The sequence below is a fragment of the Desmodus rotundus genome, chromosome 9 (genome assembly GCF_022682495.2).
Source record: "Desmodus rotundus isolate HL8 chromosome 9, HLdesRot8A.1, whole genome shotgun sequence".
Taxonomy (NCBI): Eukaryota; Metazoa; Chordata; class Mammalia; order Chiroptera; family Phyllostomidae; genus Desmodus; species Desmodus rotundus.
Genome location: NC_071395.1, coordinates 58,035,849 through 58,162,371, shown reverse-complemented (window position 1 = coordinate 58,162,371; position 126,523 = coordinate 58,035,849). Strand labels below are relative to the sequence as shown.

General features: G+C 47.8%; 2 protein-coding genes and 1 pseudogene across 9 annotated transcripts; 2 read left to right on the top strand and 1 right to left on the bottom strand.

The window, feature by feature from the left end:
* Nucleotides 1-27,337: 27,337 nt before the first annotated feature.
* Nucleotides 27,338-85,386, bottom strand: SNAP47 (synaptosome associated protein 47). Of its 5 annotated transcripts, XM_071219243.1 has the most exons (7): nucleotides 82,435-84,941; nucleotides 81,490-81,661; nucleotides 79,214-79,355; nucleotides 75,001-75,544; nucleotides 53,786-54,276; nucleotides 46,030-46,154; nucleotides 27,338-30,311 (listed from the first exon to the last, which is right to left on the bottom strand). In XM_071219243.1, exons 4-7 carry the CDS (start codon nucleotides 75,498-75,500, stop codon nucleotides 30,138-30,140), a joined length of 1,290 nt encoding a protein of 429 aa, XP_071075344.1. In that variant the 5' UTR covers nucleotides 75,501-75,544; nucleotides 79,214-79,355; nucleotides 81,490-81,661; nucleotides 82,435-84,941; the 3' UTR covers nucleotides 27,338-30,137. The 5 variants fall into 5 exon arrangements, with proteins under 5 accessions (XP_071075344.1, XP_071075345.1, XP_053786679.1 ...); XM_071219244.1 differs by lacking the exons at nucleotides 81,490-81,661; nucleotides 82,435-84,941 and adding an exon at nucleotides 85,063-85,324; XM_053930704.2 differs by lacking the exons at nucleotides 79,214-79,355; nucleotides 81,490-81,661; nucleotides 82,435-84,941 and adding an exon at nucleotides 85,063-85,386.
* On the top strand, nucleotides 60,978-62,075 carry LOC112304962 (cysteine-rich secretory protein 2 pseudogene; annotated as a pseudogene).
* On the top strand, nucleotides 85,312-94,151 carry JMJD4 (jumonji domain containing 4). Of its 4 annotated transcripts, XM_053930703.1 has the most exons (7): nucleotides 85,312-85,379; nucleotides 85,490-86,014; nucleotides 86,263-86,428; nucleotides 88,514-88,639; nucleotides 88,994-89,261; nucleotides 89,786-89,932; nucleotides 90,244-94,146. In XM_053930703.1, the coding sequence occupies exons 2-7, from the start codon at nucleotides 85,750-85,752 to the stop codon at nucleotides 90,541-90,543; spliced, it is 1,272 nt and encodes a 423-aa protein (XP_053786678.1). In that variant the 5' UTR covers nucleotides 85,312-85,379; nucleotides 85,490-85,749; the 3' UTR covers nucleotides 90,544-94,146. The 4 variants fall into 4 exon arrangements, with proteins under 4 accessions (XP_053786678.1, XP_024416396.2, XP_045051544.2 ...); XM_024560628.4 differs by lacking the exon at nucleotides 85,312-85,379 and having other exon boundaries at nucleotides 85,418-86,014; XM_045195609.3 differs by lacking the exons at nucleotides 85,312-85,379; nucleotides 86,263-86,428 and having other exon boundaries at nucleotides 85,418-86,014; nucleotides 89,080-89,261; nucleotides 90,244-94,151.
* Nucleotides 94,152-126,523: the final 32,372 nt, after the last annotated feature.

The window sequence follows — 126,523 nt, the reverse complement described above, 5'->3', positions numbered from 1 at the left end:
CCAAGGTGCACATGCACTTCAGTCTCGGGAGAAACTCTGAAGTCATGCCCGTTGCAAGGGCCAGGGCAAGGGAACTGGAGGAACGTTCCTATGATTTCTTCAAGCCACAGTGAAAACCATGACCTGTGAGCAATAAAACAAAAACATGTCCTTGACAGGGAATGGATGGAGAGCCTGCTAGGGCAATTGTGGACCAAGGTTTCACCATGCACCTGTAACTTGTGATGAAGACCCAGGTGAAATTCTCACTTCTCAAACATGAGCACACTAGTGAGCCTAGGGAACAGCAAAACCAAAGTAGATCATTGCCCATGCAGAGCAGGGGAGTTGCTGCAGGCAATGACAACAGGTGATGCGAGCCAATACCCCTTCCTAGTCCCAAAGTCAAAGCAATGCCCTGACCTCAACCCAGGTCAGAGAGAACCAGGTAGCACACTTGTGATGATTTGGGTGCAGTCTCTATTGTTTTTGTTTTGGATACTCTTGTTAAGAAATTGTCTTTCTTTTTCTGCTTTACTAAGAGTTTTAAATCATATACTAATGATGGTCATTATTAAAAACCTTCCCACTATATTGAAATGAGGTTGTTTCTCTTTTATTAATGTTAATTCTATTGCATATATTTTATAATATGATACCATCATTACCTTCCTGCAATGAAGAAACTAAAAAGAATCCAAGGAAAGGGGTGAAAGAGGTGAAGTAAGTGTATTCTGTGTAGAGGACCTTTTTTTAGTTTAAAATCCAGAAGAATCCAATGACAAATTATTAGAGGAGTAGAGAGTTTATTAAGTTGGCTGGAGATGAGGTAGGATATAAACATTCATATGCATGGACATGAGCAACAAACACAAACTTAGATGACAGCATTTACAACACAAAAATGCCTAATGCAGGATGAGAAAAATTACAAAACTATATGAGGTGTTGAAGACAAACAAATGGATACATGTCCAGTGTTTTGGATATAAAGGCTTACTGTCCTAAATATAACTGTGTTCAGACCAATCTATAGATTCTTTGAAGTTCCAATAAAAATCCTTGCATTATTTTTTTGTTTAAATCAATCTTTCTGTGAGACTGTTACAAGCCTCACAGTAATTTTCATTGTTTAGATTAGCCCTTAACATGTGTTGCTAAGGTAGCTTTGTGTTTTTTAGCTATGACCAGAGAGCACTACTTTTACTTTTTTAAATATTTACATCATTTTTAAATGTACACTAAAAATTGTATTAAAAGTTACAATTGTTGACCATCTTCACTGAGAGTCGCCATGGTTTCCTGTTTCAACAGTGTGTGGACGAACTGGTGCTCAGCCCCCATCCCAGCCAGCCACCCAGGTGCTGCCCTCTGCCACCTCCTCACGGCCCAAGGCCCCCACCACTGCTCCAGCGCCATGCAGCCAACGCAGCCGCAGTGATGGCAGTGTCCCCCTTGCAGGTGCACCAGAACTGCCACCGGGACTCAGAAGCCACCATCAACTGCCCAATCCACCTGGAGCTCCTGCTTCCCATATCTATCTGTCCGTGTCTTACTACTTTGACTGCAATAATGTTGCTTTGAAAAGCTTGGCCAAATATTTTCTTCACCAGTCTCATAAGGAGAGGGAACATGCTGAGAGACTGATGAAGCTGCAGAACTAACAAGGTAGCTGAACCATCCTTCAGGATAGCAAGAAACCGGACCGTAATGACTTGGAGAATGGGCTGAATGCAATGGAGTGTGCATCACACTTGGAAAAAAGTATGAATCAATCACCACTGGATTTGCACAAATGGGCCACAGACAAAAATGACCCTCATTTGTATGACTTCACTGAGACTCAGCACCTGGATGAGCAGGTGAAATCCATCAAGGACTGAGTGACCACATAACCAACTTATGCAGGTTGCAGGTTGGGCCCCTGAAACTGGCTATGGCAGAGCATCTCTCTTGACAAGCACACCTGGGAGACAGTAAAGAGAGCTCAGTCTCATGCTGGCTTCCCACAGCCACGGGGGGGGCACTTCCCTCATCACCAAAGCAGTACATGCGTGTTGGAGTTACCTTTACCTTTTCTATAAGTTGCACCAAATCATCCACTTACATTTTTCAGTTGTACCATTCCTTCAAATAAATTTGCTACCTTCCCAAAAGTTACAATTCTTGTGTCTAGGGAGGTACAAGGAGAATACAACAGACAAATTTTCCCTTCAAGATATACAATTGTGTTATGATGCTGTAGTAGGTAAAGCACAGTGGTGCACAGGCAGGGATGAAGTGGGCTGGTAATGGGTAAGTGATGACAGAACAGAGCCCAGGGCTAGAGCCTGACACATGCGACTTTAATCCATGCCTGAGGAGGGGGGTCTCCTCAACACACGGTCCCTGGAAAGGTGGCTTCCAGTGGGGAAAAATGAAAGAACCCCACCCCACACTTTATACAAAAATAAATGTAAGTGACAAAGACAACACTAAAACTTTCCATTTAAATTATGAGTAGGTTTTCAACAATTCTAAACATTGCAATAAGGGCCTCTAGATGAAGACAACTAAAAATTCATCAAAGCCATTTCTCCAGGACTGGGAAATGTCTAAAACATGGTGACAAAGCCTTAGACCTAGGGGAGCAAGGAGATCCAGAGGCGAGTCAGGCACACAGAGCTTTTCTGTCCTTTCAAAGATGCAGCTTCGTTGACTCTGTGTCACTTTGGCACTCTTTTGGGGTTAGGGAAACAAAGGCAGGAGGCCAGGACCCTCTGTGGGTGTGGCCACAACAAAGCACAACTGCTTGGGGTTGGAACGAGACAGGATACACCCAAGGTGTGAGCCAGCAGGGAGCTAGCCCACTTAGGGACTGCAGCCCAGCCCTGAGTCACATGCATGGCTTGGAAAGCCTCAGCTTGGACTTGTGTAATGTAACTCCACATCAGTAGGGTGCCCTGTGCCTTGCAGAAAGAAGCAAAAACCCTCTTAGGATAATGGTAATGTCACCCTTAGCCTTAAAGTATTTCTAAAAATAACATATAAATACTGTTCCAGCAATAAACAAAAACCACCAGAAATGTGAGATAATATACCATGACAGAGACCCAGCAGAAAACAGACCGGAAGCAATCCAGACACTTGAATTAACAGCCAGAAACTGAAATAAATGTGCTTGTGATGTTCAAGGGAATGAAATCAGGCTGGTAGATTTCTGCAACCACTGGGGAGTATATATTTGACAAAGGAGGATATTTGAAAAAGAATCAAATAGAACTTCCAGAAATGAAAAATAAATTAGAGCTCACTGAATGGCTTTAAGAACAGTTTTAGACACAGATAAGGAGAGCTGTCCATGGCTGAGAAGAGGAGTCAGAAGATACTACTACCTGGAATAAGAAGGGAAAATTCAGAAAAAAACAAGAATTGACTCTAGTGCTATATGTGAGTATTTCTAAAAGAAGACATGCTATTTTTGTTTTGGTTTTGTTTTAAATAAAATAATAAGACAAACTTCTACTTCTGTCTAAGATGAAGTAATAGGGACTAGATTTATCTTCCATCTGAAACAACCAAAAATACAAAAAGAGCCCTGGCCCAGTGCCTCAGTTGGTTGGAGCATTATCCTGCACACCAAATAAAGGTTGTGGGTTCAACACCTGGTTGGAGCATATACAGGAGGTCACCAATTGATGCTTCTCTTTCACATGGATGCTTCTCCCCACCCCCTCCCTTCCCACCCTCCTTCACTCTCTCTCTCAAATCAATAAACATATACTCAGTTGAGGGTTTAAAAAATACAAAAAGAATAAATACAGGAGACTGGTTTTCAAGACCTGAGCATCAGACAGTGAATGATGCAATCCCTGAGAAACAGAAAATAAATGGAATTAATTTTTTGACTGTTTCAGCTTCCAGACCACATCAAAGGAACCCAGCTGGAGTCTAGAGGAGCAAGCACCTGAGCGGAAGAGACCAAGGTGGTGCCAGGTCTCAGGACAGAGAGAGAGCCCTATCCCTGCAGGTGCTCAGCTGAATCTGGTCAGCACGAACATGTGAGAAAACTGCCCAAAGATGAGTAAAGAATCTTCCAAAAGAATTAGAAGGAACAGTGCTCTGCTCATGCTGAATTGTAAACAGTGCCTGTCTCCCCAGCCACGAAAAGCTCCTAGCATGGGATAGAGTACTGATGAAGTTCTCACTTCAGCAGCAAGGAATAATTATAACACTAGGCTGAGCACCGCACCAGACCCACTTGACAAATCATAAAAGCAAGACCTGAAAGATCTAACTATTTGTATTCAAGTAACTTAAATGCATCCCAGATCAAAAGATGTGGGGGAATCAAAAATACCCAGCACCCACAAGGTCAAAGTTACAATGTCTGTCATCTGCTTGAAGGATACTGGGCATGCAAAGAAGCAAGAAAACACGACCCATAATAAGGAGAATTTTAACAGAAAAAAACAAATGTTGGTGAAGGTGTGGAGAAACTGGAACCTTCATGCACTGTTGGTGGGAATGTGAAATAGTGAGGCCACTGTGGAAAATAATAAAGCAGCCCCTCAAAAATTAAAAATAGAACCACCATATGATCCAGCAATTCCATTTCTGAGTATACACCCAAGAAGTTTGAAAATAGGACATTGAAGAGAGATTTGTGCAGCCATGTTGAGAGCAGTGTTGTTCACAATAGCAAAAATGTGGAAATAACCCAAGTGCCCACTGATGAATGAATGATTAAGCAAAATGTAGTCCATCCATATAATGGAATATTTTTCAGCCTTTGAAAGGAAGGAAATTCTGACAGGCCACAACATGGATAAAACTTGAGGACATTGTGCTATGGGAAATAAGCCTATGACAAAAAGACAAGTCTATGTTTCCATTTACATGAAACCCCTTAGAGTCATCAAGATCATAGAGACAAAAAGTACAGTGGTGGTTGCTAGGGGCTGGGGACAGGCAACAATGGGGAACTGTTATTTAATGGCTATAAAGTCTTTATAAAAAATCTTTATTGTATTTTTTTACATTACCTTTTAGGCCCCTTATACCTCCTTTGCCCCAGCTATAGAGTCTTAATTTTACAAAATTGAAAGAGTTCATGGTGGTGACGGTTGCACAACAAGAATATAATTGATGACACTGAACTGCACACTTAAAAATTGTTAAGCTGGTAAATTTCGTGCCACGTGTATTTTACCACAACAAAATATTGGGGGGAACAACAAATTTCTAGTATACGCTACAACACAAATCAGCTTTAAAAAATTAGCTCAGCTTCCAGCCAAGATGGAGGCATAGGTAGACACACTGCACCTCCTTGCACAACCAAAAGAAGGACACAACATTTTAAAAACAAAAAACAACCAGAACTGACAGAAAATCGAACTGTATGGAAGTCCGACAACCAAGGAGATAAAGAAGAAACATTCATCCAGACCAGTAGGAGGGGAGGAGACCGGCAGCTTGGGTGCAGAGGACTTGCAGCAAGGCAGCAGCTGGCAGATCCAGCAAGGTGGAGGATTGTGGAATGGGGCAGGCCAGGCTGCAGCTAGCAGCGCAGGGAAATAGACCCTCAAACCTCTGATTGAAAACACCTGTGGGGGTTGAGACAGCAGCAGGAGAAACTCCCAGCCTCACAGAACAGCTCGTTGGAGAGACCCACAGGGGCCTAGAGCGTGCACAAGCCCACCCACTCGGGAATCAGCACTAGAGGGGCCCAGTTTGATTGTGGGTAGTGGAGGGAGAGACCGAAATCCAGCAGACAGTGGAGCAAGCGCCATTTCTCCCTCTCGGCCCCTCCCCCACATACAGCGTCACAGCACAGCAACCAGCATTACCCCGCCCCAGTGAACACCTAAGGCTCCCCCCCTTTAAGTAACAGACGTGCCAAGACAAAAAAAAAAAAAAAAAAAAAAGGCCCAAATGACAGAACACTTCAAAGCTCCAGAAAAAATACAACTAAGCGAGGAAGAGATAGCCAACCTATCGGATGCACAGTTCAAAACACTGGTTATCAAGATGGTCACAGAATTGGTTGAATCTGTTCGAAAACCAGATGAAAAAATGAAGTCTATGCTAAGAGAAACAAAGGAAAATGTACAGGGAACCAATAGTGATGCGAAGGAAACAGGGACTCAAATCAACAACGGTGTGGACCAGAAGGAAGAAAAGGAAGAAAGAAACATCCCACCAGAAAAGAATGAAGAAACAAAAATTCAGAAAACTGAGGAGAGGCTTAGGAACCTCCAGGACATCTTGAAACGTTCCAACATCCGAATTATAGGGGTGCCAGAAGGAGAAGAGGAAGAACAAAAAATTGAAAACTTATTTGAACAAATAATGAAGGAGAACTTCCCCAGTCTGGCAAAGGAAATAGACTTCCAGGAAGTCCAGGAAACTCAGAGAGTCCCAAAGAAGCTGGACCCAAGGAGGAACACACCAAGGCACATCATAATTACATTACCCAAGATGAAACAGAAGGAGAGAATCTTAGAAGCAGCAAGAGAAAAGAACATAGTAACTTATAAAGGAGTTCCCATAAGACTGTCAGCTGATTTCTCCAAAGAGACCTTACAGGCAAGAAGGGGCTGGAAGGAAGTATTCCAAGTCATGAAAGGCAAGGACCTACATCCAAGATTACTCTATCCAGCAAAGCTATCATTTAGAATGGAAGGGCAGATAAAGTGCTTCCCAGATAAGGTCAAGTTCAAGGAGTTCATCATCACCAAGTCCTTATTATATTAAATGTTAAAGGGACTTACCTAAGAAAAAGAAGATAAAAAATATGAACAGTAAGAATGACAGCAAACTCACAGTTATTAATGACCACACCTAAAACAAAAACAAGAGCAAACTAGGCAAACAACTAGAACAGGAACAGAACCACAGAGATGGAGCTCACATGGAGGGTTGTCAATAGGGGAGTGGGAGGGGGAGAGGGCGGGAAAGGTACAGAGAATAAGTAGCATAGATGATAGGTGGAAAATAGACAGGGGGAGGGTAAGAATAGTATAGGAAATGTAGAATCCAAAGAACTTATAAGTATGACCCATGGACATGAAGTATAGGGGGGGAATGTGGGAGGGAGGGGGTGGGCAGGTTGGATTGGAGTGAGGGGTCTGGAACTAGACGGAGGTGGTAACTTCACAACACTGTGAATGCACCAAATACCACTCAACTGGTCATTTAAAAGTGGTTCATTCTTGTTAGGTGAATTTTACTCTGTCCTGGAGGGACGAGGGGACAGCATGGGGTATGTCTTCTTAGGAACAGTGTGGACTGGGGAGGCCAGGAGAGACCTAAGCCTCACACACACATCTGCATCCCAGATCCCCACCCTGACCCCAGAGATGAGTGAGAAGCTGGTGGAGAGTCAGGCAGGGCCAGGCCATTCCTACCCAGGGCAGCTGGCTGGGTCGCTGTATCCCCCTGGGCCTGAGGGTGGGGCAAAGGCCCTGGCAGTCCCCGTGGGCTGGGTGGGGGGCCCAGTGCCACTGCCTGCCCTGAGCACTAAGTGGCACCCATCTCGGGGGTCTGGGAACCCCTCTGGGAAGCCCCAGAGGTGGCTACACCAGCCAGCACCCCAAGTAACCTTCACCTTTGAGACCCTTCCACAGGAGAGTACCCTGTCTGCTATGCCCTGACCTCAGCCACTCCCTGTGTGTGAAGGTCTGGTGGAGAAAGGAGCACTTCTGTCCCTTTTCAAGGAGGGGGCTTAGTAGCCAGGTACAGGTGGAGATAGGTGTTCATAGGCTTCACGGTGATCAGGCTCCCCAGGGTTTTGACATCAGCCTGTTTGGGGGTCCAGAAACCTGCGTGTGCCTCACAGCCCAGATGAAGTGGGGAGGAGTCAGAGGCCCACAGCCCCTGTGGGAGTGGTCTGAGGAGCTGGAGAGTGTCACCCAGGCCCAGTGGTGGACCACCCTCTCCACCTCCTTCAGTGACCAGAGACCCCTGCGACATGCTGGGTGCACCAGTTGCAGTTCCTGTCAGCAGCTTTGCAGGGTAGGCACTCCCAAAGCACCACTGGCTTGCAGGCGCACCTCAGGGCACAAAGGGAGGCCCTCTTGCCATGTAGATCCCTCCCATTGAATCCCAGTACGAGGGTGCAGGGTTTTTTTTTTTAACTGGAAAAATATTCTAATGGAGTTGTCTAAGTTTGCTTTGGAAATTACTAATTTCAATTTAGCAACTTTCTGTGTGTATTTAGAGGCCAACATATGCATTGGGGGGTCTCAGGCATCAGGGCAGGTCCCAGGAAAGGCTGCAGGTCTCAGCACTGATGAGCAGGGTCCAACATGGCAAGTCCCACACCGGGGGATGATGCACCCTGATCTCCAAAGAGCTTTGCACGTGGGATGAATACATTCAGATGCAGACTGAATTACACATGTGGGTCCATGCATACACACAGAGGCATGCACACATGGAGACACACAGGTCTGTGCACACAGAGACATCCCCCCACCACACACACACAGCCATCCACAGGCTCCTAGAGTGCCACTGCCCTCCCTGAGCTGGTGACTGTGCTGGGAGAAGAGCAGGGCAGGAGGAGCCCAGTCTCTGAAGCCCACTCCCTGGGCGCTGAGACAGGCTCATCTCACAGAGGCCCCTCCTACACTTGATGTTTGTCTGGGGGGTTGAAATCATCTACTTTGAGAACCCTACCATTCAGGACTTTGGGGAACTTTAAGGCAACGGCACAGAGCCAGAGGCTGCAACATGGGGTGAGCCTGCCTCCTTCCAGCCCTTCTGAAGGGTGGGGCCCAGAGGCCAGGTAGTTGGGAGGCTCTGTGGAGGAGCTCTGAAAGAAGGAGCCACCCAGACTGGCTGGAGTCTGGGCCCAGTGTGGACAGCAGAAAAGAATAGTAGCCAGGGCTGCTGCCTGGGAGGGAGTGTCTGGGGAGGCTGGGGGGATGGATGTGTTTATGGTCCTTGGGGTGAGGAGTCCCAAAGAGGGCGGGCAAGGTCTGAGCATAATGTGGTATGTAAGCAGGGGCTGCAGACCCACCTGGGCAGAGAAGCCAGATGCTGGGGGCACTGGGAGATGCTGGGAGACCCCAGCCCTTGTCTTCCCCACACCGGTTCAGGCCTCTCTTCTCCTTGAACAGAAAAAGCACCTCATCACCAGTGCAGCACTTACTCCTTCAGTCCAGGAGACTCAGCCAGTCTTGGTGGGGGAAGGAGCTGCTCCAAGAACAAGGGGGCTGGTTAAGAGGGTGAAGGGGGAGTTCCAGCCAAGATGGAGGCATAGGTAGAAACCCTTTGCTTCCTCACAGAACCAAAACGATAACAACCAAGCTAAAATCAATAAACCCCAGAAGTGCCAGAAAATCAAACTGCATGGAACTCTGACAACCATGGAAACAGTCAAACAGAACCACCAGACTGGTAAGGCGGTAGACGAAGAGAAACCGGTGTTAGGTGGCGGACTGTGGGGGCGGGGCTGTGTGGGCAGAAGGGCTGACTTAAGGGGAAACTGAGACTCAGAGCTGGCTGTGGACTATGGCAGTTGCCACGGTGGGAGAAACTCCCAGTCTCACACAAGAGTTCGTTGAAAAGTGGGCTAGAGACGAGCAGGGGAGCTGCACTGTTCCCTCTCTGACCCCTCCCCCACAGGCAGCTCTGCAACACAGCAAGGAGGGTTGCCCTGCCAGCTGAATACCTAAGGCCCCACCCCCTTACAACTTAACAGGGGCCCTGAGCAAAGAAATAGGGCCAAAATGAAAGAACAGAGCAAAACCTCAGAAAGAGAGCTTAGCAAAGAGAATATAGCCAACCTATCTGATGGAGAATTTAAAGCCCTGGTAATCAAAATGTTCACGGAACTTATTGAGCTTGGTCAAAAAATGAAAGAACAAATGAAAGATACCCAAAATGAAATAAAGCAAAACATTCAGAGAACCAACAGTGACAGGAAGGAAACCAGGACTCAAATCAACAGTTTGGAACAAAAGGAAGAAATAAACATCCAACAGGAACAGAATGAAGAAATAAGAATTCAAAAAAGTGAAGAGAGTCTTATAAACCTCTGGGACAACCTGAAACGTTCCAATATCCGAATCATAGGGGTGCCAGAAGGAGAAGAACAACAGCAAGAAATTGAAAACTTATTTGAATAAATAATGAAGGAGAACTTTCCCAATCTGGCAAAGGAAATAGACTTCCAGGAAGTCCAGGAAGCCCAGAAGTTGGACCCAAAGAGGAACACACCAAGGCACATCATCATTAAGTTACCCAAGATTAAAGACAAAGAGAGAATCTTAAAAGCAGCGAGAGGAACGGAAAGAGCTACCTACAAAGGAGTGCCCATAAGACTATCAGCTAATTTCTCAAAAGAAAACTTACAGGCAAGAAGGGGCTGGAAAGAAGTATTTGAAGTCACAAAAGGCAAGCACCTACATCCAAGATTCCTCTGTCCAGCAAAGCTATCATTTAGAATGGAAGGGCAGATAAAGTGCTTCCCAGATAAGGTCAAGTTAAAGGAGTTCATCATCTCCAAGCCCTTATTACATGAAATGTTAAAGGGACTTATCTAAGAAAAGGAAGATAAAAAATATGAACAGTAAAATGACAACGAACACAACTATCAACAAATGAACCTAAAAAAATGAAAACAAAAACTGAGCAAACAACTAGAACAGGAACAGAATAATAGAAATGGAAATAGCACGGAGGGTTTTCAGTGGGGAGGAGGAGGGGAGGAATGGGGGGAAAGGTACAGGAAAAAAGAAGCATAATTAGTAGGCATTAAATAGATGGGGAGAGGTAAAAAATGGTATAGGAAACAGAGAACTCAAAGAACTTATACATACAACCCATGGACATGAACTAAGGGGGTGTGGATGCTGGAGGGTTAGGGGGTGCAGGGGGGAGGGGGGATAAAGGGGGAAAATTGGGAAAACTGTAATAGCATAATCAATAAAATATATTTAAAAATAAATTATTAAGATCAACTTAAAAAAAAAGAAGTTAAGTGATTAAAAAAAAAAAAAGGGTGATGGGGCACATCAGTCCAGGGCAGCTCAGGAGTTGCCTCAACAGCAGAAAAAATCCCACAGTGAGCTGAGGCCTGGCTGTCCTGGACAGATCATGTCCCTGGGGCCCAGGGCACTGGGCAACACAAGACAGGGCTGGCTGCTGCCCTTGGCCCGCTTGTGAGGGACCTCCAAGGGTCCCCAGATCCCACCCCACAGAAGGGGGAGTGGGGCAGGGTGGGAGGGCAGCTCCACCCTTCCTGGAAGCAGGTCAGTGTAGTTCTGGTGAGGCCATAAGATTTTCTAAATGACATTTCTGGACCCATCGATGGGTCAGAGCAGGCTGGGAGGGAAAGGCTGGGAGCTGCCCCCGCTCTCCTCTTGCCTGTAGCCCAGGCCTGACAGTCCACCCCTGCCACTCCACCCCGTGGGGCCCACAGTACCCCTCAGTGTCTGGGGTCCCAAGTGTAGATTTCACCAAGAGAAAAAGGGATCATGGTGGCCTCCTGCCCTTTGTTGGGACAGAGGAAGGGGAGGTGGCCAAGAGATGTGTAGCCATATGGCCACAGACATTTCCCTCCTTCTCCAGGCCTGGCCTCCCCTGCCACCTCTACCCAGCCAGCTCTATCATGTCCCAGCTTCATCAATGCTCCACGAACATTTGGGAATGCTCCCTTTCACATGGCTGCTCCCTCTCACCCAAGCTGCTCCCTTTTATTTAGCCTGTTCCACCTTCACCAGGCTGCTCCCTCTGACCCAAGCTGCTTCATCTCATCTAGGTGGCCAAGCTGGAAAGGGCCTGGAGAGGGAGGAAAATGCCTGTGGCCATATGGCTGCACAGCTGGAACCATGTCTTGGCCACCCATCCTTCCTCTGTCCTAACAAAGGGCAGAGATGGTGGCACAAGGAGGGTCCAAACATGAGTCCCCCACCTATCCTCAAAGTACCCTCTCTGATCCCCAAACCACACTTGTCCTGTGAAGACAACCTCCAATGACCCAGCAATGGCCCTTGTCAATGCCAAAACTGTGGCGTTCATCTGGAGTGTGAAAGATACTGACACAGCTTTGGGAGCAGAGCACAGTGTGGTGGCCTCAGGAGGAAGCCTGTTCTGTCACCGGAGGCACTAACACGTGCCAGGCATGCCCAGTGCTGGTCACCAATGTGGCTCAGGACAGTTCCTGCTGAAAGGTTCTGTGCCTTACATGGTGACACCATCAAAAGATGCATAACAGGAGCCTATGCCTCCCCTGTGCCACAGGGACTGACATGAGAGCACAGGATGTCACCACATTTTCATCATTGTGTTTTCCATTTGCTTTTACTCCCAGCTCCATCTGATGTCACTGTCCTTTCTCCTATTTTCTTTCTTGTGACTAACCTATTTTCAGAGAAATTTCATGTGTCCTTTCTAAGGTATCCTAAGATCTTTGGGAACAAGGTGCATTGAGTGTATGCTGTGTGTGCCGGCCTGCACGTGTCTGCACATTTCCATGTGTCTACATGTATATGCATGTTTTCACATGTCTGCACGTTTCCACATGGGTATGCATTTCTCTGTGCATCTTTGTGTTTCCTTCTGTGTGGGCCTGTGAATTTCCATGTGCCTTCAAGTTTTCGTGCCTGCCCATCTGCCTGTTTCTACATGGGTCTGCAGTGCCCCTCGTGTCTGTATGTCTCCACATGTGCTGTGTCTGTCTACATGTGTGTGCCCCTGTGTGTGCATGCCTTTGTGCACATATAACACACAGATAAATAACTTCATAATTACATCTGAGTTGATGGGGGATGGAGAAGTCCCAGGTGACTGTCCCGTGCCCAGAAGCCCTGGGATGGAAGGTATGTTTCCACGGAGTGGCTGCCACAGATGACCGAGACATGGCCTCCTCCTCTTAAGTCCAGTGCCATGGGAAAGAAATTGTGTGGCAAATGCTGCATAGATAGAAACATTGCACATTACAAATGAACATGCCGTCACAGGAGGGCATGAAACTGACCAGCAGTCTGGGTGTGCATTGCTCCCGGGGCATGTGGCCGGAGATTTCCGAGGGCTCTCGAGAGTGTGGGTGTCCAGATGCACACTCGCCATGCCTGTCTTCAAGTCAAGAGTTTTCCTGAAAACCATGTGCCTTTTCTTCTGTAGATTAAAACTAACTAGAGAAGAAAACTACTTTCCAGCATTCACTTCCCCCTTCTTTCCTCTCTCAAAGACTGTCTCCTAACCCAGTTGTGGGCACATCCCCTGATCCCAGCTCCGGAGGGAGGCACAGAGTCCCCACCCTCTGGCCCCGCGAGGATGTGTATGCACAGTCACTGCTGAAGATGAGTCTGGTTCTTTGGGGCCAGCTATTCCTCACAGAAATCGGTGTTCAGTTGTCAACCCTTCAGTAGGATGAAAATTGCAAGTGAAGAGCTACCTCATGGAAGAAATCTAGATTCCAAACTGGATTTCAATTTGTCCATGGGTGCACTTAGCCTGTGTGTTTACACTGCACCATTCACAAAGTGGGCAGGAGGAGGTCCCGTCACCATTGATCTCAGCAGCAGTGCATTTCCTTGGTCACACAGTACATCCAACTGTGTGATTTTTAGGCTTGCCTTGCAATATCGACACATTGTAATTAAGCTGATCCAGAAGCTCAGCAGGAAGAGAGAAGGCAATGTGTGTCCCACGGCTTAACACAGCTGCTTGCATGCTTGCCTATCAAAAACAAAAGTCACCAAGGAGCACCCAACAGTTGCAAGGCCCTGGAGCCCTCCCTAATCTCTGCAGGTATTTAGTTCCAGGGCTTGTGGGTCACAGAAACAACAGGCTGGTTCCAGGACAGCAGCCCTGCCTCCACCTCAAGGATCAGCCCCTGGAAGCACGAGGTTTCTGGAAAGAGCCTGCCTCTCTGGGAGCCTGCAGCTTGCCCACATCCCTCCAGGGACACCACAGCCCCTGTGGCCTAGGTCCCTGGGACTCTGGGAAGAGCCTCCCGCAGCGTCTCTGCCCACTTTCCTGGTCTGTCTCCTACTCAGCACGGTGAGAGCTCCCCAAGAGTTATCCCAATTTTAAGTGTTCCATAGAGATGTTTAATTCAAGCCAGCATGATCCTTTTTGAGAGAAAATGAGCACAGACCATTAATTAGTTGATGGTATGTGCATTAATTATAGTGGATCCTCATTATTCAAGATTCAGTGTTTGTGACTTTTCGTACTTTTTAATTTAGATTTTTGAAAAATGCTCTGCAATTTGTTCAGCCTCTTTCGGTGGAGACCTGGAAACACAGGACTGGAGTTGGGGAGAATGCATGCCCTCCTGAGCAGGGGGCTCGGCCAGCCCCCAGGGCGGGCCAGAGGGGCGGCTTGGAGCACCCCTTTCTTTCTCTCACCTCCAGGGGGCGCGGTGGCGCCTGGGTCTCAGCCTCCCTCCCGGCTGTAAGCGGGAAGGGATGGTGTTGAAACCCGGGGGTCGCTCCTCCTCCTAAACCCTCCTGGCAGCCGCTGCCCCAGCTCTGGGCGGGCTGCCACTCATGGAGAGGATGAGTGGGCAAGGGAATGCTGTGCCCGGTAGAAAGCGGGCCCCAGGCCCTATTGGGTCGACAGCTCCTTGCACCCTGAGGTGGGGAGGATGCGTAGCGCTCCGGGAGCGGCCCCGCCGGCTGCCTGGGGCATCCCCAGCTGTGCCCACCTGGAGCCGGTGTGGTCGCCTCTCCTCCACCCCGGGTCAGCCCCAGCAGCACCCCCAGCCTGTAGGTTCGCAGAGAGAAAGCCCGGGGCGGAAAGGGGCGCTGGGGTTGCTGGACGTGGACCGTGGGTCCGCAGCTCCTGCCCTTGGAGGGTAAGTTCTTTGGAGGGTACAGGAAGGGGCTGGGCCCTGTCGGACCGGCACCCTGGCCCTCCCCACCCCTCCAGGGCTCGCCCCGAGTTTACCTGGGCGTCACTTTGAGGAGAGGGTCCTTTAAGGCAAGCATTCCTGGAGGAGGCAGCAGCTGGGACGGAGCCGCGGGAGCGCGGGCAGTCCCGGGGCCCCATCCTGAGGACGAGCCCGCCCTCCTTTGCCTTTACGTGGGAACAGGGGGAAGGCTGGAGCTGCTGGGGAAGCACTGCCCCTCTGGTGGGACCACGTGGACCTGCACTCCCTGGGGTTCCTCAGGTCCAAGATCGTGAAGCACCGTCCCGGCTTTCTGGCCAGAGTCCTGTGGCCTGGGAAGCTCCTCCGGGTGTGAAGGGCCAGGTGCTCGGTGACGCTCGCGGAAGACTCGGGGTGGAGTAAAAATAGCCTCTACAGTGACCCCCAAACCGGGTGGAAGCCGCACTGTCCAGTGCCGGGTGGACAGGGCACGGATTGCCGGCTTCCCACAGTTACCGGCCACCTGGCCTGGGCTCGTGGTGTCTCGCACACCGCCTGGATTCACTGCTGCGCTGTGTGGAGTCACCAACAGGGAGGCTTCCACGCAATGGAAGGGGACACAGAGCCCAAGATTGTGCCAAGTGCTGCATCCACAGAAGGTGAGGAGGGGACTGGCGGCACAGGGGGAGACCCTGCTCAAGAGCCTTCACTCTCACCCCTAGACCACCCGGCTTCTGCCCCCACACTTTCCCAGAGAGATGCCAACGTGTCCTGAGAGCTGCGCACTAAGTGGCTTGGGCACATGGTCCCCAGACCCCTGACTGACCCTGCTGAGAAGACTCTCATTTCCTGGTTCACATGTTACAACTACTGTCCCGTGGGCGGTGAGCTGCCCCTGCCCAGGACTGCACAGCTTCCTGGGGACACTGCTGCCAGACATGCCCGCCTCCGCCACCATGAGGTGGGGCTAGGCAGACCACATCCTCGCCAGGCACACGCACCCACCCAGATACCTCCCACACGCTCTCCCCTCACAAACACATGTACACACCCAAACACACATACACACCCTTTTCATACACCCATGCATACACCTAGACCCTCAACACTCCCAACTTCCCACACCCAAACCCTCACACATGCCCACACACACTCACATACACACTCACCCATACACCCTCCAACACACACCTGAGACCACACAGGCGCACATATACCATGTAAACATGCACATACTTGTAACTCTCTGTCATACCCACCCACTCACACCATATACACAATTATAATGCACACACACTCCATGCACACACACCCCACTTGTCCTGAGATGTGTCTGCATGCAGCACCGGGATCACTGACAACAGCCCCCAGGCAGCCTGGTGAGTTATACGACAGAACACACTCTCCCCCACTTGTCCCTCCACCCTGGACACAGGCCAACCATTCCTCTTTCACATCACACAGCTGTCCCCACTACACCTGTGGATGGTGCCAGGCATGTGTCCCCTAACTAAACATAGCTCTGCAGTGGGGAGGGAAAAAGGCCAGCCTTAGGCAGAGCTCCTCATTAGTCTCCTGTGCAAATCCTGATGGCCAAGTCCTGAGAAGACAAGAGGTTAGGGGTCGAGGAGTCCACAGATCCAGTCAGAAGTGGGACGTTCAGTGAGGGGCCGGGAGCCTCTGGGGTTGGCTGATGCCCTCCCAGGCTGTGGGCATATGTGTTTGTCTGGAGGGTCCCACAGTGCGGGCAGGTACCATTGTGTCAGTGAAGTTAGTTTCCAGATCATCTATTGGGGCTCCACCCTGTCCCCCTGCCGAGGCCTGGTACCTGGAAGGTTGGGTCCTTTGCTCCCCCCACCCAGATGCTTACTGAAGACCTACCTCATAAAGAAAGATGGCTCAGCACCCAGCCCCTCCCACCTCCCACACACGCTGGGTTCCAGCTGCAGTGAGAGACTATGGAGCTCTGCACCAGCCTCACACCGCCCCCTCCACTCCCCTCCCCTAACCCCTCTGCAAGGACGCCCTTCCTCCGCCCAGGTCCAAAGCCCCTGTCCATGCCACTTCGTCCCTCTGCACTACCGTGGCCATCAGCAGGCTCTTGCCCTTGGGAGCTGGCCAGGAGGGCCAGTACGGCATGCCCTCCCTGCAGCCCAGTATGCTCAGCAAATGAGTGAGCAAAATACTTCCCCCTACACAGACTTTACCTTGACTCTTTTCAGCACCATATGGGTAGCAGGGCCTCAATCTGTACCTCATACTCCGAACATAAGGAAAGAATTAAGCTTGAAAGAGGTATCATTTCCAATCTAAGCAGATTTTTGTTTTGGAGCCTTCTCCTTTGAAAGTCACAGAAAGCCAATCCTGACAGGAATGCTTTCTTCTGCAATTGCAGAGTAATTTATTTGTTTTTCCAGGCCATGCACTCGCTGGGATGGCATCTGGAGATAAACATCTGTTTTTGATGAGAGTCTGCCATTTAGTCATGTCAGGCATACTGTGTGCCTTTGGCCACACAAATGCAGAGTGCCAGGCCCACTTTCTAAAATAAGAGACTGGTCAGAGTTGGGCCAGGTGTGGAGTCTGTCACAGGATGGCTGACAGGATGGAGTCTGTCACAGGATGGCAGGATGGCTAAGGAAGGAACCTTAGGAATATCCACCCTTCTCTCCTGAGGATCCTGCTCCAGGCCTTCTGCTTTCTGCCTCTTTGCCCCACCTCCCACCCAACAAGACACACACAAGCTGGGGCTTCAAGATTTAGGGCAATCAGGAGCCCTCCCCTCCTCTGCCCAGCTGGGCCTCCAGTGGCCATGTCCCTAATGGGGTTAGGTGCTGGCTGTATGCCTGAATTGTACCTTACAGGTGCAAAGGACTCCCACTTTAGTCCCATGGGCCCAGCGCAAAGGGCGGAGGAGCGCAGCCACACGTAGCTCTCACCAACACACCCAGGTCCTAATTGGCCTTCCAGTGTCACTTCTGGGCCTGCTTGTTGCGACTACCTGCTGAGGGATGTTTGTTGAACAAATGGAGACCTCAGGTCCAGCCTGGAGGGCCAGACTTGTCTCTGGCCCAAATGTGAGCACTTTAAGTCAGGGGCCCTCTTATAACAAGTGGTGAGGAAGGCAGGCTTCGAACCACAGCTTTTCAAGGACCTAAGAGGTCCCGTTGTCCATGTCTCTGCAAACATGAGGCCATCTCTCTGCACCCACTGTTTGGGAGCGCCCTGATTTCTGGAATAGCTCCAGTGATGAGGAGCTCACTACCTGTGCTGGATGACTGCCAGAAATGCTCAATGTCTATGACACCGAGATGCTGTGGGAAGGAACTAAACGTGGGACACCTACTTCCAAACAGGCAAGATTCAGACCCCAGAGGCCAGGGGCTCCCAATTTGCCTCCCAACCAGGGAGGCCAGCTCTCCATCAGGACCTGGGCCAGGCGGCCTGCCTCGCCCACACATCTGTGGTGTGCAGAGAGCTGAAGGACCCCACATGGAGCAGAGCGAGCTTGGCAGAGTCCTGCCCCTAGGCTGCCGTCTTTCCCACCATCTCATGCCTTTGCACTGCTTCACCTGGAACAGTGGCACCCTGGGGTGTGCCCCCTTGGACCCTGACTCCCTTCCCTGGTCACCAGGAGGAGGCAGCTACTTCTAGGCTGCTGGTTGGTGTCTGGGGCCCACGCGACCTCCTGTGTGTCCTAAATTCACTGCTATAAACACCATGTACCGTGATAGAAACCACTGAGTGAGAAACATGCAGAGCGTGTGGAACCAGAAAGGATGTTTCCGTGGCTGGGGCTAGCATCCACCCAGCCACTTGCACTGAATGTTTCCAGCCACTCCTCCCTAGCCCAAAGAGGATTCTGGCCTGGCTGTCGCCCTGCAATCAGCTGGCCGGGAACTATAGCAAGAGGTTCCTACTGAGGCGACAAGTGCCCAGTTACCTCCCCGCTGGGTGGAAAGTGGGGGGCTGTGCCCTTAGAGTGGGCTTCTGTTGCTCCCTCTGCTGCTCAAACACAGGTGCTCTCCCAGGCCTCGGAACTAAGGGGCTTCCGGAGCAGGAGTAGCTTCACCGTCTCCTGGTTCCTGAAGCTACCTTAGGACACAGATGACAAACGGAGAGGCAGGAACAGCCTGGGTTGGGGCTCTGTCTGGTTGTGACAGCAAGCCTTCAGGGTCCTTAGGTTACATATATAGAAAGGGATGTTCAGAGGCAGGAAGTAACTTTCTGAGGCCCAATAGATGGCGAGGAGACCCAGCACCAAGGATCAGCCTCCCCACCCTGTAGGTGAGGAGTAAGGGCTGGCCTCAGGCCAGCCTGGATGGTGAGATAGAGAGGAGTAGATCCTAAGATGCCCCTACATTCCTGCCTGGTGGACACACAGCTTCTCCCAGTTATTCAATCAAATACTAATTAGGTGCTGCGGCAGGATTCTGCAGATGGAATCACAGTCTGGATCAGAGGAGCTGAAGATCAATTCTCAGTGGTGCCTGGGTTCCTGACCTGATGCACAGGCCCTTTAAAATCAGAGTTTTCTTCAGCTGACCACAGAAGGGAAGTCCAAGAATCCTGGCATGAGAAGGGTTTTACTGCTGCTGCCAGTGCGGTGATGCAGGGGCCGCAGGCTGAGGACCATGAGTAACCACAGGAGCTCAGCATGGCCCAGCTGACAGCCAGAGTGGAAACGGGGCTCTTGAGCCCTCTGCCTAGGAGCTGAATTTTGCCAGCAACCTGGATGAGCTTGGGAGAGCCCCAGATGAGCCCAGCCAGTACACTCTCTGATTTCAGAATACTGGCCTCCACGATGGTAACAGAATAACTTTCTGTGGTTTCGAGGTGCCTAGTTTGTGCACCCTTGTTACAGCAGCCCAGGACACAAATACCTGGGGTGCTTTGGAATTAGATAACAGCTTGAAATTTCTGGGACACAGGGTAGAAAAAGCCTAGACTACCTCAACTAGCCTGTCAGTAGAAACACGACACTAAAGCCTCTGCCAGCAAGGGTCAGGAGGAAGCACGGAGCACATCACTGCAGTTGGGCAGACAGGGGGCAGGGGGAGGGGCAGTTGGATGCTGCTTGTAAAACTGCAGAGAACTTGGCTGAAAAGTGAAAAGCAGAACTTGTAAACAACAAACCTGACAAGATGTCTAAGCAAAATGTTGACGGTGCAGCCTGGTTTCTCCTTGTGTATAGCAAAATGTGAGAGGAAAGAAATAAATTGAGGAAGGAACTGTCAAGTCCTGTCTGCACCGTCCTGTCAAGCCTCTGGGAAAGGCTGCCCTGGAGAGGCTGACAATGTGGCTGGGGAGGGCAAGTCTGTGCCTTGAGGCTGCACTCAGCCATCACGGCAGGAGCCCCAGATGGACAGGGTGCCCAGGAGAGCTCTGCAAAGGACGCCCTTCTCCAATGGTGTGTGTCCCCATGACAAACAGGCCACAACAAGGTGTTTGAGCATGTTATATTGGCAGAAAAACCGCTAGTTTTAGACTGAAAGGGACAAAGTGAAACAGGGCTGCTGGACTTCCAAAACTCTACAGGCAGGAGGTAAGCTGACTGCGCTAAGGAGCTGCAAGCGTGGTCCCCTCGAAGAAAAAGAGCAACTCTGACCATGGAATCGTATGTACAGAGGGCAAGGCCTAGAATCCCCAGGCTTCTTCTCGGCCTCGATACCTTATACAACCCACCCTGCTCAGGCCCAAAGACTCTTTCTTTCCTCTACCTCCATCCTTTCCTTCCTGTCTTTTTTTTAAAGTTTACTTTTTTTAAAGGGCAGTTTTAGGTTCACAGCAAAGTGAGTGGAAGGGACAGAGTTGCCATAAACTCCCTGTTCCCACATACATACAGCACCTCCCGCCATCACCATCCCACAGCAAAGGCTGCATTTGTTACAGCAGACGAGCCCGCACGCACAAGCCATCATAGACCAGAGCCCCCAGTTCACACGAGGTATGGTCTTGATGTTGTACACCCCATGGCCGTGTGGACCAATGTGCCCACCATTGCAGCTTCATGCAGAGCAGCTTTATTGCCCCGAGAACCCTCTGTGCCCCACCAGTCCATGCTCGCTACCCAACCCGTCAACCACTCATTCTTTTACTGTCCTATGGTTTTGCCTTTTCCAGAATGTCATTTAGTTGGAATACAGTATGTGGCCTTTCCAGATGGGCTTCTTTCACTTAGTGATATGCATTAAAGGCTCCTCCACATCTTTTCATGGCTTGATAGCTCGTTTCTTTTTAGAATTGAGTAATATTCCATTGTATGAATGTAGCACAGTTTTATTTATTCATTCAGTCCTTTGGATAACAGTCCTTTATCTGATGGGTCTTTTGCAAATATTTTCTCCCAGTTTGTGGCTTGTCTTCTCATTCTCTCGACAGTGTCATTATCAAAGCAGAAAACTTAAATTTTAGTCAAGTCCAGCTGGGCCTTCAGCGTTCTATCTAAAAAGTCATCACCATAGCAAGGCCATCTAGGGTTTCCCTTCCACTGTCTTCTAGGAGTTGGACAGTTTTGTGTTTTACATTTAGGCCAGTGGTCTCTTTTGAGTTAATTTTTAAGGAGAGGGGTGTGAGGTCTGTGTCTAGCTGAATTCTTTTCTTTTCTCCCTCTTTTTTGCATGGGGATGTCCACTTATTCCAGCACTGTTTGTTGAAAAGACTATTTTGGCTCCATTGTATCACCTTTGCTCCTTTGTCAAGCATCAGTTGCCTATGTTTATGATATATTATGTGGGTCTACTTCTGGGCTCTCTGCTCTGCCCCACTGACCTGCCTGTTCTCACCTGCCCCACACTGCCTCAGACGCTGTGCCTGCACTGGGGCGTGACATCGGGAGGGTCAACGCTCTGACTCTGTTCTTATCCAACATGGAGTCGTCTGAGCTGGGTCTTTTGCCGCTTCACATAAACTTTAGAATCAGTTTGTTGGTGCCCACAGGAAAACCCATGGGGCTTTTAATGAGAATTGCATTGAATCTATAGATCGAGTTGGGAAGAACTGGCATCCTGACAATATTGAGTCTTCCTATCTATGAACATGGAATTTCTGTTTATTTAGTCCTTTTATTTCTTTCATCACACTTTTGTAGTTTTCCTTGAATAGAAAGCTCTTGTACATATTTTGTTAGATTTCTACCTAAGTATTTCATCTTGGGGAGTGCTAATGTAAGTGCTACTGTGTCTTTAATTTCTGATTCCACATTTTTATTGATGGTATAGGGAAGCTATTGATTCTGCACATTAACATTGCACCCTGCCACCTTCCTATCAAGACAATCATGTCCTCTGCAAGCAAGACAGTTGAAATTTTCCTTTCTAATAAGTGTACTTTTTTTCTTTCCTTTTCTTATCTTATTGCATTAGCTGGGACTTTCGGTGTAATGTTAAAAGGGACAGTGAGAAGGAACATCCTGCCTCATTCCCGATCTTAGTGGGGGAGCTTCCACTTTCTCATTGTTAAGTATGATGTTAGAGGTACATTTTTTGTAGATGTTCTTGATGAAGTTGAGGAAGTTCCCTCTGCTTCTAGTTTGCTGGGAGCTTTTATCATGAATAGGTGTTGGATTCTGTCAAATGTTTTTTCTGCATAGATTGATGTGATCATGTGATTTATCTTCTTTAGTTTGTGGATGTGATGGGTTATACTGATTGATTTTTGAATGCTGTACTAGCCTTGCATACCTGGAATAAATCCCACTTGGTCATTGTGTGTAATTATTTTAAGCATTGTTAATTTGCTAATATTTTGTAGAGGATTTTTGCATTTATGGTCATGATACTAATCTATAGTTTTATTTTCTTGTAATGTCTTTGTCTGGTTTTGCTGGCCTCACAGAATGAGTCAGGAAGCAGTCTCTCTCCTTCTATCTTCTGGAAGAGATTGTAAAGAATTAACGTGAATTCTTCCTTACATGTTGGCAAAATTCACCAGTGAACCCACCTAGGCCTGGTGCTTTCTGTTTGGGGAAGTTATTGAGTCAGCTTATTAATAGGCCTATTTAGATTGTCTATTTCTTTTTGTGAGTTTTGGCAGATTGGATACTCAAGGAATTGAATGATTTCATCTATATCAAATTTGTGGGCAGAGTTTTTCATAATCTTTTATTATTATTTTAATGTTTATGGGTTCCACTTTTCTATTGGTAAGGTGATTTTATTTCCCTTTGGCTTCCTTCCAGATTTTTTGTTTATCTTCAATTTTCTTAAGTTTGAATACAATGAGCCAAGGTGTGTCTTTTGTTTGTTTTTGTGTTGGCATTTATTCTGCTTAGTATACTCTGAGCTTCCTGGATCTGTGGCTTGGTGACTTACATTAATTTAGGGGAAATTCCCAGTCATTATGCTCCAAACAGTTCTGGTGGGTTCTGTCTTGCTTCTCCACCTGTCTTCCCATCACACATACGTGTCATCTTTTGTAGTTGTCTGCAGTCCTTGGACATTCTGTGCAGGGTTTGTTTGTGGTTGTTTTTTTGTCTCATTTCTCTTTGCTTTTCCATTCTGGAAGTTTCTCTTGACATGTCTTCTGGCTCACTGATTGTTCTCTCAGCTGTGTCCAGCCTACTGAATGAGCCCATCAAAAGCACTCTTTGTTTGTTACAATGTTTTGAACTCTAGCACTTATTTCTGATTCTTAGAATTTCCATCTGTGTTTACATGGCCCATGTGATTGCATGCTGTCTACTTTATCCATTAGAGTCCTAGCGTGTTAGTCACAGGTGTCTTAAGTACTCATCTGACAAGTCCAATGCCCCTGCATGTCTGGTTCTGATGCTTCTCTGTCTCTTCAAACTGTATTTTTTGTCATTTGGTATGCTTGTAATTTTTTCTTGATAGCCAGGCATGTGTTGGGTAGAAGGAACTTGAGTGATGTGTCAGTGAGCTGTGGGGACGGGGAAGCATTTTATAATCCAATGATTAGGTCTCAGGATTGATGGGCATGTATCCCGGGCTGTGATCTCCACACATGCTCATCAGCCCCCCTTGGTTGGGACCAGAAAGGCAAAGGGACTGCAGTGGGCATTTCCCTCCCGCAGTGGGTCAGGCTGCGGGGCAAGGATTTCTCCTGAGGGCAGGCCTTGTGGAAGAACAGATGTTCTGGGACTCACAATGGCTACTTCCCCCAGCACCCCACCTGAAGCAGGAGGGGATTTTTCTCCCACCTTCAGTGGGAGGACCTGGTGTGGCTCCCGGAGGCAAACTTCATGGAAGTGTGGGGCCCCTGGGGAGTTGAACTCTGTCTTGTCCACACTGAGCCTCCAGCGTTTGTCAGTTATAGCTCAGGTTTTCCTGCCCAGCGCTGGTTCCCCACCCAGGGCTTTCTGGTCATGTGTTTCTGCTCTGGTAAGTTGTGATTCTCTGGGTTCACCTCTGTCTCCCCAGTTTGGGGGGTTTGCCCTATGACCTCATTTCTCTGAAGGACCAAAGAGGAGTTGTTGAATTTCAGTTTGTTCAGGTTTGGATGATTGTGAGGATGAAGTGCCCATTTCTACCTCCTCACATGCCAGAGCAAAACAGGAACTGGGGTGCCTCTCTAATGTCCGTGTCATTTCTCTCTGAAGTGATACATGCCCCCCCTTCCCTGTGGCAGTAGCCCATTTGTCTTCTGGTCCCAGAGCCCGAGGTGAAGAGCAGGCTGCCCCAGGAGGGGCTATCCCATCACCTGCACTGGAGTTAGAGACTAGCACTATGATCAAATGAAGTTTTTGGACAAAGGTCTGATGTGCAATGGTTGAGACTTTTGGAGATGTTGGCGTGGAGCAAATATATTTTATATGTGGAATGGATGTGATTTTGACAGGAATAGAGGGCAGACTATCATAGGTGCAAGTGTTGCCTGGAAATATATGTCTGAGTTCTAATTCTAGGAACCTGTAATTGTGAACTTACTTGGAAAAGGTGTCTCTGCAGATGCACTAAGGTTAAGGTTCCTGAGATGAACAGATCATGAAGAATTATATGGACCTAAGGAGGACTCTGAAGTCAGTAGAGAATGAGGGGTGGGGTATGTGGAGGCCCCACTCATGGCAATGTCCCCACGTTGGGCAGTGTGACAAGGCAGAGCTGAGAAGGCTGTGGGTGCTCAGCCGCCTCAGGGCAGTCTGAGGTGCCAGGAAGGCAGACGTCTGTCTCGCAGGATGAGACATGACGGCTTCCCTAGTGCCTGGCACACTCCAGCAATGTGAGTGATGGGGCTGCTGGTTCAGGTACTTCTCGGACTTCGGTCTGTGCTGGAGAGATCAGGACTCCTGTGCCTCAGGCCATCTTGATCCCCCTCCCCCCACTCAGAGCTCCCACCTTTTCAGGGTCCTGTGCCCCGTGGACAAAAGCCCTGGGAAGTAAGGCATTGTGAGCTCAGCAGGAAGCCCCTGCCCCAGGTAGGAACCAGTGTGCTCTGATGGCCATGGATGGGCAGGTCTGCACCTGTGCACTTGGGCTCTGTCATTTGCACCCTGAGCAGCCCTGGCCTGTCCTGGTGCACCTCACAGCGCAGGACCCTTTTTCTTCTGGCCACTGACCTCTCTGCAGGCTTGCTCTCCTGAACAGTTGGAACCTAGTGTGTAGATGGAGGACTGCAACTCCCAGAGACTCAAGTGTGGACTTGGCGGGTACACATGTCCATCCCCTCGGTTGGAAGAGGCGTGAACAGAGCTCTCTGCGGGTACGCTCTGTGCATGGCAGCAGACATAAGCGACTGATTTTCAGAGGCAGCACTTGCTGGGCATTGGAAACGAGCTGTGCACTTGTCCTCTGACCTGCTCATATCAAACTCTTTCCTACTCTTCCCTCCCCAGCAGGCATCTCAGTGCCCATGCCCCACGTATGGAACCGAACTTCCCTCTAGAGCATCACTTCCATTGGAAGGTGCAGCCCAAGGCCCAAGCTGCTGCACCCCAGGGACCTCATGAGGCTGTGCTTTTTCTGCTTGTCCTCACCCCATGATGTGGAAGCCCAGCCAGTGGCTGCTTCTCCTCCTGCAGAATGACCACCTTGGGCAGTGGGGCAGCCAGAGTGCAGAGGAAGGGACCCGGAGCTGTCCGTACACAGAGGAAGGTACACAGCAGCCCGGAGCTGTCCGTACACATGCTGGCCATCTGGCAGGCTGGCCAGCTTGGTTTCTGCTGGCATATGATGGACACCAGCCCTGCATTGATCTAGAAAGTGTGCCCCTGCCCTATCACCCCAGCCTGCTTAAGCAGAAGGGATTGTTGGGGGAATTGAGCAGCTCGTCCCTCAGCTCAGACTCCTCCACCCCCAGGATGAATAGGAAGAGGCAGAGGTGGGGACGAGAGATGGTGAGTAAAATCCAAAGGGCTCTGAGGAGTGGGTACTGCTTCAAACCCATGACAGAATGTGCTGGAGGGTTCTGTGGCTCAGGTGCCCTAGGACAGCAGCCGCATGTCATGGGATGTGTGTCCACCTCCGCAGGAGCCTGGGATGAGCAGTCAGGACAAGAGTGCAGCCTGGACCAGTCCTGCTCCCAGCTCCCTACCCTGAAGCCAGGCTCCCCACCCAGGCCCAGAGGCCTTCACTATGGACACCACATGTGGCCCATGTGGCTCTCCAGCATGAGCAGCTCCTGGTGTCTGCAAATGGCCGCCTGGACTCTCTGCCTTTCTGAGGACGCGGAGGAAGGGCAGGGCCTAAATGGCCCTCTGGAAAGCAGGACTGCTCCTGTCCTCAGATAGGCTGCAGGACTAGCACTGTGGCTTCTCACTTTCAAAGTGAGCCAGGGAAACTGCCTCCCTGGCAAGACCCCTGCTGTGCCAGGTTCCAGCCAGTGCCAAGGCTGGACGTGCATGGAGAGATCAGTTGCAAATGTGAAAACTGATGACAATTTGTGTGTCTTTCAAGTTTTACTCAAACCCACAGCTAACAAACTAGCGGCAGTGGGTGGAGGGGCTCCTCCCAGGGTAGGCCCATGGGCCTCAGAGGGGCCCCCCACTCTGTCGTGTGGTCTCACAAGGTTCCTGCCTCAGCAGGACAGCTACCTCCAGGCGGGCACTTCACCCAACCCCAAAACAAACCAAAGCCCCACCCCAACGGACTGCATACAATCAGCTGTTTTGTGGTGTTTGAAAATATCTCAAGGGCTGATGGATTTTTGTTTTTTCCTCTCTCCTAAAATTTCTGTGTGCTGATTTGGGGCATCCAGAGAAAATCACTATGAAAACCGGCATGGGCCGTCTGGCTGCCCTCTGCTCCCCACCACACCCCTCTTCCCAGCCCCACTGTTAAAGGGCCCCAGACAGAGCAGCGCAACCAGGGAAAGAAGCCCCTGGCTGCGGCCCTGGGCTGGCTTTGGCACTGGCAGCAGAGTCATGCAGAGGGCTCAGGCCATTCTGGTTTGGGACCAAGGGCAGTGAGTCACCCTCCAGGACAGACAGTGCTGAACAAGTGCAGCTGTAGGCTGGGGAGGTCACAGCCCCAGGCAGGTAAGCAAATGGCAACCACAGCACAGCCCAGCTGCCTGCACAATAAGGGCCCATTTGAATTTTCACTGGCTGAAAGAAGAAAGTCAAAACAAGAATAACATTTGTGACACGTGGAATTGTAGTTTCACAGGTGTTTTATTGGAACACAGCACACCCACTGCTCCCGAGTCCAGGCTGCCTTCCTGCAGATGGCAGATCCGAGGTCCCCATACGATTCAGAAGATGAAGTGGTTACAATCTGTACTCTCAGAGGAGGCCTGCTGACCCCTGCCCTAAGCAAACAAGAGTCAGCCCTTTTTGATGAAACACTGGAGCTGTTTTGGTTCAGTTTGGCTCAGTGTGGGTCTCACAGCTGCGTTAGAGGCAGGACTTGTACTGTGTTCACCTCCACGTGATGCGTAACTGAGCTCACAGCACTGTCTTAAGAACTGCAAACCCCACACAGGGCGACAACAAACTGCCACCACCCATCCCCATTACTGACAGGGTAAGGCAGACAGGCTCTGGGGCTGGAATATAGGCGTGGAGAGCCCCTCACCCCAGGCCAACATCAGTGTCAGAGCACAAGCTCCAATGCAGCAAAGGGAAGCAAAGGGAAGCAGGACTAAAGACACCGTGTGCTTCTGCCAACAGCTCACTGCAGCCTCCACCACGTTCCAGAGGGTCTGCTGGCCTAGTGTGGGCCACCTGGGGGGAGCCACCAGCGCATGTCCACTGGGATGCAAGAGATCCTAGCTTGCCTGCTAAACTCCTTCCTCTAGTCCAGCAGGAGCATCATATGGTCCACTCCTCTCACATCCTTCCCCAGGGTCCAAAATGAAGCCAGTGAGCCAGGTGAGGGGCAGGGAGAGAGGACAGCAGAGACTTGGCAGTGGGAGCACTGCAAGGTGAGGCCCTACCACCTGGGGTGTGCGAGTCAAGGAGTTGGAATTTGTGCACCTAGGTGAAGGGGGGCCTGGAAAGGTGCGGGTCAGTGCACTGGGGTGGGAAGCAGTGGGAAGGAGTGGTAAGTGCCTGAATGTAGAGCAGGGCGGTAGGAGTGAATTCTTGGTGCCATAGGAAACAGGTAAGTTTCTGTGCTTAGGGCTCCAATCATCAATTCAGTTTGGCAGAAGGAGCTTTAGGAGGAAGCCCAGCCCTGTAACACCAACCTTGGCCTCCCAGCCTCCTGACCTGGGGCGCATATGCCTGTTGTCATACACTCTGTGCGGGCTTCATTAGGGCAGCAGAAACCCAGCACTGCACAGTGCAGGCACCCTGAGCCCATCCAGACTCAGAATGCAGCTGACAGAGGGCCAAGGAGAAACAGCCTCTGAGCCTGGAGGGCTGCTTATTCTGTTTCCAAAGACAGACCACAGTCTCTACTGATTTAATTACAGGTGGGAGAGAAAAGGGAGGGGAATAATCCTCTAATGTGGGTCCCACACACACCTTCATGCCCAGAGAGGCTGGGGTTTACACATCCCCAGGCGATTGACAGGGAAAGAATGAGGCCTAGAGCTCGCAGAACAGAAAGGGTGAAGCCCTGCTTCCAGAAGCATGTCCCACGCAAGCTGTGGGTGCCGGGTGGTGCTTTTTAGGACATGTGGGTGCCACACAGCCCAGGCAGGCTGAGGGCACTCCTGAGCAGCACTCTCTGGGTGGGAAGGGTTGTTTTCCTCTCCCTGCTCAGGGCTCTCCAGGGCTGGACCTGGAGAACCCGGCCTATGGCTCCTGCCTGCCTACCTGCTAGAAACCTGTGGAGAGTACTACACTCCCAGGGGTTCAGTCTGAGGGGCTGGGGCCCGTGTGTGGGTATGTGTGCTCTGGGTCCCTGGGCGAGCCCAACTTGAGTGCACTTTCTGCACATGCACTGTACACATGTGTGAGTCTCTGGGTAATCCCAGCATGCGTGTCTTTTCTGGATTCCTGTGTGAACCTAGTGGGCACTGCAGGGCCTGTGGTACCTCCCAGCAGCTGCAGACACTCCCCAAGGTCTGAGGAGGCTCTCTGTGTCCACCCCCCCCCCCAAGCTGTTTCAAAGCAGCCAGGGAGATGCCCACTTTTCCATGTTCTCCTCTTCCCTCCAAGGGGCCTCTCACAGTCTCCAAACTGAGCAAAAAGCAGCATCAATGAGTATCTTCAAAAAACATTCTCATAGCACTTTTCTTTTGTTTCTGGATAGAAATGGGGCAGTGAATGCAAAAATCAACACTTTTTTTTAACAGGTGCAGTATATACTACTTTCACATTTAGCTAAAAACTGGGCAATGAAATGGTATTTTAGGAGTTTCTATGATGACCTCAAGGTATGCTAGCCTCTTAGCTTCAGTTAGAAACTGGCCTGTCCACCAGAGAGATGCACAAGTGAGGGGGTCGCTGAGCCACCACGCAGGGGGCAGGCACAGGCTGCACGGTGGTGGAGGAGGGCCTTGGGATGCAGGGTGCGCCTGCAGCGCTTAGACGTGCAGTGTTAGGAGAGAGCAGACATCATTCACAGAGACTTAAACCTTCCTTTTACACTCAACAATAGCAGAGAAAGGATAACAGTGCAGCTACTGGTGATGCTGGGGACCTCAGGTGTGGCCATGCAAAGTGGTCCGCAAGTCCTGGGTGTAGCCCACCCTGACCGCAGAGCCACCTGGCTGTGCAGAACCCGCCAGGGCTCAGCTGAGTTTGAGTGCGTGGGTGCTTCCAACTCCCCAGCAGTTTGAGAGGGCCTGGGCGGAATGCCGTGTGCTATGTCTGTAGACAGAACTCCCCTCCTGCAGCTGCACCTCAGCACCCTGCAGGGGTCCCCACGTGGCTGCCCCTGGTCTGCACAGCTGCCCTGGGTCCTCCTGGGTCTGCATCTAAAGGCAGCATGCAGAGGTTGAGGACGACATACCAAGAGAAGTGATCCTCATCAAAAGCTCTCACCTCTGCACTTTTGTCCTTCTAGGTCAGTTTTCTCACTCGTCGTGTGTGCTTGTCCACAGTCAGGGTCGTCCGGTCCACAGCGGTGGTGATGCTGTCCAAGGCCTCATCCTGTCTCTCCAGCTCTGCCTCAGCCTCCAAGGCAAGACCCTTCAGCCTCCCCAGGATCTGGGAGGAGCACAGAGACAGGAGGGGCTGACTTTATGTAACCTCTCAAAGACAGGCAATGTTTACTTCTATCATTTTCACAATAGTTACAGCATTTTGTGAGTCGGGGGGATGATATACCCCCATGGCGGAGCCCAGAGCCAGAGATTGGTTTGGGTCTGGGCTCTGCCACTGACTGAGAGCTGTTGGGAGATGATGCCTTTGCCCCTGGCCTTGCTCCAGGCCACAGGTGGCAGTCTGACCACAAGTCCCTGGGGCACTGCTATTCAAACCCATGGTGAGCTGTGTCATCGACACCTCACCACATCCGTGAGGAATTCCCACCGCAGCAGTGGGCCCACAACTGGGACCCAAGTTCCAGCTACTGTCCAATCATTGTGTTCATTACCAGTCTGCACCCAAGGGCCCAGCTGTGCACTGAATCTCAAAATGCAATATTTAAGCCCTCACTGGTATGGCTCAGTTGGTTGGGCATTGTTCCATAAAGCAAAAGGTCGCAGGCTGGATTCCTGGTCAGTACACATGCCTGGGTTGTGGGTTCCATCCCCAGTTGGGTTGTGTACAAGAGGCAACCAATGTATGTTTCTCTCTTACATCAATGTTTCTCTCTCTCTCTTTCTCCCTCCCTTCCCCTCTCTTTAAAAATAAATAAAATCTTTTTTAAAAAAACTATTTAAAAAGAAAAGCAAAATCTCTCTGTTGTATGTTTGAAACTATTTCACATACAAATATGAAAGGCAGAACAGAACATGGCACAAATAACCCAAGTCACAAAGCACAGACCCCGTCCACCGCCCACTTCTGCCCCCAGCCTGAGAAACTGAGACACAAGGAAACTGACCAGGAAGCCCAGGGCCTGGGGCTCCAGGAGGCAGAGAAGGGACATGGGTGAGGACACCGGGAGGGCAGAGAAATGCCACAAACCATGGTGATGCCACAGGGGAGGCCGTGGGCACCCGAGGGGTGGAGGCTGCTCCAGCAGCAGAGTGGGTAAGCACGTCAGGCTGGGCTGTGGCCCCTCCCCAACTCGTGACTCCTGTCGTCCTCACACAGTATCTCATAAACCAGCAAGGACAGCTGTTTTATGACAAGTCTACTGAGACAAACTGCATTGTGAAATGTACTTTAACTACATTCTTACTGAGCCTGGGCTGAAAAATTTAATATCCTCAATATGACAAAAGGAATGATTTTAGAGAAATTGTAATGACCAACTACTTGCTGTAAATGTTAATGCCTCTTTCAGGGAAATGTTCAGATCCCTGGTTAGGCTGAGAAGCAGGAACACAGAATATGAATCAGCGCAAGGGGCTGTGGAACCTTGCTTGTCCCAGGGGTCAACCTGCCTTGTCACACAGGGATGGACGTCTGCAGCAAACAGTCTTGATGACCACCCCAGAGGACCCCAAGTTCCATATATTGATAGCACGTTGTGCCCCACAATGATATTGGCCCCAGGTCCCACCAGGTGGTCTGGGACAATGCTGCCCCTGGGAGAGCAGAGTGGACAGCCCCACGTGGTGTTGGGGACAGCACCCATTAGGTCACGTGGCAGCTCTGTGCTGAGAATCAGGAGAAATGCCTGACCACCTGGCCATCACCAACTGCCCCGGGGAAGGCTGCCTCCTCCAGTTAACGAGAAACAGGGTCAAGACACGGTGATGGCTGGGCTCCCAGGGTCAGATCCCTCCCCAGGACTGAGGAGGCTGCAGTGAGGTCACAGGTGTGCACAAGCTGTGAAAACTGTGAGTGCTCCATGAGGCACTGGATGCCACCCCACCTGTGGAGGGACAGGGATGGGCAGAGCAAGGCTGTCCCCAGGCAGCCAAACGCAGGCTGGTGGCAGAGGCAGGACCTAGCCCACACCTCTCTCCAAATACAGCACCATCACCGGACCTTCACCATGAGACATGAGTGAGTCATGACCCCAGTGCCCAGGCTCAGGCACCACCGCTCTGCACCTCTGGGAGCTGGTGGAAACTCCATCAGCCGAATCACTTGAAAAACTGGATGGTGCTCTGGAAAGTACCCCGTGGGGTCAGCAGCTCTGGAGGGCCAGGACGGATGACCTAATGCAGGAGGTCTTTTCCATCTCTCATTTGATGATCTCACAGGGCTGAGGACCACACAGTGCATGAAAAAACACAGCATTTGCCACCATGCCAGGCAGGTCCTGCCATGCTTGCTTTCTCTGGTCAAGTGCTCCCTCTGGACTTACCCCCATCTTTAGTGTGGCAACAAGGTGGTCTACCAGGAATGTACACAAAATGTCCCCTGGAAGACTGGCCTGTGCCACACGCCCGCACCTTAGCAGACACCCCTGAGGGCTCTTTCCTGCATTAGGTGCTGGGGCTGCATGGATCCTGCCACTCTCTGCACCATCTAAGTCATTGTCAATTGTGTCCAAGTGTGCTCCAGTTCATTTCCAACTGCACTATCCTTCAGAAACATCAGGCCCCGGGCTGTAAACAGCCACCCCTGGGCCATGTGGAGGGCGGAGATGGACTCTCAGCATGCAGCCACTGTTTCCTTCCTCGCAGGTCATGACACGGAGCTCAGAGAAGATCCCCTGAAATCCAAATCCAGACCAGGCCCATGGCTGGACACACACAGTCGCGATCCCAGGGTGCCTTCCCCTGGCTCCTTCCACACTGACATCCACTCGCACAGGAAAGTACACTGGGGTCTGAGCATGTGCACACACATGTGTTCTGTGTCCTCACCCCCCAGCCACCCTAGTTAGATAAGGCTGAGGTATGGGGCCTCTGCTAACCTTCAAACCCACTCTGCTGTCCATGCCTGGCTGATGCTCTGGCTGACTCACCTGTTTCCTACACTTCTGGGGTGCAGCTCCCAGGATGGCCCTGACATGATCATCACAGAGATACCAGGTGTCATGGTGCAATGACTCTGAGGTCACACCGCTAGGACACAGAGAAATTGAAAACATCCCTTAAAAAATGGTCAAAGGCCCCCCACCAGAGGGCAGGACATTCCCACACCAAGGGAGGCCAGGGCTGGGGCTATGCTGGCTCGCAGAGCCCTGGGCGACGGCGGCAAGGGGTCCAGTGTGAGGAAAGCCACACTTGTAACGTTAAATTTCCTAAAACACTTTAAAAACTGAAAAATGGTAAGTGTAATTAATTTTAATAATATTTAACCCAATCAACTCCAAATAGTATCATTTCAACGTGAAATTAACATAAACAATTTTTAATGAGATATTTTATACCCTTTTTTCCTATGAGTCCTAGCAAGTGGGTATGAATGTTACATCTGTCACATCTCAATTTGGACCAGCCAGTTTTCAAGGGCTCAGCAGCCACATGTGGCTGGTGGCTATTGTGCCACATAGCAGAGGACTACACTGCCACATGACAGCCTGCCCACCGAGTACTCCCAATGCCATAACAGTCCCTGTGTGCCCCTACGTGTCCCTCGGCCAGCCACCTGCTTCAGTGAGCTAAGTGGACAACCTCTGCCCCCATCCATAATGAAACAGAGGCAAAAGCAAGAACAGCTGCATCCCCACGTCTGTGGTCACTCGGCGCAGTCACAGTAGGCATGTCCCACTTGTTTTGTGAGCAAGAACAGCTGACTTGCCTGCAGAAGCTGCGTATTTTACTCATGCAGTACAAACAAGGGCTGGCTCTCCTGGATTGTTTGATTTGGAAACGTCTCCCAGAGGATGGCCTTAACTGTAGCCCTCATTCTGTGCAGCCTGTTGAGACCCTTGGCTGCTCTGCAAAAAGTGTACTTGAAATTAATTCTGCAAAAACATAAGAGGGACCTTTACTAATTGCACAAAGACAATTCCTGAGTAAAACTCCAAACTACTGGTACCTCACGATACAGGTCCCACATCTTTTTCCCTTTAAGACAGGGATTGAAGTAATTAAATGGCATTGCATGCATTCCATATAGCATGGATGGGAAGAACGGTGAATAGGAAGACTGGCCAAACCTTAAACACAGTTGTTACTTCTGTGGCCCAGGACGACAAGCTGTCTAGTCATCCATATAGGACACTGCCAGCCTCTGAAATGTCAGCCGGACTGTCAGAGGGGCCCTCTTGGGGCTCTGAGTCAAAGACCAGGCTCACAGTGGACTCTCTTCCGAGTCTGCGACACTAATATACCCAGAAGTTTTCTTTCCAGCCATATTCATACCTATGTAGAATTACCTGGTTAAAAGTGCGACTGTTATAAGAAAATAACTTTATAAATTCCAAAGAAATACACACTCAAAAATGCACTCAGCACAGGCAAGATGGGAAAGCACCTGCTGGCTGCCCAGGTCTGGTGAGGAGGGGTTCCTCCTGCTCCTCTACTGCAGGGTCCCTTCCCCTGCAGGTGCCATGCTCACCAGCCTCCAGGACTGGGGAGGGGCAGCCACACACTCAGGCAGGAAGCAAGAGGCACCTGAAGTGCCCAGGATGGAGCACAAGGGACTGTCCTCTCCTGAAGGGGAAGAACCTCAACCTGCATTGCACACCAGGGCCCCTCTGTCCCCCCAACACCACCCAGCTCAGGACAGCAGCATGAGCACGGACATGGAGACATTTTTGTCTTCCAACCACCTCCCTCTTATTTATAAAAACAGAAAGTAAGTTATGGGAAATGGCTCATCCAGTAGAGCAGGTCCACTTACCAAAACAGACATGTTTAAACGTTTGTGCCTCCCCCGAGCTATTGCTCTGAGCTCTGCAGCGAGCCAGGCCTCCAGGGAGCCCTGAGCGGCTGTCACCGCAGCAAGGGAAGGCACAGGGGACACAGACATATGGGCCTGGTGTTTTCAAAATGTCTGTTAACATTCTAGTTGTCTCAACTTACAGTCAGAAAAAAGAAAATGTTTTATTCCACCTCATGAGACAATCTCCAGGATTCAGAGTATTACTATACTAGTATTAAGCACTTAAAGTAAACTTAGTATAAGCTAGATTGTCTGCCCTCATCTTGTTATTAAGCTGACTCATTGCAAAAGTGAATTTTCTTACAGTGGGAAATTAGCAACCATTTAAGAACAGAGCTGGGATAAATCAAGCTGTCTGCAACTTCCAACTCCCAACAGTCCTACCAGCTGGGGCCATTAATACACTACAGAGAAGACAAAGGGCGGGGGGAAACTGGCTTCCAGCACTGCTGAAGCTCTGGAAGCTGTAAAGAACATTCTAGGCTACAACCTGTCATATCCAGCACTCACAGACCACCCCCATGTTCCATCAGGTCCCTCTCCTGCATTCCTGAGGCCCCTGCATGGGGTTCTCTTCTAGGGGCCCATGTACTCCCTTCCTCACGCCGTGCCAGCACATAGGGCAGCAGAGCTGAGCACAAACCTGCTGCATGAGTCAGGGCTGCGCCCACACAGCAGGGACCAGGCCGCCTCAGTCACAAGTGGCCTCTCTCTCCAACTCAAGGTCCACCTGGGGAAAGCATAGGTGAGCACCTCCCGTGACCAGAGGGGTCCTAGGAGCCAACCTGCCATCAGACCTTAAACAGTGTTTCCCACAATAAGAACCAGGTGAAGAGAAGAAAGGAAGATGATTCCCTGAAGGTCCCTCTTACACATGGAAGTAAAGGCCTCAGTGAGCAATTCTGAGTATAAAGCACACGGAAAACGCATTAAGTCTGTGGCTTTTCAGGCTGACAGGGTTGCAACCTACTGAAGACCCAACAACACACTTGTCTGGAGCTCACGAACAGTGTGCCAAAAGGCACAGGCCCTCTCTCCTCCTCCCTACACAAGCCTTGTGGAGGGGCCCTGTCCTGCAAAGTGTGGCAGGATGCTAGGGAAAGGTGCAGCCTGCGCAGAGCCACGGTGCTGATGTGGCACAAAGGCAGTCTCTGGCCACTGGAGGCCAAGCCCTATGCTATAGAAGGGACGGGCAGATGTACTACTGAGGACATGAGGTAGAACTGGCTTCCCCATTCAGTCCAGTCCTACTCCTCAAACCACACAAAACAACTTCCCAGCCTGAACTGAAAACCAACTAACATCTGCCATTTAAAAAGTTAGTAAAATGATATCAGCAATGGAAACAGAGGAGTTGAACAACACTACACATCACTGGGACCGAAAAGATCCCCAATCAGCTGAGCACAGACATCCTTCCCAGGTGCGCACAGAGGGTTGCCAGGGCTGCCGGCATACTGGGCCCCAAAACAAGCCTCAAACGCAAAAAGACTGAAGTAACAAAAAGGAAGTTCTCTGGCCACTGTGGGATAAAACAAGATATGTATAAAGCTAGAAAATTTACAAATATGTAGAAATTAACATATTCTTAAGCAATAGGTCAAAGAGAGAAATTAGTAAAAATTTTTGAGGTAAATGAAAATAAAATACAACGTACTAAAATACTAGAAACCAAATCCAGAGACTTACTCCAGAATACAAAGCACTGTGTAAGAAAATCAATGGCTGGGACAAACCACGTTACTAGCACACCAGCACACCGAGGCAGGAAGACACTGGTGAAACCCCACACACTCGAACTGACTTTTGCATACCCCTCAGGGAAGCCCCGGGTGGTGAGCCGGGAAGGTAGTGCCCAGTGCTGCCAGCAGAGGGGTAGGGGGGAGCATAGCTCCCAGGGGGCCCTCTCAGACCTCACCCCACACATCTCTGCATCTGGCTATTCCCTACCTGCACCCTTTGTGATCCCACATGGAGGGAGTTCCTGCATTGTGTGAGTAGCTCTCGTGAACTACCGAACCTGAAAGGGGTCGCGGGAACCCCCCAGATCAGTAGCCCGTTGGTCAGAAGCGCAGGTCGTTGGGGACCCCACTGCAGATGGTGTCTCAAGGAAGGGCAGTCTTGTTGGGGAGCAGGCCCACAGTGGGGCCTGTGCTAACAATGGGTAATTAGTGCCAGAACGGGGCTGCAGTTCACCAGCTGGGCTTGGTATCAGAATTGCATCAAAGGGCATTACCAAGAAAGTTAAAAGACAACCTACAGAATGGGACAAGTATTTGCAAATCACACATCTGAAGAGGGTTTGATATCTGGAATATATAAGGAACTCCTACACCTTAAACAAAAAGACAACCAATCAATTAGTAAATGGGAAAATAACTTGAACAGACACTTCTCCAGAGAAGACATACAAAGGGCCCACAAACCGATGAAGTGATGGTTCACAACGTCAGTCATCAGGGGTACACAGATCAAAACCACAATGAGAGGGCCCTTCACATCCACCAGGATAACTATTACAATTTTAAATTTTTCAAAAAGAAAATCTCAAACTGTGTTGGAGATGAGGTGGAAAAACTGAAATCCTCATGCATTGCTGGTGGGAATATAAAATGCTGCAGCCACTATTAAACACAGTTTGGCAATTCATCAAAAAGCTAAACATAGAATTATCCTGAGAACAGGCAATTCCACTCCTAGGAATATGCCCCAAAGAGCGGAAAGCAGGACTCACAGACAACACACAACAGATGCTGTGCATGGATGCTCACAGCAGCAGCGTCACAAGGGCCAGAGGCAGAAGCAGCCAGGTATCTATCAACAGATAAATGGGTGAACAAAATGTGGTATCCACACAACAGAATATTATATACCCATAAAAAGGAAAGAAGTTCAGATTCATCCTGCAAAATGGAATAGTCCTGAAAACATAATGCTAGCGAAAAAAGCCAGACACAAAGGATGACTATGGGATGCCCTTAGAGGAGGTGCCCAGGACAGGCAAATGCAGAGACAGAGGTGATTAGAGGTGACCAGGGGATGCAGAAAGGGGGAACAGAGCTTTGGAAACATCAATGGTGGTGATGGTTGCATATTTTTAATGTAATTAATGCCACTGAATTGCACACTTAAAAAGGTTAAAATGACAAAATTTGTATTATATGTGTATTTTACCACAATAAAAAACACGGCTGTGATCGATATAAACAATATATGTCTATAACCTTCCATAGCCAGGCACTCAGTAACAGAACAATCAAACACCTACTTTTAGGACTCGAGGTTCACTGAAATGCTAACTGAGAAGACAGGAAAATGTTCCAGAGAGAGCAAGTCATCCCCTGATCCAAACGCCAGAGTGTGTTTCCTGCCCCTCATGCCCCCACCACAGACGCAGCTGCTCTGGGAGAGGCTCCCTGGGATGCTGGCACGGTCTGGATTACTGGAGCTCCTTATCTGGCCGCCCCTCCCTGTCCACAATTCCAGGGGCAGTGGAAGGGCAGACACATCCCCAAGACTCATGTGCATGGGCACGTGGACCGTGCAGCCCAGGCTGAACCGTGGCTTCTAAGCGAGGGAGGTCCAACACACCTGCCCAGCTTCCTGTCCACTGCAGGTGACACACAGCCACAAGCTGGGCAGGTCCTCCCACTCTGAACAACCATGGCCTCGGACAACATGGCCCATGCCAGCGAGGTGACCACATTCGATGTGACGAGAGCTGATGGCTGTTCTGGGGACTTTAGAGACTACTGCAGGCAGGGTGGGGCAGTGTGCTGTGTGTCTGTCTGCTGTCTGTCAAAGCAGTGCTCACAGTTACCAGTGACCTAGTTAACCAACAGAGCAGACAGAAAAATCATGAATGAATAATTAAAAGGCGTAACATTTTAGTTTTTGCCATGGACAGTGGGAAGTGAAGTCAGGGCCTTCCTTGCCTTTCAGCCAAAGCAACTGAGGCCACGGGAGGAGCAGCCCACCCCCATCTAAGGGCCAACAGGGCACGGCCAGGACCCCAATTCCTAATCTAGAGCTCATCCTAGGGCATGTGTTGTCCTACTGAAGTGCCAATGGTATCTGGATGTCAGAAGTTACTAGGCACCTTTTCCTGGCTACCAAGTATGGCTTAACATTTAGAAATGACCTAAGATGTGATGTCAGGAACATTTATTTGTTATTCACGATTAAGTAACAGATACTGAAATAAATGGACCAGCTCACTGGTCATATCTAAACTGGTATCAAAGCCTTAAATAAAAACAGCATCATAAAAACCTCCCCTACAATTAAAGAATAAAATGAACAGACAGGCAGAGGTTCCAAAGATACAATTAAGAAGAGAACCTGGGGAGAATGGGCAACGGTCTGAAGCTGTCCCACCACTCCTCACCCAGTCCTCAGGGACTCTAAACTGCTTATAGGACACAGTCCTGACCACCTGCCTGGCAGGAAGGTCTCACTGTCTGTGCCACACCCCCTGTAGGCTGGTAAGCCTGTCTACCCCTCAGGGTCCCCCAGCCAGCCACTGGTCTTCCTAATGCATTGGTCCTGCTGCACAGCTGACATGAGGACACCCTGCTGGTCACTGAGTGGCTGTAAACTGACAGTGAACATGCTAACCACTCAGACATTTATCTGGGGCTGAAGAACACTGGTTAAATATAATCCTCTTACCTAGATTAGGTCTACAAGAAATGACTGATGTTGTTGATGATTTCCTCTGCTATGCAAAAACGTTTTAGTTTGATATAGTCCCATTTCTTAATTTTTTCTTTTGTTTCCCTTGCCCAGGGTGATATATCAGAAAAACTATTGCTACAAGACATGTCTGACATTTTCCTACGTTTTCTTCTAGGATTTTTATGGTTTCAAGTCTAACATTTGTCTTTAATCCATTTTGAGTTTATTCTTGTGTATGGTGTAAAAAGGTAGTCTAGTTTGCCCCGGCTGGTGTGGCTCAGTGGACTGAGTGCCAGCCTGCAAACCAAAGGGTTGCTGGGTTTGATTCCCAGTCAGAGCACATGCCTGGGTTGAGGGCCAGGTCCCCAGTAGGGGATGTGTGACAGGCAACCACACACTGATGTTTCTCTTCCTCTCTTTCTCTCTCCTTTCCCCTCTCTAAAAATAAATAAAATCTTTCTTAAAAAAAGGTGGTCTAGTTTCATTTTTTGCACATCTGTCCATTTTTCCCAATACCATTTATTCAATAGACTATCTTTAACCCATTGTATGTTTTTGCCTCCTCTGTCAAATATTAATTGACTATAAGGGTATGGGTTTATTTCTGGGCTTTCTGTTCTTTTCTATTGATCTATTTGCCTGTTTTTATGCCAGTACCACATTGTTTTGATTACAAGGATTTTGTAGAATAATTTGATATGAGGTAGTGCAGTTTTGTAGTAGTGTAGTTTTGTAGTGTAGTGTAGTTTTGTAGGATAGTGTAGTTTTGTAGTGTAGTGTAGTGTAGTTTTGTAGTAGTGTAGTTTTGTAGTGTAGTGTAGTTTTGTAGGATAGTGTAGTTTTGCAGTGTAGTGTAGTGTAGTTTTGTAGTAGTGTAGTTTTGTAGTGTAGTGTAGTTTTGTAGTAGTGTAGTTTTGTAGTGTAGTATAGTTTTGTAGGATAGTGTAGTTTTGTAGTGCAGTGTAGTTTTGTAGTATAGTGTAGTTTTGTTTTGTAGTATAGTGTAGTTTTGTAGTGCAGTGTAGTTTTGTAGTGTAGTGTAGTTTTGTAGGATAGTGTAGTTTTGTAGTGTAGTGCAGTGTAGTTTTGTAGTATAGTGTAGTTTTGTTTTGTAGTGTAGTGTAGTGTAGTTTTGTAGTAGTGTAGTTTTGTAGTGCAGTGTAGTTTTGTAGTGTAGTGTAGTGTAGTTTTGTAGTGTAGTGTAGTTTTGTAGTGTAGTGTAGTGTAGTTTTGTAGTAGTGTAGTTTTGTAGTAGTGTAGTTTTGTAGGATAGTGTAGTTTTGTAGTGTAGTGTAGTTTTGTAGTAGTGTAGTTTTGTAGTGTAGTGTAGTTTTGTAGTAGTGTAGTTTTGTAGTGTAGTGTAGTTTTGTAGGATAGTGTAGTTTTGTAGTGTAGTGTAGTTTTGTAGTAGTGTAGTTTTGTAGTGTAGTGTAGTTTTGTAGTAGTGTAGTGTAGTTTTGTAGTGTAGTGTAGTTTTGTAGTGTAGTGTAGTGTAGTTTTGTAGTAGTGTAGTTTTGTAGTGTAGTGTAGTTTTGTAGTAGTGTAGTGTAGTTCTGTAGTGTAGTGTAGTTTTGTAGGATAGTGTAGTTTTGTAGTGTGGTGTAGTTTTGTAGTATGGTGTAGTTTTGTAGTGTAGTGTAGTGTAGTTTTGTAGTGTAGTGTAGTTTTGTAGTAGTGTAGTTTTGTAGGATAGTGTAGTGTAGTTTTGTAGTATAATTTGATGCGAGGTAGTTAGTTCCTCTAACTTTGTTCTTTCTTGAGATTGCTGAGCCTATTTGGGGTCTTTTGTGGTTCCATATTCATTTTTGGAATATTTGTTTTAGTTTTGTGGAATATGTCATTGGTATGTTCATAGGGATTGTACTGAATATACAGATTGCTTTGGGCAGTATGGACATTGTAATGTTAATCTTCCTGTCCATGAACACAGTATATGCCTCCACTTATGTCTATCTTCTTCAATTTCTTTCCTCAGTGTCTTATAATTTTCAGAGTACAGGTCTTTTACATCCTTGGTTAAATTTTATTTATTTTACTCTGGGTATTTTATTCTTTTTGAAGCAATTGTGAATGGAACTGTTTTCTTAGTTTCCCTTTCTGATAGTTCATTACTAATGTTTAATAAAAAAACAACCCACTGAATGGGAGGACATATTCTCCAATGATACATCTGATAGGGGTTAATATCAAAAATTTATAAAGAACTTATAAAACTCAACACCAAATAACAATCCAATTAAAAAACGGGCAGAGAACCTGAAAAGACACTCCTCTAAAAGCGACATACAGACGGCCGATAAAACATAGGAAAAGATGCTCAATGTCACTAAATATCAGAGAGATGCAAGTTAAAATCACAATGAGATATCACCTCACACCTGTCAGAATGTCTATCATCAATAAATCAACAAACAAGTGCTGGCAAGAATATGGAGAAAAGGGAACCCTGGTGAACTGCTGGTGGGAATGCAGACTGGTGCAGCAACTATGGAAAGCATTAAAGAGATACCTCAAAAAACTAAAACTGGAACTGCCTTATGACTCAGTGATACCACTTCTGGGAATGTGTCTGAAGAAACCCAAAACACTGATTCAAAAGAACATAGGCACCCCTATGTTTACTGTAACCCTATTTACAATCACCAAGATTTGGAAGCAGCCCAAGTACCAGTCTATATTAGAGTGGATAAAGAAGCTGTGGTATGTCTACACAGTGGAATACTATGCAGGAGAATAAAAGGAACCCTTTGCGATAGCATGGATGGACCTGGAGGGCATTATGTTGAGTGAAATAAACAAGTCATATAAAGACAAGTACCATATGATTTTGTTCACCTAATGGACAAAATGAATAAAAACAAAATGGAGACAGACCCATAGATAGAGAGCAGGCTGAATGCTGGGGGCGAGGAGGGCAGGTTGAGGGGCTGGGAGTGTGGAGGGATTGATAAAAAAGGAAACAGAGAAAACTCATGGACACAGATGACAGTGTGATGATTGCCAGGGAGAGGGGGTGGGAGGAAGCAGGAGAGGGTAAAGGGGGGATAAATGGTGATGGAAGGAGACTTTACTTGGGGTGGTGAGCACATAACACAGATTACAGATGATGTGTTGTGTAAATGTGCACCTGAAACCTGTATAATTTTGTTAACCAAAGTCATCCCATAAACTCAATAAGAAAAAAAGAAATGACTTTTTTCCTGGGACTATGAATAAGGACAAGTTTCAATACCAAGGAACAGAGAATAGAGAGAATAGGGGGAAATGGCCAGGACACCAGTCACTGGAGATGAAATGTATTCTATCATTTCTTTAAAAGACAAAATGACATGAGTTTCTTAAGATAGTTTCACAGCCAGTAGGGAACCACGCACCCTTCTCTGCCCTAGAGTTACTTCAGGAAAGTCCCTGAGAGTCGCTGGCACAGGAGCCTGTGGAACATGCTCCTCTGAGCAGGCGGGGGTGGGGGGGGCAGCGCCCAAGGCCCCAGGAAAGCAGTGGGGTCACCTCCCACCAGTGCCACCCCCTGCCCCTCCTTGGCAAGGCTGCCTCTGCAGTTAAATGCTTCTCTTCACACCAGCCCACCCATTGTCTTCGTTTTCCAGAGAATAGACTTTTTAATTGAACTGAATGTATAACCTCAGTTTTTCTTTTAATTTTTGTGTTTATTGTTTCAAAAGCTATGAGACACAGCAGGCAGACCAAAAACCCTAATATGATCAGACAGAAAGTTCACATCTATGACCTAAAACCTTCCCTGAAGCCCATACTGAGCATCCTCTTTATCAGGAAGGAAGGGTCCCTGCAGCTCTCTGTGTAGGGCCCAGGGACTCCCACAGTGCCCTCCGCACAGCCCCAGGGTGGGGGCTGCTGCACCTGCCTGCAGCAGCCAAGACAGCAGACCCATGACAGCTCCTCATCTAGCTCTTTTGGTGAAAGAGGAAGGGGGGTGAAGAAAAACCAAGCGCAGGACTAGACAGAGGAGTGGAGGTTCAGAAGTTATTAAGAAAATGCCCATGAAACTGAGATGCCCTCAAGAGGAAGCTAGATGTGGTTTTGTTTTGTCATCTCCAAATGCTGCATCCAATATGCGGCAGCAGCAGACACTGTAAAAAAGAGCCGCAGTGCCGAGGCAGGGACACCGGCCCACCCCACGTTAGGGAGACTGCCAGCACACTGCCAAGCATGTCCCTGCGTGCGGCTGGGCCCCCAACTCCCAGGGGGGCCCTCCTGCCACCCTGCCCGGAAATCGGGCACACCCGCTCTCCATACCAACTGCCATGGAAGACCCGCTTCACAGAATGACTCGACGAGCATTTGTAGCGCAAATGGAAAAAAAAAAAAGCTGAATTGGGGGGTGCTCTTGCATCTTTTTCTCCCTCCAAATTTAATTCATTTCTTCGTATACTTGGGCTTCACCACCCGGCACTACCGCACCTCTACCAGGAAACATGTGATTGACATCCAGCAGATCATCTCTCCCGGGAAGCCAAGTTTGTGGGCAGGAGGGGGCCAGCCCTAGGAGGAAGCCCCGCCCCCTAGCCCACTCTGCCCCGCCCCCTGCTGGGGTCCCCACTTCCTCCCCGGGGTATGAGGCCTGACTTACCAGCCCATACACATTGTTGACTGCGGACAGGCCACGTGGAGCACTCACACGGCTGCAGCAGGGTTCTCAGTGGACGGGCACTCTCGGCTGTTTGGCCTCCTTCAGAACTGACCTGCGAGCCCCCCACACCTCCCTTCTTAAAGCCACTCTGTGCCCAGCCTCAGCGGTACCCTACGGCCCAGAGGAGCCCTCTCAGTCACAGTACAGCGGCATTGGGGGGCGAGGGAGTCCCAGACCCCTACAGCCTGAGTCCATGCTCTGGTCCCCTCTCAGGGCAGACTCCGCAGCCTTCCCAGGTCAGGGGTTCTCAGCCCCAGAGCAAGGAGGGCTGCACATTCTGGAAGTGATGGGGAACGTGCCCCACTTGGTAGCTGCAGCTAAAAAGCAGCATTTCTGTGTCATTACAAAAACTAAGACCAGGAGGAAAAGTGACAAATCATGTATAGGGGTAGTTTAAAAACTACCCCACAGCAAAGATGAATACTTTTTTCCCCAAAAGGAAAGGGGTAAGCCTCCGAAGTCTGTGCCTGGGCAGACACACAGAAAACAGGCCCTAGGCACGCGGTCTTCTGTGCCCTGGCACAGTGTGAGGCTGACACACTGGTCTGTCCAAAGCAGAGCAGGCCTCACAGGGCCTGAGACCTGTAAGCTGACTTCAGGGCACTGGGGCAGACAGCATACTCCCCACCCTGGGGACACCAAGCTGGGAAGATGCAAGTGCAAAACCTCACTCAACAAATAAACTCCTAAAGAGAAAGGAAAGCCAGCAGAGAGAAGCTGTACACTAAGGCACCTCCCTGGACACAGTGCCCGGCCTCATGCTCCGAGTTCAAGTGCACAGCACACTTCCCAGGAGGGCAATGGCCCACTGGAGCACTGGCTTCCTGTTGGGTGACAACAGGGCATTACTTTTTATTGTTTTAAAGTGAGTATGGTGTGATGTTGGTTTTTAAAAACAGTTCTTATCTTTTAAATAGGCACACTGAAATATTTACAATAAAAAATGTCTATTTATTTGCTTCAAAATTATTAAAAAGGGGAAAAAGCCATTGTATTATCCAACAAAAACATAGGAAGACAAAGTAAAAGTATTTCTATCAAATATTATTTAGATTTCAACTTCCTAGACACAAAGTGGCAAGTCTCCTCAGAATCCGGTCGAGTAGTTTCGGAGAGCAGTGACAGAGTAAATGCCCTCAACTGGATGCACATACAGCATGTGTACACATAGCACATGACCTCATACCACACACAACACACATGTATGCACACACTACAGGCTCACAGCAGACACACACACACATGCACTGGCTCGGCAACATGCATTTGCACGCACACATGTATATATGCACTACATGTATAGATCCAGCACACACACACAAATGTATACAGACTCACAACATACATGTACACAAGTGCACCAATTCATACACATAACACACACATGTACAGAATCAGCACACATACAGTACACACACAGCACTCACATATATACAGAATCACTGCCCACACAGCCCACATGCATGTACATTAGTGCACACACACATAGATGTACATGGCTGTGTGTGTCTGCATGCACAGAGCACAAGGACTCAGGATGGGTACAGCCTTTCTCTCCCTTCTCCTGCTGCAGGGTGAAGAGCACACCGGGAGGTACCCCAGCTGCTCTTGTGGATGGGAAGCAAGCACAACCCTGGAAAAGTTGTTTCCAGGCAGGAAAGAGAAGGGAGTCACCTGAAAGGGAGGGTGAAACCCCCAAACGCAAATTACCTGTCTCAGTTCCTGGGTGTCTTCCTCAGAAATGAGCAGCTCTCTCGTCTGCAGCTGCAGCGGCTGGCCTTCTTGGCTCCCAGAGGAGGGCTCTTGTGGCCTGACACAGTCCATCAGCCCAGACACTGCAATGAAGGCAAACAGCAGCTACACCTTCCATAATTTGCACATAATGCAAAAGCACTCCTGACTTGACCAAGCTAAGTCCCAGCTCTCTGGGCCAACAAAGTGTCCTCACCAGCTTCTTTCTACCTGCAGTCTCCAAGCTTGCCTGGATAACATCCCCAAGGAGCAGAAGGGCAGCCTGGTCAGAGTGCTAATCAGGTGGCTCACAGCCCCTCCCACAGTGTGCCACCTGTCCTTTATTTAAAGAACTGACTCCACCCTCACACCGGCATATCAGGCCCAGACAAGAAATCAACTGGAGCCTGCTGCCAGCCCCTCTGCACAGACCACTGCAGGGATGGAGTGTGACTACTAATCAGGACGCTGGGGAGGACAGCAGGCAGCAGAAGGTGCCCTGATCTAAGACCCAGCGCCAGCTTCTCTGAGCAGCCTTCTCTGCTCCAGGGAATGAGGAATGTGAGGCAGAGGAGGGCAACAGGTGACCACAGTGGTGGCAAGCAGAGCCACCCTTTGTCAGAGTGGCCTGGAGCAGCTGCTAAGGAAAGGACAGGAGAAGCGAATCTGTTGGGGTAAGGCTCTCACTGGACCTGAAGGGCTGGAACCCAGCTGGTGGCCTTTAGGACACACTGATTGTGCCAGCCCCTCCTCACAGGAGGTCAGCCAGCCCCAACATACACACAAACACCCCCCATACTCCCATTTCTTAAAATAATTCTTACAAATAACACTCCCTGAGAGTACCTGGCCTCGTCTAAGACAAATGTAGGCTGGAATGAGGACAGGAAGGAAGTTTCTCAGGATCCCAGGGGCAAAAGGGTTATGCGAAGTGGAGTTGGCTCAGGAAGCAAGAGAGAGGCAAGTCTGCTGGAGGCAGGGCCCTGGCCCTCTCTGTGCAGGGACAAGGGCACCCGCACACACCCCAGCCCTCTCTGTGCAGGGACAAGGGCACCCGCACACACCCCAGCCCTCCCTGTACAGGGACAAGGGCACTTGCACAGAGCTGCCACACCCACACCGCATCTCCAGGTCTGAAAATATATCACAAGACAAAACATTACTGCAAAGCATGCATTAAAATGTCTGCGGTTCTAGTCCATTCTTCAGAAATCGCTAGCTGAAACCCCTCTAGTGCCATAGCTTGTGTTCTAGACTTGCTGAGGCCCCACCTGCTCCAGCACCCCAGGGCTGCTCAGGAGCATAGTGCCATTGGTCCAGCGTGGTCTGAAGTGCTGCTCACTGTGAGGTCACTTTTCTAAAGTGCACCCACAGCACAGCACCTTCAGGGCCAGGTGAAAGCTAGCATGGCACAACAGAGGCAGTGTCCTCCTACTTGTTACTACCTTAAAGGAGAGGCCACCTGACGTGTGATGTTAAAAAGTGTTAACAGTGATGACACAATGGCAAAGTGCACGTCACTGGCCTATGAGAACAGCAGTTCTCAGTCCAAGGGGTGAGGAGCACCTCACTCAGCAGGCTGGCCCTCCCCACCACTCTGCCCAGCTGCGCCTCTGGCAGAGGGCTGTCCCCCAGTGCTAAGAATGGCAGCACGTCGTGCAATCCAGGCCTTTCCACCAGCAGCGATCTGGGTATCATTATTTTTGCACACCTTTTAATGAACTTGCTTGAAACTACACCTGCTGCTTACTTTTTCAGCCTCTTCCCCTGCCAGGATCTCCTGACTAGCTCCTGTGAGCACAGGTCCCACCCACGCACACTGCACAAGGCTGTGTGCTCTGGCTCCCGATTCCACACCTGCAGCTGCACTACTGAGAGAGGCTTTACTCTTTTTGAACATTTAACCAAAGGGTATCAGCCAGAAAGCCAAAATGGAGGATGTTTCTTCCTGGAATATACTAAGGCAGGGATGTTTTTCAGGACAAGCTATGGGTTCAGTGGGACTCCACCAAGCCGAAGGCTTTGGCCACCCCCAGTGCTCAGTGTTGACGCTGGAGTGGCTGACTCAGCTACCTCAATGCTTTGAAATATCTTCTGAGAAAAATTAATTTGGCTCAGTATTAGATGGTTTTTGTCTCTAAAGTCATTAATTATCTCTGTTAACCAAAATACATTGTTCAAGCTACAAGGGAACTTACAGATGGTTCACTTTCCTGGAAGGCGGAGACATCAAGAAGACCTGGTTGGGGTGTGTAGGCAGCACCAGAGGACAAATGTGAGGCAAGATTTCCGCAGGGTGGGTGAGCGGGTAACCAAGATGTCTTAAATCAGGTGGTCAGGGGAGGACTCTCTTAGAAGGTGAGTAAACACCAAAGACAAAAAATCAGTGGCAAAACCCTTGACAGTGCTAGGCGTGAATCCTGCTCCAATGGAGATGGGTCAGTGGGCCTCCTCCCAGACCCGCCACCCCAGCACCGTGAGACAACTTGGGAGCACACTACTGCTCCTGAAAACCATCTAGGCCACCAAAGCAACGGCAGCTGAGCCACTGACACTGTCAGGAAGGGTCCAAGGAGACTCAATGCCGAAGTGTCACGTGGGATCCTGGAAGAGTAAACTGTGAGACAATCTGGATTAACATATAGATTTATGAGAATAACACTGGTTATGATAATGAATGACACTAATGTCAGGTGACAACAATAGGGGACACGTGAGAACTGTAAACCATCCTTGCAACTTTTTCTGCTAGTCTGACACTATTTAAAACTTCGAAGATTATTTAAATTTGGTATGCAGAAAAACAGCAATTTGCAACAGCTCTTCCTTAAGGTGAAAAGCTCCCACCTGTATCGTGCCCAGCCCTCACCTGACCTCTCAATATTACTATATTGAGGTCTCTCTAGAAGGTTCTTCTAGGTACCCACCCAAGGCAAACGTGGATCACCTGTTACTAGACTGCCACCTTCTGGCCACGTATTTCACCCAAACACCTCATCCAGGAGAGGAAGACATCTCTGAGCTGTCAGTCACCATGTCCACCCTCCACTGTCACAGTCTCCAACATGGACCAGTAAGGCAGAGGTGATGGCAGACATAATGCAGATGCCACAGTGAGACGCTGGCTCCCCTTGCTAGGGTCTGGAGAGGACACTGAGAAGTTGCCTGCCAGTCAGATACTGTCTTGCTTACCGGATTCAGCATGCTGGCTTCTTCCAAATGCATCACTCCTTGTCACCAGAGCCTCTCCAAACCTACAGCTGTTGGTGCATCGACACCATGAGGCAGAGTGGCCTCACTAAGGGAGGATGGCCCATCCCACCCGTGCACATGCAGATCCCTACAGGGACCCCATCCAGAGGCTAGTTAGCTCATTCCACAAACATTGATCCACCACTGAGATAGGCCAGGCCACAGTGCTTCAGCCCAACTTTAATCCCCGTGTTGTTGGCAAGGTATATGTAGCGTGGATGGAGAAGGCCTAGCACTGCTGACTTGAGGTGAGGGAGATGTCCTAGACAATGTGGTGGACCTGGTGCAGTCAGTTGAAAGGCCTTCAAAGCAGATCTGTAGCTTCCCAGAGGAGGAGGATGTCTAGCCAGGGTCAGCAGCCTTTGCTGGCCCTTCCTGATGCAGGCCCTGGGAACTCACACTCACCTCTCTTCCTCATCTGCCTGTGAACGCAAAGGCCCAGCACTCACGTCCTGCTCCTCCCCAGCCTGTCTGCCACCTGGGCACCAGGGTCAGAGCCTGCCATCCACACTTCCATGGTGCCCGACAGCAAACCCAGCCATTTCATGCAGCGTGACCTTGTGCCACATGTGGCGTGCTCGCATCTGCCACCTCAGTCACTGTGTTCCATGCCATGTTCTTTTGGAAACCATCATGCCTAACTAACTCACAAACATGCGGGAACTCTGTGAGAAGGAGGGTCGTGGGTTTATTTTGTTTTTTTTTTCCCCCCAAGACAGTGGGTGCTTGGCACTAAAGGGTTCTCCATCAGTGCTGGTGGAACTAGTAGCTGATGGCACTCTGTATGTGGTCCCTCGGGCCAGGACCTTGCCCCCCTGCTGAGGCCCCTCCTAGGGGAAAATGCAGTGGGGTGACTCAGTCACAACTGGGGCATTAGATCAGCTGGCCAGCTGGGTTTGTACATGGCCTTGCCTGAAGGGCCCTCTGCTCAGGGTCTTCAGGCAAGGTCATATACAAGGTCAAGGCCTTCCTGATCCTTTTATGGACCAGCTTCTGAGTCTTGCCTTAAGTGAAGGGCCAAAGAAAAACCAGAAATGCCAAGAAAGTAAGTTTTTAATTTAGTTTGTACATTAACATTCTAACATTCTGGATCTTACGAGACTAAATCTGTTATCAAGTATATTTCTTATTGAAACTTGAAGCCATCTAGAATAATATAAACATATTCATATGTTAAGAGAATAGTTACATATTATAATTAAAATCAATCACTTCAGACAAAAAAAGAAAAGGAACCAAAAGAGTAACAAACATCTTTTACTTTAACAGACATCCAGGAGTCAAAGCTAATAAGGAAAGATTATTACTTGTCAAAAAAATCACATTAGATATTGAAGTAATATTACCTATAATTTTAGTATTATAAAATATTAGAATATTTGGAGAACCAAGATGGCGGCGTAGGTAGACACACTGCGCCTCCTCGCACAACCAGAACTCACAGAAAATCGAACGGCAAGGAAGACCGACAGCAAGGAAATAAAAAATAAACATTCATCCAGACCGGTAGGAGGGGCGGGGGTGGAGATGGGCACCGGGGTGGAGAGGACTCACGTGGCCATGGCGCCATGGCGGGACCAAGACTGGCGGAGTGTGGGACGAACGGGGCAGGCAGTCTGACCACTAGCAGACCCTGCGGCCCCACATTCACGCACAGATAAACTGAGAGGGCCGGGCTCAGAGTGGCAGAGTGTGGGGCAGGAAGAGTGGCGGGTAGTACCCCGCAGCGCCACATTCGCACACAGATAAACCGGACAAACGTAGGGGAGCAAAGCAGACTGCGCAACCAAGGGCTCCAGCACGGGGGAAATAAAGCCTCAAACCTCTGATTGAAAATGCCCGTGGGGGTTGGGGCAGCAGCAGGAGAGACTCCCAGCCTCATGGGAGGGGTCGTTGGAGAGACCCACAGGGGCCAGGAGTGTGCACAAGCCCACCCACTCGGGAACCAGCACCAGAGGGGCCCAGTTTGATTGTGGGTAGCGGAGTGGAGGATTGAAATCCGGAGGAGAGTGAAGCGGGCGCCATTGCTCCCTCTCCGCCCCTCCCCCACGTACAGTGTCACAGCGCAGCCACCAGCGTTACCCCACCCTGGTGAACACCTAAGGCTCCGCCCCTTAAACTAGCAACCGCGCCAAGACCAAAAAAAAAAAAAAAAAAAAAAGGCCCAAATGACAGAACACTTCAAAGCTCCAGAAAAAATACAACTAAGCGACGAAGAGATAGTCAACCTATCGGATGCACAGTTCAAAACACTGGTTATCAAGATGCTCACAGAATTGGTTGAATCTGTTCGAAAACTAGATGAAAAAATGAAGCCTATGCTAAGAGAAACAAAGGAGAATGTACAGGGAACCAATAGTGATGCGAAGGAAACTGGGACTCAAATCAACAGAGTGGACCAGAAGGAAGAAAGAAACATCCCACCAGAAAAGAATGAAGAAACAAGAACTTGGAAAAATGAGGAGAGGCTTAGGAACCTCCAGGACATCTCGAAACGTTCCAACATCCGAATTACAGGGGTGCCAGAAGGAGAAGAGGAAGAACAAAAAATTGAAAACTTATTTGAACAAATAATGAAGGAGAATTTCCCCAGTCTGGCAAAGGAAATGCACTTCCAGGAAGTCCAGGAAGCTCAGAGAGTCCCAAAGAAGCTGGACCCAAGCAGGAACACACCAAGGCACATCATCATTACACTACCCAAGGTGAAACAGAAGGAGAGAATCTTAGAAGCAGCAAGAGAAAAGGACACAGTTACCTACAAAGGAGTTCCCACAAGACTGTCAGCTGATTTCTCCAAAGAGACCTTACAGGCAAGAAGGGGCTGGCAAGAAGTATTCAAAGTCATGAAAGGCAAGGACCTACATCCAAGATTACTCTATCCAGCAAAGCTATCATTTAGAATGGAATGGAAGACAGAGTGCTTCTCAGACAAGGTCAAGTTCAAGGAGTTCATCATCACCAAGCCCTTATTATTGGAAATGTTAAAGGGACTTACCTAAGAAAAAGAATATCAAAAATATGAACAGTAAAAATGATAGCAAACTCACAGTTATTAATGACCACACCTAAAACAAAAACAAGAGCAAACTAGGCAAACAACTAGAACAGGAACAGAACCATAGAGATGGAGATCACATGGAGGGTTGTCAATAGGGGAGTGGGAGGGGGAGAGTGGGGGGAAGGTACAGAGAATAAGTAGCATAGATGATAGGTGGAAAATAGACAGGGGGAGGGTAAGAATAGTGTAGGAAATGTAGAAGCCAAAGAACTTATAAGTATGACCCATGGACATAAACTATAGGGGGGGAATGTGGGAGGGAGGGGGCGGGCAGGATGGAGTGGAGTGGGGGGGGGAATGGGACAACTGTAAGAGCATAATCAATAAATATATTTTAAAAAAATATTAGAATATTTTATGACTTTGGGATTTCTTAAACAGGGCTCAAAAACAAAGTTAAAGGGGAAAATGGTGGGCTTGACCATGGAAAAAGTACAGATTTCTGCAATGGAGGCTGATGGTCTGGGAGAGCACTGGCCTCTCAGGTCAATACAGGATGAGTATCTAGAACAGGTAAGGAACTCCTGCAAATCAGACAAAAAACAAATGTGAAAAAAACCGCAGAAAACCCAAACAGTCAATCCACAGAGCAAAAACCTGTGGGGCTAAAAAGCAAATAAGCACCTGATGCTCTATTTCTCAATCAATTAAAGAAATTGAAATAAAAACACCATCAAGATGGCACAGAACACCTGGCAGAATGGCAAAACTGAGAAGTCGGACAACATCAAATTATCCTATGCTAGGGAGGAGGCTGGAACCCAAGAACCTCGAGATGTGTGGACATGTGGCATATCTGCATGTCTTGCCTCCCACTGGACCCCACTGGCCACCACTGGCCACGCTGGCTACACCCTCCACATCCTACAGACCTGCAAGAGGACACCGCAAGCTCACTGCCAGGGGAAGCCAGGCTTTCTGAGTTCCTCACGGATGCCACTTAAAACCACACACACGACACTGCAGTTTACAAAGATTCCCCACCTAAAGGCACACCTGGAACGTGGTCTGGAAAGACCTCAATCAAATCTGAAGGCAAAGAGGAGTGAGGCTGAGTCAGGGTGGGGGGAATGGAGACAAAACAGAGTAGGTAGGGCTGGTTCCAGTTAAGATCCTGAAGTGCTGGTTCTCAACCCAGATGGAAGAGAATGAAAACTCCTAACTCAGACTTTCCCTTTGTTCTGAAAGGGTCACCCAAACCCTTTCAGACCTATTTGGAAAATGAAATGACTTGAGATTCACAGTTGGCAAGTACTAAGGAAAATGGTCTGAAGTTATTTTGATTTGCAAACAAGTGGGCAGTTGCTAAGGGGCTGGAACCAGCAGCTGCTCCCAGGGAAGCACCAGATTAAGGGAGCACCAGGGAGGCTGGGTATGTCTGGGATGCCAGAGGTCTGGGCACGGGCAATGCTCATGCTCACTCACCTGCCTGCCAGACTGAGTGGCCCTTCTCTGCTGGGGAAGAGGTTCCAGGGCTTCTGAGTATCACGGCATCTTCTAAAAACTCGATCTTCTTGCTGAACTGCATTTCCAAAATGGGGATCGCCTCTGGCATCCTGGCAGATATCAAACGAAAAGCTATGTCTGGCTTCCCGATGAACCTCTGGCGGATGCTAACTTCATAACGTGTGTGAACCTTAATGTCATCTACATCTTCTCTCTCAAATCTGTGTATAAGCAAAGAATTTGAGTCATGGATTTCTAACCCGGAAACAAGGATGGTGAGCCTTCCTGGTTTAACATGAGATTCTGTTCTTTGGGAAATAACAGCAGGAATTCTGATCACTATCCCTTCCTTTCCAAGAGCTTTGGAACTAGCCACTGAGGAGCCTTCCCTGAACTCTGTGTCAGATGACATCTTCCAAAACTTGAAGCTAAAGGGCCACCAAGAAGGAGATTCCAGTTCTGTCAGCAACCTGAAAGATCAAACAAAACACAAAAAACTGGGTCAATCAAATTGTAATACCCTTTTTTAAATGTGGGCCTTTATATTATAAAGCACTTTACTATTTTACAGTTTTCTCTTGCACAAGTACTCCATGAAGCAGAAAGAGAAGGAAGGATTATCCCATGGTTTAGGAAAAGACACCTAAGGCTAAAAGCAGTAGGACATCTGCCCACAGATACAAAGCTAGGATGTAGGGGACTCACAACAGAAATACGCATCTTCTGACTAGAAAGTCACTCTTGACTCTGGGTGATTCTGACTCAAAATAAATCCTGATCTTAATCTCTAGAGAACAAATATAACTTTTGGCAGTGATCTGTACTGTCCAATATGGCACATGTGGCTGCTGGACACCTGAAATGTGACTGATGTGATAAGAAACTGAATGGCACGGCTCTAAAGTAACCACTAATAACACCATCAGATATATCTAAAAGTCAATAAAAGAGGAAAAAAGTAGAAGCAGGGCTGGAAAAACAAAGGAAAAAGGGTCAAACAAAATAAACAGAAAATAAATCAGTAAGATGATGGAATTAAACACAACCATATTAGTAATCATACTAAATAAAAATGGACTAAATTTTCTAATTAAAAAGCAGATTGTCAGCCTGAGTAAAGAAACAAGACTCAGCTATATCTTGATTACAAGAGACACTGAGAAGTATAAGGACACAGACACATCAAAAGCAAAGGGATTGGAAAGATGACATATCATGCCAAAAGTAAACTTTAAGACAAGTGTTACCAGGAATAAAGAGGACCGTGCATAACAACAAGAGGGTCAGCACATCAGAGAGACTTAACAACACTAACTAGGTATGTATCTAACAACAGAACCTCAAAATTCGCTAAGCAGAAATGGATATAACTAAAAAAGGAGAAACAGACGATCACAGCTGTACATTTCAACAAATTTCTCTCTATGGTTGATACAGCAAGAAGATAAAAATAATGAGAAAGAATACAGAAACTTTGAGCAACACTACTTAACCAACTCAACCTGATTGGTATTTATACAAACAGCATCCAACTGTTGAATGCATTCTTTTCGAGTGTATTCAGAACACTAAAAAAAAAAAGAATATAACAAGCCTCAATAAATTTCAAGTACTGAAATCATACAGAGTATATTCTTTGTCCCCAAAGAAATGAAACTAGAAGTCAGTAACAAAGCTAACTAGAAAATTCTCAAGTATTTGGAAATTAAACAATTCTAAATAAAGGATATCAAAATACATGAAATGAATGAAACTGAATACATAATACACAAAAAATGATGGAATACAAATAGAGCAGTCATGAGAGGGAAATTTATTGCTCTCAATGCATGTATCTGAAAACTTTTTGGAAAGGTTAAAAATCAGTGATCTAAGTTTCTATCTTAAAAAGTTATAAATTAAACCCAAAGTAGAAAAAAGGAAAAGTGGAAATCAATAAAGTTGAAAACAAAAAATAAAAAATATTAAAAAACCACAAGTCGGTTCTTCAGTCTATGTTTCTTGCCCTGGCTGGTGTGGCTCAGTGGACTGAGTGCCCGCCTGGGAACCAAAGGGTTGCCCGTTCAATTCCCAGTCAGGGCACATGCCTGGGTTGCAAGCCAGGTCCCCAGTAGGGGGCATGTGAGAGGTAACCACACTTTGATGTTTCTCTCCCTCTCTTTCTCCCTCCCTTTCCCTTTCTCTAAAAATAAATAAATAAAATCTTTAAAAAATAAAATAAAAAGAGCTGGCAATAGAGGGAAAAAAACTATGGCTTAGGTGGCTTCACTGATAAATTCTGTAAACATATAAAAAAATAACAATTGTACACCAACTCTTTCAAAGATTAGAGCCAAGAGTAAATGCTTTGACCATTCAGTTCACTAACTCCTATTCCAAAACCCAGTAAGGACACTATAAGAAAATAATAACACAGCAGTATCCCTTAGTAACACAGATGCAGAATTCCTTATGAAAATATTAGTAAATCAAATCTAACAATACATTGGTACCTCAGTACTCATCGTTAAGTCGTTCTGGAACTCATCATGAGTGCCGAATCCAACAAGTACAGAATGACAAAGCATTTTCTCTTGAGGGGCAGTGTCATGATTCACACAAGTTCTAGCAAGTGCGACACGTCCTGAGCAAGAGTCAAGCGCTGAAAATATTTTTTTCCCGTCAAAATGTAACAAGAACAGGGTTTTATAAGTTCTGAAGCCAACAAGTACCGAGACATGACTGTATATAGAAAATATTATATCCTGATTAAGTGGTATTGATCCCAGGAGACTGAGGTTGGTTTAACATTTGAAAATTAATCAATGTATCTCACTGGTAGAAAAACAGAAGGAAAACTGTATGAGTGTCACAAAAGATGTAGAAAAAGAATCAGACAAAACTCAACATTCACTCATGTTAAAACTTCCAGCAAGCTGGAAACAGAAGGAAATTTCTTCAATCTGAGAAAAGACCTACCTTATAAAAAACTTACAAGTAACTGCATCCCTAAGGTTTAAAACGTCAATGTCTCCCCTCTAAGATCAGAAACAAAGTTTCAAAAAAAAAGGTGGGGGCAGATTTTGAAACCATATGAATTTTGAAAGTATTCCTGAAGTCCCACACAAACTGGAGGCAGAGTCTTCTCAGCACAGGGTGTTTCAGTACAACCTCTGGCTAATCGACGGCTGACCGCTCAGCTACACTGATGCAGGAAGAGCCCATTGGAGCCAAGCCAAGCTTAAAAATTAAAACAAATGCAAACAGAAATAAAAAGGCTGAGCAAATGACAAATGTTGCACACACAGTGGAGATACACTGTGCCAAATCAGTCTGGGCAACTGCCAAAAACCAACAGCACCACACTGTGGTGAGAACGGACATCAGAATCCAGAATTGCACAATATATATTTTTTTAAATGCCAAGTTTTCTAACAAAAAAGTAAGATATACAAGGAAACCTAAATGTGACCTATACATGGGGAAAAAACTAAACTAAACTAAACAATCAATAGAATCCATTTTTGAAAGCATTCAGATATTGGATTTAACAGATAAAGACTTCAAAGAAGTATTGTAAATATTCAAAGAATCAAAGGAAACCGGGTTTAAAAGGTTAAAGAAAAGCATAATGATGATGATTCATCAAATAGAGACCATGCATAGACAGAAATTACATACGTAAAAAATCAAATGGAAATCCTCAAATTAAAAAGTTACAATAACCCAACAAAAAAAGTTCAGGAACAGATGGCTTTACTGGTATATTCTACCAAACATTTAAAGAAGAATTAAAAACAATTATTATCAAAGTTTACCAAAATATAAGAAAAGGAAGCACTCCCAAATACATTTTTTAGGCCAGCATTACCCTGATACTAAAACAAGACAAGGACACCATAGGGTAAGAAATGTACAATAAAATATTCCAGAAGAGCAAAGATGCAAAAACTTCAGCAAAATATCAGCAAACCAAATTCAACAGTATGTTAAAAGGATCATACGCCATGACCAAGTCAGACTTATTCCAACACGCAAGGATAGTATGACACCCCAAAACCAAGCATGTGATATACCATATTAACAAAATTAAGGATAAAAATCATATGATCATCTCAATAGATGCAGAAAAGCATTTGACAAAATTCAACATCCATTCATGACAAACTCCCAACAAAGTGGACATGGAGGGAACATACTTCACCATAATAAAGGCCATACACGACAAACCCACAGCTAACATCATAAGCAACTGTGAAAAGCTGAAAGCTTTTCCTCTAAGGAAAAAGGAACAAGACAGGTATGAGATATGAGATATACAAGGAAACCACTTTTATTCAACATAGTATTGGAAGTCCTAGCCAGCCATAGCAAGCAGACAAGAAAAAGAAATAAAGAGCCCTGGCTGGCGTAGCTCAGTGGATTGAGCATGGGCTGCAAACCAAAGGGTTGTTGGTTCAATTCCCAGTCAGGGCACATGCCTGGGTTGCAGGCCAGGTCCCCAGTGGGGGGCACACAAGAGGCAACCACACATTGATGTTTCCCTGTCTTTCTCTTTCCCTTCCCTGTCTCTAAGAATAAATGGAAGGGAGGAAGGGAGGAAGGGAGGAAGGGAGGAAGGGAGGAAGGGAGGAAGGGAGGAAGGGAGGAAGGGAGGGAGGGAGGGAGGGAGGGAAGGAGGGAGGGAAGGAGGGAGGGAAAGAGAGGGAGAGAAAGAGAGAAAGAGAGAACATCCAGCCCTGGCCAGTGTGGCTCAGTTGGTTGGAGCATCGTCATGTAAACTGAAAGGTTGCAGGTTTAATCCCTGGTTGGGGCATGTGCAGGAAGCAACCAATTGATGTCTCTCTCTCTCTCTCCCTCTCCTTCTCCCCCCTTTCTCCCCCCCTTCCTCTCTAAAAGCAATGACAAAATGTCCTCAGGTGGGGGTGGGGGGAGAAATAAAGAACATCTACATTGGAAAAGGAAGAAGTAAAATTGTCTCTATTTGCAGTTGAAATGATATTATATATAGAACCGTAAAGACTTTACCCAAAAACTGTTAGAATAAACAATTTCAGTAAAGTTGCAAAATACAAAATTAATAATATAAAAGCCAGTTGCTTTTGCACACTAATAATAAGCTATCAGAAAAAAATTAAGAAAATCCCCATTTACAATGGAACCAAAAAGAATAAAATACATAAGAATAAATTTAAACAAGGAAGTGAAAGACTTGTACACTGAAAACCTTGAGACATTGAAGAAAGAAATTGAGGACACAAATAAATGGAAAGAATACAGTAATCCCCCCTTATCCACAGTTTCCTTTTTGCAGTTTGTTACCCATGGTCAACTGTGATCAGAAAATATTAAATGAAAAATTCCAGAAATAAAAAATCCGTAAGTTTTAAATTGTGCCCCGTTCTGAGTAGTATCATGAAATCTCAAGCCACCTTCATACAGGGATGCCATCCCTTTATCCAGCATACCCACACTGTACATGCTACCTGCCTGCCAGCCACTTAGCCACCGTCTCGATTTTCAGATTGACTGGCATGGTACTGCAGTGCTTGCATTCCAGTCACTCTTATTTTACTCAAAAATGGCCCAAAAGCACAGGAGCAGTAATGCTGGCAATTTGGATATGCCAAAGAGAAGGCATAAGTCCTTCCTTTAAGTAAAAAGATGGATGATTTTGACTTAATAGGAAAAGAAATTGTATGCTGAGGTTTCTAAGAACTACGGTTAAGGACACATCTTTTATCTGTAAGATTGTGAAGAATGAAAAACTTTGTGCTACTTTGCTCTTCCATTTCAAATTGCAAAAGTTACAACCACAGTGTGTGATGAATACTTAGTTAAGATAGAAAAGATTAACTTTGTGGGTGGAAGACATGAATAGAAAACAAGACTGAAGACTATGTGTTATACCAGAAAGCACTGGGTCATGGAACCTACATATGAAGACTTCAGCAAGGCATCCCCTTATATGAGTGACTTCAAGCCATTTACTACTGTGAGTAAGGGATGGTTACACAGATTCAGGAATAGGTTTGGACTAAAATGATAAAAATTACTGTAGACCCTGGCTGGTGTGGCTCAGTGGACTGAGTGAAGAAGGCCTGTGAACTGAAAGGTCACTGGTTCAATTCCTAGTCAGGGCACATGTCTGGGTTGCAGGCCAGGTCCCTGGGTTGGGGGAGTGTGAGAGGCAACCAACTGATGTTTCTCTCACTCACTGATGTTTCTCTTCCTCTCCTTCTCCCTCCCTTCCCCCTCTCTGAAAAGAAATAAAATCTTTTAAAAAAATTATTGTAGAGACTATGTCTGCCAGTAAAGAAGCTGCTGTCACATTTCCAGAAGAGTTGAAGAAATTAAGGAGAAAGCGTGCCATACAAAGCAAGTCTTCAACTGCACTGAAACCAGGCTCTCCTGGAAGAAGATGCCCAACAGAAGCTACTGGGTTAGCCAAAAAGTTCATTTACTTTTTCCCATAAAATAAAAAACACATTTTCATTTCACCAATAACTTCATTGATTTGGATATTTTGAGTATGCCAGCTATCTCCCGTTATTGGCTTCTAGTGAGTAGAAGCAAGGGGTGCTGCTAAACATCTTCCAATGCATAAGACAGCCCCACAGCAAAGAATTATTTGACCAATATGTCAGTAGTGCCAAGAAACTTTGCAAACTGCTTTTGACACATTCAATTAGTCACAGCACCGTCTCCATACACTGCATATTTTTTTTGTTTCAGTTGCGTTTTTACCTTTCTTGAAATAATAAAGCATAATACACAGAAAATGTTGCTTATTTTCTTGCATCTTCAATATTAAAATGGGTACACAGAAATTCACCAACTTTGATAATTTTTTTAATGCATGGTGCTATCACAGCTGTACAATACAATCCAACAAAATTGTTCCAAATGAAGTTAAGCACAACTAAGCTCTAATAGAGCCATCATACAGAAAAAACTAAATACACTGGGGAAAGTGCAAAGGAGGGGGCGAGCTGCAGCCGGTCTGTGGCTTCTGCCCTCCAGCAGGAAGCTCTGGGCTCAGAGTTAGGGATTATGAAACTGTATACCATGTTCTTCCTATAGACACTCCAGCAGAATCATGATATCCTGATTTTGAAACACCTGCAGGAAAGGGCACAGTACTTTTCTATTAATAAAGCAGGTACTTCATCCTGCTCTGAGAACCAGCACAATGGCTTTCCTCCCAGTGCTAGTGTTTCTGGCTGCTGTGCTGCTTCCATTTTTACCTGCAGAAGTAAAGGACCCAGTCTTTACTGCTTTGTTAACTACTCAAACCTAAGTCTAAAAAGAGACTGTAAATAAACACAATGAACTAAGGAAATCAGTCTCTCTGCCTGTCAGCAACATGCTAAGGTGAACTAGAGCAGAGAAGCAACAGCATATGCCCCAAAGTAGAGAACAAATGCACTTTAGAACACAGTAATGCAGAGGACCAAAAAACCAGTACAAAATGTGGTGAGAATTTCTGTGTGTCAAGTGAGCCTACTGCCTGATCAGATACAATCCAGAACAGGTAGGATGAGAGCCACAGTTTTGTCTACTGTGTAGGACCGAAGAGTTCTAGCACAGTTGTCAGACATTATACCCAGTTATTGGCTACGTATCTTACCATGTTGAATGTGGAATTTCCTACTGCCCCAATCAAGAGAGTCTACAATACTATGTTTGTCACCATTGTCCTGCTGGTAATAATGTGAGTAAAAAGAATAGCCCTCACAACCAAGAAATGTCCTGTGCCAGCTGCCCTGGTAACTGTGGCAGTGGAATGTGCAGCAGTGGTTGCCAGTATGAGGATCTCCTTAGTAACTGATTTCTTGATGACAACAGCCAGATATGAACAAGAATTGCTCAAGGAAAAGTGCAAGGCCACTTGCCAACGTGAAAACAAAATCTGCTGAAATGCTCAACGTGCAGTGTACCAGACTAAGTGGACAAGGGCAGCATCACTTAATTGACACATCCCAGAGGAGAAATTGTGGGCATGGTCCCTGGTTATACATTTAATTCCAAATGGTTTTTCCCTCAGATCTTTACAGGAATCTCTTTCACATATCAATTTACAAACAAAGCAGTCTATGATGACAACTTTGGACTTCAATATAAATTTGGTACTTTAACAAATTGAAACAAATTGAGGATTTTTAAAATTGTATAACCACAGGACTTAGGTCACTAGAACTTTGGATTAAAATGAAGACTTAACATGTTTCCTGAACAAAATGCAAAAAAATAAAAACAACAAAAACTTACATCACTGTCATTCCTACTACATGATTTTTATGTGTATAAAGAATGAATTCAAAGATTGATATCTATCTTTGTTTATGACTTCCTCTTTGCACAAAGTAATCAACTTTTAGAATAAAGAATTTATCTAGGCAACAACATAGATTTGATTCTTGTGCAATATTTTATTGTATTTATGATTAACTCCAGCTAAACTCAGCCCAGATAAATGATTGTAAAGAACAACATTTTCAAATATTAAAAAAAAAAAAAAAGAAAAAAGTACAAAGGAGGCATAGAAGGATAGATTAATGCTGCTACTATGTAGCAATGCTGCAGGACCTATGATAAAGCCAGTCATAGTGGACACTGCGAAGAACTCACATGCTCTGAAAAAAACTGCGGTGGACAGTGTGCTACCTTGTGGAAGGGAATGGGGGTAAAGAGCCCTGTGACCTCAATGTCGACATGAGCTGGAGAGCTGACGGTCCCCTGGGACAGGACAGTGGAGGTGTACTGCTGGTCTCGCCAGCTGAAAGCAAACTCCTTCTGGTGGTCTTTATGAACAGAGAAGCAGAAACTGGTGTTTGCCAGAGCAATTGCTACATAACAGATATGAGGGGATGTCGATTGCTTAAATAATGAAACTGATTCTGGAACAGCTACAATTAAGAGTGACCACCAGGTGAAATTGAAGATGGTCCCCTGTCCTTTTCCAGATCCATCTTTTTTTCTGTACAAATAAGGAAGCTGAACAGAGATGGGGTAGGACTCATGGCCGCTGTATCTATCAGTTCCTGGACGGTGGCTATAGTCCCTGCAGTCCCTCCAGAAATGCAGTACCGCCTGTTTCACTGTTCCCTAGACACAGGCAGTCTGAATAGGGCTTCCCCTCACCCTTTCCCACAGGGAACCACTGCAGGACTCTGCCAGCGGCTGAGTGCATCTGTTCCAATGACGCATTCCAGGCCTGGGTAAAGAGCCACAGGGCCTGGGGACCCACTGTGTGACAGACCTGGGCTAAAACTCCACTGATCACCTGACCTCCTTCTGTGCCCAGGGAGCCCATGTCCCTGAAATATCTGCCGCCTCCTCCCCAGTGCAAGCCGCCCTGGCAGCATGGCAGAGGTCCCTCTGGGAGCAGGATGTGACAGTATAGGTTTTGATGGCATACTAGGATCCAGGGGTCCCAGCTTCCTGGTCACTCAAGAGGCTCTGAGTCTGTAAGCTGGTTCCAGGCTGGGAACCAACTGAGGGCCATGGCTGCTCCTGTAGCTCAGGTGAAATGTGTGCTCCCTTGGCCTGGGCCCCTTCTGCACACACAGAGAAAGTGAGCGCTGAGGAGGCTGCCCTCTGCTTCTCGCAGGGCACAGGGCCTCTAGCCAGCAGCACAGAAGTCGGAGGAGGCTGCTGGCTGCTCCATGCTGCTGCCCATGGGGGCGGCCACCCTCAGCTGTCTTTGCTGATGAAGTGCTGCCACTCAGCCCCACCCCCAGGGTCCAGTGATCCCCACTGCACTGAAGGATCCCAGCTCAGTGGCAGCAGCTCCCCTAATTTCTAGCCTACACAGGGGAGCAACCACATAGCTCTTCCAGAGTGGTGGGGTTCCCCTCACAGCCACGGTGAAAAGAGTATCTCTGGACCCTGCCAGGGCGTGAGCAAGTCTCAAGTGTAAGTCCACTCTGCCACTCCAATCACCCTCAGCCCTGAACTTTCCTGTGGAGTAACGTGGGCAGCCCTGCATCTCAGACTTGATCTAGCGTACACCATCTTTGAGTCCATGTCTCAGTCAACCAGGCAAACCCTTCCAGCTATAACACTGGGTCCAGAATCTAGGCTTAGTGGTCCTATTTCAGCAAATCCAGCCTGACCCTACTTGAAGTTTCTTTTACTGCACCCCACACCTGTGCTCTCCACCCCTGCACATTCTCCAGATGTCTGTATAAACTAGAAAAGCCATGCAGTTCTTTTGAGTGTAGTACACCCCTGTGCCGCATCTCCCTGGATCTGCTGGGACCAGGTCTAGCAGCACATATAGAAGCGAATATGATGGGGGGGCGGGCATCCTGAGGACAGTCAGCAGTGTCTTACAAGGAAATTACCTCAAGGAAGGCTCTCAGAGAATCCTTGGGCAAAGCATGGATAATCTTAGATGGAGCACAGGGAAGGCCACTCCTACCAGTGAAGGAGACTCATCGGAATTTAGGGATTCAATGTTCCCATCTCATCAGGACTTCCCCATATGTCTACAACCCCATGTTCAGGGCCCCATTTCTTCCCAGCAAATGCCCTCAGTCCCACAGCAGACACCATGCATGGGAGGGGTTTCCACCTGCACTGCCGCCCAGGTGATCACAGCATGTCATTCTGGGTCTGGGTCTCAGGAAGCTCAGCAGTGCAGTGATGGGAGCTGAGGGTTTCTTTCAGGGCACATGCAAAACGTGCTGGTCATATAGGCAGCTCCCTGAGCTCAGCCTTCCCTTCCCAGTGAAGTGAGGAGCAGCCAGGAATGTCACTAATGCTCTTTAGCTTGACAGAAAAACTGTCTGGTATGGAATACACGGCCAGTCAGAACCTTGCCTTTCTAAAGTCTTTGATTAGGAGTACTGCATGGTAACATTTGGGCATCTCTAATGTCACATTATAGCATGTCTCTCAGTGCCCCCATACCACTAGAAATAGTGTTATCAGTGGCTTTAAATCTCATCAGAGTAGAGCCTTGGCTGGTGTGGCTCAGTGGACTGAGTGCCAGCCTGTGAACCAAAGGGTCACTGGTTTGATTCCCAGTCAGGGCACATGCCTGGGTTGCAGGCCAGGTCCCCAGTAGGGGGTGTGGCAGGCGGCAACCACACACTGATGTTTCTCTCCCTCTTTTTGTCCCTCCCTTCCCCTCTCTAAAAATAAATAAATAAAATCTTAAAAAAAAAAAGAAAAAAGAAATCTCATCAGAGTAGAGATCCCAGAAACTGTAGAGCCAAACTCACCCTTCACCCTCATTACCAGAGTCTATGTCAGTCAGACTTCTCCACAGAACCAGTAGGACACTTACAGACAGACAGACACACAGACACACAGGAGCAGAATAGAGAGGGAAGACAGACTGGTTTACTTGAAGGAACTGGCTCACATGACTGACATGGATTTTGATTAACGACAAAGGAGCATTCTGTGCTTTCTTTGCCCAACATTTATTGCTAAGTGATTATAAACAGCAAGGGTAGACGGACATGACATACCGGGACGATGCCACACATGCTGACTGAGCTTGTGGATGATACTGCTCTTCATGACAGAGGCTCAAGGGCTGCAAGTCCACTCCTACCGTGGTGCTGCCTGGGCTCCCTGTGACAGTCTGGGCCACACAGGGCCCAGACCCTGGAAGACCGCCATCTTCAGTGCCCACCCACCAGGGCTGCAAGGCACCCAGACAACGGGGTGCAACAGTCTGTGTGTCCTTGTGGCCTCTGGGAAAGCAAGCAGGGATTCGCCTTAAAGATGAATGATTGGCAAATGAGATCTTCAAGGAAACTGATATTGGGGGAAAAAAGCACATATGCATATACACTCCTACCTGAGAATCTCAAAACTGAAGAGAATTAAAGGTGCTCCGGGCCCATGTTCATCTGACATGGGTGTGAATCATCACAACATTGTATTAGTAAAAAGTTCACTACTCATTTGTACAGGTTTTTCAGCTACACAGAGTCAGAGAAGTTCTTTTGGAAAGCCAAATTTTCTTTTCCAATACCTCACAACTAAAGGCTCTTGTTAAACTTCCAAACAAAAAAGGCTCATGTGACAGCCTGGTGCTTCCAGGGAGCTCTGGCCACTCCATCTTCACTCCGTTCAGGCTAAAACCCTCCGTTCCCTCACACAGGGGCGGTACCCTGTCCCCTCAGTTTCCAACTGACTCTTTACTTTGGTATTCCTCCTGAAACGTGCATGCAGTTCTCTCGTTTCCCCAAAAGGATGGAGTCACCAACTCCATTCCTAAGATCACCTATGGCTGTTCTGTCAACCATACGCTGCCACAGGCATTTAAACACAAGGCTTGAAGTCTTTAAAGTACCGGTTTCTAAGCTTCCGGCCAACATGGAGGTGTAGGTAGACACACTGCGCCTCCTCGCACAACCAAAAGAAGGACAACAACAATTTAAAAACAAAAAATAACCAGAACTGACGGAAAATCGAACTGCATAGAAGTCCGACAACCAAGGAGATAAAGAAGAAACGTTCTTCCAGACTGGTAGGAGGGGTGGAGATGGGCAGCCGGGGTGGAGAGGTCTCTCGGCAACGGGACAACTTGGCCAGACCCAGAGAAGTGGCAGATTGTGGAACGAATGGGGCAGGCAGTTCGACAGCTAGTAGACCCTGTGGACCCACATCCACGCATAGATAAACTGGGACGAACGGCGGGGGAGTGAAGCAGACCATGCAACCCAGGGCTCCAGCTGGGGGAAATAAAGCCTCAAACCTCTGATTGAAAACTCCCGTGGGGGTTGGGGCAGCAGCAGGAGAGACTCCCAGCCTCACAGGACAGGTTGCTGGAGAGACCCACAGGGGCCTAGAGCGTGCACAAGCCCACCCACCCACTCAGGAATCAGCACCAGAGGGTCCCAATTTGATTGTGGGTAGTGGAGGGAGAGACTGAAATCTGGCAGAGTGGAGCAGGCACCTTTTCTCCCTCTCGGCCCCTCCCCCATGTACAGCATCACAGCACAGGGACCAGCGTTAGGCCGCCCCAGTGAACACCTAAGGCTCCACCCCGTTACGTAACAGGCACGCCAAGACCAAAAAAATGGCCCAAATGACAGAACACTCCAAAGCTCCAGAAATAATTCAACTAAGCAGCGAACATATAGCCAACCTATCAGATGCACAGTTCAAAACACTGGTAATGAAGAAGCTCACAAAATTGGTTGAATTTGATCGAAAACTAGATGAAAAAATGAAGCCTCTGCTAAGAGAAACAAAGGAAAATGTACAGGGAACCAATAGTGATGCAAAGGAAACTGGGACTCAAATCAACGGTGTGGACCAGAAGGAAGAAAGAAACATCCCACCAGAAAAGAATGAAGAAACAAGAATTCGGAAAAATGAGGAGAGGCTTAGGAACCTCCAGGACATCTTGAAACGTTCCAACATCTGAATTATAGGGGTGCCAGAAGGAGAAGAGGAAGAGCAAGAAATTGAAAACTTATTTGAACAAATAATGAAGGAGAACTTCCCCAGTCTGGCAAAGGAAATAGACTTCCAGGAAGTCCAGGAAGGTCAGAGAGTCCCAAAGAAGCTGGACTCAAGGAGGAACACACCAAGGCACATCATAATTACATTACCTAAGATTAAACAGGAGAGAATCTTAGAAGCAGCAAGAGAAAAGGACACAGTTACCTACAAAGGGGTTCCCATAAGACTGTCAGCTGATTTCTCCAAAGAGACCTTACAGGCAAGAAGGGGCTGGCAAGAAGTATTCAAAGTCATGAAAGGCAAGGACCTACATCCAAGATTGCTCTATCCAGCAAAGCTATCATTTAGAATGGAAGGGCAGATAAAGTGCTTCCCAGATAAGGTCAAGTTCAAGGAGTTCATCATCACCAAGCCCTTATTATATGAAATGTTAAAGGGACTTACCTAAGAAAAAGAAGATCAAAAATAGGAACAGTAAAAATGACAGCAAACTCACAGTTATTAACGACCACACCTAAAACAAAAACAAGATCAAACTAGGCAAACAACTAGAACAGGAACAGAACCATAGAGATGGAGATCACATGGAGGGTTGTCAATAGGGGAGTGGGAGGGGGAGAGGGGGGGAAAGGTACAGAGAATAAGTAGCATAGATGATAGGTGGAAAATAGACAGGGGGAGTGTAAGAATAGTGTAGGAAATGTAGAAGCCAAAGAACTTATAAGTATGACCCATGGACATGAACTATAGGGGGGGAATGTGGGAGGGAGGGGGTGGGCAGGATGGAGTGGAGTGAAGGTGGGGAAATGGGACAACTGTAATAGTATAATCAGTAAATATATATATATATATATAAATATATATATATATTTAAAAAGAGTACTGGTTTTTTCCCTTCGCAACTTGTTTTTCTGACTTGCTTTTCGAAATCCTGAATCAGATTGTCTTTTTCTTACATATGTTCTAAGTGTCTTGTACATCTGCAGGCCGAAAACCACATATCAAAGGCACTAGGACTGCTTAAACCTAGAAGGTCTGGCATGGGTAGGGGACAGATGTCCTCGGACCACCCAGCATGGCTCCTGAACACTGTGACCAAAGCCCTTTCAGCAGAACTAGGCTTCCAGTAGAAAGACAATGAATTACAAAGAAATCTAATAAAATGCAAGCAGTGAGGTACACAGGGCACTAACATAAAAGCATTTATTCTCATTCTTCTGAATCTGAGGTGCTGGTTCTGAAGTGTCAAGAGGTCCGAGCCCAGCAGCCCTGCGAGAACTGCTCCTAGAGACACAGAGGCCAGGCCGGAATGAGAAGTGAGGATGGACGGAACAGGGCACTGTGGGATGGACACAGCAGGGGCCTTTCCAGAGAGGCAAGCTGTCAGGGACACAGTGGCGCCAGATCACGCGGAACAGGGAGGACAACTGTCCACAGAGCTGCTGAAGAGACCTTAGCATGGGAAGGCAAACCAATAACTTGTGGGGCTGACCCAACAATGCACAGACTCTGTCTCTCTTTGTTCAACATTTCTCTGGGTCATCACTCAGTTTTCAAGAACAAATATGTAAAATGAACCAACCACTCAGATTATCTCAAGGCAGTCGTTTTTAACATCATTTCCTAGTAGGAATCAAAAGCACACAACGGAACCATAAGTTAACACAGCAGAGGACAAAGCCAACCTTATCTGTCTCTTGCCAATTTCTCTTTACAACGCTATCCAGATACAGACCAAGGCAGAATCTGGCAACAATAATGCAAATCAAAAGAGAAAACCAAATGCTAAAGTGTGACTTATTGGATGGATATAGGTCCTTCGCTAACTATGTCAGTGTTTCATCCTGTGAGTGGAAACAGGACAAGGCTCCAACATGGTAGGAAAAGCTGGACTTTCCTCAGAGAGCCTCTGCTGAGTGCAGGTGAAGCTGTGATCAGAGAAACCAGCTGCCTTGCCAAGGGCCAGGATCCTCTCAGTCCCTGCCCCCTCCCATTCAAATCCTCCTCTGCAGAAGCCCCAGGAACCCGGCCCCATGACACACCTTGCAGTGGGCTGTGGGGCCTGGAACCCAGGAAGAAGCACTGTGGCGAGGGCATGTCGAAGGTTCTGGAATGCCAACAGCTGGAGGGTAGTGAGCGGACCCCAATTCAGGAGCACATACAGTTCTGAAGGTGTGATGGTGCATCTTCAGGGTATGCCACAGTGCCCAGATATTTGCCCAAAGAGGGTTCTGAATGTCTCCTGAAGGTTTCTGGGTGGGATTTTCAATCAGTGGACTTTGAGGAAAGCAGATGTCCCTCATCCAAACAGGTGAAGCCCTCCCCTGACCCCAAGCAAGAAGGAATTCTGCAGCAGACACCTCAGAATGGAGCTGCAATACTGGCGGTCCCTGAGCCTCCGGCCTGCTGGCCTGCCCTGCAGATGTTGGACTTGCCAGCCCCTCATCGGTGTAAGTCAATTCCTTGTAGTAAGTCTCCCTGTTGTTTCTGCTTCTCTGAAGAACTCTGACAAATCAAGCAGGGAACCTTGGTCTGCCAAGAGCTCTGTTGTCTCCCAGCTCCCAGAACAGTGCCTGGCACTGGCCAGGTCCCAGTGACACTGTGTCAGAATTGCCTCTGGCTTAGTAAGAAGATCTGACCTTAACCCAGCAAACCCACATGAATGCAGATGTGCGCACCACCTACTTCAGATTTCAAGCCCTGTGGCAGGAGCTGCCAACAGGCAAGACAGTGTTGGAAGAAACAGAGCATTCCACCCACTGTGGCTGCTTCGGGTGTCCTCCCAATAGCAACAGAGGTTAGAAAGAACATATCTCAGAACTATTTTTCAAAAGATAATGATAGAAATTTAAAACAGAACTTTACCTTATTTCTTTCTAGATTTTATTTATTTATTTTTAGAGACAGGGAGAGAGGGAGAGAAACATCAAAGTGTCATGGTCACTCGCGCACCCCCTACTGGGGACCTGGCCCGCAACCCAGGTGTGTGCCCTAGACTGGGAAATTGAACTGGCGACCCTTTGGTTCACAGGCTAGCACTCAATCCACTGAGCCACACCAGTGAGGGCTAAAACAGAATTTTAGATAAAAATGTTACAGTAGGTATTAGTTACCAACAAAGGAAGGGAGCAAATGGAATCAGACAGTAAGTTGGAAGTGGTAGCTTTGAAGTAGATGGTGCTTCTTCTGAGAGGAGGAGTGATGTTTCTCCTCCTCAGGAGGAGATCCTTCTACTGAGGATTGCACAGTAGGAGCCAAAATGGCGACCATAAAGGGTAGACAAACCTGGGGAAATCGGGAAAATATCAATAGGATTAGGATGTGAGTGTAGGAAAAGCTAGGGAAGAGATTGGGCAGTTTGAAAGAAAGCCTGTTCTCTCCCAAGCTCAGAGAAATACAGGGAAACCTGACAAAGGCCCCAGTCTCTCTGTGGTAGCCTCACGGTCATACAGCAGCCGGGAGCAGAGACTGTACTGAGCTGGACTACTGGAACCTTGGGTGCCAGGGGAATGGCTCCACAGCTCTGGGCCCCAGCCCTCCTGGTTCCAGGAGGCACAGGTACAGGCCTGTGGCCCCGGAAGCTGGATTTCTCCTGCGGCAAGACAGAGCTAAACTGCCTGGTCGTGGATGAGACATTGGGTGTGGTGTACCTCGGAGTAGACCAATGTCAACCAGCTTCTGCAGCTGGACCTGCCAGGGAAGCACCTCATCCTACGCCGCAGCCTTCTCAGAGGAATCTGTGCCCTGCCCACCCTTCCTCGGTTCAAACTTTTGCTTTCTTTTCTCCTAAACTCTAAGGGGCTCCACGAGACTTATGACCAGGGAAGGAGTGGGCTTTCAGGACTTTCCTTTTTGCCTCTATAACTTACTTCCCTGAATCTAGGCAGCTCAGCCCAGGCTTGCTCCTGTTGCTGTGATCTTGCCTCTTCTATCCTAAGCCTTCCTTTGTTTTTGCCCTAATAAATATTGCCGCTAGCACTTAAAATTCTCCTACATGTATGTCCCTAAAATTCATTTTCTGTGACACAGTGGAAGAACCTATTTCCTCTGGTAACAAAAACTTTGCCCTGATGTGCTAAAAAAGGGCACTCAAGGACTTCCTTTATGAAAATGGGTCAGAGAGGACTGGTTAAAGATGTGCTCATTCTGACACCAATTCTGAAGTATGGTTTTTCCCCACCACCAAACCACCCAGCTCAGTTGTGACACTGCCTGCCTGGAGACAGGGTCAGACCCACAGGTTAAGGTCTCAGTCCCACAAGAGCGACTCCCCCTCCTTAAGATGATAATGCCAAACCAGGCTTGTCATCAATGTTGCTGACTGGTTACAAATCAGAGGTTTCCACGACCCCATCCTCAGGTTCCATTAATTTGCTGAAGTGGCTCATAGAACGTAAACATTTACTTTTTGGTTCATTATAGAAGAATCAGTTTCAGGAATAGCCAGATAGAAGAGGTGCGCAGGGCCAGGTTTGGGGAAGGAGCCGGGGGCTTCCCTGTTCCCTGAGCCCACCATTCCCTTTATCTCCTTGTGTATGCACACAGACTGGGAAGCTCTCCAAACCCTGTGCTTTTGGGTGTTTATTGAGGCTTCGTTACACATGAACCATAGATTAAATCACTGGCCACCAGGGACAGATTCAATTTCCAGCCCCTCTCCTTTTCCTCAAGGGACCAAAACTTCCAACTCTCTATCACAGGGTTGGTTTTCCTGGAGACCAGCCCCATCCTTAGGGGTGGAACAAAATCACCTCATTCACATGACACATTTGTCATCAGAGATTCCAAGGGTTTCATGAGCTCTGTGCCAGAAACCTGGAATGAAGACTAAATATAAACTCTTAACTATAAATCACAATATCACAGATGGCAAACTGAAAACATATATCTTCCCTGACAGACGTAGCAAATCCAAGAAAGTCAACTGTAAGGCAGCAGTGGGAGTGTTAGCATCATATTCAACTAGACATTGAGCAAGGAAAGAGAGCAAAGGGAACTAGACATTTGGCTTAATAAACTGAAGACATAAACCTGCTTGTTAGCCAGGAAGCTATAGCTTCACACCCCAGGGTATTACAGCACTGTGTTCCACCTAGGGAATCAATACTCCTCCCTTCCACATTCCAGTATCCTATTATTGGGGGCACAGAGGGAGGTGCTAGACCATAGAGGCCCATCAATCCAGCTTGGGGAATAATGGATTGGCTAAGGGGTGGACCCATCCAAAGCCTGCAGAAGCCTGGGAAGTTAATTGGTTCTTCTGAAAAAGGGATCTCGCCCCACCCAAACCCAAGCACTTATAATCCCAGGGGAACAAAGAAGCTCGCCCTTGCTGTTCTCTCTCTTCCTTCCCTCTCCCGTGCCCCCACCTAGTGATGCACTTGCCCATTTGTTCATGTGCTCTCTTGCCCAGAAGCTCATGACAATGTAGGTCTAGCAGCTATCAGGCCCACAGCTGACACTGTGGGCTCCAAAAGGACTGAGCTCTCTCTCACCCACCTGGAACACCTACACCCTGTGCGCTCACACATTCTCTCTCTACAGCCATGTGGCCTTAGCGGCCACATGGACTCTGCAACTGGGAACAAGCTCAGCCACCTGGGTGGGGACTAAGACCACTTGGCAGCCACCTGTGGGCTCCAGGGAACTGAACTTTAATATGAAGCAGAAACTCTGGATACTGGCTTTTGTCTTGGCCTTGCTGAGGACACAACTGGACATTTTCCATGGTGGGATGGATGGAGATGGGACATTGGTAACCCAGGTGGCAGCTTCTATCTCCACATGAATAAACCATGCCACTCCACAATCTCCCACGTGTGGGTCCTTGGAATGCTTTCCTTGTGATTCTGTGGAAGAGCCTAATTCCCACCGGGACAAAGGAGAAGCTGAAGTATAACCTAGGTTGCATTGCAGTACCCTCACTGGAAAAACAGGTGATGCCAGGAATCTCTGAAGACAGAGGTGGAGTTGGGACTGAAAACAGAAGAGCAGGTGAGCAGGTGAGAGACCCCCACCACACACACTGACCCAGCTTGCACTGCTGGGCCCCGCATGCAGGAGCAGAGGGACCAGAAGGAGCCCACTGGACTGGATCTGCATGTCTGGGGGCAGCCAGCAGAGGAGGAGAAAAATTTCCTTCTGAACCAGGTGGCAGGCCCAGGCCCCTCCTGCACAAAACTGCCTGTAAGCCCCTGACACAGCACAGAAAGCCCATGAAACAACAACAAGAGCATCTAGAGACCACAAAATAACTCTTGGAAACTAAAATTTTGATAGCAAATAGAAGGGTAAGAAGATAAAATACAAGAAATATAAAGTAAAACAAAAGAACAAGGAAACAGAAAAATGAGAACACTGTTAGATCAGTCCACGAAACCAAAAGGAATACATTTTAAAAACTGAAGGGAAGAAATTATCAAACAAATAATAGCAGAAACGTCCCCATATGTGAGGGAGAAGTGAGAAGGCTGACTGTAGGCCCCGGACCTGAGGATCACAGCGCTCCAGGAGTGCCAGCTGCTTGCTCTGCAGAAGAAACTGGCCTGCACGTGCCCATGCTGCTCAGGTTTCCCACCGTCACCCTCTCCAGTTTTCCTGTTGTGCTACTTTGCACATTTCATACACCTAACACATGGTATCCTGTGGGATCCCCAAGAGGCAAACTGACAAAGATCTGGTGCCCTTCATCTCCTCCCCTGCAAGCCCCTCCTGAGGGTAGGATCTGGGGCTCTGTCGCTGTAGCTGGCCCTTCACAGGCAGGTACTCAGGGAATCAGCCGCAGGTGGTGAGTGCAGGTGGGATCCCTCAGGGGCAAGGACCTACCTACACCACCCACGCAGCCCTCATCCAAGGTGTCAGGCTGTGCTCAGGGCCTGTAACCCAGAGGCTGCCTCCCACCCTGAGCTCCCAGCTGCCCTCCCACCATGTGGGGAGAGGCTATTCCTACTAGACTCTAAGACCCCTGGAGAACTCTGCATGTCTCAGTGTCATACCAGTGCCTGTCAAAGTGTGGTCAGCATAACTTCCTCATGGCACTGTGACACTCTCCGGCTTTGCTGCTCTCATTCCATCGGGACTAGACAGCACGGCGCTCACTGCAGAAGCAGGCTTGGGAACCCCATGACTCCCCGAGGCCTCACTTTACAGAGGTGCAAAATCTCAAACAGCTACTCTTCATTGAGCAGGTTTTGCTTTATAACGTTATTGTTCCAAAAAATGTTATTTATGTTACTAGGTCATGAGTATATTATTATATTCTTTAAGTGAATTAATAACTTTGTAATTTTTAGTTTTAAAAGTACATGGTAAATATAACATAACCCACAGAAACAAAAGCTCTTCAGGTGCCTCAGTTTTTGAGAGTAGAAGGGCCTCAAAACCATGGTTTGAGAGTGGCTGGCACAACGGCTCAGGGGGCAGCTTCTGGAGACAAAATGCTTCAGTTCAAACCCAGCCACTCCATAGCTATGCAAACAAACTGTGCTGACAAACTTAGCGTGTGTGACCTTGAACAAATTCCCTGGCCTCTTAGCCTCAGTCTCCCCATCAGCACAGTGAAACCAATAACAACTTGTTCCTGGCTAGTTCAGGGATTAAATAGGGGATCCTCACTGAACTCACATGGATCTGGCAATGGTGTGCCTGCAGTCAACACCGGTCCTTCCCCAGAGCAGCCAGCCCAGCACACCTGTCCACAGCAGGTGTGAGCCACGTTCACACGGAGTATGGAAGACCCCCCAGCTACCAAGAGCAGCGCAGGACTGCAGCACTTGCCTCACCTGTCAGCCACGTCCAGATCGGAAGCCATTCTGTCCAGGCCGCTCGCTATGTTGTCCAGCTGCTCACCCTGGAAGTGTAGGACCCTGGCTGCATCTTCCAGACGCTTCTGGGAACAGGCCATGAGACCAGTCAGCTGCTTCCCCTTGGTCACAGGGGAGGAGGATGCCTCCCCAGCAGCTCCTGGCTGAGACAGCAGCACTTCTCTCCAGAAATGCTCAATGACGTGGAAAACAACATTCCGACTAGGTTGCAAGGAGCCGAACCAGTGCTTGATGTGGTCCTTTTCCAGGATGGTGACAGCACCGAAGATAAAATGAGAAGCCTCTTTCTTGATCTCAACTATGTCAGCAAGGGGAAAGTCAACAAGGAAGCCTCCAGTTTTATCAGTCATAAATCTTACTGAGCGTGAAGTTAACAAGAGTTTTCCAGGAACCCATCGCTTCTCAAGTTCTAAATAGTAGGAGCATGGCCAGGTGTGGACGCAGATGTCTCTGCTCATCTGGTTCCGGGCTCAACCTGCACCACAGCCAAGGCCACTCTGCTCTGAAAGAGAAGGGACAAGTCAGCGGCTGTGTGAGGCTGAAATGTGCCATCACATTTGGCCCAGAGACACTAGGGCATGGCTAGTGAGGGTGTTAAGGTCTCGGTTCAGAGCAGACCCAAGACATAGGCACACAGCAGGTCCCCACCTGGCAAGAGTGCTCACCCCGTATGAGACAGGGAGGACAAAGTCTTTGTCCTACTTAGCAGACAGAGGATGGCCACATCTTAGACTAATGCTCTTCCCAAAGCCGCAGGGCCCTGGACTCCATGCCCGCCGGAGCACCTCCCCGGGAACCAGAGTCCACAGCTGGACTTGACTGAAGGAAGAAAACTGCTGGAAGCCACCACCACAAGACCCTTCACATGAACACCATTTCAGCTGTGATGGCCCGATCCCTACACATTCTTCACAAGGCTCTAAATGGACACAGCCTCCTTTTGAAATTTTTATACACATAATTTCACAGAAAAAATAGTCCTACAAACTTAGAATTCCACTCAATGATGGAGTTATAAATATGTATATATATTTATATGCATGTGTACTTTCATCTATAGTTAGCACTTATCAATGTAGTTTGAAAAGCCATGAAAGGACTTGAAACAACCCTTACAGAGCAGGTAGCCCAACCTCTTGGACCGATGAAGACTGCGTGGCTGAGAAAGGGTGAGGACCTCACACAGAGTCAAACCGCATGGTCATGACGCTGACGGGGCGAACAGGCAGGCCTGGCCAGGCCCTTCCAAGGAGCAGTCCACTGCAAAACTGCATGTCTTCCACTTCCCCCACACTCTCTCACACAAACTCTTCAACCACGATGAAGCTTCACTTATAAAAATTAGAATGACTAACATTATCTCTTAAAATAATGAAAAGTATGGGCTTTCACAGTCTGGCTAGAGGCCACACAGATTCTCTGCATTTGGTCAACAGGTTTCTGCCACCACACTGCCACACGGGCTGCAGGGATCAGAGAAATGCCCCTGACAGAGTCCTGGGCTCTAGAGCTTAGAACCCAAGGGAAGGCTATGAATTTCCTCCCCAAGCCGCACTCCAGAGACCTGGACTCCTCATGCAATTGCTGTGCAGGCTCCACATCAAGCAGCACAAGGCCTGAAAAAAAGGTGGACCGTGTACCTAAAGAACTTGCATAGAATTGATTCCTAACTATACAGAAACAGCGTTTTGAGAAAAGGCAACGTATCATCAAATGCAAAGGGAATTAACACAAACAAAAGCCCAAAGCCTGTAGGGCTGCCTCCTGCCTTTGGCATTTGTCACCCAGAGCACCAAACATTGCCACTGCAATCTCTCCAGAAAGGGAGAGCCAGCCACCCAGCTCTCACCTCTCCACCCCACTCCCCCGCCCATTGTGGGGCTATGCAGACCAGGCACATTCACTGCACCTACATGTGGTGGGATGACGACTTGCTTATTTGCCTGTATGCTCTCAGAGGGCAAGTATTTTGTTCATAATTCTAACTCAGGGGACACTTTGTGACTGAGTGAATGGAATAAACACTGATGGTTTATAGCACAGGTGGCAAACACAAGGCCTGTGGGCCAAATCCCGCCCTCCACCTTGTTTTATCTAGCCCTGCACCTTGTTTCCACCCAGCAGCAGCGCCGAGCTCTCACTTAACTGTGAAGGAGTAGTTACATTTATACAGTCCTAAAATTACATTCGGCCCTTTGAAGGCAACCGCAAAGCTGATGTGGTCCCAGTGAAAATGAGTTTGACACCCCTGGTTTACAGCATTTGTCTAGTAAGGACCCTCGGCCTGACTGAGGTCAGTGCCACAGGCTGGCCTCTTCCTGCTGTTTCGAGTCCTGCTGATGGCAGCCATGCCACTATCAGACAAACTGCAGATTTAGCCCCAGTCAAATCAGAGGGGCTGATGGAGTGAAATGGGGTATTCACCCAGGCCAAAGTGATAACGAAACAAGGGGTGGGCGTTATCGGGAGGCATTTCCCCACATCTGGTGTTGGCGTCTGTCCCAGACCATGACTGTCTTTCTTGTAGCTGCAGGTGGTGTCTCCCTTCTGGTTGACCTAGATAACAGGGTACTGTCCTCTTGGGGGCAAGAGTTAGGCAGGTTTGTTAACAGCCCCCTTATAAAATTGGAGGGCCCTTGCTGTGACACAAACCCACACCATGTGCAGCACTGGGCCCTCAGAACCTTGGGTGAGGAACAGCCACCCCCATGAAGCCTGCTGTGCCTTGCGCAACAGGCCGTTTCTCTCTGACCAGGACCCCTGTCTGCTGCCACAGCCACAGACTACAAAATGTGGCAGGTTTTGCTCATTGCTGGCCTGCCGATCTCACACCCTGTGTGGTTCCTGACTTTGATGGGCACCAGAGGTCAGTCTGCTAGGGAAATTGGTTCTTCACATCAGAACCTCTAATAAAACTAAGTATTTGGGAAGTACTCAGAAACCCACTCTATCAATTCATAACACCCTAAGGAATATCAAAAGCTTCCCCAAATTTTAATTCATTTAAAAAATAAGTATATGAAAAGCTCAGAAACAGGAAGTCAGAATGCTTACAACTGGGTGGCAGGGAGGGGCCTACAGGAGCCCCTGTGGCTGGTGATGCACCTTTGCCTAGCCTGAGTGTGCTCATTCGGTGGTACTTCCAGATCTGTGCATTTTCTATTCTTATGATTTGTTCATCTCTTTGCATTAATACTTCAATGAAAGGTGTAACAACACAAGCTGTATTAAATTTACTAATAAACGTACATATGAAAGGTATACCAGAGGCTATCATGTCACAAACACCTGAAATCACTACACTAGGCAGAAACACAGCTGGACCACCCCCCACGTGGCTGTCACACTGACAACAGCAAGGTGCCACTCACTTGCATGTGACCCCAGGCAGTTAATTTGCCACTCTGCCTCTCTTTCCTGATCTGTAAATGGAGATAAAGCTGTCCCTAGTCCACACCACATGGTAAGGCTTAACTGAATTGCTGTATCAAAGGCACTAAGAAGAGCACCTGGCTCCTATATGCTCCATGGACATCATGATCCTATTTAATCCTGCAAAGTGTCTGGAACTAACGCTGCTCATCCCTCAGAAGTGGGAAGGGTTTACAGCTTCCTCTTGACCCTTTTTATTATTTCTCAGATGACTGCTAGCATACTGCCTCATTGAGAATCTACCGTCTGGCCTCATTAGTTTTTATTGTGTGATCTGAGCTGGCTACAGACAGCACCTGGACACACATACACACACACACACGACAATGAAGAAGAGGAGAAGATTGAAGAATGTACCCAGTGGACACAAAATTAAGGTGTCAGGTTAGAGCAAAACAATTCGATTCTACCACAGGACAAATAAATTTAACTTCTACGTTAACCTGACCTTTCAAGTACTTCACCAATGCGCCCTGGAACTTCTCTTTGTCACGACAGCAGGGAAGGCCCACACTCCCTGAACACATACATGTGCCCCCAGTTCCTGTTATGCAGTCCCCCACACCAGTCCAGCCAGGCTCATTACAAATACCTGAGATCAGAACGAGCCTAAAAGAGATCCGCCGCATTTAGTCTGAGAACTTCGTCATCATTGCAAAATCAAGAAATGGGACTCAGAAGTAATAAATACAAAGATATCACGGCTGGCGGGGCCACAGAGAGCATCTGTCCAACTCACATTTCATGGATGAATGTGCAAGCACGTCGTGGCAGCAGCTCGAGAAATCCACTGACACCCCGGACAATACTCTTTCAAGAGTACTAACATCATCAAGTGCTGTGCGTGAGCGTCAATTCTAAGAAAGTGGCAGCCTCAGGATCTGGATATTTAAGGAGACAACATACAGTTCAGACACCAGAGGAGTATACAGGTGAGGAGACAGAACACTTACTAATAAGCACCAGTAAGACTGCACATACTTCCACTGAAGAACAAAGATAATATGTGGTAAAGAACATCCTGGAACAGGCTGTTGTGGATGAAGACTAAAAGTAAGGCAAGCCTTCTACTTGGAGAATGTGGTAGGACTGGGGCAGGAAGCCACAGGCCCAGGGCCGCCTTCCCATGCACCACAGGCCACAGAGGAGGAGGACCTGAGGCTGACAGGGTCAGAGATTTGCCCAAGGAGACAGGAACCCAAGAACCTGTCTTCTTGGCCAGGACAACAATCAGTGCTAGACCAAGAGAAGTTTCAACACTAAAGATGCAGCCAACAACAGCCTCACTCTCACCTCGGGAGACTCTGTGAAGGAGCCAGGGAGTCCATGTGCTCGTGTCACTGAGAAGCCAGTGAGGAGGTCCTCAGCTGTCTAACCCCTGACCTCTGAACAGAGGTCAGTGCCTCGTTCTTGAGGCACACACTGGGCCCCACGGAAGCTCACCATAGGGGCAGAGCAGCTGGGCCTGCTTTCCTTGTGCTGACAGCACACACAGGGCAGAGGGAACCCTAAGGCACCTGTGTCCTCGCTCGTGAGAGGAGCACTCAACTGGGCACTCTGAGACACACGCAAACAAAATGCACAGCAGGCTGCATGGGACTGGCCTCTTACAGCCCAGGGAGCAAGGGCCATAGGCCCCAGCTTGTCGTCACCAACACACCAACCACACAAACCACCTGTCAGACTGTGAAAAATGCAAAAGGGCTCTACTTTCAGAATTAGGAGATGACTAATGACATCACTGTCGCCATGGTATCCAGCATTTCCAAGCCTAAGATAAGCATCGGGGACAAGCAGTGGGCTCACAGCCCTGGTCAGCCCTGACCAGGGCTAGACCCCAGTCCCCCTGCTGACAGGAACCTCCCCCCAGCTGCCACCCACAGTGGCCATAAACCATGTCCAGCCCCTGGAGAGGGCTGGGAGGGGCATATCTTGTACACCACTGCCCTGTACTTTGAGACCGGGGTTAGCATGGAAACTGAACAGATGTGAACAATCGCCTGACTCGAGCTCTCAGGCCCAAGTGCTGAGGGAGACTCTGCACACATGTCCCACAGAATTACTGAGTCTGGCCTGCAGCACATCTGAGGAGGCACACTGTACTTCCAGCCTCAGCCCCACCACGAACTTTATAACCAGAGAAAAGTTACTTCCCTTCTAAGATGAAAGAGTTTAGACAACATCAGCTTTAAGATATTGTAAAAGTCAAAAAAGGAAGGAAGAGAGGAGGGGAGGGGAGGGCAGAAACAGGAGAAGCCAAACACTTCTCACTATCATACTAGCCATAAGAAAGATGAGTAAGCACTCGGGTTTGACAAACACCAGGGAAAAGCAAAAGGAGAATCCTGTGGCCACTTTTCCTACCCCAGTTTCCATGGCAGCTTTCCCAACAGACCGCAGAAGAGCACCAAGTGGACTCCACCTACACACCCCCATCTCTCTGGGTGCCTGTCTTCCCCAGTCCCCAAGTCCAGCCCACAGGGAGGAGAGCCCTGCTCCCTCAAAGGCCAGGCACCTGTGCCCCTGGCTCCAACCCTGTCCCTCTCCAGCAACATCAACTTCTCCCTCCCCGTGGTCCCAGGGGCTCGCTGTCCTGATAAGGGCCAGACAGTGCCCAACTTAGGCTCTCAGGCCTGTGGTCTCCAGCGCCATGCATGTCTGGGCTACTGGAGAGTGGAAGCAGCAGAGACCACACAGAACAAAGAGTGCGGAGGCTCCAATGAACCTCACTTATGAAAAAGGAGCAGCAGACATGGCCGCAGGCCCAGTCACCATCCTGCCCTCCATCTTCTCCACAGTCTGCACACCTTTTCGAGGAGCTGTACCTGCCACACACACATACACACACACCCCTCCCCCACCTCTCTACAGCCCTGACCAGCTGCTGCCCCTCCAACAGACACTTGCGGCCCCCTGTGCTCATTCTGCCCCCACACAGGCTCCTGTCCCCATGACTCCCTGGCACAGCTCTACACAGGCCCCTGGGGCCAAACCCAACACCCACACTGCGCTAACCTCCATCCAGCACAGCTGCTCCTCCAGGGACACCACATCCTGGATCCCTGGGCTCCTGCCCCACTTCTCCAGGTGCGTGTTGCTGTCTCCTCTGCTGGCTCTTCTCCCCCGACTGCTGAATGCTGTGATGATCAGGACAGAGCCTGACCTTCTTCATCAACACCACACTCTCCTGCTCAGTGAGTTAACACAGCTCCATGTCAGTGGAAGTCCCCTCTGAGCTGCTGCCTCCCAAGCTTGACCTCTAGCCCAGGCTCACTCACCATGGACATCAGAGTAGCCTAGGCATCTCCCCTCAACCACCCAATAGCCATCTCCGTCCCTCCTCCCGTCACCCCATGATGGCCCCAACAGGGGAGGGGATCTCCTGGATCCCTCCTCCTCATCCCTTTCAACAATCCATCAGCAAGTCCTGGCAGTTGTGCCTGCATCTGCCCTCTGCCCCAGCTCCATGGCCACATCACCAGGCAAGGCTGTCACCACTCCTCCAGATAACGCCTCGATGGCCCCCCCCAACTCTGCACCTACCACCCATTCTCCATCCAGCAACCAGTATGACGGTCGTAACACAGGATCAGGAAATGTGACACACAGTCCTAGCTATCTTACTTCTAGATATATACTCAGAATGCTAGTACAGTGATAAAAAAAGGAGGAAATTCTGCTATTTGTGACAAAAACAGAGCACTGTGTTAAGTGAAATAAATCAGATAAAGAAGTCAAAGAAAAAGGTTGCTCCTCTGCCAAAAGCTTTCCCCATGTGCTTCAAGCCAAATCCACTCCCCTCTGCAGCCCCGCAGGCTCTGCTGAGCTGCAGCCTCACCTAGCCCCTCCCAACTGTGCTCCACTCTGTTCCCCAGGACCCCCCACCTGCTGCCCCAGGACTCTTGAGTAGCCTCTGCCCCAGGGACAAATTCTGCCCTCACCCCAGAACAGAGCACTCACCATCCATAGCAGTCACCACAACTCCAAGGAGCCTGTGAGTGTGCCCACAGGAGGACCAACTGGGTCTACAGACTGGAGAGGCAACCATGGGGAGGGTGCCTTGTGCACCCTGCTGGTACATTCAGGTGCCCAGGACGTGCCTGCTGAGTGATCCCTGAGTCATGCCACGAGGAAACACTGCCTGTCCACTGTGGACCACTGTCTTTCTTCCACGTGCTGACTCAGGTCCAATCGATGCTGAGTTCTGGAGTCCTTACTTGGTCCTCACCTGCTGTAATCTAGAACCCACACCTGCCAGTGCAAGACTCACAGACCTGCGTGGACCCTAAGAATAGAGCTGAAACAGAGAGGGAAGGTCATGGCAAGGCCCCACAAGGGCATCTGGGGCTCATCGCCAGTGATGCTCCCGGGCCCTGGGCCACACTTACGACGAATGGCAGTTAGTGTGACAGATCTCTCTCAGCCCCTGCATGAGACCTGTGCCTGCAGTGAGACTCAGCATCAAGTAAACACCTATTTTTAGTTAATTTCCAGGGAAACAGAACCAGCAACATTTTACACACCTTCCAATAACTCCTGACCACAAGAAGGCTCAGAGTCAGAACAGGGAGAGCAGTGTCTGCAGTGGCCGCAGTCAGTCTTTTCCATTACCTTCATCTCCTGCTCCTCTGAGCCGCCCACTTTCAACCTGGGAGGTTCCAAGTGCTACTGCGGATGTTTTAGTGAAACAACATTGTGTGTTCACACGGTGTGCCCCCATCTTTCTGGCTCCTCAGAGCAGACAACCAGGATTTCATGTACTTCCCACTGCATTTCCTACAAAGTGCTTACTTTTTACTCCCTTCTGCTGTTTCCTCTCTGGCCCTCAGAGGGGTGTGTCACTGGAAAGTGCCCGCCCCCAGGATGTGACCACTGAGGGTCTGGGTGGGGCTCAGGCGTGTACTTTTCTCACCAGTTCCAGTTGATGCTAAGGCTGCCGTCTAGTGGCCTTGAAGGGACACAGATCTGCTCCTGCTAATGCTGACAGAGCTGCGGGTATACAGTGGAAGTGACAGTGCTGATGCCAGAAGGCCACCATGTGGACTAGGGAAAACACAACACAAATGCCTGGGCCAGCCAGTGCTCCAGAAAGGAGACCCTACGTCCTACCCTGAGTGACAGCCTTTGGAGCCTGCCCTTTCTTAGGAAATTCACTCTCAACCACTTGCCTTCAAGAGCTGGGTCCCTGGCCAGCAACCCACCTGAATTTCATATTTCTCCGACGGGACAAACGTAGACCCATACTTCCCCAATCCTTATGTACTTATGATACTTTGCTTCCCATACTTTGCCCCGCTGGCCCCCATGACCTGTACTCTCCACAGCTGTGCGAGTGTACAGGGAGCAAGGGCAGGAGGGAGGGAACACAGGTGAATGAATAAATGAATGAACATGTTCTACCTCAAAATGGAAAACATGCTCATCTCTGGATGGGATTACTGGTGACTCTTTTTCTGTTTTTTGCCTTTGCTGTGTATTCACACTGCCTGTCCTATGCTGGCCTGGTGAGGAATACCACACCTTTAGTACACAGGCAAAGGAGGCGCATGGGACACAAATCACACACCTCCCACAGACAACTCCCACCCCCAGTCCCATCACGCCAGTGTTCTTCGCTCCCACTTCAGATCCCCTCCACCTGGGCCTCAGGTTCCCCCAAACTCACTCTCCTCCTAGTTCTCCCTTCCCCACCTTTCTCTGCTTCTGGTCCTCCCTGTTCTCCTTCCAGGGAAACTGTCCTGACTGAATTGCAAACGCAAAGCTCCCTGAGTCACTCCCCTCCGTGGGGAAGTCAGGAGTCTCCCCAGGTGCAGACTGCAGGGCGCATCCATCTTTCCTTCCAGGAAATGAGATGAGAGAGGCCCTATTGCTTCTTCTTCTGCTTTACTGTGTGGGAGATGTTTTCAAGTTCTGCACGACTATGTCCCCTCTTGCTGAGACTCCACGTACATCTGCCAAGTTCACACAGTAATAAATCTGATTTCTCTCTTCCCATGCTGATGTGGGTAGGTTTGTGACAGTAGGACCTTGACTTCTCCCATAGGCTGAGACTGTGACATGTCATCCTCACCACGTTCCCACTCATGTACCCCCATTTTAGGCCTGCGGTGTCCATTTTTGGACTCTGGATCCCCACACACTCATTTCAGGTCCTCCTATTCCTCCACCACAAGCCCCTCAGGTCCCTAGTATCTCCCAGGACATCCACCATCTTCTCCAGGTCCTCACTATCTCTCCAGACCCCCCAACATGTCCTTCAGGTCACGACCATGCTCTCTAGGTCCCCACCATCTCCCGAGCTCCCATCATACCCTCCAGGTCCCTATTACCCCCGAAGGGCCCCCATTATTCCCTCCAAGTTTCCACCATCACCATAGGCCCCATTATCTCCTCCAGATTCCGACAAAATCCCTAGGCTCTCCTATTCCCCTCCATGTCCCCATCATTCCCCAAGGCCCCCACAATCCACTCCAAGTCCCCCATCATCCCCTTAGTCCTTCATCATCCCCTTAGTCCTTCACCATCCCCTAGGACCCCACCTTTGGCCTTCTGCACCTTTCTCAGCCGGGCCCACAATACACCACCTACCCCAGCCCCTTGGGCACTGAAAAAAGGAGGGGTCCTCGGCGCAGCACAGGCCCAGACGCAGACTAGAAACGACGCATTCCTGAGTCTTGAGGTGCTAAGACGAGGAGACCCGGGGTGGACGCGGACAATCTCAGATGAGAGCCAGTAGTTGCGAGGGCCACTCCAAGCGCCCGCGCCTGCGCCCGCGCCCCGTGAGGGCCGCTGCGTGTTGTGCGCATGCGTTCAAATCCCCACGTTCCCCGGTACGCAGTCCTGCAAGAACTCCGCCCGCGGCTTTCTGGTTCCGCTCGGCAGCGTCTGGCCGGTGGCGCAGTTGTGTATGTATCTCCCGATTTTGTTCCAGCCGGCGCGGAGGCTGTGAGCCACGAGTGTCCAAGGTGTCTGCGCCGGAAGTACTTTTAGGAAATACTTCGTTTTCACTTCCCAGGTTAAAATGTAAGACTGTGGGAGTCCGGAGGCCAGGTTCCGGCTCGCGCCTTTCGCCTAGCGGCAGCACAGGCACACCATCCTCGGAAGATTCCTCTCCCCCAGCAGTCCCTCCGCTCTCGGTAGACGCCCTCTCCTCCCCTCCCGACCTGCCGGAAGCTTCTCCATCCGACGACACAACCCACGACCGTTTGTCCCGTCCCGAGCCTCCCTTCTGTCCCTGGCAGCCCCGCACCCGGTGGACGCCGAGTCTGGCCCGACATGGACAGGGAAACGCGCGTGTTCGCAGAGAGCCACTTCCGACGCCTCCGGGGGCGTCTCCCCAGCAGGGTCTGCCCTACCCCGGACCGTGTTGACTTCATTGAGAATCCAGACTCCTTTTCCTACGCGGACTTCTTCAAGGGTTACCTGCTCCCCAACCTGCCGTGTGTTTTCTCCAGCGCCTTCACCGAGGGCTGGGGCTGCAGGAGGCACTGGGTAACATCCAGTGGGAAACCTGACTTCGATTATCTGCTTCAAAATTATGGTAAGGACTGAGGGCGAGCGTCAGGACTGGACTAGAGCAGGGTCCTCTGAGTCTCATCTGGCCAAACTCCCTTAGGTCATACTACACAGGGCGCCACTGAGTGTTTTGGGGGAAGGCAGGGCATGAGTGGGTCCCCAGAAGAATTGATGCGGAGACGGTGTAGCAATGAGTTGGAGGGTGGACAGGGTCAGAGAAAATGGACAAGTTGGAGTACTCAGAAAAGCCTGTATCTGACCCTCCCCTTTCAGGAGATGTAGTTGTACCTGTTGCAAACTGCGGGGTCCAGGAATACAACTCGAACCCTAAAGAACACATGCCCCTCAGAGATTACATCAGCTACTGGAAAGAGTACATCCAGGGGCACTACTCCTCTCCACGGGGCTGTCTCTACCTCAAAGACTGGCACCTGTGCAGGTAAAGGCATAGTGCACTGGCCACAGCACTAATTTTTCCAGACCTAAGTGAGCCCTGGCTGCACACGGGGGATTCTGTCTTTTTCCCAGTTAGGAATTTAAATCTGTATAAGAAATACAGCTCTCTGCAGAACAGTGTGGCCGACTCGTGGTATGCACGCAATAGGCTGTGTGGGGAACATGGGACTGGTGGAGGTGCAGGTAGGCTCTGATTATCGCATCTTTGTCACATTTGCCCATCTAATTGGCAGCACCCAGCCTTTGTTCCTCTGGGTGTCCCCTGGAACCAGCCTCCCTTTCTTTTTCTTTTTTATCTTCACCTGAGGATATGCTTATTGATTTTAGAGAGAGGGGAAGGGAGGGAGGGAGAAAGGGAGAGAAACATCCATGTAAGAGAGAAACATCAATTGGTTGCTTTTTGTACACACCCTGATAGGGACGGAACCTGCCACCCAGGCATGTGCCCTGACCGGGAATCAAATTCTGACTCAACCTTTCAGTTTGCAGGGCAATGCCTAACCCACTGAGTCACACCAATCAGGGCCCAACCTCCCTTTCCAACCCCACTTTTCCAGGTCCACCCTGTTGTGCTGCCAGTCTCCTGAATGACTGCCTGCCTCAAGTCCTACACCCCACTACTAGGCTTTCCAGCAGCACTGTGTCCCTCCTGCTTAAAGCCTCCATGACTGCAGAGCAACACCAATTCTTTAAAGAGGAATTTCTTTATCTGCTCCCTCCTACACACTTCCAACTGGGGAGCTCAAATGATGCTGCTCTGAGAACATCTCACTCTCAGTGCCATGCCCACTCCCTGAAGTGCTCCCCTGGTTTGTAGCGCCCAGGGGCATGTGCTTCACCAGCAGAAACAATCCTAGTCAGACTTTCCCCAGCTGGCAGCTAGTTGCTCAATTAACATAGGATGAATTAGTGCACAAATGAAATTTTTGTTTTGCTGATGTGGAAAACAAGGCTTAAAAAGGTATAGTGAGACTGGAACTCAGGCTTCTGTGACACTTAAGGCCAATGCTAGAGTACTTGAGACACACCAGCACCAGCCCCACCTGCAGCACCCACAGCATGTCCTCATTGGTCCTGCCACTACTCTTCGAGCTCAGCATGGAGCTTTCTGTGTAGACAGTGGTTAAAGTATTACCAGACACTGGCCCTCAGGGACTTGTAGGTCCCAACACTTACGCACTGTGGAGTTGAGCTACAGGTAAGCAATAAGTGGTTTTTGGGGTGTAAGTATACCCTAAGTATTGCGTGGGGCATACTTATGACAAAAACTTTTTTATTGTTTATTTGAAATTTGGTTTTGACTGAGTGTTCTGTGTTTTCCCTGGCAACCCTAAAATGAAAAGAGCAGAGCAGGCCTGGCCCTGGCAGACGGTCTGGTAGGCAGGCAGGAGTCTGAGTGCACACAGGCATGGTGTTTGGGCAGCTCCGAGTGGTTTGCTGCCGCTGGGCTCTCCCCGTGTCCTCTGAGCATGGCGTGTGAGTGAGCCCAGAAGCTTGCTCCAGCCTGCCATCCTCCCTTGGATGGTTTAACGTGCTTCCGTATTTGGAAGCCCGTGGTTGGCTTGTGGGACTCACTGTGGAGTGAGGTTGGAGAGGCTGAGGGTGAAAAGGACCTTGCTGTGCATGGTTGATCTTGTGCCTGAGCCTGTGACCTTGTGTCTGTGCAGCAGAGTCCAGGTCACTAGTGTGGGTGAAAACGCTGAAGAAGCCCACAATTTCACAAAGCCAGTCTGATTCAGGTGACGCATTTAGACCCCAACTCAGCCAGAGTCTGAAACTGTGGGACTAGTGCTGGGGGGTCCAAGGCACCTGGGTCGCTACCTGCCTGGGTCATCTGGGCGCTGTCACAGTATCCACAACAATCTCACCTGCACACCACTCTGGTTCAGTTATTTGGGCAAGCTCAGCTGGGGTCAATGGGAGCTATGGTCATCGGTGGTCAGACTAGGGCTGGGTCATCCGAGTTGGCCCCATTCAGCCAGGCAGCCCAGGGTCCCTCACATCAGGGACCATGTTGGGCTTGGGTGTGTGGAGGTGACAGCATCCTCATGCCACTTGCTCTCTAAAGGGACTCCTCTGCCGAGGGCTTATTCACACTGCCTGTGTACTTCTCCTCTGACTGGCTCAACGAGTACTGGGACACCCTGGATGTGGACGACTACCGTTTCATCTACATGGGGCCCACTGGCACCTGGTAACCATCTCTCCACTCCCACCCACTGCCTTGTCCCTTGTCCCTTGTCCCTGATTGCTGTGCTGAACCATGTCGGCTCTCTTAGAGCCTCTGCGAGAGTTCCCTTGGCCAGGCTGTGGAGGCAGCTGCCAGGCCTGGCATTTCCAAGCCCACTTCTGCTCTTTCCTTTGTGGCTCTGCCCAAAGCCTGTGCCCCTCCTGCTGGGTGTGCTGGGGTGGGGAGGTCTAGTTTACCCCTGTGGCTCACAGACAGGTGTGAGAGCTGGGGATCTCAGGCCCCAGAGCGTGGCCAGTCTATTTGGAAAAACCACAGCCCGCACCCTGGCCACAAGGTACCAACAGGGACTCTTTGCAGGTCGCCATTCCATGCTGACATTTTCCGCTCCTTCAGCTGGTCTGTCAATATCTGTGGGAGGAAAAAGTGGTTCCTCTTCCCACCAGGGCAAGAAGAAGCCCTACGGGACCGTCATGGTAGCTTGCCCTACGATGTGACCGCCCCTGCATTCCTGGAGAGCTGCCCACACCCAGGGCTCAACCGCTGCAGCCGCCCGCTGGAGGTTACGCAGGAGGCAGGCGAGATGGTGTTCGTGCCCAGCGGTTGGCACCACCAAGTCCACAACATGGTAGGGTGGGCTCGCCCTGCCCCACATGCCCAAGAGCTGGCCCAGGCAAGCAGGGAGACACACCATGTGGCTCAGCAGGCTGGTCCTGACCCCCTCTCGACACTGCCCCTCAGCCTGCTCTTGGCACCTTTCTAGATGCTTCCTGAAGAGAGAAGTCTTTGCCTACCCCTCCCGACTCCACAGTGGGCAGGTTATCCCTTTGGGAGACCCTGGGTGTGTGACAAGGCAGGCCATTGTGAGGCTGGTCCCGTGTGTCGGCATGTCAACTCCATACAACATGCTAAGGGTTTCTAGCCCCTATTTCCTCCTTCCCAAATTACCTTCCTAGTCTTCACACACAGTTGCCCAGGGCCCCTGTGGATCCCCGCTCTGGGTTAGCTCTGGACTTATATGATCCCAGGCCCAGTTCCCTCTTCCCTGCTAGCACCCACTGGGAGACAGGCGGGAGCAGCCATTCCCAGCTGAGTAGGGATGGGAGGATCTCAGGATGGGGCAGGAGACAGCCTGCAACCTACCTCTTCCAGGAGGACACTATCTCCATCAACCATAACTGGGTCAATGGCTGTAACCTGGCCAACATGTGGCATTTCCTACAGCAAGAGCTCCACACCGTGCAGCGGGAGGTCAGCGAGTGGAGGGACACCATGCCTGACTGGCACCACCACTGCCAGGTGCGGCATCTGGCCTAGATGGCAGTGGGGACAGAGGCCAGGGCCACAGAGGGGGTGGGGAACTCACCTGGGATAGGGTTGCAGTGGTGGGAGGAGTGGCTTCCTGGCCTGCCTGTAAGGGTCAGTCTGGGGCTGAGGCAGGTCACAGGGGCTACTAGGAATCACTGACTGTCCCCCAGGTATCTGTCTCCATCCTCAAGACAGGTCCATGGCTTGGGGTTCTTTGCACCTGGGACTCTGTCCACAGTCAGCAGAAACTTGCCGAAGTTGCAGGTGAGCAGTAGCTCACTGGTCACTCCTCTCTGGCCTAGGTCATCATGAGGTCCTGCTCTGGGATTAATTTCGAAGAATTTTACCAGTTCCTCAAGGTCATTGCTGAAAGGAGGCTCCTCCTAGCAAAGGAGATAGGCCCTGATGAAGTGGAATATGGTGAGGGCTCCCAGCTGGGCCCCCAGCAGACCATTTTTGACATCAGCCGGATTGCTGAGGTGCTGGCGTCTGTGGTGGTCAACCCCGACTTCCAGAGAGTGGACACCAGCATGCTCTCTCCACAGCCAGAGGATCTCCTGCAGCAGCTAGAGGAGGTCATGGCCGCCATGGAGTCTCTTTAGTGTGTGCTGTGAGGGTGTCAGGACACGTCCTGACAGGACCCTGCAGGCACTACCATGGAAAGCTGTTGCCCTGCCCCAGGGTCCCTTCCAGAAATAAAGCTGCATCCTCCCACGTGGCTTGGGACATGCTGTCTCCCTGCTGAGCCTTGGTGCCTTGGTTTCCTAGATGCAGTTCCTGCTCTTAAGGGTCTGGCACTGTCCTCGCATTGCAGGACCTCTGTGCTTGTCCAGAGGGCCCGCCAGGACTGGGGACTTGGTTCTGGTGAAGGGGTGGGTAGAGAGTTGCTGGTAACTTGGACCTGTGGCAAAGCTGGTAGGGAGTATGCTGGGGAGTCAGGAGTGTGAGTGGTGTGGGGTTTGGTTTTCTTCCTGTCTTGGCATTCCCTCAGCAAATGCCAGCACCAGGCCAACAGGCCTCCCACCCACAGCAGCTCAGGCCCCCTCCACAGTAGTGCCTCTCCCCCAGGGCCACATCTCTCCCTCTGGAGCAAGCCCCTTGGGGTGAGGGAGAGAGACTGGGCCCTGGGCACCCCCATATTGCAGGGCCTGTCTCTCCCACATTTGAACAACTGTTCAGCAACTTCCTTTCCTCTGCTGGCCTCTGGCCCCCCCTGGCAAGGTCCTGAGCCAGAGATTTCATTGGTCAGTGCTCTGGGGCAGGCCCCCAGGCATCAGGCACTGTAGCAGGAGACTCTTGGGCCCTGCGGACAGTAAGGGGCAGGTCACAACACTCATGTGTTGTCTCCCTCCAGGGCCACCCCTCTGCTCCCAACCAGCAGTGAGAGGGCCCTGGTTAGGGTCCACCTACAGGCCAGCTGGAGACAGGCCTCTTACACACTTGTCCTGTGCCATCCACCTACTTGTCACACAACTATCTGCCATCCAGAGTCACTTTGCAAACCAATTCAACGACGACTCTGCACTCATTCTTCCCAACCAGCTCCCAATCTTCGCACACCTCTTCTGCACCAAGAAAAGCATTACACACTGTTTACATTTTAAGCTCTGCACACCTATCTGCACCATCCCAGTTCCACTCCTTGCACACCTGTGTGCCACAGGATGAGTGTTGTGCAGGCAGCCGGATGTATATAGAGAGATGAGGCCAGTGAGTGTGAGTCCAGCGAAGGCTGGAGTGTGAGAGGAGAGTTGAAGTTGTCATGGGTCCAAAGGCTAGGCTTAGGTAAGGGTTCTGTGTTGCAGTCTGGAAGCAGAATTGCATTGTAAATCTTGGTCCTGGTTCTAAGGCCTCAACTGATTGGACAAGGCCCACCGGCATTATGGCAGGTCATCTGCTTTATTTGCTCAGTCGCTGAGTTAAATGTGAATCTTATCTAAAAACTCAACAGCAATAACTGCACTGACGTTTGACCAAGTGGCACTGTGGCCTTGCCACATGGGCACATAAACTTGACCAATGTGATCACTCTGTGCTTGTTCACTGGGATTCAGCAGTCACTGCTCCCTCCAGCACCCCCTTGTTAGCACAGACACACAGCACTTTCTCCTTGCACAGTCACTGTGGGCAATCCAATAAAGCCCCTTGGTGTACTCACCTGCACCACACCTGCTCCTCCACTGCCATGTGACAGTCCCTCTGCACACTTCCCTGAGTGTTTTTCAACCACTGATTTGGCACACTAGCTGAACCATTCACACTCACTGGATTAGTGATCACCCTTTACACACTCATTCCACACAAACTTACATTGTTTGCACACCCACTCTGCCATTTAATCACTGCACATGCTGTATAACTCAGAAGCCAATGCCTTGTTCTTGTTCAGCCTCACACTTCACACACCCATTGTTTGCCAGTCACAGTCACCTTCTACCCACTCAACACATGTGGCTCAACAACCAACCCATGCATGTGCACCTTGCTCCATCCAACTTTCACTCCAGCACACCCTCTGTGGCACTGAACAACTGCTCCTATGCTCACGGTCAGACTTCTGCTTTTCACAGCCACTGTGAGCTGTTCAACCATGTCTTGTTGCACACTCCCTGTGCAAGAGCCACTCTGAACACCTGCTGAGCTAGGTTACCAACCACTCCACCATTCTGCGCTTTCCAGCTCCCCATCCAGCACAACCACTGTGAGCCATTTGACAGCACTTGCACACTCAGCAAACCAACAAGCACTCTACACGCTGGTGGCAATTTAGTCTTCCCTTGCACATCACCTCTGCACCCTCCGAGTTCGACTAAACCATCAGTAATCAACCTCACAATCACTGGTTCAACAACTGCTTTCACCATTTTCTCTGTCCTCTGCCTACTTGTGCAGTCACTCTGGGCCCTGCACAGGTGACCCTTGTAGCCATAAGCGGGGAAGAGATAACTCAGAACCGGCCTGCCCTTCATCAGGCCCCTGCCTTAACAAGCTGTGTGTTCTGGAACTGTTGGGAGTAAGTGGTGGCAGCTGTGTCTGTCCCAGAGTCTCCCTGCTTAATCTGTGTTATCCCCAGCGTTGATCTTGGGTCCACCCCACAGGGTGCTCAGGACAGGCAGAGGGGCCTACAGACTCTAGGGATAATGAACGGAACCTCAATAATCCCTTGTGCCCAGTTCCCCTCTGCTAGCCCTGGGTGTCCTGTTCACTTACCAAGCATAGACAATGACTCTGGTCCCACTTCCAAATGAAGACCTGGAGGCTCCAGTGAGGATGGTTCTGTCCTGGACTCTGGCTAGACTCATGGTTCCTGCTCAGCCCCATTCTAAATTACACCAGGCCCTCAGTCCCCAAGCTGCTCTTGCTTGGGGGTCCGCCAGGGAGCTCAGGTACTGTGGACTGTCGATGAAGAACTGAGTCCATCAGACACTTCTCCAACCATGAGGAACCCTGGGGTTACCACTCCATGCTCCTGATGTGTGGAGGAGGACACAGGCCTCCTGCCCTGTAGCCCCGCCACATTTGGGCTGCTCATCCTCATTCCAGGCTCCACAGAGGGGAACCCAGGACCTCAGACCCTGTCCACTGCAGGGCGCCCTACAGCTGGCCCCTGAGAGATTTAGGTACACCCTGCCTGTCAGCCTGGCATCATCCTCTCTCCCCAGCTATGGGCCTGCACACAGGCTGTTGGGAGACTGGACAGCCCTGCCCCAGCACAGAGCTGCTTCCTACCATTGTCTTGATCCTATTCTCAACTCCAGCCGTCTGTTTCTTCTCAGGCCCCTAACCCATGAATTGTTCCCAAAGGAAAGTCTTTCCTTGTGTGGTTTGGGCGGGGGGTGGCGCAGTGTGTGCAGAGAGTAAAAATAGGGGTTAGGTTTAGGGGTTTGGGCTCAGGCTCGAGTTTAAAGATCAGGGTTAAGACTCAGGGTCAGGGTTAAAGGGTTAGGGGGTTAGGGTTAGGGGATTAGGGTTGTTTTAGGGTAGGTTTAGGGTTAGGTTAACTTTAGGGTTAGAGTTAGATTTAAGGTTGTGATAAGGGTTAGGTTTAGAATTAGACTGACGGTTAGGGTTAGTTTTATGGTGAGAATTTGGGGGTTATAGTGGCGGTGAAGATAAGAGGTTAAGATTAGTGGTAGGGTGACAGTAAGTGTAAGGAGTTAATATTAGGGCTAGGGTCAGGGTAGGGACAGGGTTAAGGGTTAGCATGTTAGAGTTAGGGAAAAGGGTTAGGGGTAAGAGTGAAGGTAATGGGTCAACATTAGGGGTTGGGCAGGGGTTTTGTAGGGTTAGAAATAGTGGTTGGGGTAGGGTTAGGGTTGGGACTAGGGACAGGGTTAAGGGTTATTGCATTAGGACTAGGACGAGGGGTTAGGGGTAAGGGTGAGGGTAATGGGTCAATATTAGGGTTTGTAGAGACATGTGTAGGGTTAGAAGTAGGGTTGGGTCAGGGTTAGTATTAGCTTTAAAGATTGGGTTGGTGTTAGGATTAGGATTGCTTTGACTGTGTGGACACAGGTGTCACTCATGGTCTTTCCACATCTTTCTGTAAAGTCCTCAGACCTGATAAAGTTCCTTCCTTCTCAATTGCTTCTCATGTGGATAAGCCACTGAAAGGGCCATCTGTTTCCTGAGGGTATCATCACTCATTTTCACATAAGGCCAACCAAGGGAAAAGCTTCCATGCATGGGATCTGGAGAGCAGGGGTGGGTGTTAGGATATATGAGTGGGAGCTATCCCGGGGGGTTGAGTAACCGCGTGTGTGTGATGAGGCTGTGGATACAAGGTGCCTGTGGACTTTGAAGCTCGTGAGGAGGGGCTGCTGGTTTATCATGTGGATGACTGGACTGGGCCAGTCTCTGTCCTGCTCAGCTATCACCTGACCAAATCCCTTCCCGCAATCATCAGCAAATGGAGCAGGATCCCAGGACAGGTGAGGAACTTTCCAGCCTATTCCCCCAAAGGCCTTCTGCTGAGGCTCCGGGGTCACATTGCATCTAATTACTAAGGAGTGGTGCTTTCTCCTGAGATCCGAGGCTGTGTCTGTGATTCTGTGGGCTGGAGTCCTGCAGTAGGTTTGTCTTCTGGTCTCAACATTTAAACCCAAGGGACGCGTGCCTGACCAGGGCCTTCATGGATGTCCTCTGCCCTGTCCCTGACAAGGGACATTAGTCATGTCCTTCCAGATGGGTGTCACAGTGACTGCCACTTCTGAGCAGCACCAGGGACTTTCTTTTTAATTTAAAAAATTGATGAGACAGTGCCCTTGGTGGTCCTGGGATTTGTCTCTTGCTTCAACAGGGTTTGGGTGGAACAGACCTAGGGACACCCCTTCTTTCCAGCTGCCCTCTAACATCTTTTCCAGTTGCCACCTTTAGAACCACCTCAGCCACCCTCGGCCCCCGAGACCAGCCAATGGTATTTTTTGTCTTAACTCTTCATTGCCGAGCAACCACAAGCTTCCAGATTCATCAGAATTACTCCACCCAGGTGGAGGCTGCTGTCAACTACCTGGTCACTTTGCATCTGCGGGCCTCCTACCCCTGCATCTGTCTGGTGTGGCTCTACAGGGCGTGGGCCACTTCTTCTCCCAGTTGGTCAAGGAGATGCCAAGGGCACTGAGCGTCTATTAAAGCTGCAATACCAGTGTGATGGCTGCGTTCTCTTCCAGGATGTGCTGAAGCCTTCCCAAGATGAGTGGGTCACACTCAGGATACCAGGGAAGCTGCCCTGGCCTTGGAGAAGAACCTGACCCAGACCCCAGGTTCTGCCTGCACAGACCTTCAGCTCTGTGATTTCCTGGGTGAGGAGGTGAAGCTCATCAAGAAGATGCACAACACCTGACACCTCTGCAGGCTGGTGGTCCCAGGCTGGGCCTGGCCAGTATCTCTCTGAAAAGCTCATCCTTGGAGCCCAGAGCCTTTGAGAGGCCCCTGTGTGTCCCCGTGGTGTCTGGCTTCTGCCTAAGCCTCTCCCTGAAACCATTTTAACCACCCTGGAGCCCTGTCGCATGCATTGGACCAAGTGGAAACAATAAAGCTTTTTGCACAAAAAAAATTTGAAGTACACACAACAAACTTTAGTATCTTAGTCATTTGTAAGTGCACAGCTCAGTGGTATCAGTTACATTCACATTGCTGCGCAGCTGTCACCACCACCCTCTCCAGAACTCTTCTCATCTTGCAAACCGGAAACACCATCTCCCCTCTCCTCCCACCCTCTTGAAACCTCCTCCAGTTCCATCTCTGTGAATATGACTTCACTAGGGACATCACACAAGTGAGATTATCCTGTATTTGTCCTTTTGCGACTGGTTCATTTCTCTTGGCATATCATCCTGAAGGTTCATGTGCTTGTAGCCTGTGTCAGAATTCCCTTCCTTTTCAAGGCTGAACAATATTCTGGCAGCAGGTAGCTTTAAGCTGGGGAGGGTGAAGGGGCTCTCAGCTGCCTCCCTACTGTGCCCTGTTTGAGCCTCCTTTGGAGGCCAAGGACTTGGAGCTTTCACCCCCAGAGGCAGCAGATTCCCATTGTGCAGCTGTGCCCGGGAAATGAGGTCCTTGTTTGGCCACACAGACAGCCATGCAGCCCACACTCAGCAAAGAGGTTCACTATTTAAATGTTAGACATATGTATAATTTTGAACAAATAAAAGTTGCACTTCTAGATTGAAAAGGAGTCATTCAAATATCTCTGCCCAGGGCCTTCCATGCAGCAGGAGCTCTGGTGAATGGGCCCCAGGAGTTTCTCCTGGCCTCTCCCAGTTCCGTCAGAGCTTCCTGGGCTTTGTCTGCTCCTCTTCCTGGCTTCCAGACCCTGGGCTGGGGCTGGTTCTGTCCTCAGGTCAGGGCTCCTGCCTTCCCTGGAGGAGGCTCAGCTGACCCTGGCAACCTCCACCCCAACCCAGGAAATCCCATGTCTCTCTAGAAGTCCCCAGGATCCTGAGAAGTTCTGGTCCCAAACCATAAAAAGGGCTACACAGATGGATGGTCTGACCCAGCTCCTCATATGGCCAATGCGAGGCCAGGACAGGAGGGGATGTTTGCAAGGCTTTCCATAGCACCAGTCATTCACCATTTATCCTGTTATGAAGTGCTCCCTATGTGCTGCCAGGCACCAGTCCCCACCTCAGGTGCAAGAGGCATTTAAAAAAATTATAACATATAGACACAGTAGTTGTGACACCCAAGTGTTCCAACCATTTTTCAAACATTAGTTCTTTAACACTCTCCAGGATAACCTCAGAGAAGGTATGTTTATTATTATTGCCAACTGTCAGATGGAGAAACTAAGGCATAAACAATCTTGCTCCCAAACCTTGCACCTGTAAAGTACAAATGTTAACACCCCAGAGTTCTGTGGACAAGGTGTTTGGGCCCAGTTCAGCTGGTTGCCTCTGCTCCTAGGTGTCTATGAAGTAGGGGCTGCATCTCAGCTGAGGCTCGACTGGGGCAGACTCGCTCCCAGCTCACTTGCCTGGGTTTTGTTAGGATTCGGTCTGAAACAAGAAACCTGAGTTCCTGCTGTTGACCTTGGCACTCCCTCGGTTCTCTCCTGGGGGCCTCTGCACAGGACAGCTTGAAACATTGGCACTTGCTCTCCCAGTTCAGGAGCTATGGCTGAGAAAGGGATAGACAGGCAGAGACAGAGAGACAGAAAGAAACTGAAGCAGAGGTAGAGAGGAAGGGAGGAAACACAAGAATAAGAGTGTGACAGAAGTGACAGTTTTTCTCATTCACCTGAGGCCTGACATCCCATCACCTTGGCTGCATTCTGTTGTTCAGAAGCCAGTTACTTACACTCAGTGGGTACATAAGGATGATCCCACCCAGAGGCAGGATCACTAGGAGCCACTGTGGAGACTAGCCCCACAGGGACTGACTTGAGCACAGGGTTTGATTCTATGTTTAACAGAAGGCCACTGGAAGGTGTTAGGCCAGTGGATGACAATGTCTGAATTTCCTCTGATCTTAACCCCTTGAAGGTGCAGATCTGAAAATGAGGTCAAGCTGGGTAGTGACTCCTCAAGATCACACAGCTGTCCCCCAGGCCAGTTTTGAGTGGTGTTCCATGCTATGTATCACTCATTCCTGTCATTCTTCCACCTCTACATTTATGCATCAGATTTCTGTGACTCCAGCCCACTGGCGTTATAGGTACTATGTTCTCCACAGTTGATGATGTCCTCAGGAAGTGCGTCACCCTCATAGTGCAGGTTGGGAGACTAGGGAGGCCCGAGAGGCACAAAGGTTTTTCCAGGACTGGTAAGAAAAGAGGCATGAACTCAGCTCTGTCCTCCAAGCTGGGAACCTGGCATATTTCCAGGGAGCCAGGGGCAGGCTATGTGGGGCATGGGTGTACAGATGGGGAGATGACATGAATGAGGAGGGCGAGCAGTCAACAGCCCAGAAGCTGCATTGGATGAGCCTGATTGGAGGAAAGGACCAAGGTAATGGGACCTTGAAGAAGTGACCTCACTTCCTTGGTGACACTGGTAACTAGGCACCCACAGTCTAGAGACAGCCCCCTGTCCAGCTCACTTGACCAGAGACGTTCAACAGAGTAGCATGTTTTCTCATTTCCTGACTTTCCAAGTCTCTGGGCTAAGGAAAGCTCAGAGTGAGAGATGTTCCATTGGCTGATCCCTCACCTGCAATGCCTCAGCTAACACAGGGCAGCCCAAAGTAGGGTGATCCAGCCAGGCCACAACTGTGATTCCTCCTGGGCAGCCCCACTCCCCTTACCCCTCGTTCTGCACGAGTGCATGTGTGTGCATGCATGTGTGTGTGTTGGAGGATGATAAGGGAAAGCTTGGGATGAGGGGCCCATCCTGGGCAAGAGCACGTGGTTTAGTGTTGGATGCCTGGCAGCTTTGTCATTTTCATACCCAGGTCATGGCTGGCAGGATGGGAAAGTGAATGTGGGGATCAAGTTTCTCTATGTACTTGTTATTACTGAGCCCCAAGGTGTCATTTTGCCCCCCCCCACCAGGCTGGACGTCTGTGCAGATGCCCCTCTGTGTCTAATCTGGGGAGCAAAGTTTCTCATGGACGCTTCCCACCTCCTGGTGAAGCCCCGGTGCCTCCCTGCTTGGCTGCTGGGTGCTGTCTTTGCAGAGCTCTCCCAGGAGACCATGGAGGAGCAGTTAGACGCCTACAATTACTCTGTCTCCTGGGACGGGGCAGGTGTACCAGGCTACCAGCTACAGTCAGGGATGGTCTGAGGTGAAAATGAAGGGACAGGGCTCTGTACCTCCAGGACCCCAAGATGACCGGACTCAAATATGGGGACTCCCCTGGTGCCCCCCAGGCCTTCCCACTGGAGTGTCCCACAGCCCTGCTACCACAGGAACCTGGACCTCCACTCCCCCAATGCTAGCTTCGTGAGTGGGGGGAAGAAAGACACTTCTCACGTATTGGTGGGAATGTTAGAGAAATAATTACATTGTTTTCACATCACAGTAGACCATGAGCATCTTTGCAGTGTGCTATTTTTATCATTTGAACAGCCCCAGGTATCCTGCATAGCAGTCAGCTCACCCGTCCCTCCAGACCTTCTCCAAGCCTTACAGAATGGTTTGCACACAGGAAGGGGAATGCATTAAGCCATTCCATCCATTTCTCTATAGCTTGTCATCTCACAGAAGATATCATGCATACCTGCCAGGTCAGGAGCTGTGACCTCACATGTCCCCATAACATTTCATAAGGGAGACTGTTTGTCACAGCAATGCAGCCTGTCAGTGTTGTGGACCTTAATGTACTCAATCCAGTTGCCACATCAGCGTGGCCACCGGGAACACCTAAGTGTGTCCCAGTGGACTGTCTTGGGGCAGCCAGAACACAGTGCTGTGTTGGGTGGGGTCAACAGCAGACATTCATTTTCTCACGTTCTGGAGGACAGATGTTTGAGATGAGGGTATCGTCAAGGCTGGCTCCTCCCCAAAAGTCCCTCCTCAGTTGTAGGTGGCCATATTCTGCGTCGTTTGGATGCCCTTCTGTGCTTCTGTTCACTCTCTCTCCTTCTAAGGATGCTGGTCTGTTGGGTGAGGGCCCACCCCAAAGAACCCGACCTTAACTTCTCCTTTAAAGACCATAAATCCAAATACAGGCACATTGTGAAATTCCAGGGGTTACAAAGTCAATATGGGAATTTGGGTGACTCAATATATATGGACCCCCTGCTGGACACTGCCACCCAGGCATGGGACAGCTGGTGGGAGGACTTATGTGTGTAAATTTTAATAGCTACAGCCAATTCAAAGAGGTTGCATGAGTCCTGTTGCCAACAGCAGTCTCATGGTGGCTGCTTCCGATCCTCTAGTCCTGCATAGGGATTTCTCATTCATTTCAATTTTTATGAATCTGACGGCCGGTTGTCCAATGCAAACACCATGGTCCCTGATTTGCAGTTGCCTCATGGATATTTTGAGTCACCTGCCAGCTTTTTATTAGCCCCATGGGGTTTTTTTTTCTCCCTTCCTGTATCATCTACTCAGATTCCTGCCTGGTGATCAGATTCCTCCACTCTGGAATATCCAGACATTTGTCCCTTTGCTAATCTGGGATCTCCATAAGAAGGGTCTCAAAATGCCCTTTAATGTAAAAGGACGAGAAAATACGTGTGTTTTCTGAAGTCAATGGTTTTCATATGCTGTGTGTTTTTTGTACAATGTCTCCAAACTGCAGAGGGACAAGGTTCCCCAGACCCTCTCCCTGTCACTGGCAAAGGGGTTCTTGCTCCCCCTCTCTTCAAGATAGAAATTTTAAAAGGCAAAAAAATTCAAAAGAAGAGGTTTTCTGAAAACAAGGTGGAGAGAAGGAGAAAGGGAGGGAGCCTGATTCAAGGGAATACACACTAATGAAGACCAGGCTCCCCAACTGCCATGGGAGTTGGCTCACACAGGGCTCGTCCTTTGCACAGGCGCAGATAGATCTCTCTGCTGTCCAGGTCTGGCCGGGGATGGCAGCCACCGACCTGGCTGGCTCAGCGTGGAGCTCTGCTTTCAGGAACTCCTTGGTTTCTCAGGCTGATATGGACCAACACAGGTGCAGAGTGGAGCACTTCGGAGAGTGCCTGAAGAGAAACTTTAAACTTATCTAGGAGAGGCTTACAAAACATGACTGAAGAACATTCTTGTCCCTTTAAGAGAGGCTCAGCTTGTCTCACCTCCATGTCAGGAGCAGACCAATCCTCAGTAGCTGAAAGGAAAAGTTACACAACCCTAGCCTTGGACAGTTCTCGGTTCTGACCTGCATGTCCTTGAGCAGCCATTTGACATTTCTGAGCCTCTGTTGTCATCTCTGTAGCGGGGACATTTCTTGAGGACCCACTGCTGCGATCGCAGAGGCCAGGCTACAAAATCCCTGGGTCCCGCTCCTGTTTTCTTCCCCTGGACAGGGGAAGGAGCCCAGAGCCTGGCCTGAGTAATGGTCCTCTTTTCTGCATTTTCCACCTGACCTGGGACCTGGCTGCAGCATCATGGGGGAGGGGTGAGCATCAGGGGCTAGTCATGGCATGGGGCTCTTTCTGGTGGACCTGGCTACCTGCCTTTCAGGGGAGTGAGATCAACCACCAAGAAAAGAATAAAGTGAGCCACTAGCCCTTTCAGTGTGGAAGAGGAAGGGATGGAAGTGGAGATCAGAGACACCCCAGCCCCCAGGCACAACACTCTGCACCTGACATTTATTGGGAGAATTTATAACAGAGAAGTGGGAGAGCCCTCCCGTGGGTGGCATCAAGAATAACTTCCTGGAGGAGGGGCTGTTGGTACTGAGCACAGGTAGGACCTGCATGAAATCAGAGGGGAGGAGGGTTCCCATGCTAGCAGAGTTCTGGAACTGGTCATTTGCCCCACTCCCCACTGACCACAAAGCCCCTACAGCACCCCCACCCAGGCCACGTCTGCATCCTCTCCTTCCCTCTGGCCTCAGCAACACAAAGTAGTGACAGAGACTCTGCTCCTCCAGGTGCTGCAGGAAATTACACACTAGGGCCTGAGGAGCAAACTGGGGCCTGGATCCGGGGTGTGGAGTTGCTCAGAGAAGCATGAGGGGCTGGGAGTGGCAGGGGACGCTGACTGCAGCCAGTACAGACAGACTCTGCTCATGGCTCCCTGGCCAGCCCCAGGTTTTGTTGTAGGGTGATCACTGGGGCCCCTGACATGGGGAGGGACTTCTGAGGTATGGCTCCTGGGAGCTCACAGATGCCACTCTGCTGCAGCCAAATCCTGTGCTGCTAGTGGGAGCCTGGTCTCAGTTACCCAGCAGCACGCTCAAGGCCACGGGAACCAGCATCATCAAGGTCAGGGATGAGAGTGTCCAGATTGGCAGTGAGGACACGGCCCGGCCCTCGGTGCCCTGGGCCAGCTCCTCCTGTGCTGAGGCCAAGGAGGACACTGGGGGGTTTAAGGCCAGGGGAAGAGAGAGGAACCCCACTCCATCTCCCTGACACCCGTTTCCCAAGGACTCTTTACAGATTTAGACAAACAATATTTATTTGTTATAAATAATAAATGCTACATTTGAATATTATATTAAAGTCCTATTCCTCTTTCAGTAGGGACTTGTGGTTCTGTTCCTTCACTTTCTATGCTAGTTTTAATGAGGTGCAGACCCAAACATTCCTCTTGAACTTAGAAATCTTGCAGCATCATCAGCTCATTGTTCTGGGAGAAGGGCCAGCTCCCTCACTGGCTCCTGAGGCCACGCCCAAGCCCTCCTTCACCAGAGGACAGGTTTGCTCCAGGGTCATGAAGTGGGGCCAGGAGCAGCCAGTACCTCAGACTCCTCCGGTTAGAAGTTGAAGGGACTCACACAGGCAGAGCAACAGCCCCTGAAATTCGGTGTCTGAAAATAGTGCTTGTCGGTTGCCCTGCCTAGGACAGTGGCTGCCTTTCCACCCTCAGAGGGAGAGGGAACTCTTTCTGCTTCCCGTGCTGAGGCATCTTTTGACCAAATATTAGGAGCACGCAGTTTTCTAGTTTGATCTCCGGAATTGCATCAGCTTTAAGTGGGAGAAATGTGTGGAGACTGAATCACACAGGTGGAAAAGACCAGGCTTCAGAATGTCACTTGCCGGTGGACTGAGGCAAGACAGGACTTTCCATCCTTGGCCGCTCTAGAGGCTCCATGCTCACCCTCTGCCAAGGTTGGAGTCCTCATGGGAGCCTGGCCTGTGGCCCTCTGATGCCTTTTCCTGCAGGTTTCCTCTGCAGGGGGAAGATTCATGGTGCAGCTTTTAGGGCCACCCCTGGGCCTCAGTCTGTAAATGTTTCTGCTCAATGTGAACTGGGACGGCCAGCCTCCCTTCCCTTCCTTCCACAATTCTGTGTGACGCAGAAATTCCCCAAAGAACCTCAGCTTCTATGTCAACTAGAGTGTGGCCCCTCCACCCTGATGGGACCTAGTAGTGCATCAGGAATGGGTTCCCATTTGTCAGGATAGGGGTCCATGTCCTTGGCTGGGAAAAACCCCACATGCCCTCTTGTTGGCCAAAGTGTCTTCCAGGGAGGGCCATGTGGTTCTGAATACTATGTTCTGTGATAATGACCAGTTTACACACTCAATCATACTGTCACTGACATGTCCTACATTGGTAGCCGGTCTCAAGCTTATAGAGCTTGTAGCCCCCTGGATGGCTGTGTCCTGTGTGGGCTGCAGTTCTCCTGCAGGAGCCAGTGCACATGTAGGTGGTGATACTTCATCAAGGGACTCAGTCCTGTGTGGGCTGCAGGTCTCTTCCAGGATCTTTTCCAGATGCAGCCCTTGCCCAGAGCTGCAGGTGTGACCAGTGTTGATGTAGCATGGAGCTCTGGAGCAGATGCTAGAAGCGGATGTTTCCAAGATCTGTAGGTGCCTTTGATTCTGCACCTGCAGTTAGCTCCTCAGATGTCCAGGAGCTGGAGCTGGAACTTGGATTGGTCCCTCAGCTTGTGCTAGACCTGGGAGAGGAGAAAACATTATCCACCAGCCTGCCTTTCATGAGCATTCCAAAGTCAGAACACATTACAGAGCCTTTCAGAGAAACTGCGGCCTTAGAACACACAACAGGATGTCTTCCCTGGGTACAGTCCACCAGATGGGGGTTCTGAGGCCAGTCTTTGCTTCTGGCTCCATGGCAGCCTCTAAGGCCCCTCCTGATGTGTCTGGCAGCAATCCTTCCTGCCCCTGTGTGCTCACAAGCACCCTCCCTCACTCCCTTCTCACATTTGGAAATCTCTGCCTCTATGGGATCAAAGTGAGCCTGTTGAGTCTCCACAAGTCAAGCAGGAAGCTCCAGGTCCTTGGCTGATAGGATGTGCACTTGGGGACCCTGGGAAGGCCTTGGAGAGTGGCCTGGGCAGGGTCCATGCTGCTGAACTTCCCTGGGAATGCCCTGGTTCCAGTTCTGAAAGCACCTTGGCCACATACCCCCAGAGCCTGTGCTGGCCCTTGGTGGGGTGGGGGGCCCACTGCTCCTCCCTGTTGATCTGCTCTTCAGCGGTCTGAGAGTAACAGTGACTGAAGTAGACATAATATACAAATCAGGTGATAATTATAGAATAGGCTGTACTAACACACTCATAGAAGACTCATGCATTAAAAGTTTCCTTACAAGTGTTTTACAGACATCAACAGTTGCATCTACTGCTTAACCAAGGAATGGCCTGGACCACAAGAAATTGGGCAAGTGTTAGCAACTCACATCAGAACAGCAGACACTGCCTGCATGTCCAGTTCCCAGATGTCAGCAGTGAATCTACGGATGGAGTGATGAAACTACATGGTGACCCATGCAGGAGATCACATTGAAACACCCAAGAGCAGAGTTATGAAACTGCATGTCTCTAGAAATTCCTTAGTTTCCCTCTTCCCATGGTTTTCCTATATAAACTTGCCAGGATGCCTGGGATACTGAGATGAGAGAGTCCCTCATCTTCCAGGTGACTGGCACCTAAATAAAACCACTTTTCTTAACATCAGCACCTCACTGTTTAGTATTGGCTTTCAAAGAGGCGGGCAGCTGGACCTGCGTTTGGTTATAGTTTTTTGGCGACCCAGATAGGACTATATGGATCCTGGTAAGGCCCAGGCTGGGGTCCCAGCTGCTTGGGACAGACTGGCCTCAAGGCAGGGATTACAGGAATTTCCCAACAGTTGCCAAGAGTTCTTTATCTCAGGGACTCTCCCTGCTCTTCCTCCCAAGGCCTCAGCCACATTTAAATGCTATGCTAGTGAAAGGAAACAGGTTCCTGGTGGGTTGATGAGCCCAAACTAGAGAAAGTCCCTCGTGTGCACAACCAGGAGCCCTCAGCCCCAACATTTGTGTTTCTGAACCATCTGGGATTCCACAGGTTTCAATAAGCACTACATGGGAGTAGGCACAGCTCAGTGACTAAGAAAAATCCCAGTTCCCCCAGGTAGGATTCAGAGCATGCTTTTGGTGTTCTGGTTCATGAATTTATGGATTTGGGGCATTTCTTCTGTTTGAAAGCTTTCATCTGTTCTGTTTGGGAGCTCTGAGAGCTAGTCTGTCTGAAGTGAGTGTCTGGCTACAGGTGTTCTCTGTTTGCTTTCTTATCTTTTAAGGACTTGGCCTGCTTTTTGCTGTTTTGTTCCCACGTGAAATCCCCTGTCTTTGTCATGTGGGCATTGTGCTATTTAAAACTTGTGAAGGTCAGTGGACTATGGCGGGTGCTGCAGTGGGAGAAACTCCCAGTCTCACACAAGAGTTCGTTGAAAAGTGGGCTAGAGACGAGCAGGGGAGCTGCACTGTTCCCTCTCTGGCCCCTCCCCCCCCAGGCAGCTCTGCAACACAGCAAGGAGGGTTGCCCTGCCAGCTGAATACCTAAGGCCTCACTCCCTTACAACTTAACAGGGGCCCTGAGCAAAGAAATAGGGCCAAAATGAAAGAACAGAGCAAAACCTCAGAAAGAGAGCTTAGCAAAGAGAATATAGGCAACCTATCTGATGGAGAGTTTAAAGCCCTGGTAATCAAAATGCTCACGGAACTTATTGACCTTGGTCAAAAAATGAAAGAACAAATGAAAGATACCCAAAATGAAATAAAGCAAAACATTCAGGGAATCAACAGTAACAGGAAGGAAAACAGGACTCAAATCAATGAAAGGTTTGGAACAAAAGGAAGAATAAACATCCAACAGGAACAGAATGAAGAAACAAGAATTCAAAAAAATGAAGAGAGACTTTTGAATCTCTGGGACAACTTGAAACATTCCAATATTCGAATCATAGGGGTGCCAGAAGGAGAAGAGCGACAGCAAGAAATTGAAAACTTATTTGAATAAATAATGAAGGAGAACTTTCCCAATCCGGCAAAGGTAATAGACTTCCAGGAAGCCCAGAGAGTCCTAAGGAAGTTGGACCCAAAGAGGAACACACCAAGGCACATCATCATTAAGTTACCCAAGATTAAAGACAAGGAGAGAATCTTAAAAGCTGCAAGGGGAAAGGAAAGAGTTACCTACAGAGGAGTGCCCATTAGACTGTCAGCTGATTTCTCAAAGGAAACCTTACAGGCAAGAAGGGGCTGGAAAGAAGTATTTGAAGTCATGAAAGGCAAAGACCTACATCCAAGATTCCTCTATCCAGCAAAGCTATCATTTAGAATGGAAGGGCAGATAAAGTGCTTCCCAGATAAGGTCAAGTTAAAGGAGTTCATCATCTCCAAGCCCTTATTATATGAAGTGTTAAAGGTACTAGTCTAAGAAAAAGAAGATAAAAAATATGAACAGTAAAATGACAACAAACTCACAATTATCAACAAATGAACCTAAAAGAAAAGAAAAACAACAGAAACAAAAACTAAGCAAGCAACCAGAACAGGAACAGAATCAGAGAAATGGAGATCATATGGAGGGATTTCAGTGGGGAGAGGGAAGGGAGGAGTGGGGGGAAAGGTACAAGGAGGAAAAAGCATGGTTAGTAGACATAAGGTAGACAGGGAGAGCTGAAACATGGTATGGGAAACAGAGGACTCAAAGAACTTATATATACAACCCATGGACGTGGACTAAGAGAGGGGGGGAATACTGAAGGGTTGGGGAGCAGGGCAGGGGTGATAGAGGGGGGAAATTGGGAAAACTATAATAGCATAATTAATAAAAAATATTTTTAAAAAGATACAAATGTCTTCTCTACAGTTACTAATAATACTGTTTATGTGTATAGTAAAAATATAAGAACTATCTCAATTTGTTTTTTCAAGATCATGTGGTCTGAAAAAATATTTGATATTAATGCCGGTTTAAATTTAATTGCTATCTTTTAAAGTTATTAACATAAAATATGTGTTTGTTTTGCTTGGGTTTGCAGGAATGAGTTCATGCTATCTCTATTGCAGGATTTGTCAAGAAAATGACTTGGGTAATAATGGACTTTAAAATTTCATAAAGTTGTGCCCTGGCTGTGTTGCTCAGTGGATTGAATGCTGGCCTGCGAACCTGAACTGAAGGGCTCCTGGTTCAATTCCTAGTCAGGGCACGTGCCTGGGTTGCAGGCCAGGTCCCCAGTAGTGGGCATGTGAGAGGGCAAGCACCCATCGATGTTTCTCTCCCTCTCTTTCTCCCTCCCTACCCCTCTCCCTAAATATTAATAAATAAAATATTTTTAAAAAATGTCATAAAGTTGTTAAGAACTAATAAAGAGATGTAACTAAAATGAAGGATTTTTGATAAAGCTTTTCAGTAATAATTACACATATACCTAAACATTATTTTCCAAAGTTTTGAGTGCCTTGGAGTTTTGGAGTTTTGCTAGGATAAATGGTGAAAATTATTAAATATATAGACATTTTGAAATAACAGGATTCTAAAATAGTAATTATCTGTGTTTGCCTACTTTAGCTTCTTGTTGCAGAAAATGGATTTGTATCTGTTAATGAACATATCTTATACTTTATTTAAAATATGTCTTTTGAAAATATGGGTGTATTTGACAATTGAAAAAACCTGTTTCTAGAAGTTATGAAATGCTTTCATAAAAATATCAATCTAAAGAATGCTAATTGCTTACTTTTAGTTGTTTTGAAGAATTAAGAATTCTAATTAGGTTGGAAGTCTAGTTTGGTAATAAAAGGTAAAAGATATGAAAACACCTGTTAAAGAAAAAGAAGAGAAAATAATATGTTCTAAAATTGGTTATTTCTGAATGAATTTTTAAAAAGCAAACTAAAAGGGACTATATAAATTGCAGAAAGATTGTTTACATTACACAGTCTGCTAATTGAAGAAGGTTTATAAAGAGAGATCTTAAGAGGAAAATATGTAGTTAAGCTGAATAATAAATATAATTAGGTAAATGAATCTAAATATCAAAAGCAAGCTAATACAGAATTTGGTTCATCTTCAGTCTGTTAAAAGTAAAAAAAAAATTTCCTCTAACTGCCTAGAAAGCAAAGATTCTATTTTAAAAATTAGTTATATGTAATATTGTGTTACTCAGATGTTTCATTACTTAAAATCCCATATTCTTTATTGTAAGAACTGAAGATTTGCTGGCCTGTATTTATGATTGATATCTTTGTCATCACTTTGGGTAAATGAATAATTTGATATTGTCTCATAATGGTATATAATTCTTTGGTCAAATATGATTTACAAACATCCCAGGGTTTAAATTTTAAGAGATTTATTCTTGACCTAAAATTGGCTTTGGAGCATTTGAATGGGTCCCTAAAATGCCACGGGGATTTGTTCTTTCTCTTTACAAAAAAAAATTTGACCCAATTAGGGCTATTTGGCATGCTTAAAGTGCATGGGAAGCTTTGTCAAATAAAGAAATAATAACTATGTTCTATTTGTATGTACATATTTTACTATAAAAATGGATGTTCTATAGATTATATACAAATATTCAAGAGTCTATAAAGTTCTAATAAACTTTCATTTGTAATTTTAAGTTATCTTAAAATATTGTTGCAGGAAAGCAAATTCCTTTGTCAATTACATTATAATCAAATCTATAACCATGTCATTTTAAGGTTTTTTTTTGTCATTTAAACAGTCATTGTCTTATCCTGATGTATTTACAATATGTTACATCTTCAGAAAGATCCGTGGAAAGGACTCTGACTTATTGTAAATTATATATTTCTGAGAATAAATTTCCAGATCATATTTTTGAACTGGATGAAGACTACTAGAACTCTGTGAAATAATTGGATTTGTAGAAATACTGGCAAATAGCATAAACAAAAATTGATTATGGGACAGGATGAACTGAAGATGCTGCAGTTTTTGTAACTTTTCATTTAAAATATTGCTAATTTTAAATTTTTATTTTTCAAACATAAGAAAACTTGCTTTTTAAAAAGCAATTTGGTGAATTTTGCATTCATAAGCAATTTTGAGGTATTTATGTTTTTCTCTCTTCCTGATCCCTCTGGAATTTCAAAATTCTTAATGAGTGAGTAGTATTATTTCCATGGCAATATGCTTGTTTGCATAACTCCAATAAGAATCTGATTTCTTTATAATAGGACACATAAAGCCAGTTTCAAATTGTGGTTTTACTAGCCAAGACTTTGACTGAAATGTCATGTCATGTGTAGGCATGTCACAAGAAAACTTCAAGGAATGAAGATTGACTTTGAAGTTGATTGAAGTCCCTTGGAGAAATGGCCTGGCACCCTGCTTATTCATAAGCAGTCTTTCCAGGTAAGGAGGAAAGGTTTCTTTCTGGGAGATGGCAAAGAAGAACCTGAAGACATTTGGGGGGACCTTGAGAACTTGAGGAAAGCTCACCCAAAGTTACAGGTATTGCAGGCAAAGCTGATGGCAACTGTGTGGCTTGGCTTCTCTGCCCTGTGGGGCTAACTGAAGCTCAACCTGGAAATTTCTTATAAGATTTCAACAAAGCACATTTAAGAGAGCCAGTATGATCAATTGTTCCTATTGTGCTTACGCAAATAATCAGGCCAAATTGAAAATGTACTTAATGCAAGAAATGAATTGATCTTGACTAACTCTTTTAAAAAATATTTTATTTATTTATTTTTAGGGAGGGGAATGGAGGGAGAAAGAGAAGGAGAGAAACAACATTGTGTGGTTGTCTCTCGTGCGCCCCCTACTGGGGACCTGGCTGGCAACCCAGGCATGTGCCCTGACTGGGAATTGAACTGGAGACCCTTTGGTTTACAGGCCCATGCTCAATCCACTGAGAGCTACACCAGTCAGGGCTCATTCTTAACATTCTTAAAAATCAGTGATTCAAAACCCAGGTAAGAAACAGTAATCATGAGTACATAAATATCAGAGGACAGAAGCTAACAGCTGTCCTTATCTTTACATTTTTCCATCAAGATCTAATGATGATTTGTCAAAAATGTTTCCTCTTTCTGACTTCTGAGCAAGAATTCTTTATATATATATATAATTTCCAAACTTTCCTTCTCCTTATCTTATGCTGCTTTCTAATATTTAAATTTATAAATATTACCATATTTTAGGTTAGATTTTTAGATACAAACAAATGAGCCATTATCTATAAGTAATAATTATTTAGACACACTGGCTTGTTTTACTGGTTTCTAATCTTACTATTTCTCATTGCATCCCACTAACTTCCTCCTGGATATATATTCCTTCACTCAAGATCATGAATTAGTAGCTATTTCAGAAGGGACATGAGGGTTGAAAAACCTCTTTTATTCTTTGTTAAGCCTGAAAATGTCTATTTCACCTCAGTCTTAAAGTTGGGTGTAAGATTTTAAATTGACAATTATTTTCCTTCAGCACTATTTGGGTCTCCATGGGTCTTCAAGATGTAGTTACACTATCTTCTCACACTTATTGTTGCTAACAGAGTACTGCCAGTCTGAATATCATTTCCTTGTTAGAAATCTATTAATATTTATCTCTTTTTCTGGGAGCTTTAAATCTTTAATTTTAATCCTTGATAGTCTGCAGTTTCACCACAATGTGTTGATTTGTTTTTATTTATCTTGCTCAGAACTTGTGTGGTTTTAAAACTGAGGATGTATACTCCTTTCTTCAATTCTGGAAAACTTTAAGTCATTAACTCTTTGATTAAGTCTTTAAATATTGTGACTCTCCTTTCTTGCTATTCTTTTCTTTTTTCTTCTTTTTTTTAGATTTTATTTACTTATTTTTAGGAAGAGGGGAAGGGAGGGAGAAAGAGAGGGAGAGAATCATCAATGTGTGGCTGCCTCCTGTATGCTCCCAACTGGGGACCTGGCCCACAACCCTGGCATGTGCCCTGAATGAGAATCGAACCAGCGACCTTTTGGTTGACAGGCCGGCACTCAGTCCACTGAACCACACCAGCCAGGGCTATTCTTTTCTGATAGAATTCTCAGTAGATGTCTTTTGGATCTTCTCACTTAACTTTCATGTTTCTTAACCTATTTTTCACTTTTTTTCAAGTTTAACTCTTTCTGCAGCATTCTGGAGAATTTCTTTAGATCTATCTGACAGTTTAGGGAATCTCTTTTGAGCTAAGTCTAAATTACTTTTATCTGTCCTCTGGTTTTCATTTTAATGATTTTTTTCTATTTATTAACTTCTGCATGTTGTTTTTTCCATAATATTCTGTCTTTAAGGATTCAATGTCTTCTTTATTATCTCTGAAAAATGCAAATACACTCATCTTTAATATATAATCTTTATTACTTTTTTGATTACCATTTAGTCCCCTTATACCTCCATTGCCCCAGCAATCACCAGCCTGTTATCTATGTTCATGAGTCTTTTATCTCTTTTGCTCAATCCCTTCACCCCCTATCCTCTCCCCATACTAGCCATCATCTGTTCTCCATCTATGAGTCTGTCTCTGTTTGGATCATTAGTTCAGTTTGTTCATTAGATTCCACATATGAATGAAATCATGTGGTATTTGTCTTTTTCTGACTGGTTTATTTCATTTAGCATAATGTTTTCCAGGTCCATCCATACTGTGGCAAAGGGTAAAATTTTCTTCTTTTTTATGGCCCAGTAGAATTCCGTTGTGTAAATATCCTATAGTTGTATTACCCACTCACCTATTTGATGCGGATCCCGGCCCGCAGGATCCAGTGTTGTGGCAGCAATAGACAAATACACATGGACTACAGACATACTGTGGAGAAAAAGGGACGGCATGGCCACTCTCTAAATGAGAGAGAGGGCAAGAGGGCTAGAGAGAGCCCAAGAGAGAGAGAGAGCTGACTCCTGCCTGGACAGGCCTTTATTGCTTTTCTGGGCACATTACATGGAGGATGGTCCTCATTTACTATGCACAGGTTCACTGTAGGTGATTACCTTTCACAGACAACAAAGGACAGAATACTGCTAATTACTTCAAAGAGAAGGATGTTACAGCTCAAGGGGGAGAGTGGTTGAACTGGTTACACTCCATACTTGGGAGGTTTAGCCCAGACTTTAGGAAGTTAAAGATACTTGATAAACATTTGCTGCCTCAATCCAGGGAGTTTTAGCAAAAGCAACTCTCATAGCAGCCAAGAGGAGGGCCCCAAATAGAGATTTGCAATGGGGTCCAGAACTCAAGGTGTCCAGGAAATATTAGAAAAATATATATAGGTTGTCCTCACCCCCACAAGCCTAAGTTGGGGGAAGGGACACATGGAGCAGGGCCATTTGGAGCTGTTTTGTACAGCAACAGCTTTGCAGCTAACCCATGGCATGATAATTTAACATATCTATAACCTTTAACTGGTTTCTAGATAGGTTAAATAGCTGTGGCTATACATTGAGCCAGGGGGATAGAGTGACTTCTATCCAAGATGTAACTGGGATGCAACTCCCCCTGGTTGATTACAGAGCCTGAGTGAGAGCTTGGAGAAGGCTGGCTCCATGCCATGGGGCCACAACTGCCCGGACTTACTATGGCAGCCCAGTAAAGCTGGAAGAATACCGGAATGCTGGCAGGTGTAACTGATTTTAGGAGGAGTCGGAAATGGGGCTGCAGAGGAAGACTGGCACTGGGATTTAAACGTAGGTGCGGCAGCCATAAAGAGAGAGGACCACGCGGTTCTGAAGGAGAAGAGAGAGGACCATGCAGTGTTGGAGGAGAGGAAGGAAGACCATGTGGTTTTGGGGTGCTCCTTTTTGCCACACGGCTTAGGCAGCAGGAGAGACTTGGCTGGGAAGAAAAGGGGAGAAAGGACTCTTGTTGGTGGGCCATGAGAAGGTGCCATACGGCTTTAGATTAACTGGAGATTGTGGCAGCCACACGGATGATGGTGCTGGGAGCCTGAATCACGGACTTCTACTCCTTTTCCTGAGATACAGTACCCCAACTGGGCACAGGGAGAGGGAAGGACTGTGCATCTATGGTTATTCTAGAGGACTTTAGTATCTTAATGAAGACATTAAGTCATTACTCTAAGTCTGTATAACTTTTAAATAAATAATTTCTTTCCTTTTCACCAGTCTCTGGCATTGAGAGATGTCTTTCCTCTGGCGGCGGGCATTTTGAACCTAGCAGGTGCATGTGTGTAGGGGGGAACCCCAGAGACAGAAAGGGGGAATCCTTTCCGTAATAATATATTGTGAACCACCCCCCTGTCTGTATCTGTAACAAGATGAGATGTTATCTCATTGTGGTTTTTATTTTTATTTCTCTGATGATCATCTTTTCATATGTCTTTTGGCCATCTGTATGTCCTCTTTGGAGAAGTGTCTATTCAGGTCCTTTGTCCATTTTTTTAATTGGGTTATCTGTTTTTTTGATGTTGAGTTTTGTAAGTACTTTATAAATTTTGGATATTAACCTCTTATGAAATGTATCGGTGAATATGTTCTCTCATTCTGCGGGTTGTCTTTTTAGTTTGTTGAGCTAGAAATATTTATTCTAGTTCTGTGAATGCCAATTTGGATGCCTTTTATTTCTTCCTTTTTGATTTCTGTGGCTAGGACTTCCAGTACTCTGTTGAATAAGAGAGGTGAAAGCATACACCCCTGTCTTGTTCCCGATCTTAAGAGGAACGCTTTTAGTTTTTGCCTCTTGAGTATGATGCTGGCAGTGGGTTTGTCACATATGACCCTTATTATGTTTTGGTATGTCCCTTCTAGTCCCACTTTGCTGAGAGTTTTTATCATTAATAGGTGCTAGATTTTATCAAATACTTTTTCTGCATAGATTGATATAAACATGTGGTCTTTATCCTTCATTTTGTTTATGTGGTGAATCACACTTATTGATTTACAATGTACCATTCTTGCATTCCCAAAACAAACCCCACTTGATTATGATGTATGATCTTTTTGATGCATTGCTGTATTCATTTTGCTAATATTTTGCTGAGGATGTTAGCATCAGGGATATTGGCCTATAATTTTCTTTTTTTTTTTTGTAGTGTTTTTATCTAGTTGTGGAATTAGGGTAATGCTGGTTTCATAAAATCAATTTGGGAGCCTTCCCTCCTCTTGAATTTTGAGAAATAGTTTGAGATGGAGAGGTGTTAGTTCTTCTCAGAATGTTTGGTAAAATTACCTGTGAAGCCATCTGGTCTAGGGCTGTTGTTTGTTGGGAGATTTTTCTTTTTTTTACTGCTTCAATTTCAACAGGTGTAATCTGTCTATTCAGATAATCTGATTCTTTCTGATTTATTTTTGGAAGGTTGTATGTTTCTAGGAATTTATCCATTTCATCCAGCTTGTCCAGTTTGTTGGCATGTAGTTGTTCATAATATTTTCTTACAATCCTTTTTATTTCTTTGGTGTCAGTTGTTATTTCTCCTCTTTCATTTCTGATTTTACTTATTTGGGTCCTTTCTCTTTTTTTCTTGATGAGTCTGGTTAAGGGTTTGTCAATTTTGTTTATCTTTTCAAAGAACCAGCTTTTGGATTCATTGATCTTTTGTATCATTTTTTAGACTATTTCATTTATTTCTGCTCTGCTCTTAATTATTTCCTTTCTTCTACTCACATTGGGCTTTGTTGTTCCTTTTCAAGTTCCTTTAAGGGTGAAGTTAGATTGTTTCTTTGAGCTTTTTCTTGTTTTTTGAGATAGGATTGTAATGCTATGAATTTTCTTCTTAGGATTGCTTTCCCAGTGTCCCAGATTTTGGATTGTTGTGTCCTCATTTTCATTTATTTCAAGATATGTTTTGATTTCCTCCTTGATCTTTTTGTTGACCCACTCATTGTTTAATAACATGTTATTTAGCTTCCATATCTTTGTGTGTTCTTCAGTGTTCTTCTTGTGATTGATTTCTAGTTTCGTAGCATCGTGGTCAGAGAAGATGCTTGCTATGACTTCAATCTTCTTAAATTTATTCAGACTTCTATCAAATACACTCATTTTCAAGTATATTTCAAATTGTCGTATTATTTCTTTTTTTGTTTTTTTTAAATATATTTATTGATTATGCTATTACAGTTGTCCCATCCCCCCCCTCACTCCACTGCATCCTGCCCATCCCCTCCCACCCACAATCCCCCCCTATAGCTCATGTCCATGGGTCATACTTATAAGTTCTTTGGCTTCTACATTTCCTACACTATTCTTACCCTCCCCCTGTCTATTTTCCACCTATCATTTATGCTACTTATTCTCTGTACCTTCCCCCCCTCTCCCCCTCCCACTCCCCAATTGACAACCCTCCATGTGATCTCCATCTCTATGGTTCTGTTCCTGTTCTAGTTGTTTGCCTAGTTTGATCTTGTTTTTGTTTTAGGTGTGGTCGTTAATAACTGTCAGTTTGCTGTCATTTTTACTGTTCCTATTTTTGATCTTCTTTTTCTTAGGTAAGTCCCTTTAACATTTCATATAATAAGGGCTTGGTGATGATGAACTTCTTTAACTTGACCTTATCTGAGAAGCACTTGATCTTCCCTTCCATTCTAAATGATAGCTTTGCTGAATACAGTAATCTTGGATGTAGGCCCTTGCCTTTCATGACTTTGAATACTTCTTGCCAGCCCCTTCTTGCCTGTAAGGTCTCTTTGGAGAAATCAGCTGACAGTCTTATGGGAACTCCTTTGTAGGTGACTGTGTCCTTTTCTCTTGCTGCTTGTGAGATTCTCTCCTTCTGTTTAATCTTGAGTAATGTAATTATGATGTGCCTTGGTGTGTTCCTCCTTGGATCCAGCTTCTTTGGGACTCTCTGAGCTTCCTGGACTTCCTGGAAGTCTATTTCCTTTGCCAGACTGGGGAAGTTCTCCTTCATTATTTGTTCAAATAAGTTTTCAATTTTTTGTTCTTGCTCTTCTCCTTCTGGCACCCCTATAATTTGGATGTTGGAACATTTCAAGATGTCCTGGAGGTTCCTAAGCCTCTCCTCATTTTTCCGAATTCTTGTTTCTTCATTCTTTTCTGGTGGGATGTTTCTTTCTTCCTTCTGGTCCACACCGTTATTGATTTGAGTCCCAGTTTCCTTCGCGTCACTATTGGTTCCCTGTACATTTTCCTTTGTTTCTCTTAGCATAGGCTTCATTTTTTCATCTGGTTTTCGAACAAATTCAACCAATTCTGTGAGCATCTTGATAACCAGTGTTTTGAACTGTGCATCCGATAGGTTGGCTATCTCTCCCTCGCTTAGTTGTATTTTTTCTGGAACTTTGAAGTGTTCTGTCATTTGAGCCTTTTTTTTTTTTTTTTTTTTTTTTTTGGTCTTGGTGCGTCTGTTACTAAAAGGGGCAGATACTTAGGTGTTCACTGGGGCGGTGTAATGCTGGTCCCTGCGCTGTGACACTGTATGTGGGGGAGGGGCCGAGAGGGAGCAATGGCGCTTGCTCCACTTTCCACCAGATTTCAATCACTCCCTCTGCTACCCACAATCAAACTGGGCCCCTCTGGTGCTGGTTCCCGAGTGGGTGGGCTTGTGCACGCCCTAGACCCCTGTGGGTCTCTCCATTGACCTCTCCTGTGAGGCTGGGAGTCTCTCCTGCTGCCGCCCCAACCCCCACGGGCATTTTCAATCAGAGGTTTGAGGCTTTATTTTCCCTCGCAGGAGCCCTGGGTTACGTGGTCTGCTTTGCTCCCCGCCGTTCGTCCTGGTTTATCTTTGTGCGAGTGTCGGGCCGCTGGGTACTACCCGCCGCTCTGCCTGCCCCATACTCCGCTACTCTGAGTCCGGCCCTCTCGGTTTATCTGTGCAGGAATGTGGGGCTGCAGGGTCTGCTAGTGGTCAGACTGCCTGCCCCGTTTGTCCCACACTCTGCCAGTCTCGGTCCCTCCACAGCAACGCGAGTCCTCTCCGCCCCGGCTGCCCGTCTCCGCCCCTCTTACCGGTCTGGATGAATGTTTATTTTTTATTTCCTTGGTGTCAGACTTCCTTGCCATTCGATTTTCTGTCAGTTCTGGTTGTGCGAGGAGGCGCAGTGTGTCTACCTACGCCGCCATCTTGGTTCTCCCGGTCATATTATTTCTAGTTCACAATTTGTTGCATTTGCTACCTATTTCTCATGGTGTTGGGTTTCCTTATATACTTTATAATTTTTATTTATGAGTTTTTCTTTGGGAGGGTCTCTCTCTGGGCATTTCTTCTCATGGAATCCTTGTTATTATCCTGGATTATGAATATGTCCTATTATGGTACATTTTATAGTTGCTGTTTTTGAAGTCATACAAGATCCACTTGCTCTGAATCAGTTTTTACATTAATTTGTCTGCTGGGAGTTTCCACAATGCAAACTCAGTTTGTGATATATATAGAAAAAAGGGCGAGGCTCAACAAAGGACTCACATTCAAGTCCTGACTCAGGCTTAAAGGATATGCCTCCCATCAGGGAAATTAGTGCCAACTCCTCTTCTTAGGTATTAAATGTGTCCCAAAGTCCAAGTGGCAACATCTTTTCTGGGTATGACAGGGATTGTGATGTGCCTTGCAACTTTTTTTCTTTCTTTCCTTCCTTCTTCTCTTCCTTCCTTCCTTCCTTCCTTCCTTCCTTCCTTCCTTCCTTCCTCTCTTTCTCTCTTTCTCTCTATCTTCCCTTCTTTCTTCATGGCACAACCTCAGTTTCATTTAGGCTGTCAATTAGTTTGGTTGGTTATAGATGCTGAGAAGATCCAAATCTGCAGTTGGCAAGCTGGAGACCCAGGAAGCCAATGGGATAGTTCAATCCCAGTCTGAAGGTCCAAGAACCAGGAGAGCCAATGGTGTGAGATCCAGTCTAAGTCTGAGTCTCTTGAATTGACTCTTCTATAAAAATGAGGGTAACTTTAGGGGAGAAATTATGTTTCAATACACTCTATAGGACTTCCCGTCAAGACAGAGATGTAGGTAGGGCCAAGATGGAGGCATAGGTAGATACACTTTGACTCCTCACACAAACAAAAGAAGGACAACAAAAAAATTAAAAACAAAAAAATTGGACAATGGCCTCAGCTCACCCCGGAGCCAGACACTTCATTTTCTCCCAGTATACCACTGGTGCCTTTCAAGCTGCAACACCAGAGGGAGCGAGTATGAGTAGGTTATATTAAAAACGGAAGAGGACTTCTGGCCAAAATAGAGGCATAGACACACTGTTCCTCCTCACACAACCAAAACAATGAAAACAACAAATTTAAAAACAAAAGACAACCTGAACTGACAGAAAATCAAATGATATGGAAGTCTGACAACCAAGGAGTTAAAGAAGAAACATTCATCCAGATCAGTAGGAGGAGCGGAGACGGGAAGCTGAGTGGAGAGCACTTGCGGCAAGGCAGCTGCTGGCTGACTGGGCGAGGCAGTAGCTTGCAGACTGGGCGGTCCCACATTCTCATGCAGATAAACTGGGAGGAACAACTGAGGAGAAGACAGAGTGCAACCCAGGGCTCCAACATAGGGAAATAAAGCCTCAAAGCCTCTGACTGAAAACACCTGTGGGGGTTGAGGCAGCAGCAGGAGAAACTCCCAGCTTCATTGGAGAGACCCACAGGATCCTAAATGTACACAAACCACCCACCTGGGAATCAGCACCAGAAGGCGTTTTGATTGTGGGTAGCAGGGAAGTGACTGAAAACCAGCAGAGAGCAGAGCAAGTGTCATTGTTCCCTCTCGGACCCCTCCCCCACAAACAGTGACATGGGTTGCCTCAGCCTGGTGAACATCTAAGACTCCACCCCTTACTACATAATAGGGGAGCCAAGACAAAAGAAAAAAAAAAAGAAAAAGAAAAGGCCCAAATGAAAGAACAGCTCAAAGCTCCAGAAAAAATACAACTAAGCAACAAAGAGATAGCCAGCCTATCAGATGCACAGTTTAAAACACTGGTTATCAGGATGCTCCAGGAATTCACTGGGTACTTCAACAGCATAAAAAAGACCCAGGCAGCAATGAAGGTCGCATTATAAGAAATAAATAAAAATCTACAGGGAACCAACAGTGACAGGAAGGAAACCAGGACTCAAATCAATGGTTTGGAGCAGAAGGGAGAAAGAAACATTCAACCAGAACAGAATGAAGAAACAAGAATTCAAAAAAATGAGGAGAGGCTTAGGAACCTCCAGGACACCTTAAATGTTCCAACATCTGAATCATACAGGTGCCAGAAAGAGAAGAGGAAGAGCAAAAAATTGAAAACTTATTTGAACAAATAATGAAGGAGAACTTCCCCAATCTACCAATGAAAACAGACTTTCAGGAAGTCAAGGAAGCTCAGAGAGTCCCAAGGAAGCTGGACTCAAGGAAACACACACCAGGACACATCATAATTACATTACCCAAGTTAAAAATAAGGAGAGAATCTTAAAAGCAGCAAGAGATAAGGAGACAGTTACCTACAAAGGAGTTCCCATTGGACTGTCAGCTGATTTCTCAAAAGAAAACTTACAGGCAAGAAGGGGCTAGAAAGAAGTATTCGAAGTCATGAAAGGCAAGGACCACCTACATCCAAGATTACTGTATCCAGCAGAGGTATCATTTAGAATGGAAGGGCAGATAAAGTGCTTCCCAGATAAGGTAAAGTTAAAGGAGTTCATCATCACCAAGCCATTATTACATGAAATGTTAAAGGAACTTATCTAAGAAAAAGAAGATGATCAAAAATATGAACAGTAAAATGACAACAAACTCACAACTATTAACAACTGAACCTAAAAAAAAACAAAAACAAACTAAGCAAACAACTAGAACAGGAACAGAATCACAGAAATGGAGATCACATGGATGGTTATCAGTGGGGGAGTGGAATGGAGAGAGAGGGGGCAAACGTATAGAGAATAAGTAGCATAAATGGTGGGTAGAAAATAGACAGGGGGAGGTTAAGAATATAGGAAATGTAGGAGCCAAAGAAGTTATATGTATGACCCATGGACATGAACTAAAGTGGGGGAATGTGGGTGGGAGGGGGTGTGCAGGATGCAGTGGAGTGAGGGGGAGGATGGGACAACTGTAATAGCACAATCAATAAAATATATTATAAAAAGAGAGGTAGAAAAGAGGAAAGAACTCTGAGTAGGAAGATGAAAAGTAGTCCATAGGCTTCATTCTCAGCCATCAGATGTGTTCATGTAAACCCCACACCTCCCAGGCCTTCCTAAGCTGCCTGCAGTCTGTGATCGTCTGTCTTCTTTCTTCCTCAGGCAAAAATGGCTCTGCAGCCTGCCAGATATACTTCATCTTATTAAAGAAACTACCTTAATTTTGTTTCCTGTAACTTAGAGCCCTGTTTTATTTCTTAGTTATAACAGGAGCTGCCTGATATTATAGTGTCATGCTTACAGGAGCCTCTAATTCCAATTTACCTTAATCAAAAGAAGGCATTTCTCTTTTCAGTTCGGAAGGAATAAAATATTACCTTCCTTCTTTCCCCAAAGTCAGAATAAAAGAATTGTAAATGAGGTGAGAGTGTGTGTGTACAGATGGATAGATGTAGATATACAACATTTCACTTAATGTGTTTAGAAAGGGGTGTGTGTGTGTGTGTGTGTGTGTGGAATAGGCAACATGCAAAGTGCTTTAGATTTAAATAAACTTGAGGCTAAATTCTGGCCCTTTACTACCTTTAAATTTCTAACTGCAAGGTTTGGGCAAATAATTTATTTGAACCTTAGAATATGAAAAAATATCTATATTGTTAGAAGGGATTGTTTCTTCTCCACCTTTCTAATTTTAAATTGGTTCAATTTGCACCATTAATGCAAGAATTCTGTAATTCAAGCTTCGGGTAACATTTTATTTAAATCCACTAATTGAAATTTTAAGTGGAAAAATATGTTATCTCAACAGATGCAAAAAGGCATTCCATAAAATTCAGGCCAAGTGCTTATTTATTATAAAACTCTTTAGCAAACTGGGAATAGTAGGAAACTCTCTTAACATGACAGAGTAAATATAAAGTCTACAGTAGACTTTTACTTAAAGAACACATTTTAGAAACTTGTCTTCAGTTAAAATAAGAAAAGATGGCCACTCTCCCTTTTACAACTCAATACTGTATTGAAATTCTCAATTGATGCAATAAGACAAGGAAATAAAATAAATTCAAATTTAAAAAATTAAAACAAAAAATTACCAGAACTGCCAAAAAATCGAACTGTGTGGAAGTCAGACATCTAAGGCGTTACAGAAGAAACATTCATTCAGACTGGTAGGAGGGGTGGAGATGGGCAGCTGGGGTGGAGAGGATGCACCACAAGACAGTGGCTGGAGGACTGGAATGGGCAGGGTGGCAGCTGGCAGACTGGGAGGTCCCACATTTGTGTGCAAATGACTGGGAAGAACAACTGCAGAGCAAGATGGACCATGCAATCCAGGGTTCCAGCACTGGGAAACAGAACCTCAAACCTCTGCCACTAAAAATCTGTGTGGAGGAGGGAACCAAGATGGCGGCGTAGGTAGACACACTGCGCCGCCTTGCACAACTAGAACTGACAGAAAATGGAACAGCAAGGAAGTCCGACACCAAGTACATAAAAAATAAACATATATCTAGACTGGTAGGAGGGGGGGAGACGGGCAGCCGGGGCGGAGAGGACTCGTGTTGCTGTGGCGGGACTGAGACTGACAGAGTGTGGGATGAACGGGGCGGGCAGTCTGACCACTAGCAGACTCTGCGGCCCTACATTCGCGCACAGATAAACCGAGAGGGCTGGACTCAGAGTGGCGGAAAACGCGGCAGGCAGAGCGGCAGGTAGCAGACCCTGTGGCCCCACATTCGCGCATAGATAAATTGGGACTAATGTCAGGGAGCGAAGCAGACCGCATAACGCAGGGCTCCGGCGCAGGGAAATAAGCCTCAAACCTCTGATTGAAAACGCCCATGGTGGTTGGGACGGCAGCAGGAGAAACTCCCAGCCTCACAGGAGAGGTCATTGGAGAGACCCACAGGGACCTAGAGCGTGCACAAGCCCACCCACTCGGGAACCAGCACCAGAGGGGCCCAGTTTGATTGTGGGTAGTGGAGTGAAAGATTGAGGTCTGGTGGAGAGTGGAGCGGGCACCATTGCTCCCTCTCGGCCCCTCCCCCACGTACAGCATCACAGCACAGCGACCAGCAGTACCCTGCCCCGGGGAACACCTAAAGCTCCGCCCCTTTACGTAACAGGTGCACCAAGACAAAAAAAAAAAATTGGCCCAAATGACAGAACACTTCAAAGCTCCAGAAATAGTTCAACTAAGCAGGAACAGATAGCCAACCTATCAGATGCACAGTTCAAAACACTGGTAATGAAGAAGCTCACAAAATTGGTTGAATTTGATCGAAAACTAGATGAAAAAATGAAGCCTCTGCTAAGAGAAACAAAGGAAAATGTACAGGGAACCAATAGTGATGTGAAGGAAACTGGGACTCAAATCAACAACGGTGTGGACCAGAAGGAAGAAAGAAACATCCCACCAGAAAAGAATGAAGAAACAAGAATTCGGAAAAATGAGGAGAGGCTTAGGAACCTCCAGGACATCTTGAAATGTTCCAACATCCAAATTATAGGGGTGCCAGAAGGAGAAGAGCAAGAACAAAAAATTGAAAACTTATTTGAACAAATAATGAAGGAGAACTTCCCCAGTCTGGCAAAGGAAATAGACTTCCAGGAAGTCCAGGAAACTCAGAGAGTCCCAAAGAAGCTGGACCCAAGGAGGAACACACCAAGGCACATCATAATTACATTAGCCAAGATGAAACAGACGGAGAGAATCTTAGAAGCAGCAAGAGAAAAGAACACAGTTACCTACAAAGGAGTTCCCATAAGACTGTCAGCTGATTTCTCCAAAGAGACCTTACAGGCAAGAAGGGGCTGGAAAGAAGCATTCCAAGTCATGAAAGGCAAGGGCCTACATCCAAGATTACTGTATCCAGCAAAGCTATCATTTAGAATGAAAGGGCAGATAAAGTGCTTCCCAGATAAGGTCAAGTTCAAGGAGTTCATCATCACCAAGCCATTATTATATGAAATATTAAAGGGACTTATCTAAGAAAAAGAAGATAAAAAATATGAACAGTAAGAATGACAGCAAACTCACAGTTATTAACAACCACACCTAAAACAAAAACAAGATCAAACTAGGCAAACAACTAGAACAGGAACAGAACCACAGAAATGGAGCTCACATGGATGGTTACCAACAGGGGAGTGGGTGGGGGAGGGGAGAAGGTACAGAGAATAAGTAGCATAAATGATAGGTGGAAAATAGACAGGGGGAGGGTAAGAATAGTGTAGGAAATGTAGAAGCCAAAGAACTTATAAGTATGACCCATGGACATGAACTATAGGGGGGGAATGTGGGAGGGAGGGGGTGGGCAGGATGGAGTGGAGTGTGGGGGGGAAATGGGACAACTGTAATAGCATAATCAGTAAATATATTTAAAAAAAACCTGTGTGGGGGTTGTGGCAGCAGGAGAAACTCCCAGCCTCACAGAAGAGCTTGTTGCAGAGACCCACAGAGTCCAAGAACTTACACAAACCCCACCCACTCAGGAATCAGCACCAGAAGGGCCGAATTTGCTTGTGGGTAGCAGGGGAATTGACTGAAAGCTGGCCGAGAGCTGAGCAAGCAGTATTGTTCCCTCTCTGACCCTTCCCCTACGTACAGTGCCAAAACGTAGCAATGTGGGTTGCCCCACCAAGGCCAGTACCTAAGGCTCTACCCCTTAGAACATAACACGCACAGTGAGACAAAAAAAAAATATGGCCCTAATGAAAGAACAGATCAAAGCTCCAAAAATAGAACTAAGCAATGAAGAGATAGCCAACCTATCACATGCAGAGTTCAAAACACTGGTAATCAGGATGCTCACAGAAATGGTTGAGTATAGTCACAAAATGGAGGAAAAGGTGAAGGCTACGCAAAATGAAATGCAGAGCAATATATGGGGAACCAACAGTGAAGGGAAGGAAACCAGGACTTAAATCAATGATTTTCTTCCTTCTGCTGAAGGAAGAAAAAAACATTCACCTGGAACAGAATGAAAAAACAAGAATTAAAATAAATGAGGAGAAGCTTAGGAACCTCTGGGACAACTTTAAACACTCCAACATCTGAATCATAGGGATGCCAAAAGGAGAAGAGGAAGAGGAAGAAGTGGATGACTTATTTGAACAAATAATGAAGAACTTTCCTAATCTGGTGAAGGAAATAGACTTTCAGGAAGTCAAGGAAGCCCAGAGAGTCCCAAAGAAGCTGGACCCAAGGAGGAACACACCAAGGCACACTGTAATTACATTACCCAAGATTAAAGATAAGGAGAGAATCTTCAAAGCAGCAAGAGAAAAGGAGACAGTTACCTACAAAGGAGTTCCCATTAGACTGTCAGATGATTTTTCAAAGGAAACCTCACAAGCAAGAAGGGGCTGGAAAGAGGTATTCAAAGTCATGAAAGGCCAGGACCACCTACATCCAAGATTACTGTATCCAGCAAAGCTCTCATTTAGAATGGAAGGGCAGACAGAGTGCTTCCCAGATACAGTCAAGTTAAAGGAGTTCATCATCACCAAGCCCCTATATATGAAATGTTAAAGGAACTTACCTAAGAAAAAGAAGATGATCAAAAATATGTACAGTAAAAGGACAACAAACTCACAACTATCAACAACTAAACAGAAAAAAACAAAAACCAAAACAAATTAAGCAAACAACAAGAACAAGAATAGAATCACAGAAATGGAGATGACATCGAGGGTTAGTGGCGGGGGTGGTGGGAGGGAGGAGCATAGAGTAAAAGGTACAGGGTATAAGAAGTATAAATGGTAAGTACAAAATAGATAGGGGAAGGTAAGAATAGCATAGGAAATGGAGAAGCCAAAGAACTTATAAGTGTGACCTATAGACATGAACTAAGGGGAGGGGATGCAGGTGGGAGGGAGGGTACAAGGCAGAGGGGAAAAAGGGGGGAAAATTGGACAACTGTAATAGCATAATTAGTAAAATATATATTTTTAAAATAACAAAGGTATAGGTAAAATGGCTTGCCTCCTTTCACAACCACATCAAAATTACAAGTAAACTGTTGAAAAACCATCTCTCAGAACCATCAGAAATATAGTTGAATGGAAGTTTGACAACTACAGAGTTAACCACATCCATCTAGACTGATAGGAGGTGGGCAGACAGAGAGATGCGGAACATGCTGGTCCCACACCCATATGTGGTGGATAAAAATTTGGGACGCTATCTCAGGAGCAAGGGATCTCAGCCCCACACCAGGCCTTTCAGCCCAGGGTTCCAGTGCCAGGAAAATAAGTCCTCATCAGTTCTGCTGTAAAATCCAGTGGGGATTGAATCAGTGGAAGAAACTTCTGGAGTCCCAAACAGTTCCTCTTAAAGAGGCCACACACAGACTTACTCAGACTCACTCCCTCTGAGATCCAGCACTGGGGTAGCAACTGAGAGGCATCAGTGGTATACAGGGAGGAACTGAATTGTCTGGCACCAGAGCAAGAGCACTCTCAGACAGAAGTGCTGGCAGAGGCCATTGTTTCTTTTCTGAGCCCCCACCCCCACAAAGCTGCAAGAAGATGGCATATCCGAGGCTCTATCAACCTGGCACATATTGTTTGCCCAGCCCTGGTGATTCCATGAGGCTCTGACAGACCCACCCAAGCTGTTAACAGTGGCTTTTCCATGTGAATGGCTTGTCTTGGCCCTTGCCGTACAACTTCCTAAATCCCCTCAAACAAGTACCAGCTGGCCTCAGCAAGTCCCAGCCCCAGTACCGCTTGCTATGTGGCCCTAGGCCCAGCACTGGCAGCAGCTGGCCTTGGCTCAGATCCTGGCTACTCTTGAGTACCTCCAAGCTCAATACAGGTAGCAGCCATCTCCAGATTGCTTTATAGCTTATGCCAAGTGGGCCAAAAAGAACACAAGCAGTGGCCGGCCTTGGCCTGAACTAGCCAGGAAACCCCAGAGCCTTCACATCCAGTGGAGAGCTACAGACCACGTTGAAGTACCACCACTTAACTGCCTCCACAAGCAGAGATTAGTGGTCAGTGGACAGAACCAGTCCTTGCAGCTGACTGGGCTGGGTAAATCTCTCCCATTGACCTCCCAACAGCAATCAAGGCTCAACTACAAGAAGAGGATGGATTCAGCCTACATGCAGAGTGCACCTTGAATACCCAGCTTTGGTGATAGGGGAGGCTGTGCCACTGGATCCTACAGGACACTTACTGCATTGGACTATGCTACCAAGACAGGGAGTCAAAGCAGCTCTACCTAATACATAGAAACAAACACAAGGAGGCTACCAAAATGAAGAG

Excerpts from the sequence above, each read along its gene's own strand:
- JMJD4 (XM_053930703.1), top strand. The coding sequence starts at position 85,750 with ATGGACAGGGAAACGCGCGTGTTCGCAGAGAGCCACTTCCGACGCCTC. Across the intron at positions 89,262-89,785 it reads ACCACCAAGTCCACAACATG|GAGGACACTATCTCCATCAA; the intron begins GTAGGGTGGGCT and ends TACCTCTTCCAG. Across the intron at positions 89,933-90,243 it reads ACTGGCACCACCACTGCCAG|GTCATCATGAGGTCCTGCTC; the intron begins GTGCGGCATCTG and ends TCTCTGGCCTAG.
- SNAP47 (XM_053930704.2), bottom strand. The coding sequence starts at position 75,500 with ATGAGCAGAGACATCTGCGTCCACACCTGGCCATGCTCCTACTATTTA. Across the intron at positions 54,277-75,000 it reads GATCTGGACGTGGCTGACAG|GTTGCTGACAGAACTGGAAT; the intron begins GTGAGGCAAGTG and ends TTGATCTTTCAG. Across the intron at positions 30,312-46,029 it reads ACACCCAGGAACTGAGACAG|CCCCTCCTGTCTCTGTGCTC; the intron begins GTAATTTGCGTT and ends ACATAAAGTCAG.